The 117,892-nt window shown below is 48.3% G+C and overlaps 3 protein-coding genes across 12 annotated transcripts; 1 reads left to right on the forward strand and 2 right to left on the reverse strand.

The window, feature by feature from the left end:
• Positions 1–22,306: 22,306 nt before the first annotated feature.
• SLC17A9 (solute carrier family 17 member 9) lies at positions 22,307–40,105 on the reverse strand. Of its 3 annotated transcripts, none has more exons than XM_084776724.1 (13): positions 39,573–40,105; positions 32,480–32,607; positions 31,889–32,028; positions 30,548–30,647; positions 28,541–28,671; positions 27,751–27,847; positions 27,443–27,539; positions 26,789–26,876; positions 26,030–26,064; positions 25,482–25,597; positions 24,816–24,871; positions 24,662–24,691; positions 22,307–23,432 (listed from the first exon to the last, which is right to left on the reverse strand). In XM_084776724.1, the coding sequence occupies exons 2-13, from the start codon at positions 32,590–32,592 to the stop codon at positions 23,269–23,271; spliced, it is 1,167 nt and encodes a 388-aa protein (XP_084632850.1). In that variant the 5' UTR covers positions 32,593–32,607; positions 39,573–40,105; the 3' UTR covers positions 22,307–23,268. The 3 variants fall into 3 exon arrangements, with proteins under 3 accessions (XP_084632850.1, XP_084632849.1, XP_084632848.1); XM_084776723.1 differs by having other exon boundaries at positions 26,048–26,064; positions 32,410–32,607; positions 39,573–40,102; XM_084776722.1 differs by having other exon boundaries at positions 32,410–32,607; positions 39,573–40,100.
• A 5,308-nt stretch (positions 40,106–45,413) lies between these two features.
• Positions 45,414–52,476, reverse strand: GID8 (GID complex subunit 8 homolog). Its single transcript, XM_084774375.1, has 5 exons — positions 52,303–52,476; positions 49,288–49,417; positions 47,814–48,010; positions 46,969–47,166; positions 45,414–46,313 (listed from the first exon to the last, which is right to left on the reverse strand). Exons 2-5 carry the CDS (start codon positions 49,403–49,405, stop codon positions 46,140–46,142), a joined length of 687 nt encoding a protein of 228 aa, XP_084630501.1. The 5' UTR covers positions 49,406–49,417; positions 52,303–52,476; the 3' UTR covers positions 45,414–46,139.
• Positions 52,477–52,587: 111 nt separating this feature from the next.
• DIDO1 (death inducer-obliterator 1) lies at positions 52,588–107,125 on the forward strand. Of its 8 annotated transcripts, none has more exons than XM_084774366.1 (17): positions 52,588–52,746; positions 72,607–72,789; positions 74,270–74,382; positions 75,251–76,085; positions 76,970–77,291; positions 80,121–80,333; positions 81,262–81,490; positions 89,310–89,769; positions 89,887–90,046; positions 91,125–91,241; positions 91,378–91,482; positions 92,945–93,080; positions 93,293–93,806; positions 94,175–94,328; positions 94,603–94,692; positions 95,454–95,649; positions 102,505–107,125. In XM_084774366.1, the coding sequence occupies exons 4-17, from the start codon at positions 75,253–75,255 to the stop codon at positions 105,762–105,764; spliced, it is 6,789 nt and encodes a 2,262-aa protein (XP_084630492.1). In that variant the 5' UTR covers positions 52,588–52,746; positions 72,607–72,789; positions 74,270–74,382; positions 75,251–75,252; the 3' UTR covers positions 105,765–107,125. The 8 variants fall into 8 exon arrangements, with proteins under 8 accessions (XP_084630492.1, XP_084630496.1, XP_084630491.1 ...); XM_084774370.1 differs by lacking the exon at positions 52,588–52,746 and adding an exon at positions 52,780–53,058; XM_084774365.1 differs by lacking the exon at positions 52,588–52,746 and adding an exon at positions 60,661–60,812.
• The last annotated feature ends 10,767 nt before the right edge of the window (positions 107,126–117,892 follow it).

The raw sequence follows: 117,892 nt of genomic DNA on the forward strand, positions 1-117,892 counted from the left end.
ATCTCCTTTGTGGCAGTAGGGTTAACTCTGAGTCCTGTTCATGCTAAGTAAGCATTCTGCTGCTGAGATATACCCCAGGCCAATTTTAGCCACTTTTAGGTGTCTCACCCAACATTAAATATATTCAGAGCATCAGTCAACCCCCATCTGTCTCCAAACATTTTTGCAGATCACAACTTTATTTTTAAGCCACAGTTGTCTTAGTTAAGGTTTTTGTCGGGTGTGGTGGCACATGCCTTTAATCCCAGCACTCAGGAGGCAGAGGCAGGAGGATCACTGTGAGTTCGAGGCCAGCCTGGTCTACAAAGTGAGTCTAGGACAGCCAAGCCTGCAGCTACCATGGCTGTCATTCTTTTTTTTTTTTTTTTTTTTTTGGTTTTTCGAGACAGGGTTTCTCTGTGTAGCCTTGGCCATCCTGGACTCACTTTGTAGACCAGGCTGGCCTCGAACTCACAGCGATCCGCCTGCCTCTGCCTCCCGAGTGCTGGGATTAAAGGCATGCGCCACCACGCCCGGCATGGCTGTCACTCTTAACGAGTCCCCACCCTGAGTTCTATACACGTGACCCTGAAGGAGCCTCTGAGGTGTGAGAGACTTTTGGGGGATGGAGATATCAGTTCGACCTTAATCTTGCTGAAGAGATCCCACCAATCTGTCCCAAGATGTCGAAAGACGTGCCCTGCTCCCAGACACTGAACAGTGTGCACAGAGAAGGCCCACCATGAAGGACCAACGCCGAACAGCCCTTCTGAGAATATTGCCCACACGCCTGGAGAGGCTTCTATAGTTCAAGGCCAGTGAGGGCTGCAGACTTGCCCATAAGGTGGAGACAAGACAGGAAAAGGCACAGTCAGCCTGAATGAGGAATGTCTCTGTGGGTGCAGAGATGGCAATGGTGGCCTAGGAGGAGCTCACCACCCAGGGCTGCAGCTGAGTGCTTGGTCTTCATGGTTAGAAGCCTGTGAAACAACAGATTATAAACCAGCTGGGAAGATTCCTTATGATGAACTGAGTGGCAGGGAAGACACCCTCGGAGACACTGAGACCATCCCTGGTGAGTGCCAGGGAGAGACACCACTGATCGCCGCTGCCTCCCAGCGCAAATGCCATCTCTCATCTTCCATTCTGTACTTTTTTGATCTGGAGATATCTTTAATAGGAAAAATAAGCCACCAGGGGATGCAGGCACACACAGGGGGTGGGGGGTGGGGGGATCCAAAAATCCCCTAGTGGCAGCAGCTATGCATCCAGCCAACGGATGCCAGGGATGAAGCTGTGATTAAATTTCCTCCTGTAACGACCCTAAGTAAATCTTTGCAATTTTCATTTTGCTGAGAATTAATATAGATCAGGCCCTTGTGGCTGACCGCCCCCCACTTTAATCCACAATCGCTCATTAGGAAGAGACCAGCAGACGTCGGTGGGCAAGGCCTGTGGCTGAGCCTGGGAAGGGATACCAGGGCTGGCAGGCCCCAGATGGACAGAAGCAGCTGCCCTCGTTACGTGCTGGGCGCTGATCTGAAACTCTGACCTGCTTCTCTGCACATTACACATATTAAATGAGACCAAAATTCAGGGGAAGTCACATGCAGGGCCCCCAGAGAAAGCATTCTGCTGTCTCTTCCTCTGAAAGATGATGGGCATTCCTGCTCCCTGCGCTGCTGGGAACAGGGCTGGGAGTTTGCAGTCCAAAAGCACAGAATAAAATGGGGCCTTCATTTCAAAACCATTAAGGATTTTAGGATGGTGACAGCACAGCCTCTCACCATACTCAGATACCTTTAGGGTTGCCAGGCCCTTCACAATGCCCAGGTCACACAGCCACAAGCCACGCATGCCTGGGGGAGTCCCTTGTACCCCAAACCGGCTTATATCAAGCTTACTACTTTCTCTCTTCTCTTTGGTTGGCCAGGACCCAGCTACTCATAGCACTTGCACACACACACCTTTGCACATGTATATACACACACAAATGCACACATATAACTAAACATGTCCACACACGTCTAGACAGGTACACAACCACACTTGCACATACCTATGCATGCTCGTCCACACACTTGCACACGTGTACTCACACATGCACACACTTGTATATGAGTACCTGTTCTCTGAACACTAATGCCACTTGGTAAGTGGTGGCAAGTGTGTCTGCTGCTGTTACCCTTGCTTTGGTCTAGGTGTGGAGAGCTAACACAGACTGACAACTGGCACCTGAGGGTTGCTGTGCCCTCAGCACTGTCAGACCCCAGCATAAGGCCCAAGCACACAGGTGACTGAATGGCTTGGCCACTCACTGAGAGGACACTGTGAAGCAAACCATTAACATCAGCCGTCCACCTTGTCTCTCTGATGCAGACAGTTCTAGGACCTGAGTGATGACATGACCAGAAGTATTGTTTGCAGCATAAACCACCTCCATTTTGGTTTGTTCTTATTGTTTGACGCAAAGCTCCACTCTGTAACCTTGGTCAGCTTGGACCTCACTCTGTCGGTCAGGCCAGTACTGTATTTATTTGTAGAGATCCACCCACCTCTGCCTCCTAAGTGCTGGAGCTAACAGCCTGTGCCGCCATGCTAGCTTGGCCTCCGCTTTGAAGGAAAAGGCAGTCACTCAGGAGCAAAAACCTCCGGAGCTGTGTGACAGGCCTCCGTGGAGGCTAGGGAAGGTGCTCACGAATGGCTAATGGGCTGAGGGAGCCCTCTTCTCACATGCTTCTACCCCTTGAATGTATCCTACCACTTGTGGGTATTTTAGGGGTTGAGTGGTGATCCCTAAAATGGGCCTATGTGATCCCAGAATGACCTTAGCCACCATGAGCAATAGCTTTGTTGATGAGCCCTGTGTTGCATAAATTCCCAGAAAACTACAAATTGGGAGGAGGGAGGACCTATTAGCGCGGTGTGTGCAGCTCTCCCAGCCAGTAATCAAACCCAGGTCGTGCTAGACCGAAGTGAGCTTGAGATAGAGCAGCGTGCTCCAGTGAGTAAAGGTTTGGCTTTGTGCTGTGTCCATACCCCTCCTGTGCAAACACGGGGCCCACTGGGCCTGTTGCCACTCTTGGTCTCACTCGCTAGTCCTCATACATAGGACGACATCAGCCCAGAACAGGCCACCGCCCTGTTTCCAGGATCTGTGACCATGACTTGTCTGGTGAAACATGATAAAGCTGCAAGTCTGGAGGGGAGGCGAGGTTCCCTCATATCCTGTACTATGCATTCGTATGAGAGCCACGGCAGGAGTTCAGGGACAGAGCCATGTGGGAACAGTGACATAAAGATGGAGCAGAGAGAGAGGCCTGCAGGAGGGTTGACAGCCACTGCCAGCGCCGTGGAAGGCTGTGGCTCTGCCGCCGCTGATCCAGGCTTTCTGCCTCCAAGTGCAAGAGGGGGCGTATTTTGTACTCAGCCACAGAGTGGATGGCACTTAGGTGTGGAGCTCCGGGGCCTCCAGCACTCCCGAGAAGATCCTTCAATTCTGCATAAAGTCAGAGTCGTTCAGCTATGACTTAGACAAGCACTGGGCACATCCAAGCCTTTCCTCTGACTATTCTGCTAGAGCAATCAGAGTGTTACAGCTGGCCAGCTACGTGCCCCTAGCCCTATCCATGCATGTACGTGCACACGTCACACGGAAGCTACCTGATCCCAGAAACTGGCCCTGAGAGACACTTGCCAGCCCAGCGGCCTCTCTGCTCTCTGCCCAGGAGCTACACTGTGAAGATATCTGAGGGCCAAGTGGGCATCTATGGGGAGCATCATATAACCATAACTTATTACTCTCACCTCACAGATGGGAGCCAGGAGGAAGGAGCAAGGATTCCTCTCAGGCCCCTCAGTTGCTGCCTTCAGGGACCAGAATGTGAACCAAGGTCTCTCTGACTCAACCGCCCCACAGAAGACAATGCCCTACCTAGTCCAGCCATGGCTGGGGTGCTGCCCTGGAAGGTTTCTGGGAAGGGCTTCCTTGTAAACCTCCTTGTACTCTGGGTTTCTAGGCACTCACTTAAGACATGCTGGCCACACAGCATGGAGAGCTTCCAGAAGTTACAGGCATGTAGGGAGCCACCCTAAGATAGAGATTGTAGCAGCCAGACTTTCTATACAGGCTGAATACCAGTAGTCAGGAGGGTGACCTCAGCCCTCAGCAGCCATAGGAAACAGTGCCTGATCCAATGGAACGGAGAGGAACGGAGGAGGAGGAAGGAGAGAAGAGAGGAGGAAGCATGAAGGGATGAGAGAGTATAGGAGGGGTGAGGAGAGGAGAGGGAAAAGCACCTTCCCACCTGCTCCCCTCCCCACCTGCTCCCCTCCCCACCTGCTCCCCTCCCCACCTGCTCCCCTCCCCACCTGCTCCCCTCCCCACCTGCTCCCCTCCCCACCTGCTCCCCTCCCCACCTGCTCCCCTCCCCACCTGCTCCTCTACCCACCTGCTCCCCTCCCCACCTGCTCCCCTCCCCACCTGCTCCCCTCCCCACCTGCTCCCCTCCCCACCTGCTCCCCTCCCCACCTGCTCCTCTACCCACCTGCTCCCCTCTTCCCACCTGCTCTCCTCTCCCCACCTGCTCTCCTCTCTACCTCCTCCCCTCTCCACTTGCTCCCCTCCCCACCTGCTCTTCTACCCACCTGCTCCCCTTCCCCACCTGCTCCCCTCTCCCCACCTGCTCCCCTCCCCACCTGCTCCCCTCCCCACCTGCTCCCCTTTGGGTACCCCTTCTCTCCTCTCACCTCCCCATGTGCATCCTTGCTACCTGCACTGCCATACCTGCAGGCCCCCCATCACTCATGATGCCTTTAGCAGACCTTCAGCCTTAAACCCTTGTTTCCAACCAGCCTGCTTGGCCAATTTCCTGATTATCTGTAATTTTTTTCAGGCTCAGAAGTATCCTCAAGGTAGATGCAGCCCATCCAAAAGCTGGGTTTGGGTTGGACGTTCACCTCTTACACAGATTCCATGTGACGACTGAAGTTGCCCCGTAAAGGGACTTTGGGGGCATTGGCAGAACTACCTTCCTGGGAAAGAGTGAAAGAGAGGGCTTTGATTGGCCTTGGCCACGTGGCACCAAGACTGATGGGTTTTTAACCACTGAGGCTTTGAGAGCCTGTGAGCTGGCCTGGTGCTGAGTCCCTATCTCACCTGGAAGCCTCATCTGACTGCCTTCCCTGCACACTTCTCCCCTCCAAGTAGCATTGACTGTCACCTTGATACGGCCTGCAATCGCCTCACAAAAGGAGCCTGTTTGAGTAATTGTATTTATTAGGCTAGTCTGTGGACATGTCTGTGAGGGATTGTCTTAACTGATGCATAAGGCCTCGTCCACCATAGGAAGCACTATCCCTGGGCAGGTGTGGTCTGGAGAGATGGCTCAGTTTTTGTTTTGTTTTGTTTTGTTTTTTTGAGATGGCTCAGTTTTTACAAGCACTTGCGGTCTTGCAGTGGACCTGGGTTTGGTTTTCCAGCACCCATATGGTTGCTATAACTGCAGTTTCAGAGACTCTGATGCCCTCTTCAGGACCCCACAGGCACAGGCCCACATGTGGCATGCATACATGCACACAGGCAAAACACTTACACACATAAAGTAGATAAATCTAATGAAAAAAAGAAAATGAGTACTCCTTCGAGCAAGCCAGAGTGATTTCCTCAGCAGGTCCTGCCTGACTTCCCTCAATGATGGATCGTAATTCACAAGTGTAAGAGAAACGAATCCTTCCCTCCCAAGTTTCTTTTGGTTGGTGTTGTGTCACAGCAGCCCAAAGGAAACTAGGGCACTTACCTAAGCCCCGCTCCTGTTCAGGGTCTGCTTTGCATGTCCCTTCACTTGTCCCTTACCTGAGTGCCAGCTGCTGCCTCCCCCTGAGTGCAGGAATCTATCAGGAAGGAAATGTTCATCCACACAAAATGAGCAGAGATCTCACGGCTTTGGGACATGTGTAGGCTGAGCAGGCAGACTGAGCCTGCCCTCGTGGCCAGAATTTGGAATCCACACCAGACTCCTCCAGAGCTAAGTGTGCACACTGAGTCTGTGTGGTGACCAAGAAGAAAGAGTGTGTAGCCACCTTTACCTAGGCAGGGAGAGCAGAGTCAGGACCCGGGCCACACTTTTTCAGAAGCAAGGTCCACTTCCTGTCCAGCCCAGGCCATTTCCAAAAGGTGGGAGATTCGATCCTCATCTTGAGGGTCTGTCAGAGTCGAGTGAGATAAGAAGCTGCCCACAGAAAGCTTGACAGATGGTCACTAGCATCACAATAGTGGCCATGGTGCTCACGGTTGCAAACAAAATCATGCTGTGTGGGGCAGACCCATGTCTTCCATGTCAATAATGCTGCCTGTCTTGGATCCACGTTGGTGCTGGTGACCTCCATGTAGCCACATGCATACAGTGGCTTAAGAACCAATCCCCTGGATACTTAGCCATAGCTCCTCACAGGGCTTCTCAGCTCTTCCTTTGTACCATGTGCTAGTGTGGCGTGTGCCTGGCTTCTGGGTACCTCAGCTACCCTAGCCCCTCCCGGGGCCTTCGGTCTTTCCCCCCTCTCATTTTGTCTGTGCAGACATGTAGCTTTGCTCAGGCCCCGGACCCATGTCCACCTCCTCCCAGGAGAACATTATGGCCTCCATTAGATCCTTCCTGGTCTCTGGAGGTTCCTAGATGCCAGAGGCAGTTTTCCAAGGAGCAAATATCTCCAGCGAGCTGAGTTGGGAGACAAAGCTGGGGAGAGAGTTGGTGGTGCTACCTTCCACACAGGCCAGGCTATTTCCTCTTCATAAGGCCAGCTCAGCTCCACCAGCCAGAGCCCACCTCATTCATATTGATGATGGCTCCCTCAGTGTGGAGCCAGCGCCCGGACTGGTGGACCCTACTCCGACTGCTGCAGAGCGCCCTGCTCGAAGATCGATCGGGCTTTGTTGAGTGTCAGGCCACGCTGCGGCGACAGATGGATGCCCGCTTCAAACCTCCATGCACAGAGCCTGCACAAAGGAGCCAGGGATGTTTTTAATATCACGCACTTGCCTCAGGCGAGTTTTCAATCTCCGTCTAGCAGGGGCTCAGGCTTTTTATCAGGCAAACGCCTTAAGCACTTTGTCAACTTGGACATCTGGCCACTCAGTTTTTTAAAAAAAAAAAAAAAGAAATGTTCCTTTGCTAAAATATTTAGTGGTGTAGCAGGGGCCTAGCTGGAGACTCCATACAGTGCTACCATACAGACACTCATGCCCAGAAAAAACAAAAAACAAAACAAAACAAACAAACAAACAAAAAAAAAAAAACAAGTACCCCCTAGCAACTGGGATCCCCAGACCGGATGGGATCCACTATCATCACCAATTCCTGGTCTGATAGGAGCCTGTTTGTATCTGCCTATCAGGATCTATTGCATCTTAGAGCAGGATGGATGGTCCTCTGTGGCTTCTTTCTAAATTGGTTTATAACCAAAGATCCTGAGAGAAACTGTGAGCACAAGAGTCACAACTAAATAGGCTGAGACAAACGCTGGGCACACACAGCAGCACTACTCAGTGCACTTAACCCTACCCAGGCCTCAGCAGGGACAGCGGACTCGAACACGCACCAGCTAACGCCTCTGCAGACAAGCCATGTCGCATGGCGGGCTGTTGTCGAGAACTGAAAAGCTTAGAGCACTGTCTTAGCACAACACAAAGGGGACTGGAAATGTGATTGGAGGAGAAGCGAGACACAAAGGTCATGTGTCCTTAGCTGTTTCATTTCTATGACGTGCAAAGACTGAGTGAGCTCACAGGGACCAAGAATGGCCACCAGAGGCCACCAGGGACTGACAGGGTGCTAAAAGGGGGGAATGGGAGTGGCTGGTGCTAAGTAGTGGATATTTGGGGCAAGGTAAAAAGATCTAGAAACAAATGTGCTAGTTGCACAATTGTAATTAATGCATTTGGTGCAGCTAACATGAGCCTTAACAACACTCAAATGGTTTTGCTTGCTTTTTATCACATTGAACATAACAACAACAACAGCAACAACACACACACACACACACACACACACACACACACACACCTAGCTGGGCATGGTGGCACATGCCATTAATCCCATCACTCAGGTGTCAGAGGTGGGTGGGCCTCTGTAAGTTTAAGGCCAGCCTGGATGTATATATATTACACAACAGCAAGAGCTATGTATCGAGACCCTGTTTCAAAAATCCAACCAACAGAGGCTGTAGAGACGGCTTAGTTTTAAGAGCACTTGCTATTCTTGCAGAAGACCCAGGTTCAGTTCCCAGAATCCACCGCTCACAACCATCCATGGCTCCAGGTCAAGTCATCCTTTTCATGGTACACACACACACACACACACACACACGTGGGTAAACATGTGTACATAAAATAAAATTCTCTTTAAAAAAATTAGGATGGTGGAAAGAGAAGGAAGAAAGAATGCAATCATATTATAATCCAGAAAAAAAAAAATCTGTAGTTTTTCAGGCAATTCCAAAGCAGAAGTGGTGGGATGGTGACTAGAGCAGCTGCAGCCTAGTGGGGAGCAAAGGTCACTGCACTGACCCATGTCCCACAGAGGCCACACCCTCGCCAAACCCTGGTAGAATCAAGAGGTTTCCCCAGGCAAAGGAACGGGGTGTGAGAGGGGCTGAGGCAGCAGAGTGGCGCATATGAGGGAGGAAGGGGACATTTCAGGGGACACAGGAAGCTGGAGAAGGGTGGTGAAGGATCCCTGGCTAGAGTGAGGTCAGAGGTTAGAGTGCAGTGAGGCCTATTTCTTTTCCCAGTGGAGCACAGCTATGGGAAAGAAGGGAAACTGAGGCAGTGGATGCCACTGGAAACCCAGCCTGTAAACACATCCCAGGAGGATCAGACTCACACAGCAACGTTTGCCTTCATCTGCTTTCTGGGACCCTACCCACTTCCTGAAGAGAGTTCGCCTGTCAGAACCTGACTCCTGATGGGGAGGCTAGGGCCAGGAGGAAGTGGGCTCCTGGACAAGTCTGCAGCTGCCTAGATGCAAACAAGGACTTAGGGCCAAATGTGGGTCCAGATGCCAGCAGGACAACAGTAAGCCACCTCTGAGGACAGTAAGAGGGGCTGTAACCCCAGAGTGGGCCCCAGAGAGAGAGGAAATTGAGATCAAATTGACCCAGTCCTGAGAAACCAGCTTAGGAGTTTGTAGGTCACAAGGAGGCCAAGGACCTGCAGCTTCAGGGCTGATTCCTTGCTGTTCCGGGATGGCAGGTGGAGGCACCAGCTCTCACACACTAGGCTTCACAGTGTGGTACATCCATTTAGAGTGGGCTTGGGCCACCAGTCCCCTGTCCTGGCCTTAAACTTAGGCAGCCACCATTCTACGCTGCACGGGAGTCGCTGCGTTCCTGAGCTGGGCATGGTACAGGCTCAGCACCTCGGACAGCACCAGGAGCTGTTGGGAGCCATTGCTGGTCACAGCTGCAAAAGGGACCAACCAAAAGCAGAGAAGATTTCATCCAAGCGAAGTGTGGCAGGCAGGGTCAAACCACCTGGGCCAGGAGCTGGGCCCTGAAGCTGCAGGCCCTGAGTCCTTGTCGACTCAGCAGCTGGTTCCTTGGGACTGGCTCGTGTTAATCCCATCCCGGAGCTACAGAGCTACTGACGGTTTTACAGCCCGCAGCGGTGGCTTACTGCAGTCCAGCTAGGCCTGGACTCAAACTTGGAAGCTGCAGGCTTAGCCAGGGGCCCGTCTCCTCTGAGCCTCCTCATCAGGAATTGGGTTCTGAAAGGACAGCGTCCATCAGGCTGCAGGAACTAGCCCTGCTCGCTGCAGCTTCTTCAAAAAGAACATTTGTTCTTCTTTCAAGGAGACGGGCCTTCCTCCCTCCCTGCTCCTCAAATGAGCTTTCATGTCCCAGCAAAGGCTCAGTGACATGAAACACTCCTGCCTGGAGCCTGCCAATTACGTCCTGTCCTGAGACACAGTGGTGCCCTCCCCTGCGGCTGCTGCTGTGTTTCAAAACAGCAATGCTCTGCCCATGATGTTCCTTCCATTTGCGAGAATCCTGGGCCTGTCACCCCCACTTTGGTGGCTCTTTGTGTCACCTGCCTACATCTGGTCCCCTGAGATCCCAGTGGGTCTGGACCCACAGCCTCTCCCCCCATGGCACTGGGACCAGAGCCACTGGTCCAATTCTGCTGTTCCCCTTGCCTTTAGATGTTCAGCGACATGAATATTCTTATTTTTTATTTAAAACTAATTTGGAGTCCTCACTCTCCAAGGGGCTTCTAATCACCAAAAAGTGCCTACGGCAAAAACTGATTGACAGGCCGACGTGGGCACTTCTGAGGAACAAATTGGCCATTGGCAGCGCCACCTACAAAGAGAGATGCTAAGTGCTTGTTATTTATGAGCTATTAGGAAAACGCTTTCCACAGCTGCTTCCCACATGGGCAAAACACCTGTCAGACATCAGCGAACCATGAAAAGACACTCAACCCGTAGTTACTTTGTTTAGAAAGTCATTAAAATTAAATGTCAGCTAAAACTTAGGAAAACATTTACTCTTCAAACCCCTTTGAATCCCGCCCGCAAGCAAACAGTAACCGACCCTGTCTTTGTGAGATGAAGATGCGCAACTTGTGAATAGCAAGACACGGCTATGGGAGGAAGTCAGGGCCTCCTGGGGCAAGAACTAGTGGGCCACACATGTGGTATGGGCATTGCCTCCCAGGCCACTGCTGTGAGCAGGACCACAAACACAGGGATTGTGCATGTACCCAGAGTCTTGCCCTCAATAGCTGGCTCCAAAGAGCAGCCAACACCACAGGTCGGGGCAGAGGCTGCCCCCAGTGCGTCTACACGGTCCTGTCCCCACCAACATGAGCAGACCAGTTCTCCACCCACCAGGAGGCAGCTGCAGCCCCCTCCGTCTCTGTAAGAGTGCAAGAAGCTGCCAATTAAGACCAATTGCAAAGATTCCTCCTGACAGACAGTCACAGGGTAAGGTCAGGGGAGCGAGCGAGCAGGGGAGCTAATTACGGAGGCAGAAGGTCTCCTTTGCTGGGATATTGATGCAAGTGTCCATCTGTCTCCCAAGAGCAAACGGACTGGAGAGAGAGTGGCCCAAGGAGCTGGCTGCCTGTAATCCACTCGATGTGGACAGATCGGACAGAACGTTGCACAGTGGAGAGGCAAGAGACTCCACTGTGAGCAAAACTCAATGAATACGAATGGGGGTGGGGGTGGGGCACTACATCTCTGACTGCTGCTCGTCAGAGGGACAGAACCCTACTGGCCACCAAGACAGTGTCCCAAGAGACTCTGAGGAGCAGCAGTGCTGGCCCCAAGAATGCTGCTCTTAGGCAAGGTTTTGCCTGTTCTAGGATGCTTGGTCTCGGGCGTGGCTGGAGAGTCACTTGCTGTCCATGAAAGGCAGGTGGATGAAGAAAATGCAAGACAAGAATTAGACTCCAAACCAGCTAGGATATCAGACTGGAGAGCATGGAGGGTGGAAGAGATGGAGGGTCAACTCTGACCCAAACCAAGTAGCCAAAGGATGCTATGTGTTTGTTGTGTAGAAATTAACCCTGGTGAGAGTCCCTTTAGCCAATTAAACATGGTAAGGGGGAGATGCTGGAAGCCCCATATAAGACAGGCTAGAGCAGCACATGGTGGCACACACCTTTAATACCAGCACTTGGGAGGCAGAGGTAGGCAGATCTCTGTGAGTTCGAGGCCAGCCTGGTCTACAAAGTGAGTCCAAGACAACCAGGGCTACACAGAGAAACCCTGTCTTGAGAAACCAAGAAACAAACAAACAAAAAAAAACCAAAAAAAAAAAACCAAAAAAACAAAAACAAGCTAGAGGAAAGCTGATGGTCCACAGAAGGCCTCAGCCTAGCCAGTATCCCATAGAGGTGGCCTTTCTCCAGAGCCTTCTCCAAGCTCTCACAGAGTACAAAGACAACACATGCCACCTGATCCAGACAGCCAGAAACACCAGAGTTTTGGAGGTTTGTCCCCCAAGGGTCCCACAATGGCTTGGGCTGGAAGAACAGGTTTGTTCAGGGAAGAGAGAGTCAGGCCTGTGCTTCGGTCAACTGAGTGGCAATGGAGGGTTAGGCTCTCGTCTCAGAGACGGGGAGGGTTGGCTTGCTGATTACAAAAATCCCGGCTGGAGTCAGCTGCAGAGGCCAAGGCTGCTGTGTGCCGCAGTGTCCAAGGGAAAGTTCTCAATTCTGTTTATGGACTATAGGCACACGGCTCTTAGACTTGGTGACCAGACAACCCCACGATGGCCCTGCTGTGTACAGCCGGAGCTGGGGCGTAAGCTGCTCTGTATAGACAACAGTACTTCTACAGTCAGGTAACAGGGCAGGGTCCAGTCTTGCTCTTCTTGATGAGCCCGGGGAAGTATTAGGGGATGTTTTCCAGCCTGCATTCTGGCCCACAGAGGGTGGGGTTTGGAGGACAGTAATCAATGTTGAATGCACTAGATAATTTAACTGGGCAGGCTGTATTTTGTCACACATCTTGCATGTTTGGCGGCATCTCCGCCAGCATGGCCTGGGCACAAACTCTCTCAGCTGAAGGCTTTTTTCTAAAGTAGCTCTGAAGTCTGGCTGCCCACTCCACTAAGCTGGGGGCACAGCTTTGAGATACAGTAGGTGACAGGTGTTGCTTAGAGTCCTTCCAAGCCACAGGTGTGAGCAGACTAAGCCATGAGGCAGCAGGAGAGGCTCAGGCAACACTGCCTAGCACACATGCTGAGCCACCAGGGTCCTCCTGAAATGTTCACTCCTATAGAGCAACCTCCTGTCCTTGTCACTGTTTCAGCTCTTACACCCTCTATCCAGGCCTTCCCTTGCCCTGCACACTCCTACCTTTTGCAGCCTGTGATCTTGGTTCACAGTCCGAGCACCTGGTCTGGTACCGGAATGCTGGTCCTGGCCCTTCCTTTCCAGTGGGCTCTTTTCTCCCCCTAATCTATAGTGGCAGAAGCTGCTACTTAAGAAACAAAGCCAAGTATGGTGGCACATGCCTTTAATCCCAGCACTCAGGAGGCAGAGGCAAGTGGATCTTTGTGAGTTTGGAGGCAGCCTGGTCTACAGAGTGAGTTCTGGGACAGCCAGGGCTACACAGAGAAACTCTGTCTCAAAAAGAAATTTTTTTAACAACAACAAAAAATTTTTTTAAACAGAAAAGAAAAAAAAAAAAAGAAAGAAAGAAACAACCTCCAAATCCTTGTGCTCTCTCAGTCAGGAGCTCAGGCCTGAGCAGCTTTTCCAGGTGACTCCTGCAGGGGTGATAAGAGTCTTCTCACAGGCTAGAGAGATGGCTCAGAAGTTAAGAGCACTGCTTGCTCTTCCAGAGGTCCTGAGTTCAATTCCCAGCAGCAACGTGGTGGCTCACAAGCCTGGTGGCCTCTTCTAACCTGCAGGTGGACATGCAGGCAGAGCACTGTACACATAATAAATAAATTAAAAAGAGTCTTCTCACAGCAGCAGGGTAGCAACACAAAGGGTCCCAGGAATGTGCTGGACACACACAGAAGCCACAGAAGCCACCGAAGCGACACTCTGGCTTCTGAAGCCATCAGATCAGGGAGAGTGGAAAATGTGGAGCCATGTTTTCGATGGCCTCAGCACCTATGCTCACTCTGCCCCTTTGACCACTTTTGCCAGAGTGTGGTACAAAACTTGAGCCCCTGCCGTCCATCCTGCGGTCATTGAGGAGGGAGTTGAGTTCATGCTTTCCTGGCCGGGTGAAGGGGCTCTTGAATTTTCTTCAGTTGATAACTTCTACCACCTGGGGCAACGAGGTAACAAGGAGCACGGACCATGAAGTCCAGGAAACAGGGACCCCCAACCATGGACCTCTTGGGGTAACTTAGGATGGAAAGTGCATCTGTGCCAAGCTGCTACAAAACCTGAACCCCTTCCCCTTGCCTCTAAGCCCTGTGGACAGCCTGAGGCCATACATGTGTACACACAATCACGCATACATTTATGTTGGTTTGCGTGTGTGTGTGTGTGTGTGTGTGTGTGTGTGTGTGTGTGTGTGTGTGCAGATTATGTGCATGTGTGGTGGTGCATGAATATGCCTGTGTAATTATTCTGAGTGTGTGCCCGTGTGTGTTTGTATGGGTGTGTGAGTGTGCCACATTACACATACGGAAGTGGATACTGACTGATTCGAGTGTAATGTGTGAGTGTGTTTTGTATAAGACAGAAACAGAGTAGGAAGGAGACAAAGAGAGAGATGGGAGCATGGCAAGGAGGGGGTGGGACTGGAGAGGGGAGGGGCCGGCAGCGTTCTGCTCTCGTGTTTGTCCAGAAGGAGCTGGAGTAGGGAAAGGATCCTAGAACTCAGGGTTGGCCTTGGGGCAGGCAGGAGCTTTCTGCTGCTCCTGTCAAAGGTCGAGCAGGACTTCCTTCCTTCCTAGCCACAGTCACTTTCTCCAAGGAGTAGGAAGCCTCGTCACCTGCTCCAGGGCCGCTTGGGTCATCCAGCATGGAGCCGCAAGCCGGACACAGCAATGACCTCAGTAGGCAGTGTTGTTCATCAAAGCGGCCCTCTGGGGACAGCAAGACTTGTGTGTCCTGCTCCTGTGTCCACCCCTGCCAGGAGCTAGGGTTCTGCCTGCTGGGCTTCAGGACTTTACAAATGGGCCTGAAAGCCTTTGGAGCCATCGCGTAAAAGGAATCCTTCTGCGGTTGTTAGGGGCTGAAGCCTTTCTGCTCGTTGCTAAGCTGGATGAGTGACCATACCCTTCCGGCTCAGCCAGGTCCACTGGAAAAGTCACAAATCCAACACAGCTGAGCCAAATGCTACAATCGTCTGCATTCTGTCTCTCACTTTTTAGGTTTGCTCTCTGTGTGCTGCAGTCCTGGGGGCTTCCTGCATTATTACTCATCTTTTCCCAAGAAAATTGTGTCTGAGTTTTTTTTTTTTTAGGGAAGGTCTAAACATAACTTTAGCTGGCCACTATTTGGAAATCTTCCTTATGGCCAGGAGATCGTTAAACACAGATGAACAATATAAGCTGGGAATTCCTAAATGAAGCCATCACTCCAGGAATCTTCTTGGGGTAGCTACCCCTGAGCAAACTCAAACAGCGTAATTGGTTCAGGGAAAAGAGAGGCAATTGGCACAGGCTCTGACTGACCAGGAGAATAAGTTACAGATTCAAGGCCTCTTTCTACAATGTGTTTAGAGCTCTCTGAAAATGTAGTATAAAGATAGGAGGTTGTACAGGGTACACCCCTGGAGGAGCAGAACTTAGTAAATAAGACAGACTGGCTAAAGTAAACTTTTCCTACTTAATAACATAGATACAGTAAAAGGATTTAAGTATTAGTATTTGTTATTCATGAAAAGACTGGTTCAGATATTTTCTGTTTGTCTGCAGTTCCTTAAAACTGCAAACACTGCCAGCCTAAATGCAGATTGTTGTATAATCATATGTCATATAACTGGCTTTGGAAGAAACTCTTAAATAGGGCTGATAATGAAAATAAATTCTGTTCTATCTCTACTTTCTACTTGTGACTGAACTTGTTTTTTGGGGGGTTTTGTTTTTGGTTTGGTTTGTTTTGGTTTTGGTTTTTTGGTTTTTCAAGACAAGGTTTCTCTGCATAGCCTTGGCTGTCCTAGACTCGCTTTGCAGACCAGGCTGGCCTTGAACTCACAGCGATCCACCTGCCTCTGCCTCCTGAGTGCTGGGATTAAAGGCGTGTGCCACCATGCCCAGCTGTGACTGAACTTGTAATCCTGGACATGTAATGAAAAAAAAATCAAACGTTTAATCTGTACTTCTTGGATAACCATTAGTCTGTCTTTGTTCTGTGAAACCTATATAAATAAAGAATCATCTTACTGCTAGTCAGAGCTGTGAGATTCCCCTGACCACTGTGCCTGGCTCGCTGACTCTTACTTCCTCTGTAGGCTTCCCTGTCAGTGACTGATCGCTGGGGCACATCCCCTGCCCCCAGTATCTCATGATGAAGAGAAATGAAGCTGGCACCAGGGAGAAGCTTTGTGTCCCTAAAGGCACAGTTCCCAGGCCTTCCCTCCGGGATGGTGGACCCTTGGAGAATTGGTGGGCCTGGGGTGCAGCTTGAAGGGGACTCCCAGCCTCCCTCCTTTCTGTAGCCTTGGGCCAAGGTCCTCTCTGGTACTGGCCTATAACCCTCATGGCCTCTAGCCTTCACCCTCCAGCCTCAAATGAATCAAGAACATCTTTTGTATTCCAAAGGCCAAAGGGCCAGGCTTGCCTTTAATTAAAATGCATATCCTTTAATTAAAGGCCCTATAACACATGAAGGGCATCACTGAAATACGACGCATGACATAGTCATTACCCTGCTGTTAATTACTAATTAATGAAGCTATTTCAATTAATAGCTTCCCCACCACCACTCCCGGTGGACGGGCCCCATGCTGAGGTGAGTCCCTGAATCACCCTCAAAAACTGGCTTCTTGCCAGAGACTCCAACCTGAATATTCATGACTCAACTTCAGTGCTTTTCAATTAAGCATAGTAAAGTAAATCCTATCAAAAGTGTATTTCTAACTCACAAACCATCTCCTTTTGCTACTTCCCTTAGCAGGAGCCAGCGGAGGAGGAAAAGGCTCACACAAAGAAATGGACAGAGTGCACTGGGGACTTGGGACAACCCTCAGCCCAGGGCACCATCCCGAGTCTGGTGGCTTCACCCAGGAAAGCAGACATCCAAGAGTTCCCAAGGGAGCAGGAGGGCACCTCGAGGCATTGTTCTACAGCTGAAGGACAATAGCCCAGAAATGGGGAGAGTGACTAGCGATGTGGAGGGGACATTAACATACTAATTATGAATATTGAGCAGCCACTATAGACCCAGATTGGAAGAAAAGACAGGAAAGTCTCACTTAAGGTAAGTAGGAGGGGGCAGCCCTGTACCTGAGCTGGAGCTAGCGGGTGGGGGACCCCTAGGGAGGTCTGCACAGGGCTTCTGGAGCCTGTGGACAGGCCAGAAACTTAGGCAGGCACAGCCTCAGCTGGAAGGACATCCAGGCAGAAAGAAGTAGGACTCAAGGCAGGCAGTTCAGGGAGACACTAAGCATGACCAAGACAGGCTTCTAGGGCCACACAGCAGGACTCCAGGCTGTAGGACCAGACTGTCACAAAGACTATGGTCAATCCCAGGTTGTAGATAAAGCATGTACAAAGTGGGGGTGGGCACTGCTACCTCCCGCTCTAGCCCCAACCTGTCTCTTTTGCTCTAGACTGGATTCCCAGGAGACTCTGACCAGGATGGTCCCTCCCTTGATGGGCCCAGTGTGGGAGAACAAGCCTCCTTTTCCATGAAGGGTTGACCCCTGAGGTAGAGGTCGAAGGTCTCCAGTAAAGCCTACTGAAGTCCTGTCATGTGCCCAGATGGAGGACAGCTCTCACTGCCAACACTGGGCCCAACATCTCACAGGCACTCTTGCTCTAAGAGGAGTTGAGAACAGGTTCCCAGGTGGGCAACAAAGTGCCTGTGACGCGGAGAGGAGGATGCGGGAGGGCAGGTGCTGGAGTACCACGCTACAGCATCCCTGGGGGACCCTGGGCCTGCAACCTCTCGGCTCAAACCTTCTGCATCTTCTCATCAAAGATGGAGTCAGGCTCCTGCCCAGCACCCAACATGCCCTGGGGAAGGATTGAAGGCCTAAAGAAGGTTCCTCTTGGCTTCATGTCTGTCTTTTCCTCACTGTGAACTGGGCTTGACTTTTCCTGTGCCATCATTTTAACGTTCTCTCTGCCTCTTCTCTTCTATGCAGCCGAAAACTGGCCCCTCCTCCCCCACTGTGTCCTGAGGAGGACACTAGGTGGCACCAGTCCCCACAGAATCCTGAAGTCAATGCGGCTCTGTCCGGCAGTGCCCTCTGTTGGCCGGAGGTGGAATGTCAATGGCCGTAGGCTGAGCAGACAAAACACCACCAGCCTAGTGCACACACCCACTTATACAGACACTGTTTTCAGGAAGCTAAACCAAAGAAGAGTCCTCCGGGCTCCAGGCCCCAACAGGAGCCCTGGCCTGGCCTGGAAACTCTAAAAACATGTCTCTAGGAGTTAAAGCAGGAGGAGGGGTCTGGCGAGAGAGAGCCTGATGGTTGTGGCTGTGCCTCCAAACAAGGCCAGACTAGCTGTGTGTATGCTGCAGGGCTGGGTAGATGGACCCAGCTGGGCTAGCCTGGGCTGGTAAGGAGATTGAGCAAGTGAGGGAGAGAAGGGAGGAAATCAAGCTTCTTACCACTTAGTCTGGTACCTCTAAGGTCCACTCAGAGCTCCTGCAAACCAACTCACTTTTATGTGAAGACCCCTCTCCAAATGCAGCCTGTACACGGTCACTGTAGGGTCCTAATAATCCCACCAGACTTCCACAGGAAGGCTTCCTCTCACCTCTTATAAACGCCTCTGAAAGCCCCCCTGCCCACCTTCTACCCAGAACTCCTTGAGACAGGCAAAGAACCACCACATCCCAGTGGCTGCTTCTAGAGCTTGGAATTGTGGGAGCCAGGGCCTTTTGCTGAATGAACCCACAAAGGCAAGAACTTACCAGCAAACAAATTAGCCAGTTGACTCTGCTGGTACTCAGCTCATCTGCTCATGGCCCGTCTCATCCTAGATCTGTGGTAGAAGCAAACCCACCCTATCCCGGTTCTGTTGTGGCTGCCTACCAGATGACAGACATGCAGGCCATTTTGTTGTGGCTCCTGCATGTTCCTTCCACCAGACACGGCCTGAGGGTGAGAGAATGAGTCTGAGGTGATGGCCCAGGTGAAGGACGTAGCCGAACCAAGGTGGTGCCCCTGAGCCTGTGCAGCAGCCTCTGCCTACCATCTACCCTTTGCGGAGGTGACAGAGGGCATCTGGGAACCAGACATAAGCCAGTTAACACTGAGATGTAACCTGCAGGACCTGCCCAACAGTGTAAACTGCATCACTTCAGGAGACTTCCAGGCACTGAGCGGCCATATGATTCAGGGGCTCCAGGAAAAGGAAACATTCCCTCTTTGGCAAAGATTTCCCAGCTAGCTGCGAGGGAAGCCCAGTAGTGCCAATTTTGTACCCGATGGGCTGTAGGATGACCCACACTAGGACAGATGCAGCACACCATATCAACAGGACAGATGAGTAAAGTGGGCCGCCTCTCCGCAGTCCCAGCTAACAGGAGGCTGAGGTAGGGTGACTATCCTAGTAGTCATGAGACCGGCCTGAACAACATAGCAAAAATCCGTTTCCCCCACTATCTTAGTTTGGGTTTCTATCTTTGCGAAGAGGCACCATGATTGTGGCAACTCTTACAAAGGCGAAGCATTTAATTGGGGCTTAACCCATTATCGGCATGCCGGGGAGCGTGGCAGCACGCAGGCAGACATGGTGCTAAGAGAGGAACCGAGAGTTCCATACCTGGATCAGCAGGCAGCAAAAGAGGGTGAGCCAGTGGGCGTGGCTTGAGCTTCTGAAACCCCAACGCCCACCCCCAGTGATGCACACCCTCCAATAAGGCCACTCCCTGTAGCCTGTGAGGGTTGTTTTCATCCCGGCCCACACAATGGGATATCTGAAGTCGCCTTTCCTTTCACCCTGGTGGCGCTGAAATTGATGGAACCCAGGTACTCTCACATATGAAGCAAGAACTTGAGTACTGAACTCCATCCTAGACCCAGGCAACTGAGCATCATCAAGCCTTGGAAAAGTAAGAAAAGATTTTTTTCAAGGCAGGGTTTCTCCGTGTCAGCCTGGTTGTCCTGTAACACAACGCCCTCTGTAGACCAGGCTGGCCTTGAACTCAGAGATCTACCTGCCTCTGCCTCCCGAGTGCTGGAATTAAAAAGCATTGCCAGCACTTGGGAGGCAGAGGCAGGCAGATCGCTGTGAGTTCGAGGCCAGCCTGGTCTACACAGCGAGTCCAGGACAGCCAAGGCTAAACAGAGAAACCCTGTCTCGGGGTGGGGGGTGGGGGTGGGAGGTGGGGAGAGGGGCGGGGAAATGGCTGTAGGAAGTTTTGATGCCTGCCTCAAAACAGGCGAATCCTGAGGACATCGTGCTGAAGAGGTGATTCCCTCACGAAGGTGGCCTGTGTGGTGGCTTGCTTACACAAGGCTGCAAGAGTCAAATTCACCCACAAAAAGTAGAGTGACGGGTGCTAAGAGCTAAGGGCAGGGTAGGGAGTTAATGTTTGATAGGGACAGTTTGTTTTGAAAGTTGACTGTGTTCTTAGATGCTGGTGTGGTGATTGCACAATGCAATCTGCTTAAAGCCACCCACTGCACTTTTTAAAATGCAAGATAATAAATTTTACATGACCTGTAGGCAGGAGGAAGGAGAGGACTGACGCAAGCCAGGCTCGACCTCTAGAACCTATAAAATGGGGCTGTTGTAGGTGTTCATTGCTGCGATAAAACATCGTGACCAGGGCTGGAGAGATGGCTCAGTGGTTAAGAGCACCACCTGATCTTCCAAAGGTCCTGAGTTCAATTCCCAGCAACCACATGGTGGGTCACAACCATCTGTAATGTGATCTGATGCCCTCTTCTTGCCTACAGGTATACATGCAGGCAAAGTACTGTATACATAATAATAAATAAATAAGTCTTTAAAAAAACAAAAACAAAAAAAGCACATCATGACCAAAAGCAAAAGTATTATTTCAGCTCCACAACTTTCAGGTCAGACCTCATTACTGAGGAAAATTAGGACAGGGATTCAAGGTGGAAAGCTAGAGGCAAGAACTGAAGCAAAGTTACTGGGCTGCTTCTCATGGATTCCTTAGTCTGTCTTCCTTTACCACTCAGGACCACTAGCCCAGGGCCGGCATCACCTACAGTGGCCTGGGCCCTCCCACGGCAATCACTAATGAAGAAATGGCCCCACAGGCAATCTGATGGAGGCATTTTCTGTTCCCTGTTCCCAAATGACTCTAACTTGTGTTACACTGACAGAACACTGGTCAGCACAGGGGCCTTCTTAGGTATGGGTCCCCAGCCTCAGGACTATGGAAGGTTCTGGAAGCACAGACCGAGGTTCTGAGCAGGCATTGCTGGTACACCAAGCACAGCAGTCAGGGCTTTCATGCAAGCCCGTGCTCCTGTCTGTAGACATCTCTGCTCTGAGGATCTCCTCTGATATAGCTGACACCTCACTGCTTTCCTTGTGAGTGGGACATAGAATGTCCTCAACACATATTCATTCTTGTAAAATAAATGTGTGTGTGCACAAATGTTAGCCAAGCTGGTGTGTGAGGAGGATAGAGATTGACACTGTATGTTTTCTTCTACAGTACTCCATTTTTTTTTTCAAGACAGGGTCTCTCTGTGTAACCTTGACTGTCCTTGACTCGCTTTGTAGACCAGGCTGGCCTCGAACTCACAGCAATCCGCCTGCCTCTGCATCCCAAGTGTTGGGATTAAAGGTGTGTGCCACCATCACAGCCCAGCCTAGTATTCCATTTTTTGAGACAAGTTCTCTCATTATGCCTGGAGGTCACCATTTAAACTAGACTGGCTCATCAGAGTGTCCTGGATTTGTTGCTGTTACAGGTGCACATCGCTGTACCTGGCTTTTGTATGTGGGTTCTGGAAACCCCACTCAGGTCCTCATCCTTGTTCACTGAGCACTTCACTCACTGAGCCTTCTACCCAGCCTCCACAAGTTCATTCTTAGGAATGATGCACTCTCCTCCTCGTCCTCCTCATCCTTCTCCTCCTCCTCCTCCTTCTCCTCCTCCTCCTCCTCCTTCTCCTCCTCCTCTTCCTCCTCCTCCTCTTCCTCCAGGCATGACTTGGCCATTTTGAAATGGGAGCAGCTGATTACTGGCATGAACCCTTCACAAGGCTGAGTACACTAGCACTCCCTCATAGAGGGAAGACGCCATGAGGAAGGTTAGCCATGCAAGCTCGCGCGCGCGCGCGCGCGCACACACACACACACACACACACACACACACACACACACACACACACACACTGGTTGCTGGGCGAGAAAGACTTTTCTTTGGTGGTACAGCCACCTGTAAGTTACCCTTGTTCCTGTAAATAACTCCAATTAAACTCATTAGTAAATTGGGCAGTGGTGGCACACTACTTTAGCTCCAGCACTTGAGAGACAGAAGCAGGAGAATCTCTGAGTTCAAGGACAGCCTGGTCTACGGAGTGAGTTCCCTGGACAGCCAGAGCTACAGAGTGAGGTCCTGTCTCAAAAAACCAAAACCAAGGGCTGGGTGTGGCGGTATACATCTTTAATCCCAGCACTCAGGAGGTAGAGGCAGGCCGATCTCTGTGAGTTCAAGACCAGTCTGGTCAACAGAGTGAGTCTAGGACAGTCAGGGATCTGTTTTTGTCTTGTTTTGTTTTGTTTTGTTTTTGAGACAGAGTTTCTCTGTGTAGCTTTGGCTGTGATTTTTGTGTCAAATAAAACAACAATCTTCTTTTAAATAGTTTAATAGTTTTCACTTAAATAAGGCTTTAGTGAGACTCACTCTATCTATAAAGATAATCTAATAAGTATCTTGGAGAATCATTATCAGTTCATGAAAACATCAGCTCCATAAGGTACAAACGGGGAGGTAGAAAAACAGGCCAGAAAGTGGGAGAGCTTTCACCTTGTTCTGGGGTCTGTGATTTCTGGAGTGTCCAGGTACCTGCCTACCCAGGACACATCAGTAGTGCTGAGTGATCCACAGGAAGGGGACTGGGGTCTACAGAGGCAGCCAAGGACCTCTAATACATGGCACACTGCTCCAGCTGGCAGCCTGACTTCTGGGGAGAAGCAGAAACCATGGCTTCTCTATGGTTCTGAACTGTGGTTCTGGTGGGCCTGTCTTACTGTGGGGATATAGTTTAACATCTATAGACATCTTGGGTTATCATTACTGGAGAGACGGAGGTAGGATGAATGAAGCCTGGAGTAGGTGAGGCACACAACACATCCTCAACACAGAGGACTGTGGACTGGAGGTGGGAAGGCCTCTCATCAGCAATGTGGCTTTCCACAATTGCAGGCATCAGACCCGCTGAACCTGAGTGGAGAGCAGGATGCTCCTGACTAACGGATGAGGATACTGAAGCTCAGAGAGGCCTTGACCCTACTCCGGACAGTTCTGTTCTCAGGTGTCTGTTTCTACCAATCTCTCCAACTCATCTGGATTCTTCGGGAGTCCATGGTCTTTGTTGTATCTCATACATCCTGAGGTGGAGGTTCACAGTGCTTCACCAACCGAGCTGTGCTGTCCTCCGCTGCTGACATCAGGACCCCGGGTGGGACTGGACAGTCAGGGAGCTAGAGGTCCTCATGAGTAGGGATCAGGTCCACCCTCTGAGCTTTTCCGAACACCAGAAAGGTGCCCAGTCCCAGGTTGCTGATGATGGCCACCAGGTTGAACACACAGGTCCAGGAGCCAGTGGTCTCAATCAGGTAGCCACCCAGACATACGCCTACCACACCTGGGAAGAGAAGCAGAGACTGACTGATGCTCCAGGGAAGCCAGTCTCACACATGAGGTCCTGGGGACCCTGGGATAAAGTCTGAAGTCTGAGCTGTGGGCCATAGGAGACTCAGACTCAGGTGGGTGTTAAAAGACAGAGTCCTCACAGGCCATTGAAAATCACATATTGAAGGTGCTCCCATTCCATGTCTCACCCAAGGGAAACAAAAAAGATGGTAGAGGATGGGTTCTGTCAGTCTAGGTACTCAGTGGGGGGACCAGGTGGTACCCCAAACTACAGGACTAATTAACACCTGGTGTCAGTCAGGGGAGAGTGGCTTGCGGGTCCCCTACCATCAGCCAAGCCAAGTGACACCTCAGCTGGCCTATCTATGATTCCTCCTGGGCCATCTTTGGGGACCCCATTCAGCAGCACTGGATGAGCAAGATGGGATGGACCTCATCTAAGCTCCATTCTAAGCTCATTTGTTAGTTGACCCAAACTAAAGAATATAGAGAAAAGTTAATTCAAAACATGGCTGCTCTGGCAAGAGATCACATCCAAAGACCTTCTAGGTCTGTGTGATCTGGCTGGAATACAGACACCTTTAATCCCAGGAGAGAGGGGGAAGCAGATCTCTGAGTTCAAGGCCAGCCTGGTATAGAGCAAGTTTCAGGTAAAGAAAAGCTTAGGTCCTGGTGTGGTGGTACACGCCTTTAATCCCAGCACTCAGGAGACAGAGGCAGGCAGAACTCTGAGTTCTAGTCAGCGCCATTCAGACAGTTCAGTTGAGTCAGTGAGTTGAGAGGCCCTGCGGTGGCATTGGCTTTATGGCAGTTCGGGTCATGGAATTCAGAGGCAGTTTTTACCAAGAGAGTTTTACAGAGAGACTGAAGAGAGACCATGCCAGACACAGGTGAAGACAGAAGGAGCCAGACAATTAGAACAGATTGCTGGAGTTAGTTTGAGGTCAAGTAGAGCAATTCCATGAGAAACTGAGAAAAGCCAGATTGAATTAAATCAGCTTGGAGAGGAGCTTGAGCCAAAACAGCTGAATTGAAGCAAGCAGTTCAGAAAGAGCTAGAAAGAGTTGAGCTGATTCAGTAGTAAGTCTCAGAGGCTGAAAACCTTCTAGGCCTAGGTTAGCAAATGGAGCATTAGAGACAACAATTGCTTCAGGCAAATAAAAGCTCCTCTAACAAATGAACACAAGAACCTCTAGGCCTGGGCCTGGAGTCATCCTTTACCTGCCAAGGCCCCTGCAGTGTTGGCCACACCTGAGAACATGAGGAGAAAGACACCATGAGAAGACCCACTTGTTGCTCCTGCAGCCCCTCCTCCTCCCTGGTATACCCGACTGGCAAGGGCGGTGGACAAAGCAGGGACAAGCAAGTGGCTCACCAAACAGAAAGCCGGCACAGGATGGGGCCAGGTCCTGAATATTGACCGAAATACCACTGTGGGAAACAGGAAGGAAGGAGGGTGAGTGGCCACAGGCCTGGTTCCTTCTACTTGGCCTGAGGGGCTACTAGAACATAAGAGAGGATTATGAGTCACCAAAAGCCATCCAGACCCGCCCCTGCCCCTGCGTGCCACGCACTGCTAGGCCTGCTGGCACCGTATACCCCACACCTCAGCTCTCCCTCTCTCTTGCTGACACAACACTAGAAGCTGCGCCTGAGAACGTACAGAAGGCCAGGGAACCATGCAGTAGGCTCAAACGCAGTTTCCTGTTTGTTAATTTGGAACGGTTTTTGAACTGGGCCCCTAATGCACCCCAGAGATGGTCGGCTGAGATTGCTACTACTCAAAATAAGAGAAAAGATGCGGAAAAAGAAGGGAAGAGACTGCAGATGGGCATCAAACCTGGTGTTTATGTTTATTCCTCTTCTCAGGCCCCTCCCCCAAGTATGGGGATTGGTTTTCTTGAATGACCCTGGTTTGGTACCCAGATCTGCTCACTCGGACAGATCATAGGGAGCTTTTCTTTACCTCACCTTCACAGGCCTCCACACCAGAATGCACTAAAAACTGGCAGCCCCGTGGGATGTGATCATGGGCCCTTACCTGTGGTTGAAGGTCTGGAAGCCAATGGAAGCTGATGCAAAGATTATAGCCTTGGGGAAGCTTGTCGTATGGCCCAGACACAGGGCAAAGATGCTTGACAGACCAAGGCCCATCACCTGCAGAACAGGGCTGGTGAGGGGCCAGGAGTCATGCTGACCAATAGGGTTCACCCTGGCTTGACCCCACCCAAAGGACCACTAGTGTTCTGAACAAGATCAGAATGGTTTTATCTAAAAACGCCTCTCAGGCTGGGCCTTCCCTACTTTACGTGCCCTGACACAGAGAGAAGCAGAGATCACTTTCAGAACTCTGAGAAGGTCCTCAGGTCACTGGCCCCAGAGCATCTTCCTGTGGCCACCTACAGCAGCCCCTCCCTGGGTCTTATTGCTGTGGAGTGGCCTCTGATGGTTTGATATACTACAATCAAAAAACTCAGAATCTGAGCTGACTCTGCCAACACCTATAAGCTTCTATAAGTTGCTTTGGTCATGGTGCCTTATGACAGCAATACAAAAAAATAAGACAAGGGATTCAAATGATTTTCCTACCTGCATGAACTTACGCACCGTGATGACTCTGTAACCTGGGCAGGGAAACAGAGCCAGCTCATTGGGTGTTCTCAATAGAGTCCCACCCACAAAGTCAGAGAAGAGGGATGTGGGTACCCAGGGCAACACCTCAGGGCATAAGATGGGAGATTCCCTATGGTGGATTGAACACTCTTATGTACAGTAGGGGTGTCCTAGGGTTTCCTGTGGTACAGCCTGGGTAGAAATATGGAAAGGCAGCCCCACAGGACATTACAAAAGTGCAAGCTATCAGGTAAACTTAGACCAGTTTCTTCAAATTTTCTGATCTTGCCACAGTGGCTATGTGCTACTTCCTGTTGAGGAAAATCTTTATTCTGAGAATGAGCACACGTGTACATGTGTCTCCTGTACCTGAGCCTTAAGGACATTGCCCCATGGGGCTCCTGGAGCTCTGGAAGATTCGAGAGCAGATCTGGGTGCCTATGACGCTACCAAATGCTTTCCTTTCAATGTAGAGGGTCCAGGATTATGCTCACTAGAATCTTCTCACTTCCTCCAACTCTTTCCATTAAAGGGGAGACCAAGAAAGACACACTGAGCTCCTCAGCCCCAGGCTGCTTTCATTCTTTGGGCTGACTCTAAAGGACGGTCTGGCTGTCACAGGATGGTGGTAAGGCCTTTCCCTAGTGATGCAGATGCACTTCCTGGAGGGGGGGGCGGCGGCAGTGAGCTTCTTGAGGCTATGGTTTACCCAGGAAAATTTACCCCAACACTCACCCTGACTGATGAGGCGGTCAGAGAGGAACCCACTGAATAGACTGGCAGGAATTGCCAGCAGCCAGGGCACCACATTGAAGACCCAGCCCTGCAAGGAGAGGTGCAGCCTCAAGGATGGCCAGGGCAGCACCTAGCCAGCCCCTCAATGACACCCAGGCAGGAGCACCACTCCAGGCTTACCATGTCAATTGAGCTCTGTCCACTCATAGGCTGAGCCTAAGTGCAGAGGGTCCTGGAGGACAGGCCCTAACCAGCCCATTACCAACCCCCCTGGGCACTGAGCCCACTAATGGCTACCTTCTGAAGTCACGTTCCCCACATGCTCCCCTTACTGTAACAGTCTGCCTGGGAATGCACAGCCCCAGGACTCCAGAATTCCCAGGTCTCCTTTGGATGTGGCATCAGCAGATTAGCTAGCCAGCCCTAAGAGAGGGGGCTCTCTTGGGAAATAAGTCACGGACTCGGACTGAGGTAACTACAGCTCTCATAGCCTTGAATTGATGTCTGTTCCCAAAAAGGACTCTCATTTCCAGGCCTGAAGGCCATAGGGAAATGGAGTGGCCAAGCCGACTGTGCAACCACCCACCCACAGAGGCCTTTATAGTGCAAGCTTAGCCATCTTTCTCCTGCGAGGACCCAGGTAGCAGGACCCACCTTGGAGTGGGGGAAGGTCTCCTTGAAGAAGGTGGGCAGCCAGGAGAGTAGGATGAAGAAGGAGCAAGCTGAGGACAGCTGGGAGCCGACCGCCGCCCTGTGTGGGTCACCAGGCTCAGGGCTGCCAGTCCATGGGGGACCCACTCCTTCCCACAGGGCACCAAGGCCCTACCCTCAGGAACCTGGGGTATTTGCTGGAGTGTCAGGACCAGGTCCTGCCAAGCTTAGCCAGCTCCATGCAACAGTGCCCACACCCCCATGCCCAGTCCTCGCCCACACTCTGCCTGGCTATGCCAACCCTAGCTCACCAGACAGAGGCCTTCCGGAAGAGTTGTCTCCAGGGTACTTTGGAGGGCCTGGCCACAGGTAGGCCTTGTGCCAGGACACCCAGGGCCAGGACAAGGTCTATGGGAATAAATGGTTTCAAACAGATAGCTTCAGAACCAGGCACACCATGTTGTCCTTAACAGAGCGGGCATTTGGGAGCTGTGAGGGCAGAGGGGTCAGGGTGCATCTTCCCACCCCTTCAAGGTCTATACCTCACATGATGGAGTCCCTCAGAGGCCCCTTCCTGCTACCTGAAGACTCAGCCTAGCCTTACTACCTGCAGCCTCCACCTGCTAGACTCCCTGTGTAGTTTCAGCCCTGATGGAACAGTATGAGCTGGGGCAGGCTGAGTGCTCAACGCTTGGGTTTTCAGAGCCAGTGAGTGCATCTTCACCAGGCAGCTGTGACGACCGACCCACAACGACACCCTCAGTATGGAGTCTATCGGTGTTAGACCCTCACCTGAGACTCCGGCCACCCCCCACCTGTGAGTTTTGTACTACTGCCCCAGCTACAAGCGGCTTGGGAGGCTAGCTAAGAAGGGGACACCATCTACCGAGGGACGTCATCGTCATCACCCTCGCTGGGGTGAGACTAAGGGAGGCCCGAGTGGAATCATGGCTTCCTTGATCCGTTGTTGGCGCCCTGAGTGGAGCCGGTAGATGTTTGTTCGCTTTCCCCAGAAAAAGGGTTTATGCGACAGGGGTTTGAAGCCCTGCTTCAAGGAGGGGAGGAAGCACACGGACTGGCCCCCCACGTGGCTGCAGTTACCTTTCTCACTCAGCAGGTACCTGTACACGTAGTACACCCAGAGCAAGGTGAGGCCGCCGGAAAAGTAGAAGACGCTCTGCCAGCCGCACCAGTCCAGGAGCACCGAGCCTATGCCCCCGGTCACCAGTGTCCTGGGAGATACAGAGGAGTTTTGTAGTGACTTTGGTGGCTATCCACAAATGAGTCAAGCCCCCAGGGAAAGAAGCTACTCAGATCCCCTGCCTCACCTGTTTTGCTATTCAGAGAGACTCGGGGTGGGACAGGCAGGGCAAGGGGGATTTGGGAGCAACCGAAAGGACTCTGTTGCATGGGAATTGCCACTGGACTTTCCATTTCTTTCTTCTAGACCTACAAACGAGCCCCCAGTGTGTCATGTGGATGCCGGGGCTTGGGGCGGAAGGCAATGATAAAAAGGGTTGCTTAGGAAACACGGAAATGAAATGTCTCCTCTTTTATTTTCTTTTTCTCTCTCCATATATTATAGAGGACAATATTCCAGAAAATCTTCTAAGTGCAAAAGCACGGCCACCAACACCAAGGCCCACAACCTTCCCCTTGACTCCAGGGTATGGTGGTTCCAGATGCAATGCAGGACACCTCTGCCTCACCCTTCAACCTCCACCCTTCCAGCCTGTGCACTCACTCAAGCAATCAAGAGAGAACACTGGGCTCTGGTGTGTGGCTGAGCTGCCTCCCTTCTTCCTGTGCATCTGTCTGTGTCCCCAGCATGGCACCTGGGGCACTATCCTACCCTTGCCTGGGGCTCTTCCTCTCCCTACTGCTCCCGGCCATGCACAGAACCTGATCTGCTGCTCAGGACACAAGAACTCAGACTGAAGGTGTATGCTGGACCCTCCTGTAGAACTTGAGCCCTATTGTTTCTTTGACATTCACACTGCACAGTGTGAACTGTGTTTTCAGTGTTAAATCAGACCCCCCCTACCCAGCAGAGTTAACCTCTGCAGCTCCCCCTACCCCGCAACCTGAACTCAGCCAACAGTAGACCCAGGCCTGAGTGTATCAGGAAGTCCCCTTTAACCTCCCAGGAGCCCACAGAATATACCCTCTTCCATGCCTGCCCACCTATGGATGTCTCATGAGGGTGGACTCACCCAGGACACATACCAAAGCCCCACTTTACAGCATCAGAAAGGTAAAGGGAAAAGCGTGCTGTGGTCATCAGCCTTTCCTGTCAGCTGCAGAAGATTTATAATCACCATAGAAGCACACCTCTAGGGGCATCTATAAAGTTATTTCCAGAAAGGTTTAACTGAGGAGAAAGAGGAAGAACTATGCTGAGTGTTAGCAGCATCAAGCCATGCACTAGGGTCCTGGGCTGAAGGAAAAGGAGAAAGTGAGATGGTGTGGTGACACACACCTTTAATTCCAGCGCTCAGGAGACAGAGTCAGGGGGAGTCTCTGTGAGTTTCAGGCCAGCAGGGCTACACAGTGAGACCTTGTTTCAGAACAAGTAAATGAAAACCAAAAGGCCACCCCCGCCAAGAAGGATAAAGTGAGCTGAGCTCTTCCTCTCCCTCACTCCTCTCCTCCCTTCTCCCTCTCCCTTCTCCTCTTTCTTCTTCTTCTCCTCCTCCTCCTCCTCCTCCTCTTCTTCTTCTTCTTTTTCCTCTTCTTCTTCTTGATTTTATTTTTTTATTTGTTTGCTTTTTCAAGACAGAGTTTCTCTGTGTAGCCTTAGCTGTCCTGGACTCACTTTGTAGACCAGGCTGGCCTTGAACTCACATCCATCCGCCTGCTTCTGCCTTCCGAGTGCTGGGATTAATGCCCGGCAAGTCCTTTCTTCTTAATCTGCTTCTTGTCAATTGCTTTGTCATAGCAACAACAGTGGATAAGACATTTTCACAAACACAGCACAGACTTGAGGAACAGTGGCCAGCCTTTGGAACCTACCACTAGCCAACAGTCCTCAAGCACCTCTGGGCTTGAAGGATGGACCTTGAGAACTCAGGTGAAAGCTTTCTGGGTCCCTGGAAAGTAGGGCCTTACCCGAACTGGGAGCCAGCACCCACAGTGCTGTAGGTAAAGGCTCTCTCACTCTCCTGCACTCTCTGGGACAGCAGACTGGTCAGGGCTGGGAAATAGACACCTAAAACAAGCAGAGAATACCATCACCCCATGCCCAGTGACAGTCAGTGAGGGCCAAGACACCACTTGGGTTTGGGCTATGAATCCAGAAGACATTGGTGCCTCCTTTCTGTTACCTCACTGGGCTGTAAGGGACCAGCAGGGCTGGCTTTGGGCAACATTTGGGTAAGGAACCAAATTAATTTCGGGTGAGAGTTATACAGAGTGACATACAACATCCCTTGAAGAGCGCACTGCTTCAAAGCAAAACACCTCTACCCCAAGGCATAATACCTACCCTACACCCAGACTGTGGCGTGTGCACAAACACACAGACTGTCCCACATCAGCTCCCTGGAGGCGCTTGACAACCTTCCCACTAACACATTTATGTGTGCACACACAGACTACACAGCAGCCTCTCAGCTGTGCTCCGGCACCTTCAGACACCTCCACATGGGGGCCATACACTTCTATTCGTCTGCCTTGTAGCAAAGAGCCTCCACCTGCTTTTAGAGACAGTTTTCATCCAGGATTCCCTTTGGTTCCTAGACAGCTTGAAAGCTTGCAAACAGCTGGACACACACCTTTAATCCCAGAACTCAGGAGGTAAAGGCAGGCAGATTTCTATGAGTTTGAGGCCAGCTTGGTCTAAATAGTGAGTTCCAGGCCAGCCAGGGCTACACATAATGAGATTGTCTTAAAACAAACAAACAAACAAACAAACAAACAGCTTGAGTATTTGCTCCATTCTAAAAGGGTTCTAAGCCTCATCTGGAGAGACTTCTTGAGGGGTCCCTTTGCGGGTGTGACAATAGGAACCCACAGGCTCCCTGCTATTATTACTCACAACAGGGAGGCAGGAGTCCCCAGCCCCCTTTCCTTTGGGAACTTCTTATCACCACGTCAATGAATGGGGCACCTCACAAGGCAGTTCTTGTTCCTTGAAAGAACGGGACCTGGGGCCAAGACCCACCACCCTAAGAAGGAGAACCACAGGATGGGGGGAGTGGGGGGGGGGAAGCTCCATCACCTCTTCCTTGCCTACAGATAACACAGATATGGCAAGGCACCCCTCCCCCACCCTGAGTGACCAGTCATGGGCTGTCATTCAAAATAAATACCTTAGCTATATAGAACAGAGTTTTGAGCAAGGGGTAGCAGACAGGCAGGCACGCAGGCGTGCGTGTTGCTCTGTCCACCCTTCCTAATGGCAAGGCAGACAGGCAACACCAGAGGGATGAAGCTGCCAAGGGCCCTTACCTTGGAGCAGACCCGTGAGGATTCGGGAGAACGTCATGAAGGCCAGGTGGCCACTGCCAAGGTGGGCGAGCAGTGGTGTGGCGACGGTAATGAAGCCCCAGGTGGAGGCTGACAGTAAGATGACCTTCTCGCCTCCGATGCTGGAAGAGGCGCAGGGAGGAACAGGAAGGGGTAGCTGTTTGAGAGGACTAGGGGCACCATCCCTAACCACCGCACAGACCCTTGTGGTGGGCGCTGCCTCAGCCTGCCCTACAGAGGGGCCCAGCACTTAAGTGGTGTACAGGACTGAGTCTGGCCTGTCGGTTTCATGTTTCTGTATGCACTGCCTCAGAGCAGCCACACCTTAATTTCCTCTCACCAAAGGCTAAACCTCTTCCCAAATATTTGTCGAACTCCTCTCCCATCAGCCCCTCCTCTCCTGGTGTGCCAGGACAGGACTGACCACACCACCTCTCTGAGGCAACCCAGGTGACAATCCCCCTCAGCCTGAGCAGTGGGGGGCGGGGGGGGGGGTTGGTTACCGATCCCCAAGGTGGCCGCCCACCACCTGAGTCAGGCAGTAGCCCCAGAAGAAGCTGCTGAGCACGATACCGGCCTCCTTCTTGTTCCAGCCAAAGTCCTGGCTCATGGCAACAGCACAGACAGGCGTGGTGACACGAGCACAGTACAGCAGGCAGGTGCCCAGGAGCAGCATTCCTGTCCATGCCTGGCACTCAGGCCTGTGAGACACAGAGAGAGGATCAGGACCTGGAGAGGGTCCCTAGCCACCCTTGAGGATTCGAATACCTTCCCAAGGGCTGGGGAACATAGACATATGTACAGTAAGGGTGGGACTTGAGCTAACCCCTTTGGTGGGGATTTTGGTGGGCTAATAAACCATGGAAAGCCCCAAATCAGCTGTCTTCTAGAACTTAAGGCCAATTCTAAACACAGGGGCTGAGAACAGTACAAGAGCCTCAGGAAGGGGCCAGGTTAAATACATGACAGCCAGACATGTATTCACAGGGCTCAGAGCCTGGGCCCATTCTCCTGGCCGCCAGGACTATACCAAGATCCTAAGTTGAGACCTGACACTAGCATTGTCCATATCCTCAAGTTTCTTGTAGACCACAGCGATGCAGAAAGGGATCTGGAAGCAGCAGACAGCTTACAGTATGTGCTAAGCAGGGGAGAATGGGGGTTGCTTTGGTGCTAGGTAGTCTAATGTTAATTATTTTGCTTCCTGAGGTCTGCTTGCTGTCTTTTAGGAACAGACACTCATGTACCCAAAATGGCGTTTGTATTCCTTGCCTCCAAATTATCCCTGATTGGCTGAATAAATGCCTACACACTTGGGGACAGCAGAAGTGAGGTAGGTGGAGCTAAGGTTTAAAGGCTTGGAGAAAAGAAGGATCATGGGAAGAGAGAGAGAGAGAGAGAGAGCTACAGGAGAGGAGGAAGGTAGACCACCGCAAGTTAGCGTAAAGAAGAACCACATGGCTGGGAGGAATTGAGTCTGAGGGTCGGATGGTGGCTGGAGGGGAGTGGCCCAGACGGAAAGGATGTGTAAGTGTTTATGGATTATGGATGGAAAGTAGCCCAGATAGGAATGATTAGAGCAAATGGCATGGGATGGGGGACTGAGGGACGATGAGGTAGCTCAGGGGTTTTATATCTGCCCAGCCCCAGGTGAAATAAGGCTTATTAAAAACCTATCAGGTAAGCCAGGCATGGTGACTCACACCTTTAATCCTAGCACTGGGAGGCAGAGGCAGGCAGATAGCTGTGAGTTCGAGGCCAGCCTGGTCTACAAAGGATAGGCAAGGCTACACAGAGAAACCCTATCCGGAAAAAAACTAAATAATGATGATAATGATGATGATAATAACTGCTGCAATAATTATAGGCTATTAATAATAAACATTCATTTTTATCCTTTTTATTTTCTACAACAGGGGAACCCGACTCAGGAGGAGCAGGAGGCTCCCAGGGAGTAGAACAGTGAGCCCTCAAAGTGCCCAGGAAAGTTCTTCAGCCTTCATGGAAAGGGTTGGGGGCGGGGTAGTCAGAGGAGGATGTAGAAAGTTGGGGGACTTTGCCTTGGAGGAATTCCGGCTAGGCAAGGTTGCTGGGCATCTAGATCCCACAGAGCACTGCCACTGGGATCTCAGGGCTCCCGCCTGAGTGAGGTTTACTGTCCAGCTGACAGGCAAAGAGCCTCAGAGGGGAAGGAGCAGACCCCAGCATGGCTTCCAATCAAGAAGGGAAGAGCGAGTTATGGGGCCAGCTTCACCCTTCCTGAGAAGAGCTCTGAAGGTACTTATTTTCCCAGCAGACTCAAGGTCACATGGTAGACTAGTGGGCTTGGCTGGATGGAAGGGTAGCGAGCAAAGTGCTCCCCACCCCAACCTCTCACCACTGCTTCCCCACTCGCATCTTACTGTGCAGATGAGACTGGTATAACGGAGCCTACGGTGAAATTCAGACTCAGAGCAACGTCCTTGCCTCAGCCTCCTGTGTGCTAGGACTGCAGATGTAAGCTGCTCTAGCCTCCCTCTTATCTCTTAGGGTCTCTGTTTTGTCCAGGCTGTCCTGGAGCTCACTGTGTAGACCAGGCTGGCCTTGAACTCACAGAGATCCTCCTGCCTCTGCCTTCTGAGTGCTGGGATTAAAGGTACGTATTGCTAGCTTCTTGAACATTCAAGTTTTGGATTAATATTCGCCCAGAGAAGTCTACTGGCCATAGGGACCTGACAGTGAAACAAGAACTCTGCTCCCCCTCCAGACCCGCCTGGCCTCTGCTTTTCAGTGAATTTGGTTATTGGCAAGTTTAGTAAACACAATGATTATAGTCATGTGGGTCTGGACACGGTTAGTGAGTTTGATCACACATGCATAGACCTAAGGTCCACTCTATCTCCCTCACTCAGCCTGTAAGGACCCCAGCCCTCTACTGGGGAGAGAGATCTGTCTGTCTGTCTGTCTGTCTGTCTGTCTGTCTGTCTGTCTGTCTGTCTCTGTCTGTCTCTGTCTGTCTCTGTCTGTCTCTGTCTGTCTCTGTCTGTCTCTGTCTGTCTCTGTCTCTGTCTCTCTCTCTCTCTCTCTCTCTCTCTCTCTCTCTCTCTCTCTCTCATGCTGGGAATCAAACCTAAGATCTCACTCCTGCTGGGAAGCACTCAGTCACTGAGCCATGTCTCCAGTGGGAGGTGGATTTGAGACTTGCTCTCCTGCCCCAGTGTATGGTCACTAGGCTATCAGATTCTCTTTTGTTTTTTGTTTGTTTTAAAATATTTATTTATTCTTACGTATATTAGTTTCTATCTGCATGTATATCAGCATGCCAGAAGAGTGTATCAGCTTACATTATAGATGGTTGTGAGCCACCATGTGGTTGCTGGGAATTGAACTCAGGACCTCCAGAAGAGCAGAAAGTGCTCTTAACCACTGAGCCATCTCTCCAGCTCTGCGGATTCTCTTTTGTAAAAGCTCCTTGTTTGAGGGACTAACAGTGTGTGGTAGGCAAACCTGGCCTGATTCTGCCACAATAGGACAGTAGAGAATGGCTCTTGGCTCGTGAGTCCCTCCTCCTAAAGACACCCTGTGTAGTATCAACAGGGATATGACACACAGCACTGGCCAGGTGGCATCAGCCATTGGACTGTCCACTCTGATCACACATGGGGATGAGCATCCCACTGATCTAGAACAGTGGTGGAGAGTACATGTTGGAGTGTTTGGGGATTCTGCATAGCTATCCTCATGGTGAGTCTAGAAGACACCACAGCTCAGTACAGTTGAGAACAGTCATAGAGGTGGGGCCCTCCGAGCCAGGAGACAGAGGGAGGGTTTGAGGGAGGATGCCCTCTCTGGAAGGGGGCAGACAGAAGGGTACCATGACTGGACATAAGTCCTTTGGAGGTGGGTTGGAATCTGAGGCAGATGACACTGGCATAGACAGCGCAGGGAAGACACAAGCTAGCAGATTACCAGCTAGAGTACCAGGCTTGGGGGACACAAGGCTGCAGCTGGCTTGCATCTAGATCCCCAAAGAGTAAGTTCTGGATGGTCACAGGCTATCAGGAGCAGAGTCAAGGTGAGGGCCAGGAGGTAGAATGAATAGCTCACAGGAGGAGCAAAGTCAAAATAAATGACCAAGAGAAGACTTTGAGCTACAAGCCAGAAGCTTGAACTGTGTGATCAGTGCCCAGCAGGGGAAGAGAGAGAATGGCATGGGCTTCAAAGGGCAGTGATCAGGACAGAGAAGGGACGACAGCGGGACAGGTGAGGTGGACTTCTGGGGGGCCTTACACCCACACCCTCTCAAAAGACATGTGGGGTCCTGGGGGGGGGGGCCCAGACTATGGTGCAGAGGTGGAGGTAGGAAACCTCTGAGGTCTGCTCTGCTAATGGCCAACGTGGTTCCGCTGTGTGGCAAGGAACCTCTGAAAGCCAGAGTCAGGGAGGAATCTCTTGAGCAGATCCCAGAAGGGCTGAGCCCTCAGACAGCTCTCTGGGGACGAGGAAGACTCAAGAGCTCAAACTGCTTTCAGGCTGGGATGCCCGGATACTATTCTGTCATAGTCAGAGAAGACAAGGCATGGGTAGGCTGGCAGGCAGGAAGGGGTCATCATCTGTCAAGACTCACGTGGAGAAAGTGGGTCTCAAGTTTATTGGTTGGCAAGTGAAGATTTTTGCTCCCCTTATCTGGTGTCGCTTGTAAAGCCTGGTTCTTTCTCAGGCCTCTAGAACCTGAGTTTCTGAGTCTTCCCCTCCTATCTCCTCAAGAGTCTGTTCTTGGATTTGTTAAAACTCTGCCTGGCAAGGACCCAGAACCCTGCATCCCCTCCCTCCATTCTGCTTTCATTTCTTGTCAGGATAGTGTGCCAAGCCAACTTTGCCATTGGATTACAGAGGGTGACCAGTCAAGCATTCAAGCCTTCCTGAAGCGCTGCCCCACCTGCAGAGCATCCCCCTGGGTGGGAATGCTATATGCAGTACAGTTGGCTTGTTTCAAAGGCACAAGGATCACAGCAGGGGCTCAGGAGCAACATTAACACACCCACTAAAAGCCACACAATGCAAAGGTGTCTTTAATATAGAGCTTTGTGGCGCTGGAGAGATGGCTCAGCAGTTAAGAGTACTGACTGCCTTTCCAAAGGACCTGGGTTCAATTCCCAGGACCCACATGGCAGCTCACAAGTGTCTGACATCCTCACACAGACATACATGCAGGCAAAACACCAATGCACGTATAATTTTTTTTTTTTTAAGGAGCTTTGTTCCTTTATGTGACTAAAGCTGCAGAGAGCCACTGGTGTTCCAGAGGGACCCACCCAGCATGCCACTCTTCCCCAACCGCACCTGTAATTGCCCATCCCTGTTTCTGTCTAGAGACGACCAGTTAGAAACAGGAAGCTAGCTAGACCCACACCCTCCAGATGAGAGTTGTCTCTAGCTTCCTGGAAGCCATAGAAGTCAGGAAAGACCTAGGCAACCAGTGCCCTGACTGAAGAAGGAGTAGGAGAGGGCTGTCTGTCTGAATGAATGAATGAATGAATGAATGAAAATGAGGGCATGAGTGCTCCTAGGGATGGCTGAGGAAAAGGGTTTTATTGTAGCTATGAGAAAAGAGCTCGAGGCATCTGCAAGAGTCCAGACTGAACAGGACCAGCAGAATGGAATGGACAATGAGGGGAGAGAGAAGGGATGGAGTGAAAGAAGAAGAGAAGAGGAGGGACCAGGAGAGGGACAAGAACCAAGAGAACGCATGGCAGAAGCAGTGGAAGGGAAACTAAGCTTAGGGGCTGAGGAGGTTTAGGGTGGGGGGGAGGGCTAAGAGGAGCCAGGACTCAGCAGCAGCTGCTTGTGATGCTAGGAGAGCCTGGCAGCTAGTGTCTGCTTAGGTATGGTTTTTGTTTTTGTTTTTTTCAAGACAGGGTTTCTCTGTGTAGCCCTGGCTGCCCCAGACTCACTTTGTAGACCAGGCTGGCCTTGAACTCACAGCAATCTGCCTGCCTCTGCCTCCTGAGTGCCGGGATCACAGGCGTGTGCCATCAGGCCCAGCCCTGTTTCACTATGTTAACAAGCACCTCAGTTAGCTATTTGTCCCAGGTTCCTTCGGGACCTAATGTCCTTCTGCCTCCTCCCAGCATCCTGAAGGCAAGAACTGGGCCTTGTCTGTCAGCTGGGTGGGCAATACCAGCCAGGCTAATGAAGGTACATCCTCAGTAGTTGCTGCGGACACAGAACAGGAAAGTCCTCCTGGAAGGGCCCTATAGGCCAGCTGCCTGAATAGTTAAAACCCCAGGCCCAAGAGCCCCATCTTGCTGAAAGCTCTTTGTGACCAGGACCTTGGGTCAGGAGTGCCTGAAAAGCTCCACTCGCCCAACTAGAACCAAAGCTCAGGCTGGCACTCTCAGCAAGCATGCCACTTCCTCACAGACTTCTGCAGCCATGGCTTCCTGTTAGATGGCCCGTGCACAGCATCCGGGGCTGAGCAAACAGGTGGTCACATGGTCCTTAGTTCAGAGAGGGGAAATGTACTGGCACCAGGAGCCTGGGGACCAGAGAATATTCCAGTACTATAGTGCCCTAACTCAGCTTCCACCAACCTCCCCACACCCCAAGATTTGGTGAGGAGAGCACTGCCTTCCGAGTCACCAAAAAGGCTAGAGGAGTGTTGGGCGGACAGCACTACTGCTCTGACCATTACCCCCACAGGAGCTGACAGCGACCTTGACCCTGCAAAATCCCCCAGAATATTCAGCCATCACCTCTGCCAAAGGTGACCAGAGCAAGTGCACAGTGAAAGCAAGGGCCGGGCAGAGCCATTAAATTGTAATCTACAGCAAAATTGGCAGAACAGTTCACAGTTCTCAGAAAGCCCAGGGTGGCGCCTCCGGGGCCAGGTGAGACAGAGGCATTGGGATAAACATGGGGTAGGGAGGGAGGTGGTAAAGCCAGAGAGCGAAAGAGAGCTAGTGAGGGCCGGCATACAGTGCTCCTCAGCTGGCACACTGAGTCTGGCCCTCCCCTAAATGGTTCTGTGCCTCCCCATGACCTCCGCGTGCTTCCAGTGGTGTGACTATCTTAAGGTCCTCTTGCCAGCAGAGGTAGCAACACTTTTAGTCTGGGCCCTGGGGTCCAGCACCTCCTCCTGGGGACCACAGGAGCCAGAGCAGGGTGTCAGCTCTTCTGTAATCTGGGTCTCCTTCTCACCTTCTTGCTCTTGCTTTCTGTGGGGCTACCTGCCTGGAGAGCAGTGGAAAACAGGGGGGAATGGACTATGGATGAGGGTGGGTTAACTGCTGTTTTCCTCCCTGGCTTAGAAGCCCTATGAACTCAGGACCTGCCTCTGTGTCATGGAGCTGCTGCTCAGATCCCTAGGCTGTGAGCATCTGTCCAGCCTAGGGCTCCCACCAAACCTCACAGACACTGCCCTGCCTCCCAGACCTCAGAATCACTGTCAGGGAGAAGGGCAGGGGAGCCGTTTGCTAGATTTTTGGCACTTGATAGACGAGGGTCCATTTACTGGGCTGAGCATCTGTGCCCTCCCTCTTCTTGGGGGTTAGGGCTAGCCAGGAAGGGCATGCCTGTCCCATGAGTGAAGGTGGCAGGATGCGAGAAGCTGGGAGGCAGCCTCTACAGGAGTCTGGTGCTCCCTGAGCTCCCTCCTTGCCCCAGCCCCGCGCACACCTCAACTCACCTGGACCATAGTGTATCCTCTGCGGCTGCAGTTGGGGTCTTGCGGGTCTCCTCCGGGGTTGGCTGCATCGCGCTGGAGCGTTGGGATGGCATAGGCACGGTTGTGTCCCAGTTCGGTACCCTCCCACCTCAGGCCTGGGACAACCCACAGGGCAGCACCGCCCAAGTCCACGTGTCAGTCTCAGTGCTTCCGTCTGGCTCTCCCAGGACGTGTTGCCCCCGGAATTGAGTCCCCGCCCTACCGATGTTCGAGGAGGCAGGGCCAGGGACCTTCCAGCTCCGCAGCAGCCCGAGGCTTACCACTGGGACTTCCGGCTGGGGAAGAGACGTCCCTGGGGGATTATGGCCCCGGACCTGCTTTCTTTCTTCCTCAGGAAAGAGAGCAGTATATATGAGGGTCTCTAGTTCTTTCTGTGGTGGACAGTGATAGACGTGCTAAAAGGGCCCTGTTCTAGTCTAGTAAAAATTAGGTGCCAATCCATAACCAAACGCAAAGATAGTAAAACTTTAAGGCAGTCAATTTTAAAAATGGGTCTTTGGGAGCAGAACTGGGCTGGTGAGAGCGCTGGTAACACAGGCAGTTAGGGCAGTGACCTCGAAATCCTGGGCAAAGGTGTTCTGAGCACTGACCACTGACCAGGCTCTAGGGTGGGTCCCAGCGAAGGCCCACCTGCAGGCTTCCTTATACCGCCTCATTCCTCCTCTATTCGCTGCTGAACAAATCCCTCCCAGACACAGCTGCAGCCCAACTGGGACACACCCACCTAAGGCATTGCTTTGCCCTCAGTCTCCACTTTGTCTCCACCTTCTACTAACCGAACCTTCTTCTGAGCATTCAACAACCCAGCCCACAGCTGGTCTTCACAGTTAAGGACCTAAAGCTAGGGTACACAGGGTATGGTGGCGCACGCCTTTAATCCCAGCACCCGGGAGGCAGAGACAGGCAGATCGCTGTGAGTTCGAGGCCAGCCTGGTCTACAAAGTGAGTCCAGGCTAGCCAAGGCTACACAGAGAAACCTTGTCTCGAAAAACCAAAATAAATAAATAAAATAAAGCTAGGATACACTCAGTTGTAAAACATGTGTTCAGCACATGTGTGAGGCCCTGGATTCAACCCCTGGTTCTAGTGAGAGCAAAACCTGAAAGCCAGGTCAGTCTTCCATCCACATCAGACACCCAGTAGGACACGGACGATGACAGAGAAAGGCTTGCTTCCCAGTCTGCTCTCTTCCAGTTATCCACCTGCACTGTTGTGTGAGGCTCTTCAGAAACTGAATATGAAAGATCCAGAGTCACAGAGCAGGTAACCGTTAGCCTTTTATCTTGAGGTGTCACTGTTGCAGGGACAGGTGGACAAAAGTAGGGAAGGGATGTTACCCTAAATAGGCTGAGTGGAGGAGGGGCCTGCAAGACACATGAAGTCTGCAGGTGTAACACCCACACAGGGTGTTGGGTATACATCTCAGACCAGAGCCTCAACTGCAGGGTAGATAGCTACATTGCCAGAGTTGACAGGGCTGTGGACAGGGATGGGGCAGGCTCCCCACAGTCGCTGAAGCAGAAGGGATGGGTACAGCCAGAGTTGTCTGAAAGAGACTCACATCTGGCTGGGAGGCGAACACCACAAGCTGTTAGCAGTAGCTGGAGTGGACATTCTCTAGGCTTCTCGGTGATATTTGTGAGGTCCACACCCAAACAGAAAATCTGATGGGGAGACATTAGATAGATAATGCCTGGCACAGGGGCCACACTTTCTGTTCTTTTCTTACCTTTTTAAAGAAATTTTTCTTTTGTTTGTTTGTTGGTTGGTTGTTTCTCCCCCCCCCCCCCCCCCAGACAGTGTTGGCTGTCCTGGACTCACTTTGTAGACCAGGCTGGCCTTGAACTCACAGTGATCCGCCCGCCTCTGTCTTCTGAATGCTGGGATTAAAGGCGGGTGCCACCATGCCCGGCTTTTTGTTTTGTTTTTTGGGTACAGGGTTTCTCTGTGTAGCCTTGACTGGACTCACTTTGTAGACCAGGCTGGCCTCGTATTCACAGAGATCTGCCTGACTTTTTTTGTTTGTTTGTTTTGTTTTTTTGTTCTTTGAGACAGGGTTTTTCTGTGTACCCCTGACTGTCCTGGATTAGCTTTGTGGACAAGCCTGGCCTCGAACTCAGAGATCCACTTGCCTCTGCCTCCTTAATGCTAGGATTAAAGGCATGCACCACCGCACCTGGCTGGGCCACACTTTCTTAAGCTGACCAGTTCACATCTTGCTGCTTATACTTGGCCATTCTACTGACAAATGAGGCAGAATGAGTCCAAAAGACTGGGTTCATGAGTAAAAGCAACCCCTAGATCTAAGTCTCCTCCAAAACTCCACTTAACCCCGACCTCCTTGATAGCCCAACACACATAGTTCCGAAAATGAAATGTCCAAATAAATGAGACTGAATAATTAGATTTTACTCCATGGTTACTGACAAGCAACTTTAAGAAATAAGACTCTAGGAGCCAGACATAGTGTGGCATGCCTGCAGCACAGTTATGGCCAGATGTGTCTACAACATAAGATCCTGCCTGAAAAGAAGAAAAAAAGGTTTCCGTACTGAACATCATTTGCATCCACCAACTAATTCAAACATGCAGGTGGTAGAGACAAGTTCGAGCAGCCAGGTCTGAGTCCACAGGATGCCAGACAGTGGACCTCATGATAACCGAAGATGCTTGTGCATGGCCAGTTCTGTTCACACAGTGGTCCCTGAGGCTCTGGAACAGCTTATTCTCTTTTGGGTGCTGGTGGCTTCAGGTGAACCTCACAAACACCCGAAGTGCTGAGAAGCCCTGTTGCTGCCACCACTCCCCCCTTCCCATGCCAGAGTCCTAGGTGACAGGACGGCCTGTTTTATCTTTGAGAAGCAGTTGGAAGGGGTTATCAGAAAACTGACCTACAAGAGGGATAGATAAATCCTTTGTGTGCATGTGTGTACGCATGTGGGTGAATGTTACAGGATCTTTGATCACATTGTGATCCCTGAGATTGAACTGTAAATCCCTGTTTTGCATGGTTGAGCCCTAACACAACTTTAATCCAAGAGCTTTCCGCACACAGGATTTAATAAAGTTAACCCTAGGTCAAGAGGCAGAGCAAGAAACCAGCTGACAGGAATTTAAGAGTAGGAGGGACTTTGAGTTAAGGGGTACTTAAGATAGGATGTAGAAGTAGACATGTTGTTTGGTGCTTCTTTGGGCTTGGGATTTCAGCTTGGCTCTTAGAGCTCTTCAGCTCCTTGGCCTTTGGCTTTTTGGGCCTTGGGCTAGCAAGCCTTTGGCCTTGGGGTTTTTGGCCTTTTCCTCCTGGGCCGCCAGCTGAGCAAGTGAGCCTTCTGGGCCTTCTCCACTGAGACGTGAGCTGAGTAGGAAGTTCAGCTGGGTGCTTCCTCTGTCTCTCCGAGACAACAGGTTTTCCACCCCAGCACCTGGCTCCTGAGTCTTTATTGGTAAAGTAGAACGATCTGGGATTTTCAATTAAAGCAACATTTTGGTGCTCCAACGAGTGGCATGACCCCACAGACAGAGAGATCACTCCAGCTGAGGGAAAACGGAGAAGCCATCAGATTCGGTAAGTCATCTGGTAAATCCTCAAGGAGAGCTAAGGATGGGAAGTAGCTGGAACTTAATTGCAGACTTTAGAACCCTGTTTAGTGGGCTGGAGAGATGGCTCAGTGGTTAAAAACACTGACTGCTCTTCCTAGAGGTCCTGAGTTCAATTCCCAGCAACCACATGGTGGCTCGCAACCATCTAGAATGTGATATAATGCCCTCTTCTGGCCTGCAAATAGTGCACTCATAATCATACCCCCCCCCCCAAAAGACCGTTTAGTGCTACTCCAGGTGGCCTAAAAAATAGAAGCATTAAATGAAAAGCTAAACAACTTAAATGAAATTAGCTCAACACCAATATGATGTTTATTATCATTTCATTATTCATATTCCCCCCCCCCCCACGACAGGGTTTCTCTGTGTAGCCTTGGCTGTCCTGGACTTGCTTTGTAGACCAGGCTTGCCTTAAACTCACATCCATCCACCTACCTCTGCCTCCCAAGTGCCGGGATTAAAGTCATGCGCCACCACTGTCAGGCTTATACTTTGTTCTTAATAACTATAATAGCTCTCTGTACCTGCTCTAAGAAAAAAAGGAAGCAGAAAAATATGAAAAGTGGATCCAAGCCTTAGAAGGAAAATTAGAGAGGCTTACTATGTTTTATGCCCGAATTTTAAGATCGTGCCAAACTGATTATACAAGTGATCTTATAGCCGGGCAGCAGCAGGGGTGCACGCTCAGGAGGCAGAGGCAGGCATATCTCTGTTGAGTTTGAGGCCAACATGGTCTACAGAGTTTGTTCCTGGACAGCCAAACTAAATACAGAGAAACCACGCCTCAAAAAACAAACAAAACAAACAAACAAACAAAAAACCCAAGTGATCTTACATATATTAACAAAAGACAGAAATATTCTGGTCATCTGGTCCTTTTCTGTTCAAGAAAGGATCTCATATATGGAACAGCCTAGGCTGGCTTGGAAAAGCCTTCAGCCTTGTGAAGGCTGTAATTACAGGCACAGGAGCCACCACATCTGGCTTTATATGGTGCTTTAAAAACAAATGCTGTCTCTTTATTGATATCTCCGCACCCCCCCCCAACTGTTGCTTCATTTAACCGCTTAGCTACCTGGAAACTAAAACTTCCTTTCCTTCCACCTTTAAAAAATTATGTGTGTGTACACATGTGCCTGCATGTACGTGGAGGCCAGAGAGCATCAGGTTCCTTGGGGCTGAATCCACAGGCATTTCGGGATGCCTAGTTATATGGCTGCTGGACTCTGGTCTTCATGACTATTGCCACATCCTCTGAGCCAGTAATGCTCCTCTCCAGCAACTCGCTCTACCTTAGCCTTAAACCCAAGAAAAGGCTACATCTCAAGATGGTGCTGAAAGCCACCCATCACTCCTACTCACAGACCAGGAGAGCAGTGGCCTTGAGTCTGTTACTAGCGGCACCCTAAGGTGAAAACTGCCAAAGCACCTGCCCTCTGTGGGAGAAACATAGATACTGAAGAGCAAGGCTGAAGGAGGGAACATGGTAGAGACAGCTGGTTAGCCGTTACCTGAGCAGCTCGGGAAGCTCAACAAGGCCAGTGTGACCCAGCTGGTCAGTATGCACTGTATTACTCAAGAACAAAGCCAACAGCTCCAATTCAGAAGTCACAAAGGGCGCTGCTTCTTAGCACCGAGAACCAGAATTCCCCGTTCTAGTGTCAGGGCAGGCAGGAACTTCCACCAAAGGACAGTACCCACATTATCTCCACCATCCATATCCATGGATGACTGTCTGGGGCTCTGCAGGTCTGTGCACCCTGACCCAGCCTTCAGCATTGGCCCCATCAGGCCTGGGCCACTACCAACATTCAGCCAAACATACCTGCACCAGGCAGACACATGTACACACCCATCACTAAGAGCTCTGACTACACATGTGAATCACACCTCACTTCATGTCCTTCCTGCCTCCCACTGAGTAGGTGACAAATAGCTGGTGAGAAGCAGGACGTGCAGCAGGAGATGAGAAACCTCTTTGCCAAGCTCAAGTTCAAACTGGAGAGCGTGAATGTCCAGTCCTGTGAGGCTCGAGACCACCCAGCCACCCACGCCAACACCAGGCTGCCGTGCTGTCATGCAGGGCCTCCCTAGGCACATGGGACTAGTCCTTAGGCTATGGGTAAAAGTGTTGTCCTTGTGCCAACAGGGAAAGGACACCAAAAACAAAGGCTGTGTGAGATGAGAACTTTTTAGAAGCCATTTGTGGTCATTTTGGAAGCAAAGAGAAATCTTTATTTTCAACAAAGTTGCCTACAAGAGATGATTCACTGATTTACTATGAATGAGTCTCTCATCACATACAGCGCCAAAAAAAATATTTAAAAAATTAAAAAAAACAAAACAAAAAAACCAGCCCCATCTCTCACACACACACATATCCCCTCCCAAAAGCCGTACAGCCCAAACCAAAAGGCAAAGAACCAAATCAAACTTAATACCCACACACAAGTTCTCTTTGAATTAAGATTTACAAATTTATATATTCTTTCCTATGAAGGGACAAAAAGAGGGAGAAAAAAGAAAGGGTTAAGGAAAAAAAAAATTGAAGAAGGCCTGGTAGGCCTAGGACAATAAACCCTGCCTGCCTGCGCACTAGCAGATAGCAGAAGATCGTGAGTGCTGACCACATTCTGTGGGTGTGAGGCCTCAGCTGAAATGGCACGCCCAGCAGTGCAGCACACAGCAGCAAGCCGGATCTTGCAGAGCCCAGCAGCGCTGCAGCACTGGAGCAGCCACCGGCAGCTGTGTGGCCCTCAGCACACAGGGCACGGCAGAGGTGGTGTCTCCATCATGGTTTGCCAGGGTTTACAAAGGCCAAAGGAAAGTACAGGGGAAAGGTTCTCTACTGCGGTGACGATCTGCCAGTCACAGCTGGAGGAGAACGAGTCCTGTGCCGGTTGACAGCGCTGGGTCCACACACAGGCTCTACTTGGGCTCCTCAATCACCCCTTTGCTGAGGTCTGTCATTTTGGGATATTTTACTTTCTTCTGGTCTAGCTCATTCTGAGCCCAAAGTAGCAGTTTCAGTAATTTTGCCAGCTTGGGCGTGGACTCTCGATTTTCATAATCCAGAACAGCCTGGTTAACTTCACTCCACACCTAGAAAAGAAACACATCCAATAGAGATGCCACACCACCACCAAGTCTGACAGTATGCTTACGATAGGTTTTCAGTGCTGTGGACAGAATTAAGCATGCCAGGCAAACACTATCACTAAGCTACAGTCCAGCCCATTTGGATACTGTCCCCGCACAACAAGCTCGTCACTCACTTACAAACAAATTAAATCTGTATCTATAAGCCACTTCAAGGACACTGAGTGGCCCTCACCTGAAGGGGCTCTTACACTCTGGTCAGCTAAGTGCCCTGACCCTTTCTAAACAAAGTACCGATGAGTTGAGAGAGGAGAGCAGCGATGTCTCCACGAGTTCCCTGCAGGCCAGCCGTAAGGAGCAGTCACAAGGTTCAGAAGACTATACTGTTTTTAAGTTGAAAAGACTTAGGATGCCTGATCCTATCTGACAGGAGGGAAGTTAAGACAAGAAAACCTGGCAAAGGGTTTGGACACTAACAGTCATAGTGCTGCTGCTCCTAGCTTCACAAGATAAAAGCTCCTGTGTAAGAGGAGCTGCCACGTCCTACTGGAAAGCCCTAGCCCAGGGCCACGTGCTTCACCGCACCACAAGGGCAGCACCATCTTGCACATGTCCTCTGAGTGTCTGTGAGCAGGGCTCTTCCCTGATAGCCCTTTACCTTTTGTCTCTGCATCATGTGGAGGAGGTCTCCAAAAGGCGACTCCTCAGGGCTGTCGAAGGCCAGCAAGGCCAATGTACGTTCCATTTCTGTGAGGCACTCTCTGCTCTCCTCTCCCTGTTCTGCCAGTTGTGTCTGGGCAAACTCCAACGCTGCTTCTGTCTCGCGCTGACGAATAAGCTCAATCAAGTGCTGTTGCTGGTCAATGACAAGACAGACAGGTTTAACCAGCACACACCCAGGGAGGTAACATCCAGTAGTCAGCAGCGAAGACAGCGGGCTTGGCTGGCACACACTTACATGAAGAACAATAAACACTTGGCTCCAGTCAAAACTTTATGTTATGGGTTGAGGGTGTTACTCAGTTTTAAAGTACTTACTTAGCATTCAGGCAAGAACCTGGGTTCCACCCTACCACCCCCAAAAGAAAATAAGAAAGGTGGCTCAAAAGAGTTTTCTAGCATCTCCATTTAGTGCATTTCCATTTTAAGAGCAAAAGGAGAGGCTGTCGAGATTACTGCAGTGACTGCACCTGTTCTTCCAAGTGTGCTGGTCTCAGAGCCCATGTAAGGGAGAGAGTGGACTCTCAAGGACCTCTCTCTCCCTCTCTCTCCTCTCCTCTCTCTCTCTTACACACACACACACACACACACACACACACACACACACACACACACACACACCTTTAAAAAGTAACTGGTTTCTATAGCACATAAGCAGCAGTTACCTCAAAGCCTGTACCTCCCCAACACTAAGTGATGTGCCATGAATGCCCACAGCCAACGTCTTTCTGAGCCATTGCAAACACCCCTGACTCACCAAGCACCTACATTAGACTAACTCACCTGAAGGTGGAAGTAAAGATAGCGGTTTGTGTCCAAGAGCTCCGGGTGTAGGCTGTTGATCAAGGCAATGGCCTCCTGGATCTGGCCCTTCAGAATCATCTCCCGAATCTTGATTCGCTCATCAAGTGTTTCGAGGTCCACACTTGGTTCAATCCCAGACTCCATCCGAAACTTCTCTGCTGCTTCCTTAAAGCCCTCTGAAAAGAAAACTATCATTATTGCTAAGAAAAATAACCAAGAATTAAGGCTTTGTACCTCTAGAGAGCCCGACCACCATAACATGATCCTATGTATCAATTACATGTTCTTAGGGACTTGGTTTTTACTATTTTTGAGATTAATAGTCAGTGCTTTCATTCCTTTGCAGCTATCCAAACAGTCTAGCCTATCAACCTGAAGGTCAACAGATTGCTAGCCTATTGTGTGCTATGACACTGTCAGGGCAGGTATGACAGGTCAGGGTGCCATAGTAACAGAGCCAATTCCAGATGAGGCAGATACCTTGCTGCATCTTCACAAGGCTGCGGTGAAACTGCAGGCCAAGATTTCTGTATCTGCTTTCTAAGAAATTTTAGCAGAAATTAACTAGAGAGGTGGGGAAGGATAAAGATTAATGGAAAATTTCCCACTGTGTGTCTTCTGAAAACTGGGCAGAAGGATAGCTTGGTTCTTTATCCCAGCTGCTAGTGACCTCCCTCCCTCCAATAGGAGCAGCAAGTGCTGTTTCTTCTGCATATTCCCACCCATTTCCTTTCCCTTCCCTGTTTTGAGTTGGGCACACCTACAAATACGCCAGAATATTTTTCAAAACTGTACTTTAAATCTGCTCCAAAACATTTTCTTTTTTTTTAAAGTTTTGAGACAGAGCCTTGATGTGCAGTCCAGGCTGGCTTACATTTCAGAATCCTCCTGCCTCACCTTCTGAGTCAGAACATTCCTAATAATCATGAAGGCTTAACTGGAAACATGTCAAGAGCCAAAAGAGGATGCTGCTTTAGGTCTCAGAGACCTGTAACAATTATTTTATTGACAGGAAAAACATTTTTAGGGAGTAGGGAAGTTGAGAAAAGGTCTCAATACAGACTGGGCTGGTCTTGAACTCACAACCCTGCTTCAGCTTCCCAACTGCTGGCATTATAGGTGAGACTCATACCACTTTGGGCTAGAAAAGGCCATCTTTTTTCCCCCCCAGACAGGCTGTCCTGGACTCACTTTGTAGACCAGGCTGGCCTTGAACTCACAGAGCTGCCTGCCTCTAACTCCTGAGTGCTGGGATTACAGACATGTGCCACTGTGCCCGGCGAAAAGGCCATCTCAAACATGTCAATTTGATTTATAAACGTCAAGTTAACATTGTGTTTTTATGATTTTTCAGTACAATCTAACTTTATCATTATGTTTCAGGGGTAAAAGTTACTTATTTTAAAAAAGGAGAGCTACGTTCAAATGGCGGAGCCTCCGAGCCGGCCTCTACCTGTAACTAGGTAGTTCATGATGAGACGGTTCATGTCTGCTCGCTGCACATGTAAGTTATTGAGCTTCTCCATCCACTCATCTCTGGTTATTTCATCGGGTTTTTCTGCATAACTCATTATGATTTATTTCTGCAGGAAAAGATACAATTGGGAAAGAATTCTAGGTTCACTGTAGTCATTTCAGAAAATAAACATAGCAATGAAAAAATAAGTGAAAGAGTAGGATACTTTTGTTTTGTTTTGTTTCAGACAGGTTTCTCTGTGTAGCCTTGGCTGTCTTGGAACTCTCTTTGTAGACCAGGCTGGCCTCGAACTCTCAGTTAACCGCCTGAGCAGTGGCACTAAAGGCGTGTGCCACCACACTTTCATTCTTGGAAACGACATGCAAAAACGTTTGAGGAAAATACACGTCTGGGTAATAATATCAAGAAGGTTAAGAGCGGGAAGTATGGTCAGTGCAACAAATAGTCCAAAGTCTTAGAGCGAGGAGACCCAGACATCAGACTGTGTCAGGCCGAGACCCGCACTGGGAAGGAAGTGGTTGTGTTTGAAGCTGAAAGTATGAAGGGCAACCATCGGACAGTTATATGCTAAAAATTGTATGTTATGATGTACAAAAGGAAGTACCACCCAAACAGGCAAAATGAAGACAAGGGTTAGTGTTTGTGGGAAAACATATGTGGTGAAACGACACAGCACTCTGAACAAGGCGGCACACGATGCCTCCTGCAGGGCACACTCCGTCCTCCTACATCCTAGAAAGGTTCTATCACGCACTTAAGCGTGTGGTTCACTGGTACACTCATCAAAATGGCAAAATTGTGAACACCACTCCCCAAAATGTTCATTCAACAAGAGCCTAAATAAAGAAGCATTGATACATAGACACCACCATCCAAACCCTTGGTAGGTGTGTTCTCAGCAGAACACACTTTTCTCACAGATAATATGGCACAAGTTCTGCCCTGCTTTATCTGTGAGAGCTTCTCTAGAGACTACAGCATACATCATTTGTTCAATGAAACACACATATTCACATTCAGTGTAAAAGATACTAAAAGATATCACACAGTTTTGTCAACCAATAGGCTTAAAAAACTATTTTGGCTGGGTGTTGGGGGCCATGATTTTAAGCCCAGCATTTATGAGGCAGAGGCAAATGGGTCTCTCTGAGTTCGTAGCCAGCTTAAGCCTGGTCTACAGACCCAGTTCTGGACCAGCAAGAGTAACATGGTGAGACTCTGCCTCAAAAAACAAAAACAAAAACAGGGCTTCTCTGTGCAGCTTTGTCTGTCCTCAACTTGCTTTGTAGACCAGGCTGGCCATGAACTCAGAGATCTGCCTGCCTTTGCCTTCCTGAGTGTTGGGATTACAGGCATACGCCACTGTGCCCATCTTGAGACATGAGTTTTGCAAGAACCAAACATGAAACAAACGGGGCTGGAGAGATGGCTCAGAGGTTAAGGGCACTGACTGCTCTTCCAGAGGACCTGAGTTCAATTCCCTGTAATCACATGGTGGTTCACAACCATCTATAATGTGATCTGATGCCCCCTTCTGGCATGCAGTAGAGCACTCATAAAATATATAAATATTTTTTAAAAAAATGAAACATTTACATAGCATCTCTTTAGCACTAAATACTGTGTATTTTTAAACAAAGCCATGGACTCAGACAGACGCTGTTTCATGGGAGGAAGACAAAACGGCAGAGCCACAGGGGTCAGCTAGGGTAGCTCTGGGAGCACAGCTGGACCGTTTTCACACTTTTCCAATAGCATGCCACATAGACATTACTTTCCACACTTCAAAGGACAAGCTAATTTGTTTTAATAAATCATAAAATTGAAAGATAGCTCTGATTTCTGGCCTGACAATGGAATGCACATTGGGCTGGGGAGAGCTAAGCAGTCCAGCAAAGAGACACACCAGTGCTGTCACAGATGAGAACAGACATCAAGCTGTGGCCTCCAAGTCAATGGTCGCTGTTTCGGGACTGAATATGAAGGGACAGGAGAAAAGGAAGACGTGCCAGCAACCAGAGACTGGAAGTTTCAAGTGTTCGGCCTTAGAAATGGGACCACAACAATATGGGGGAGCTGCAAGTAAAACAGGTTGGAGGAGCAGGGCAAGTCTGGGTGCAGAGCACTCTGGTAGTTGGAGGGGTGTGGTAGGCCTCTGGATTACAGGTCCTGGGACCAAGTCTGGAAACAGTAATTTACACACATAGACAATACACACACTGGGGGAAAGCTATTTAGGCAGGAGTTTTGTTTGTTTGTTTGTTTGTTTTAAGTGTAAGATATTAAAGCACACTTACAGAGAATGTGGCGGGCAGAGAATGTGGAGGGGCTTTGAATTTGGGGCACGCCAGGACGTCTAGTTCTGGCGGACTTGGAGGTCCCTCAGCCTGAAAGGTAGTAGTAGGTGAAGGCGGGAAGTGAAACTGAACAGGGCTGGCGCTTCTCCATCGCCACAGGGTAACAGCAGAATTTACCCTGATTTAAGTTTTTATTCAGGAGACATGGGTAAGCCAAAGATCAGACTGGAAAAATGTCCCCCCAAAAGGTCCCTTCCTCTCGATTTCCACCGGGCGCGGACAGAGACCCAGGGCTAGTGTTCCTGTAGGGGCTCAGTGTGTCCCAAAATCCAGGGAGTCCTAAGCCCCGAGGATGACTCTCAACGCAGCGGCTGCGTCTTCACCTTTCAGCCTCCTCCGCTCTACTGCGGCTTTCATCGCAGAGACCAGCGAACATCTGCAGTTAACTACTCGGGTCCCGCCAGCACCCGGACTAGGAGCGCGGTCTCCAGATCTCCCGCTCTGGGGCCCGGCTGTGAAGGGCAGGAGCGCCCGACCGCCCGGATCCCGGCTCTCACCGCAGGCTTCGGCTACCCGGGGACAGGGCAGCTTGGTGGGCACAAGCCCCCGACCTCTGACCTCCGCGCCGCGGCCCACCCCGGAGCCCCGAGGAGACGCTCGGCACTGCCGCCAGAGCCCGCTGCGGCCATCTTACCGTGCGGATCCCGCCTCCCGCGCGACAAGGTCTGGGCGGCGGCTCCGCGGCCGCTCCCGGGGCCGGGGAGGGGTGGCAGCGACGGCGGGAGATAGAGGAGGAGGAGGCGGAGGCCGCGGCGGAGGCGGGGGCGGGGCGCGAGGCAAAGGTGGATACACCGGCGTCTGCCCCCCTCAGACCCCTCTCGCGAGATCGCAAGGTCTCGAGGTGCGAGCCGGCAGCCAATGGAATCCCCTCGCGAATGGGCTGGGCGGTGGGTCTCCGGAAACTGGGGTCTCGACTTCCGTCCTTGCGCACAACTCTCCGGCGGCGCCCTAGGCCTACGGGTTGGCGCGAGAGTCAAAAGGCTAATGTCGCTTCTGCGCAAGATGGCCACTGCGGGGGCGTCGGCGTCCTGAGTCCTAGCGCGGGGATGGAGACGTATAGGCCGAATTCAAAGCGAAGGTCTCACCTCTTTTCTTGTTTTGTTTTGTTTTTTGGTGTGTGTGTGAAGCTGGGGGCTGGGAATAGGTGTGTGTGTGAATGTGGGAGAGAGCGAGATAAGGAAGGCCTGTAGTCCGCCAAGCTCTAGTCTCAAAGGCAAGGCCTCCGGACGTGAACGAGCTCCTAGGATTTATTCCGCGGACGTTGCAATCGAGGCCGGATCAGCGTCAGAACAGCCCTGCCTGGAGCGATCCTCGTGGCTGCGCTCGAGAACGGACGGCAAAGGCTCCCGTTCCCGAGGCCAAGACGCCTCGTTTCTGGGCACTTACGAAGGTGACTCCCAATGCTTCAAATGCAGTCATGGAAGCAGAGCGGGGCCATGCTTCAGAAGCGCTCACGGTGGGGACTCCCTACTTCTGGGCGCCGCGTACGGTGGCAACCCTGCTCTGGGCGCCGGCGGGTCGGGGGCGGCGTCCCTGCCGCGAGAAAACGGGCCCCAATGCCCCCCTGGCATCCTGCTTGCCCGGGAATGGGCTGTAGGAGCGTGCAGTGAGGGTTGGGGGTAGTTGGAGAAAACTGCCTAGCTTGAGTTCTTAAATGGGTATTTGCATGTTTATGTGTTTTATTGTCTACCGGAGGAGAATGCAAATTCAGTCATTGTAATGTAAAGAAATTCTGGAATGAATGTTGGGCGGTCTGCGTGGAGGTAATTGAGAGTGCTTGCTTTAAAAATGGGCGAAGTCTAAGGAAAGCGACTTCTTAACGAGTCACCGAAGGTCTGTCCAATTTAGCAGATATGTAGGACGCAATGGCCGCACGGGCCCGTGAACATTTTCCATTTATTAATGCGTTAAGTCTGCAACTCCAAAATTCTGACGGAAGCTGTCAGTAGATGGTGACAAACTTTGCAGGGCTTACTTAACCCTGGGTGAAGTTGGATATCGATTCAAACGTGTGCAAGGGAAGAGGCCAGTATACTTTTTTGTGTGTTTTTTTGAATATGCATCGGTGGTTTTCCTGCACTTATGTGTGTGTGAGGGTGTCAGAACTTGGAGTTACAGACAGTTGTGAGCTGCCATGTTGTTGCTGGAGCGTTGAACCCGGATCCTCTGGAAGAGCAGTCAGTGCTCCTAATTGCTGATCCATCTCTCCAGCCTGAGACCATTACTTTTTCTTTTTTAATTAAAAATTTTTTAAAATATTTTATTTAATTTTAATTTGTGTGCATTGGTGTGAGAGTGTCACATCTTGGAGTAACAGGCAGTTGTGAGCTGCCATGTGGTTGCTGGGAATTGAACCCTGGTCCTTTGGAAGAACAACAGGCCGTGCTCTTAACCACTGAGCTCTCCAGCGCCGCCGCCCGCCCTTCCCCCACCCCGGCCATTATCTTAAGGAGAGAGAATGGTTAACTCAACATTTCAGTGCCTCTGTAGGTGATGGTTGGCCAGTGCCTAGGGTTCCCCTTGCTTCTCCTTAGTCCTTTCTACAAACTGACTGGTATTTAGGGCTCCCCGGGTGTCCTTGGGTACAGCGTCGTTCCTAACATGTCACATATGTTCTCTCACTGTACAATTTTTCCTACACCGTGACTTCCATGCAAAGTGTTCATTGGCCAGTTGATTACCTGTTGTAAGCCCAGCTAAAAGTCTGCCCTTCCTGCTCCAGCCGGCCTGAGTCCTATGGTTCTCTTTGGGCAGGGTTACCGGAAGTGCTTCCCTGGAAAGTTCTTCCTAAACTCCAGCAAGTTCTGTCTCTTCCTTTTTGCTTAGGTAGTTTTTTTGTTTTTGTTTTTTTTAATTTTGAGTTTTTTCTGTATAGCCCTGGCTGTTCTGGAGATCTGTCTGCATGTGTATCTCTTTAAGTTCAAGAACAGCCTGGTTTACCTGGTGAGGTCCAGGGCTGTGTAGAGAGAGACCCTAGTTGTTGCTGTTTTTTAAGTGTCTCATGATGCTAAGCTCAGGTGACATTGTAAACTAGGGATTCTTAAATTTCCCACCCACAACCCCTTTATGTCTGAGGATTTTTGTTTGTTTGTTTGTTTGTTTGTTTTTCCAGACAGGGTTTTTCTGGGTAGCCTTGGCTGTCCTCGACTCACTTTGTAGACCAGGCTGGCCTGGAACTCACAGAGATCCACCTGCCTCTGCCTCCGGAATGCTGGGATTAAAGGGCATTTGGTGCTTTTGAAGAGGATTAAATTTTAAGTTTTCAGCTCCTAAGGTAGGCAACTCAGTCACTTGCTGCTCCAGCTTCTATAGGTCTGAAGTTTCTGCTCTCTGGGGATTTGCAGACACATAAGTAAAAATAAATCGTTATTTAGTTTTGGGGGTTTGTTTGTTTGCTTTTTGTTTTGAGACAAAAGTCTCGATTTGTACCTCTGGCTATCCAGGAACTCACTATGGAGACCAGGCTGGCCTTTAACTCACAGAGATCTGTCTGCCTCTTTTGGTTTTTCGAGACAGGATTTCTCTGTGTAGCCCTGGCTGTCTTGGACTCAATTTGTAGACCAGGCTGGCCTCGAACTCATTGTGATCCACTTGCCTCTGTCTCCCTGAGTGCTGGGATTGAAGGCGTGAGCCACCATGCCCCGTCAAATTAAAAAATGAAATTTGGCTGGATGAGGTGGCATAGGCCTTTAGTCTCAGTATTTGATTTAAGGACAACCTGATCTACATAGTTATGGGTCAGCTAGGGCTACATAGAGGCACCCTGTGTCCAAAAAAAAAAAAAAGTGTGAATGCTTTTCCATATATTATTTTTGTGAATGCGAATGCCTGAACATGTGTATCTGGAGGCCAAAAGAGGCTGTCAGAACCCCTGGAATAGAGGTCATGAGGGTTGTGGACCCCCCTCTCCTATGAATGCTAAGGACCAAACTCCATTTCTTTCTGAAAGAGCCTCTGTGTCCAACTTGGAATCTTACTTTTGAAGGACAAGGTCTCCGGTGGTGTGTGACAGTGGGTCTGTGATCTCTTGCCTCAGCTTATGCCACTGTGCTAGTGTATGTGCTGCTGGGGATTGGTCATGGTGTGTGCTAGGCAGGCGGTCTACCAGTTAACTAACTGCATCCCAGTACTGATAAAGTTACTTACTGGCAGAACTCAAGCCAGTAATTCCAACAGCAGTTTCACACTCACATGCTGAAGAATGGCTGTAGGGAAGTTTTAAGAATTCTATTGTACGGTAAAAAACATTACAGTTCATGACATGCAGTAGTCTTAAATAGGAGCAAGGTGCACTTGTAGGTGTTCCATTGCGTATAAAGTGAGCGTGTTTTATATTCATAACCAAGACTGTGCGGCCCAGACTTGCTGAGGAATTTGATTTCTAGCCCCAACACCTGGTGGCCATAACCACATGTTACTCCAGTTCTAAGAGATCTGGCGCCTTCTGCTGAGCTCTGCAGGCACCTGTATCCATGTGTGTACACACACACACACACACACACACACACACACACACCTAAAAAATAATAAAAATAAATAAATCTTTAAAAAGAACCAAGACAGCAGCCCAGGTTAACCCTCCTAGGAACACCTCCGATTCATTCCGTGTTTGGTTTTGATCTGTTACATGCTTAGAAACTAGAGCTGTTCCCCACGTTTCAGTTATGCAACTCCCATATAAGATTGCAACTCAAAGTTTGAAACATTTAGTTCTGGAGCTAGAACTAGTTAAGAGCACTTAACCCCCACCCTTAAAAAGAAAAAAGGATTTATTTATTATGTATACAGTGTTTTGCCTGCATTTACTCCCACACGCCAGAAGAGGGCACCCAGATTTCATTATAAATGGTTGTGAGCCACCATATGCTCCTAACCTCAGCCATCTATCTCTCCAGCCCCACGCTGCTCTTAAAGAGGCCCCAAGTTCAGTTCTCACTGTCCACAGGGCGGTTAATGCCTGTAATTCCACCCCTCTTCTGGCCTCTGTGAACACCATGTGTGTGCTTGTGACATACATAAGAATGGTAGTACATGCCTTTAATCACAGCACTCGGGGCAGAGGAAGTGGGCCGGCCTGATCTACATAGTGAGTTCCAGGGCAGGCCCCTAACGCCCTGACCCCATTTTGCCAATGCCATATATCGTGATTCCCCTAAAAACATAAGGCCCGCTCTTGTGGGGACATGGCTCAGTCAGTGAGGTGCTCACTACACAAGCACCGGGACCCGATGTTGGTTTCTGTGTAAGAAAGATGGGCGCTGTGGTTTCTGTCTGTAGTCCTAGTGCTGGGAGGAAGACACCAGGATGCCTGGGAAAGACGCCTGACCAACATTGGCGTCTGGCCTCTACCTGCCTGAGTAAGTGTCCGTTGCCTTTTAGGAACTTTATCCGGATCTGCTGACTAGATTAGGCAGTAAAGGAGCAACTAGGGCCAGAACCCTTCCCTGGGATGAATACTAGCAAACGGCAGAGGGTTTGAAGTCAATAGCTCATTTTTGTTTTTTCTTTGTGTGTGTGGGGGTACACACCCAGGGGTGCATAAAGGGCCAGAGAAGATAACATGTGTTCTGTATCACTCTACTTCTCCAAGACAAAGCCTCTCACTAAACTTTAAGCTAGGCTAGTAGCCAGCAAGCACCAACAATATTTGAATTTGAGGTACACCAGGGAAGATTCTGGGGACCAGGTGAAAGAGTGGATCCAGATTGAGTAGAGGTGGGTGTCCACGGTGATTATGTGTGGTGGGCTGGGCAGTGAGGACCTGTGTGCGATGGCACTGAAGAAGTAGAGAGTAGAGACTAGGTGGGTGTGTCCAGAGTCACATTGGCTGGGACAATTGCCAACCAACTTGGCAGAGATGTCAGCCTGGTGGATTCATTAACTAGCTAAGCTTTCCGTGTGCAAGAGGTGGACCCAGGGGAGAGAAGCCATAAAGTTTGGCCCTGAGGTAGAAAAGGCTACCTTATGGTCAAAGGGACCACTGTTCTGCAAGCCAAGGCAGGAATTTGAAGTTGTTTCATTGTGAATGTTCTCAAGCCTGGCTGTGGTGCTACAGGTCTTTATAATCCCAACACTTGGGACACAGCGGCAGGTGGATCTGAGTTTGAGGTCAATATAGTCTACAGAGCAAGTTCCAGGACAGCCAGGGTGACATAGAAGAACATTGTCTGGCTTGGGCCTTGTGGGAAGACTAACAGTTATCTAAAGAGAGGAGCTAAGAGTATATGGCTGGAAGCTGGTGGGTGAGGTGGCTCAACAGGTAAAAGTGTTTGTGTGCACAGTGCTCTCTAAGCCTGATGGCCTGTGTGCTGGGAACCCATGTAAAGATGGAAGGACAGAAGGCTCCACCACACCTGTCCTGCTGCTGTGTATGTACATGTACACACAGTAATAAAACTGAAAGAGCATTGTCGGGCTGGAGTAGGGGCTCAGTGGTAGAGCACTTGCCTAGCATAGACACATCCACAGTGGATTCCGCCCTCAGCAGCCCTCAGATTGACTAAATAATCAAATATAGAGTTAAGGGGAAAGCATTCTGAGGATAAAATACAAAATGCTCCCATTAGATACATGTTAGGGTGCAAGGTTGCCAGCTATGTTTTGCAAATTCCCCCTTCCCTCCTTGAGATGGGTAAGGGTCTCACTCACTGTGTAGACTAAGCTGTTTTGCATACTTTTTTTTTTTTTTAACTCTCAAAACCAACCAACCAACCAACCAACCAAAAACCCAAAAACAAACCCTTGCATGCTGGAGTCCTTGGCTTCTGTAGAAGAGATCTACAAAGAGCTTTAGACTTGCGTGTGCCCCCCTCCCCCTTAGGAGGTTATGTGTCATTTTTCCTTTTTCCTGTAAATCCTGACATTGGAGTTGTAGAGGTATTATACTGGGTAAGGGATTCCCAGCACCCACATGGTGGCTCACAGTCACCCATAACTCCAGTCCAGGGGATCTGACATTCTCTTCTTACATGGGGCTGTAGCCATACACATGGTGCACATGGTATACATACATACATACGTACATACATGTAAGCAGAACGCATATACACGTAAAATAAACCTAAAAAGAAGATTTATCATTGACCTCTTCCTATTGGCAGATTTGTACAGATTATGTTCCGTGGGACACATCAGTTTGTAATGCACACACACACACACACACACACACACACACACACACACACACACTTTGGTGTGTTTCTTTTCATTGTTTCTTTCTCCTTACCCACTTCTTCCCTGGCTGTCCCAACTGGTTTTTGTTTCTGAAGACAGTGTTTTCTTTGTAGGCAGAGATGGCCTGGGGCTTACGACCTTCCTGCTTCAGCCTCCCTAGTGCTGGTAATGCAGGCGTCACCACATCCAGCTGGGAAAGTCTGAATTGTCTTCTTGGTTTTTCTGTTCTGCTGATACGCTGCGCTCTGGGGTGACTGGTGGTGGCTCTTAGCTGTGTATCAGTAACATTTGCCAGATAAAGATCTGCTGCAAACCGGAACCTGCTGTTTTGTTTTGCTTTGTTTTTTTGAGACAGGGTTTCTCTGGTTAGCCTTGGCTTTCCTAGACTCACTTTGTAGACCAGGTTGACCGTGGAACTCACAGCGATCTGTCTGCCTCTGCCTCCTGAGTGCTGGGATTAAAGGCATGCACCACTACTGCCCCACGGCCCGGCAATCTGCTGTTTTCTTTAAAGAGGAACCAAGATTGGTGTTTTACTCTATTTTGCTTTGTGCAAAGCAGCTGGTGATTTGATTGTTATAGAATTGTTCAGTGCCTGGCAAATAAATGTATCTAAAGTCAGCTGTTGGCTACCAGATAACTCAGACCTAGCATGGCTCCAGGCTCAGTTCCCAGAGCAGCACATAATAAAAGGGACTAGAAATTAAATGTTGGTTTTTGTATTTTAGATTTAAAATTCGTATTTAATGTGTGTGAGTGTTCTGCTTCTATGTATGTGCACATGCAGCGGGTGCCTGGTGCGGGAGGAGGCCAGAGGAGGGCACTGGATCTCTCCAACTGTAGTTACATTATCTCCTGTGGATGCTGGGAACTTAAGGGCAGAGCTGAGGAATCAGGGCATGCTCCTCCTCGACAAGAGTCAGAAAGGATCTCACCAAGGGAAGCAGAAGCAGCCTCCCTCTCCTCTGGAAGCCCCAGGAGCTGGCATGGAACTTTGGGAAATGTAGAGAGAAAGCAAACGACTCGAGCCACCTGCTCTTCTGGATGGAGCGTTAGAAACCTCTCCAGTGTGGGTGGGGCTTTACTAGACAGGAGCATATCCTTGTTCTGCAATAAAGCTGAAGTTAGAGGCTGGAAGACTAGCTTCCGAGTTACGTGTCTACGTGCATGCATAAATTAGAAGAAGCTGGCTGTATGGGACAAAGCTGAGCGCTTTATCCCGGTATTAACTGCGCTCAGGGCAAGTGGCTAGTGTTTGCGGTGCTGCAAGGGAGTAGCGACCTCTTTCCGGTTTCCTGAAGTATTTGAGGGGACAATGAAGGAATACCAGTGTACTTTGCACTGAGAGGAATGGTAGATTTCTTAAATGTTTGTGTGTGTGTTGGGGGGGGGGTAGGCCCTCGTAGGCACGTATGCTCATGCATTGGCTCCTGGTAGGTTATTTCGGAAGGAATGGACACGGGACATAGGTGTTTCTAGCAAGGGCGGACGGCCCGCCCCTCCCAGCACACACCCTTCCAGAGGCCCAGAGAGCTGAGCGGAGTGCGGAAGGGCTTTGGGGTCTTTTGCTTCCTGGCTCCTTCCCACCGCAATAGGACGCAGGTTCACCCCGAAGTACCGGTCCCCGCAAGCGCAGAAGGTTTCTAAAGCTTTTGAGATGCTGGCCAGAGTGCCCAGAATAGCTCGAGAATAGCTTGGTGGCATGGGCTCCCAGCTTAGCCCCTTGATTCCCGACGCGGGAATCTGTCAAGCGTGTCTAGGACACACCACAAGGCGGGCGCTCCGGGGAACCCGGGTGGCGCATGCGTGCAGGAAGCGCGGCATAGCCGCTCTAGCCGCCGCTGCATCTCGGTGGCCGGTTGATTCCTTCCGCTTGCCGCGCGGTCCGCCGCTCTAGGCTGGTAGTCTCGCTGGCCTCCGCCCTAGATCCGTGGCCACTCTGGAAATGGCTGCGGGATCCCGGCGGCCGCGGTAAGTGGCTCTGTGCAGTGAAAGAGGGCGGGAGCCGTGTGGACAGCGCTTGGGATCCGGACAAGGCGGAGTGGCGCCGTGCCGGCAGCCCAACTCCGGCGAGCGGCGCAATCGCGCCGAGAAAATGGCGTCGCGGACCATGGGGCCCTTTCCGGCCCCGGACAGAAGGGTCGCGGAGGAGCGCGAGGCCGGGCGGGCAGGTGGTCTGCGTCTGGTTTCCGCCGAATCACTGTTAGTGTGGTCCAGTCTGGTCCCTTGGTCTGGGAGGCAGTGGTGCCTTCGAGTGTGAGTCGGAGTTGGGGGCCCAGCCGCCTGCGACCGCAGGTCCTCGGCACTTGTAGAACACTTGTGGTAGGACGTGAATGGGCCTGGGCGAGAATTCGCGGGTGTAAGAGGTGATGTCTCGTTGGGAAGATCTTCGGGGAATATCCAGCCCCAGCCCGATGTAGGGCCTTGGGCGTTGCCCTGGCTCTCACTGCCTCTTGCCTTGTTGGTGGCCAGGTGTGTATTAATATTGACTCTTGAGTAAGAGGCCCTGGTTTTGATTTGGAATGCTGTGTATGTTTAATTTTCCATAAAAGGATGCGCCTTGTTACACTTGATTAAGTGGAGGTTCTGTCAGACAAACTTGAGTACAGCTGAGAAAGTAGCATACAGAAAAGGTTGTGTAATTGATTACCCCTGCCAGCACCTATGACCAGCACTTTCCTCCTGGCACTCAGCACATGTGTAGCATCACAATAGCTTGCTGAGGACATGTATTAGAGGACTGAGGAGAGTCCAGGTAGGTCTTGAAGTCGAGGTGGGATGTCTTGTGGAACAGTTGTTTGCAGTAAAACTCTTTGGACCTCTGGTAGGTACTGCCTTAATAGGCTGAAGAGTCTTAATTTCCCAGCCAGGGCTGAGCAGCTCAAGTAATGACTTCTCTTCAGCATATGGGTGCCGTGCTAGGCTTACACTCTGTCAGCAGCATGGTTTACCGTGTTTTACACCTGTGCTGCAACACCAGGTGGCTTCGGCTTGGCTCTGGAAGAGCAAAGATTCAGTCCTGTTCCTGTTGCTCTTAGATCCCTGCACAGTGACCCCAAGTCTTAGGATCTGTTTCTCATGTTTAAGTCCCAACTTAAGAAATTGTCCCTAAGCAGAATCTCTTGAGTGTTAGGTGACTGGTTCCTTTACAGGACCCTTTATGGAAACCCAGTAGTCTCTGAGGTTGTGGGAAGTGGTATGTATTGCTTCAGTTACAGTGGTCACGTGAGTAATAGCCAGTGATGCTGTGTTCTTTGGAGAGGTCAAAGCTCAAAGTCTGAGTTGTGCGCACTTGTCCTGAGTGTGCAGGCTCACCTGTGAGACAAATCATGCTCACAGACTTTAGTTATTTTCTCAGCAGTCATCTTGAGAAGTTGACAAGGAAGATGAATAGCAGTTGTACATACTTTTTAAAGAATGATTCTGGAGTCTGGAGAGATGGCTCAGTTGTTGGGAGCTCCTGTTTTTCTGCTAGAGGACTAGAGCTTGGTTCCCAAGCATCTATGTCACCTGGAAGGCTCACAACCACTTCTAACTCCAGCTCCAGGACATTCTGTGTTCTCTTTTGGCCTCTAGGAACCTGCACACAGGTGACAGACACATTTTTAAAAAGAATAATTCTATATTTGTGTATACAACTTATCCCTAGGTGTTGATTATCTTCTGCAAAATATGTAAGATATCAAGTTTAAGTGCTGGGGTTATGTTTTTTATGTGCTGATGGAAACTTAAGTGGTGTAATGTGATGAAAAGATAAGTCAGTCTTTTTCCAAAATGAAGGTGGCTTTACTGTGCTTAGGTCAAGAGGTAGAATGGGCTGGAGAAGATGGCTGAGGTGTGAGCGTGCGTACTGCTCTTCGAACCCAGTGGTGGTGGCCCACGCCTTTAGTCCCAGCACTCAGGGAGGCAGAGGCAGGTGGATCTCTGAATTTGAGGCAAGCCTGGTCTACAGAATGAGCTCCAGGACAGACAGGGCTGCACAGATAAGCCCTGTCTACAAAAACAAACATACTGCTCTTCCAGAGGACCTGAGCTCCCAGCATCCATGTCAGGCAGCTTACCACAGCATATGACTCTTATTCCAGGGATCTGACACCTGGCCTCCACAGACACCAGCACTTATGTGTACATATTAAAGCATAAACAACATTAAAAACAATCATTCATACACACACATATATGTATATATTTGTTGTCATTTTGTTGTTTTTTTCAAGATAGGGTTTCTCTGTGTAGCCTTGGCTGTCCTGGACTTGCTCTGTAGACCAGGCTGCCCTTGAACTCACATTGATTCGCCTGCCTCTGCCTCCCAAGTGCTGGGATTAAAGGCGTGCGCCACCAATAAAAACAATACAAATAATTTATTTTATACATATGGGTGTTTTACTTGAATGCATGTCTGTGCAGCACATGTTTGCCTGGTGCCTTCGGATGTCAGAAGAGGTTGAGTCCCCGGAACTGGAATTACAGATGGTTGTGAACTGCCATGTGGGTTCTCTGAAACAACACTTAGTACTCTTAGCCGCTCAGCCACCTCTCCATCCTCATAAATTTTTTAAAGAATAATATTTATATAGAAAACCAAAGTGGAAACACTGAAAGTAACCTGTGTTACAGTTATTTGTGTTCAGAAGCACAGATTGGCACTGTGTAGCTTTGTCAGTCTCTTTTCCAGTATTGTGGACCTCTCAGTAGTACTTCCTGTCTTCAACTGTCAAATTAGTTACCTTTTGTGACAACATGGCAGTATGCACTCTTACACAGATGTTAATCTGCTAAATCAAAGGGAAGCAGTCTTCTTCTGCCTTAGATCAGGCGCTGCCGGTTTCCTGTATCCCCAGATTCTATAGGAAGTATGGACACTGGTCATTTTGGTGGGTGACACTGACCATTTGTTGCAGAGTTGTTAAGTGGGCTATGAGTAGGACTTCAGAAAGGATTTTCGGAACCTGAGGTCTGTGTTGATCCCACTTGAGAATGGAGATTACAGCCCAGTGCAAGGGCCACACCTTGAAGTAGGATGGAAAGCTTGAAGGTTCCTTTTCACACTTGGTTGCTCTTCCTGAGCCTCTGCTCCATTCCCACTCCTCTAACCCTAACCCCCAAATGTCTCACAAGGGAGTCCTTACTCTGGCTGGTGGGGACAGGAAATGTTGGGAGCCTGTTTCCACAGAGCCATGCCGTGAGAACCCAGAAAGTCAGGGTGGGTCAGGATTTGTTAGGTTGTGACTTGGGAACAGCAGGTAAGCAAGAAGGTATACCTGCTTTTACCTGTGCTGATGTGGAGCATTGGGTGTTGCTGCTCTAATGGGCTTGAGAATGGAGTTCAGCTGGGCTGCAAAAAAATAATTCAAGACCCGGGTGCAGTGGGGCACACCTAACTCCAACACTCCCGGGAGGCAGAGGCAGGCCAGTCTCTGTGAGGACAGCCGAGGCTACACAGAGAAAAGTGGCAGCAACAACAATAACAACAACAAAAAAAACAAACCAAAACAAAAAATGGTATTGCAGGAAACCCTGCTAGAACTCAGTTATCAGTGGCGGGCTTCATTATCTTACATCCCTTCCCCCCAAAACGAAGGGGAAACCCAAGCATTGTCCTCTACTAATCTCAGAGAAGGCAAGGAAGACTCCAGCTGAAATACAGCTCCTCACTTGAGTTTCCCAAGCCTCTTGGGCTTTGGCCTTAATTTAGGTAGCAAATCTTACAGCCTCCTCTGAGTAGTGAATGACAGAACCTGAGTGAGGGGGAAGCAGTGGGATCAGGTTGGTCTAGTTACTGCCCTCGTGAGTCCTGGCTAGATAGTAAGGTGCTCGCTTTATATAGATACTCAGCAACTGTGCAGCTCTACCAGTCATTCTCAAGCCAAACTCCAGGATCTTTACACTAGAAAGTTCCTGGTGACGGAGTTTGTGTCAGTACTGATTGTTTGCTTTTACAACTGAGACATTTAAACATTCATTCTAAAACACTTTCGGTTAAACTCATCTGCCCTTGTGTTAACATAAATATTTTGTGGGAACTACTTTCTAAGTCTAAGACAACTTCATGAGAAAAGTTACATTTATGCTTTTGTAAATCTGTTTATCTCAAAACGACTGGTTTCTTTCTCTTTCTATTTGGTGGTACATCATTATCACTTAGCTTGTGAAAAAGTGAGTTCTTGCTGGGTGTAGTGGTGCACGCCTTTAATCCCAGCACTCGTGAGGCAGATGTAGGTGGATCCTTGTGAGTTCAAGGACAGTCAGGACTACACAGACAAACCCTGTCTCAAAAAAAGAAAAGAAAAAGTGAATTCTCAGTGACAATAAAGAGGACATATGATTACTTAGTCCTGGGCAGAGAGCTCTGATCTTGGGATCCAACGATGCATTTTTACCATTTACTGTTTGTAACAATTAGAAGTGCTCTTTTTGTTTTGTTTTTTGCAACGGTGTCTGGCTGTCCTGTTAATGTGTAGAGCAGGCTAGCCTGCCTCTGCCTTCTGAGCGCTGGAGTTAAAGACCAGACCTGACCTTAAGAGTGCTCTTATTGCCAAGCGTGGCAGCACATGCTTTTAGTCCCAGCACTCAGGAGGCAGAGGTAGGTGGATCTGAGTTTCAGGACATCTGGGGCTACACAGAGAACCGCTCTCCCATCCCCTACCCCCAAAGAGAGTGCTCTAACTGTTGAGGTGAATTGAAAGAATAGTTAGCTCAAACACCTGGAGAAACAGGACACCTTCATACTGTTAGACGGTATCTTCCAACTATTTTTATTACCTCACCCAGTTTCTTGCCGTTGGGGAAAGGTATGATGGAACAAATGGTTTTCTTGTGACCTTGAAGGTGCTGTTTCATTCAGTTCCTGCTCCTCCAAGAGGTATGAATTAGGAACTGCTATTGCCATGAAGCATAGGATGGTACCGCAGTCAGCTGGAGATGTCTACATGGGAGAGGATTGTGTTCCCCAGCCCTTTGCACCTACCATAGGATGTGATATGCTTTCATTGTCCAGAGTGGGGCCCTAGATGGTAAAACTGACCTTCATTTGGGGCTGTGGGAATAAATACAAGCTCCAGTTACCAGGGACTCACTGTCCTTTGCTTGTATGACTGTCCTAGAGACTAAAAAAGGGCCCTCCAAGTCATGTACATGTTCACACACGGTTGAGTAGCCAGCCTAGGAACAGGTTCTGGATCATCACAAATGGCACCAAAGTGACCTTAAGAGGAGTTAGTATAGAGTCCCACTGTCTGGGAATGTGAGGTAGACAGAAGAAGAGCCCACCCTGGGTAGATGCTTTAAGAGACTTGGTGCCCTCCCCCAAACAAGGCAGTGTTAGCCTCACAGTTTCAAGTTCCTGGCCATCGCTAGAAGAGTTGAAATTTCCTCCCTGAATTGCCACCAAACTTAAAAGCCTATGCATCTTAACTAGAAACTGGAAGGGATACTGAGAGCCTTGCAGGCCTGATGAGGCATCAGTCCTCAAAAGATTTTTTTTGTTGGCAAGTGTTTCTGTTTGTCTCCGTGTGTTTATAAAGTAACAAGTGAATTTTAAATCAAGTTTTTTTTGGTGGTTTTTGCTTTTTCAAGACAGAGTTTCTCTGTGAAGCTGGCCTCCATCCACCTGCCTCTTCCTCCCAAGTGCTGAGATTAAAGATGTGTGCCACCACACCCAGCTCAACAAGATTTTTATAATGAGTTCCTCATAATTTTCATTTCACCTAACCAGAATAATTTAATAACATTGTAATTTGGTTAATAGCATTTGTATTAGACACTGAGAAACGAAAACTGGGTTTCTTAATTTCCTTCATGGTCCCAAACAGCGTGTGTGATAGACAGTTTTTGCGGCTGCAGACCTTGGAGCTCAATGCACCCTGCTGAGTAAATATCATATAGACAGCAAACTGCTCCCACTGAGGGCAAAAATTCTGAGTTAGAGTCACATAGTCTTTATTATAATACTGGACATAATTTCTAACAAGTTAGAATTGCTTCAGAATGAAATGTGGGGGCATTGGAAGATGCATTCTCGCTGGTAGTTAGAATTCTCAGGTCCTGGGCTCACCCCTCAGCATTGCCTAAGTCAGACAAAGCACACTTGTCGCTCAGCATCCCAACATCCTAGCACTCAGGTGGTGAAGTCAAGGTCACCCTTAGCCACATGGAGAGTGGAAGGTCAGTCTGGGCTACATGAGAATCTGTCTAAAATAGAAAGGTTTGACTATCATTTCAGGGAAAACTGAAGTTTACAAACATATTTGTGACCCAGTAGGCAGAATGTGCATGTGCTCTTGGCTGTTAAGTCAGAGTTGGTTTCTGGAATCACTGTGACACAAGTGTTGGAGCTTCATCGTGGCCATCTGTCCCATTGCAAAGTAGCGCATACTGAGAGCTAACAAGTTTCATGTTTGTGGCTGAGAACATCTTTAAGTGGACAGCAGTTAGAATGGTGATGATTGATCTTCGAGACAAATAGGGTTGCTCTGGAACTTGCTTTATACTCCAGGCTGGCCTTGAACTCACAGAGATCCACCTGCCTCTGCCTCTGCCTCTGCCTCTGCCTCTCTCTGTTGTGCTGGGATTGAAGGTGTGGGCCACCACCATCTGGCACTACTACTGTTTCTTAAAAGGTGATATTTAACATTTGGGGAGAGTTAAGTTTTATTTAATTTCTCCTTTGCTTTGCTAGTAATGTTTTTGCTGAGTCAGGAAATAGGAAGGAATTTGGAGATTATTATGGACTGCCTAGGATGAAAGATGGTGCACCATAGATGCTGCTGCCTGCCCTGCATGCACTCACTACCCAGTGTTGTCTTAATTAGTAGAAATGCCAGGGAGCTAAAGTTCTTCAAGTATATTCCATGGACTTCTGTGGGGGTCCCTGAAAAACTTGCCTTGGAGCTAGGAGGTCAATCAAAACTTTCTGAAATAGTAGACCAACGTGATGAGTTTTCCTGACACCTGGTTTTAATTTTTTATTATAATTTAATTCACATTATGTCTCTCCTTGCTCTTCTCTTCCAATTCCCAGCTCTCAGCCTCCCTCCCTCTTCCACCCTATTTCCCTTTCCTAGACCTCTGACAAAAGGGGACTTCCTCCCCTACCATATGACCAAAGCTATTAGCTTCCCCTTCCTCTGTGTGCCCGCCAGGCCTCCCTACCAAGGGGAAGTGATCAAATCAGGGGCACCAGAGTTCATGTCAGGCAGTCTCTCCTCTCTCTCACCCCCTCCCCTGTCCCCACAACCGTTGAGAGTGAGCTGCCCACTGGGTAGATCTGAACAGGGGATCTAAGGTTTACTTCATGCATTGTCCTTGGTTGGTGTAATAAGTTGTGCAGGCCCCCAGGAACAGATCCTTAGGCCTTGATGGTCTCCTTGTGGGGCTAACAGCTGGTTTTTGCATCCATATATAGAGGATCCTGTGTTCCTACTGTGGGTTGGGTTTTTAAAATACACATTTCCCTTTAGAATGTCTTGGAGCCAGGGAAGATGTCTCAGTGGGTAAGGGTGTTACTACCAAGCCTAATAGTCGTGAGTTTGGTCCCTCAAACCTATATGGTGACTACTGTCAGTTGTTCTCTGATCTTTACACATCCATGTCATAGCAGACGTGTGTGCACATACATATAAAGAAAAAATTTAATATCCTTGAACAAGATGTACCTGCTGCTTATTAGGGTTAGCCCTCAGGTACACACCCATGCCACTTTGCTGTAAGAGCTGGTTTTGTGCATCTTGTGGAATGGCTTCTTGGATGAGCAGGCACTTCACCTGTCAGGCTTAGTGTTGCAGCCATGCTCTCCATTGCAAATGATGGGAGTCTCAAGAAAAGCAACTGAGGATTTCTTGGTAAACATAAAATTGGCACTTGCAAGAGAAAATTAGAACATTGGATACTTGTATCTACTGTGAGCCCAATAGCTTTCCAGTAATCACATATCAGTGAGGCAGTTAAGTCTTTCTTGTCTAACTTTGCCTGAATCCTGTGAGCTTAGTGCTTTCCAAGTGACTCATGAGCCAAGAGGACCAAACAGGACCAGACAGCCCAGGGGGTTAGTACAAAGGGTGTAAGAGACCTCAGTAGCACATTACAGTCTACAGTGCTGCTGACTTCTGAGACTGCTGCTCGACATTTATGTAAAAAGGACTTTCTTCAAACAGCTCACTAAAAACCATACAAGACGGAGGCATGTTTGGAAATCCTGCTGTCTTCTGTTGTTAAGCTAGAGACCTCCAAAAAGAAAAAATACTATACCATTCTTAATACTTGTGTGATTTTCTTTTTTGAATAACAAAAACTAATATTAAGTGTAGTGGACTTCTAGTAATGGTTTTTCAGAAACAATAAATATATTCCACATAAACAGAAGATCTTTGGAATCTTCAGAGTGTATTTTGCCTGGACCAAAACCTTTGAAACCTACCACCCAAGACACCACTGTTTCTGGTGTCACTCTTTAAGTGTGCACTGGCATCGAATCTTCGGAGGCTTTGTCCTTAGCAGCACTATTGAGAAGTGGTAGGTCTCCTTTTGGAAACTAGACCCTCACTAGTATGTGTGTGCCATCACATCTGGCTTTAAGCTGTGTGTGTTGCATGCAGATGGTGTGTGCATGTGAGTGTGTCTATGGGTCTGACGTGTCTCCTCTTTACACTACTTCCTTGAGACAGGCTCTCCCCAGACTGAGCTTGCTGTTAGGTAAACTGAACTGAGCATCAAGCACTCAGGATCTGTCTGTGAACTTGCCAGTGTTGGGGTTGCCAGTACAGTGCATGCAGCCATACCAAGCTCTATATGTGAGTGCTGGGGATTTTAACTTGGGTCCTCATGCTTACAGAGCAAGTATCCCTACCCACTGAGCCATCCATCCCTCATGCTCCTATATAAAACTTTAATGCTGAGATTTCATCGTATATTCTGTACTTCTGGTTAATAGGAAACAGTGAATTTTAATTGAGAGGAGGGAGAAAATGCCCTTTGTAGTGTTTAATGTAGTGGTTCACACCTTTAATCCTAATAATCAGGAGAGACTTAAGGCAATAATATTGCCAGAAGCTCCAGGGCACTTTGGACTAGAATCAGACCCTGTCCAGAGACTGACCGAGATCTTGTAGAAAGATATACTTTGGAATGTAGAAAGTTCATTGTGCTTTCAGTATACTCAGAAATGGCCACCATTTTCTTCTTTGGGGAAAAATTATTAATATGACATAATTATAATTTTATGATCACTTTTTAAAGATTTATGTATTTATTTTATGTATGTGAGTACTCTATCTGCATGTACACCTGCATGGCAGAAGAGGACACCAGACCATGTTATAGTTGGTTGTGAGCCACCATGTGGTTGCTGGAAATTGAACTCAGGACCTCTAGAAGAGTAGACAATGCTCTTAACCTCTGAGCCATCTCCCAGCCCTTCATGATCACTTTGTATGAACTGTGCTATATAATGTGTAGATTTACATACTAATTTGGGTTAGAAGTGTAACACCAATTTAAAAATATATATTTATTTATTTATTGTGTGTACAGTGTTCTGTTTACATGTATGTCTGCATGCCAGAAGAGGGCACCAGACCTCATTATAAATGGTTGCTGGGAATTGAACTCAGGACCTTTGGAAAAGCAGGCAGTGCTCTTAACCCCTGAGCCATCTCTCCAGCCCCGTAACACCATTTTTTAATTTAATCTTTAGTGGTACCAGGGCCTTGTGCGTGCAAGGCAAGTTTTGTGTGTTCCCTGCTGTGCAACAGCCCAGCCCTCGCTTGGTTAAATGGCCTTTCTTTCATCTTCCTGCTTCCTCACATGCCTGTTGCCATAGTGCCAAGCCATACATTACCTTTTACTTGTACCTTATGAATAGATGTAATTTTGTTTGTACTTTTGTCTCGATACATTATGTGTGGGGTTTTTTGTTTGTTTGTTTGTTTTGTTTTGTTTTTTGGTGGCTTTTCAAGGCAGGGTTTCTCTGTGTAGCCTTGGCTGTCCTAGACTCACTTTGTAGACCAGGTTGGCCTCGAACTCACAGGGATCCTCCTGCCTCTGCCTCCCGAGTGCTGGGATTAAAGGCGTGTGCCACCATGCCTGACGTATGTACTTTTATTTCACACACTGAATTTTATTAGTTTTTGCATTGGCAGAATTATGAAAAAATTTCAAATACAGAATAATATGTTACAAATGTCTTTTTATTCTACATAGCAGAAATAACTGCATTTTTATTTCTTAATATTCAGGACTATTCCAAGTCCTTAGAAACATGTTCGGTTTTTGGGTTAACATGTACTTTTCACCTCATTGTTGGGGACTCAATCAATCCATGCTAGGTAGACACTACCGGTGAGCTACACTACCATCTATAAATTGAATCTTTAAAATAATTCTTCCTAAAGATTTTTAAATTTTTGTGTGTATGAGTGTTTGCCTGGGGATATGTGGCCTGTGGAGGTCGGATGAGGGTGTTGGATTTCTCAAGGATACACTGGAACTGGAATTGTGGACGGTACGTGGGTGCTCGAGACCAAACCCAGGTCCTCTGCAAAAGTAACAAGTCCTCTTAATTGCTGAACCATCTCTCCAGTCCCTATAAATTGAATCGTTTTAAATGATTTTCATTCCTGAGATTATTGGGTTAGTTTTGTTATTTTTCCTTTCCTTGTACTTCAGTGTGTGTTTCCACTTCCACTTTACTCTGAGAAGTAGTTTCTTGGTGTGTTGTCTATTTAGTTTACTGGCCAGGCCCACTCAGTAGTTTCTAACCTCTTGGAGGTTGGCTTTTCGTGGTGAGCTTTCCTCGTGATGGAAGCGGTAATGGCTTCCTGTAGCTACATGGAGTGGACATGAGATTTAAAAAGGTCTGTGTCGCTTTAAGGATCTATGGAATGTTTGCCCTTTGTCTTGGTTACTAGGGAAACCACAGTTAGCTAGAAGGCAGTTGAAGCCAAGCAGAGAAAGGAAGTAAGAGGTGGGTTCTGCTCTGAATTGCTGGCTCTGGCCCTTGGGTTTTAAAAGACCTGGCTAAAAACAAAGGCACCTGGAGAGAGTTAGGTTGTGATTATACGGAAGAGGCAAGGAAAGGCTTGTTGGATCTGTTTAGTTGGTTGGTTGGTTTTTGTGGGGTGTGGGGGTGTGTTGTCTTTTTGAAATGGAGCCTGAGAACAGTGTGATTAGTTGGGACCTTACCAGGAAGGTGGGTGAAATTTACATATGTATATTTGTTTTAGATTGAGACAGGGTCTCCTTGTATAGCTCAGACTGGCCTCAAACTCACCTTTTGTCTGCTTCAACCTCTGAGTACTGGGATTACAGGTATATGCCACCCTGCCTGGCTCTCAGGTACACCAGATAGCCACATCACATCACATGGATGTTTAGTAAATATACATTTAGTTCTCTAACTTTCTTATATTTTAAATTAGCATGAGATAGTTTTACAATACTAAGATTTTTAAAAATTACATAATTTTGTTATTCAGCCTTTCCACATTTTGTGTTTCTCTGCCAAATGTTGGGTTTCTATGCTGGGTCGGCTTACCGATGGGCTCTTAATTGAATTCAGAAGCAACTAATGCCCTGAGCCCTCTTCTCATCTGGCCTTTGACTCTTGCCTGGGTGCCCTTATTTGAGAGAGTACCAGTGTCACTACTTCCCTGCTCTTCGGTATCTTTGTAGGTCACTCAGGATAGATTTAAGTAAAATTTGCTTTTTCTTGTTGGAGTGTGGTTTGAGCACAGTTGCTTAAGATCTGTGATGTGTTTCCCCTTTCCTGTAGGAGCTTGCTCAAGAAGCAGTCCATACTATACCTTTGGTTATTGGAAGCTCCAGAATTTTCTCGTTGATGAACTGACTGACAGCGGTGTGGTGAGGCCTGGCCATCTCCTGGACTTGGCCCCAGGTTTATTATTATATGTAGGATTTTCAGCCAAAGGCTTCTAAGCCATCCGTTTTGGGTCAGGTAAGTGACATTATTTGTATAAAGAAATGAGTATAATGTAGCATTTATATTTATTTTTAATACTCTAAAGAATCAAATTTTGTACGCTTAACTTTAGCCAGATTTATTTATTTTAAATGAATGGCTATTGATAAGAATTTGACTCAGCTGGGCGTGGTGGTGCACACCTTTAATCCCAGCACCTGGGAGGCAGAGAAAAGCAGATCGATGTGAGTTCAAGGCCAGCCTGGGCTACACAGTCCAGGACAGCCAGGGTGACACAGAAAGAAACTCTGTCTTGGAATCCCACCCCCACCCCCCCCCAAAAAGAATTTGTGTAGAAGAATGTTAATTCAGAACCCAGCTGTTCTGTCAAGAGATCACATCCAAAGACCTAGGTCTGTGTGATCAGCTGGAACACAAACACACCTTTAATCCAGAAGACAGAGGCAAACAGATCTGAGTTTAAGGGCAGCCTGGTATAGCGCAAGTATCCAGTAAAAAAAAGATTAGGTCCAGGCGTGGTGGTACATGCCTCTAATCCCAAACAAAGGTAAAGTTAGTTTGTAGAAGGAAGCTCCAATGTTTAAAAGTGATGTCTAAGGTGATGAATCAGAAGAAAATACGACACATTAGGATACACCCAACTCTCATGAGAAGAAAGAGAAAAGTGAAGATACTTAAGAGGCAGTTTTACCAGAGGAGTAATGAGAGATGGATTGCAGAGAGAGAGCTCAGGTGAAGACAGAGCAGGCCAGAAGATTAGAGCAGATTGCTGAGTTAGTTTGAGGCCAAGCAGAGCAATTCTGGGCCAGGAGAGAAGCCAGATTACATAAGTCATCTGGGAGAAGAGTTTGAGCCAGAACAGCTGAGTTGAACCAGCCAGCCCAGAGCTCAGAAAGAACGAGTAAGGGTCAGCTTATCCAGCAGTAAGTCTCAGAGGCTGAAAACATTCCAGGCCTAGGTTAGATTGTGCAGAGGATAGAGCTTCTAGGGCTAGGCCTAGGTTAGCAGAAGGAGACCGTAAGCCTCCCGACAACAACTGAGCCAGGAGAATAAAGGTTACTTTTACAAATTTGACTCGTTATTTCTTTGTTTTCACCTTGGCTATTTTATCAGTGTATAAACCTTTAATTTTGTAGTTTCTGTCTAATGAGAAAACAATTCTGTAGAGGAAAAATGGAGTTGCCTCTTGGGTTCTGGGGTGATAGTTCTTAGGAAAGCTGGACAGGGTGGCTGGGCCCTGAATCTCTGAGTAGAGATTCAAGAACTACTGTTGGTACGTGCCTGGGTTGAGTTCTAGCCTTTACATTTTAGGGGCGGTAACTACAGAAGTGATTCTTCACTTAGCAGCTTTGAGTGACCTGAAGGCCAAGGTTATAGGGAGATAGAGATCAGTGCTAGGCAGCCTCTTTAGCTGAGTGACAATTATTTACTAAATTACTAGTAAGGAAAACAATATTTAGGGTACTAATTTAAAATTTTTGTTTTACAATTTTAGGGTTTTTGTTTTAATGACTGTCCTTTCCCTAAGATGGAACATGCAGTAAAATCATTCATCACCAGCATTTAAATGTGATTAAAGCTTGAACAGCTGGGGAAAGAATTCTCAAGGTATGATCCCCCCCCCCAACTTTGTCATTTTAAACAAGAACAAAGACTTCATCTTTTAGAACTTTAGAAGTGAAAGACTTGGATGTGTGGCGCATGCTTTAAAATCTTAGTGCTGAGGTATAAGGGTCACCACAATGCCATAGCTGACCTTTGCCACACCGTAGTAACAAGACCCTGGGGCACGAAGTACTTGGGCAGTAATACACCCTGAACTGTTGCTTAGATTGGCACCTACAGTGAGCCAGGCTGTGGTCAGGAATCTGGGCGACTCTTCCTACTTGGAGCAACCACAAAGAGTTATCCACGCTCAGCTGTTTCCAGTGTATTCAAGACACTGTTTAAGCCTGGTGTGGTGGTGCACGCCTTTAATTCCAGCACTAGGGAGGCAGAGGCAGGCGGCTCTCTGTGGGTTCGAGGCCAGCCTGGTCTACAGAGCTAGTTCAGGACAGCCAAGGCTAGACAGAGAAACCCTGTCTTCCAAAACAAAACAGGACACTGTCTCTCTTAGTCTAGGCCTTGGATGAGAATAAAAAAGCCAGGGCCAAAGCCCCCAAACAGACTGCCCTCACTTCGTAGTGTTCTACCCATTTTGCCTTTCTCTTGGCTGGATTGTTTTCTGCAGAACATTTGCTGCAAAACTTAGAATCTCTTGATAAGTTAGCTCACATCATCTCATATATATGTACATGTTAGAAAACAATGATCAGAAGCATTTAGTTTGTGTGCAGCCCTGCTCCTGTAAGGAGATGCCCTATCTTCCCACTGCTGGTAAAGGGTACTCACTAGGCACCCTGCTATGCCACCCAGCACTACATGGTGTGGGCCTTGGTGCTTTGTTGGTCACGGTGTGATTACCTTTTATCATTAGGTATGGATGATAAAGGGCACCTGAGCAATGAGGAAGCACCCAAGGCTATCAAACCCACCAGTAAAGAGTTCAGGAAAACCTGGGGTTTTCGAAGAACCACAATTGCCAAACGTGAGGGTGCAGGAGACATTGAGGTGGACCCTGGTGAGCAGCCACCACAACAGCATAGCCTCTCCCTGCGCCGAAGTGGACGGCAGCCTAAGCGCACTGAGAGGGTAGAAGAGTTCCTTACCACAGTTCGGCGCCGAGGGAGAAAGAGTGTGCCAGTCTCCCTGGAGGATTCCAGTGAGCCCACATCCTCCACAGTCACTGATGTGGAAACAGCCTCAGAGGGGAGCGTTGAGAGCAGTTCTGAGATCAGAAGTGGCCCTGCACCTGGATCCTCAGGGAAAGAACATCCTGCATCTTCTGAAAAGGTGAAAGGAGGTGATGAGGAAGAAGACACTTCTGACAGTGACAGTGATGGCCTTACTTTGAAGGAACTTCAGAACCGCCTTCGAAGAAAGCGAGAACAAGAACCTGTGGCGAGGCCCCTGAGAGGCATTCAGAATCGCCTGCGGAAGAAGCAGCGCCGAGAGGAAGGCCCTGCTGACAGTGGCAGCGTCCACACAGGCAGTGCCGATGAGGACACGCCTCTCTGTCAGCAGGAGCCTGAGGCTAGTCAGGGGCCAGTGTCCCAATCCGAGAAAGATGACAGAGAAAGTCAGTCGGAGGGGAAAGCAACTCAGGGAAGTAAAGAGGAAGGCCCCAGGGAAGCGGGCAAACCAAAGCCTGAGTGTGAGGTTTACGACCCCAATGCCCTGTACTGCATCTGCCGCCAGCCTCACAACAACAGGTAGGTGGAGGGAGGGAACTTGTGGCCATTTTCAGAGAACCAAGGGATGGAGACAGCGAGAGGATTCCCATTTGCTTTGATGCCAAAGAGCTTTAAGCTGGGCTTGCCGAGTGCTTGGTTTATTCAAAAAAGATGAATAAGTGTGAAAAAGGAAACAAAAGGAGTGCATACACATGGACTGTCTACAGCCATCCTCTCCACTGTGGCACCTATATGTAGTCACTAGTGTACAGTCAGTGTGCCCAGCATGAGATGAAAAGCTCACTGCCTCAGTCTCTCAAGCCATGTGCAGCCAGTGGACACTGTAGATAGGTGAGAGCCATCTATTGTCCCAAAGATCCTATGGGAGTATTACGAAGGACGTGACATCATTCAGTGTGGTCCTTTGCTTGAGTTGGCTGCCAGGTGATGGTGATTCCTCCCTGTGGGTTTGTTAGGGGTAAAGCTGCATGCAGCAGCATGGAAATACTCTGAAGCCTCTAGTTCAGTCTTAGAGTGGTCCAGCCAGAATGGACTGAGGCTGTAGCTCAATGGGTAGAGTGCTTGGAGTGCATGAAGCCCTGGGTCTGATCCCCAGTACCTCATAAAATGGTGTGGTGGCATATGCCTGTAACCTCAGTTTTCAGTAGAGGCAGGAGGATCAGAAATTCAAGATCATCTTCAGCTTCATAGGAAGTTTGAGCCCTGAGAAACCCTGTTTATAAAAGTCAATAAATAGAAGGGGGAAAAAAAAAGACGAAGCAGATTTGGAGTCCTGCTAACAAAAGGAAGGGCAGTGTTAGTTCTGATCTCATTTTTACAGTATTTGCTTTTTTCATGATAGAATGCTACAGGTTTCACTTGGTAATATGTTGGACAGTGACCATATATTCTCACCATTGCAGGTTTATGATCTGCTGTGACCGATGTGAGGAGTGGTTCCATGGTGACTGTGTGGGTATTTCTGAGGCCCGAGGGAGGCTTCTGGAAAGGAATGGTGAAGACTACATCTGCCCAAATTGCACCATTTTGCAAGTGCAGGATGAGACAAGTGCCAGCACCACTGACGAGCTGGATGCTGGGTGCAGATCTGTAGGTGCTGATGGCACAGACTGTACAAGTATAGGGGTAGTAGAACAGAAGTCTGGTGAAGACCAGGGGATAAAGGGTAGAATTGAAAAGGCGGCAAACCCCAGCGGCAAGAAAAAGCTCAAGATATTCCAACCTGTAAGTATTTGTCTGCCCTGGCGAGCCCAAATGTCATTTTACTGCTGGTGAGCACAAGACCAGACAAGAAGGGGCCTTCTCTTCGGGATAGTTGGGCTTTCGTGGGGCAGGTTCTGCATCTGGTGAGGGTGAGCCCTGCAAGGGAGCATCCTACTACTATTCCCATCTTGTGTCATTTTAATGGCACTTTTGCACAGATGTGTCTACGTCACTCAGGTTGGCCTCAGTTTGTGGCCCTTTTGCCTTAGTTTCCTAAGTACTAAGGAGTACAGGTATGTACCACCAACACGTTACTCTAGTGGTCCCTTAAAGGGGAAAAAAACCCTAAAGGGAATAGAAGAAAAACCATTTCTCCACAGTAAATTAGCCTTTTCACATGTTGTTAGTGTTAAACATTTTGAGTGCTGGCAAAACTACCGAGGAGGTACACTCTCTTCTCCTCTTAGCGTCTTGGCTGTGGTTTTACATGCCAGGTACTCAGTTGTGTTATTTCTCTGCGGCCTGATGTTTTCTTCATTCTTCCTACTTGATTGATGTTATCTCATTGGGCCATGACTGTCACGTTTCCATGCGTTAAGATGAGGGATCCTTACTGCTCAGGAGAGCTGTCTCTTGAGCTCACCTTCTGCAGTGTGGCTCATGAGGTGCCACCAGGAAGTGGACTTGGACTTTGGATCTCAAGCCTCTATAGCCTGCCCTCCAGCATGTGTAGAGTGGGTCTGCCTTGGTGCTTATTGTGTGCTGCAAGGTGAAAGGTGGCGCTGTGAGCCCATTTATTCAAACAGGTTGTCAATTTTATGTTTTTATTATTGCCAGCATGTTAGAGGTGGCCTGAATTTTATTGTGTAAACTTAGATTTGGTAGAAGAAAGGCAACTATACAAATATTTAACCTGATGATGGACATTTTGCTTGAGTCAGTGTAAGGGGCGTGCTAATGTGCTCTTTTCCTTTCCATCAATATAACAGGTGTAAGCAGAGACATCTATGTGCTATTGCCAATGTCTGGTTTTTGCCTCTGTGTTACAGACTTAGCTTAAAATTCCCACTCCCACCTGGGTGTGGTAGCACACGCCTTTAATCCTAGCATTTGGGCAGATCCTAGCCCAATTTAATGCTAGCAGAGACAGGCAGATTGTTGTGAGTTCGAGGCCAGGACAAGCTCTCACTTCCAGTCTCAGGATCAGAGTCTAGAGCCTGGTCCCAAGGGGCAAAGGATTTTCTGAGGCTTCAGCCTGGCTGGGGATCTGGTCTCATTAGAAGGCAGGTAGAGATGACTCCCTGAGAACTGTCAGGTGTATGTTTAATGTCGTCTTTCTGACACACTTAAAACTATATTGTCTAAATGGTTACTAGTTACCTGAAGTATGTTTAATTAGGTTTCCTATGTCTTTTGGCAACCTACACACCCCACCCCACCCCCAACAAAAACAAAAAGGCTGCCTTTGAAACCAACAGTGGATCTCTTTTCTTTTAGGGAATGGTACATTTTCTCTCTTTAAGTTTTCGCCTGAAGACTGGGTGTGGCAGAGTCCACAGTTTGGAGGCAGTATGAGTACAAGGCTTGCCTGATTTTATGTGTGTGTTTGCCTGAGGTGTGTCTGTGTGGTTTTGCCTGAGGTCCAGGCCAGCCAAGGATACATTATGAGATTTTGTCTTTAAAAAACAAAACTATTTTTTCCTCTTGGGGTCCTGGAGAGGTGGCTCAGTGTTAAGAACACTAGTTGGTGATCCTGAGGCACTAGTTTCAGTTCATAGCGCCACGTGGTAGCTCACAACCATCTGTAACTGAAGTGTCAGGGAATGCAATGCCCTCTTCTGACTTCTATGACACTATGTGTAGACAGACATGCATATATGGACAAAGCACCCATACATACATATAAAGGAATTTTCAGTTCCTTAACAGTTAAAAAGGGGGGGGGTACTTTTACCTGGACCTCCAAGATACCACATTGAGCAAAAGTACCTGCCATCAAACCTGATTATCCAAGCTTAATCTTCAGATCCCACATGGTAAAAGGTGAATCCCAACTCCTGAAAGTTATCCGGTTCCAGCTGAACATGTGTGCTTCTAACACACACACACACACACACACACACACACACACACAGTAACTAAAATTTTTAAGAAAACAATTTGTGCCTCATTAAATCTACATTTTGACTTTTTTTTATAATAGTTTATTTTTAATGTGTGTTTGTGTATTGGGCGGGGGGCGATGTACACAGTATAGGTGCCCTCAGAGGCCAGAAGCCTAAAGTTATAGGTGGACATGAACTGCCTGACATGAGTTCTAACACTCAAACTTGTCTTCTGTAAAAGCCATTTTCTGAGCCACATTTCCAGCCCCCCTCTGATTCTTGATCACATAGGGGAGCTTGACATGTTTTCTATGAGGGCATGTAACTCTGAAGCTCCATGTGTACAGAGCTTGTGTGCCAGGGTGTCAAAGGGGGAAAGGTTTGTACAGTTCATAAAGACAGAGTCTTACGATGTAGCTTAGGCTGGCCTAGAACTTGGGAATTTCCTGCCTTCCCTTCCCAAGGACTAGAATTATATTAAAGATTATGCCATCATGCATAGGTAATCAATAAAAAAAATACATTTTTATTCATATAAAAATTACTGTTAGAGACATAGTGGAGTGCACGTTACTCCTTTAGTCCTAGCACTGGGGAGGCAGAAACAGGCAAATGTCATGAGTTCAAGGCCAGCCAAAGTACTGCTGGTGTCTCAATTATAGTGACCATCAATAGTGCTGTCACTGAGCTCTTCCTGCTGTTGTCAACACATACATGATCTGAAGTCACCTGTTTCATTCTGCAGGTTGTAGAGGCTTCTGGTGCTGCTAAATGCATTGGTCCTGGGTGTTCCAATGTAGCACAGCCCGATTCAGTGTACTGCAGTAATGACTGCATTCTCAAACATGCTGCAGCTACCATGAGATTTCTAAGTTCAGGTAAAGAACAAAAACCAAAACCCAAGGAAAAGGTCAAGATGAAGCCAGAAAAGTTCAATCTTCCAAAATGCACTGTTCAGGTAAGCTGACCAGAGTCAACTTCAGGATAATTGAAACAAGAAGTGTTTGAAAGTACTCTTCATAGACTTGTTTCTGTTTGCTTAAGGAGTGCTGGGAACACCAGTTGTCAACAAAATCTAGATCTTATTTTCCTTACCTCTTCCCCATCCACTGAGGGATTAGTTAACATGAATATAATAAAACAAGCAAGCACATGGCTTTTTTGAAGAACCAAGATCTCAGAATGTATACCACACAGAGCCTTGTGCCAAGTCCACTTGGCATTTAAATAAGTACATAGGTACTGGGACAAGGCTCTGTGTCTTGTGTAGGATAGCTCAGTGGTAGAGTGCCCAGCATGCAAAAGGTCGTATGATTTCTACATATCCTTTGGGAGGAGTGTTTTTTAGGTTTTAAAGGCAATTCTGTAGTGCAGGTGGGCTTTAAACTTGGAATTTTCTTCCCTTAGCTTCCCCCTCAGCTGGCATTACAGTCCTGATCACCAAGTCTGACTAGATGACATATCAAACTCCCATACAAGTGGTTGCTCTCTGCAGTGTTCGGTTAGCATTTGGGATGCAGCCACAGTTTCTCAGTGGGCAGATTTCCCACTAGGAACGCAGATACTGTTTGTTCTCTACAGGTGCTCTTACCCATGTGCAGGCCGCCCTACTTGGGTTTTAGTTTGTTTCAGCACCTCGCCGAGAGGGGTTTCATGCCTCAGCTGCCCCTTACAGATCTGGGCCAGGAACCTTCACATTACCCAGATGTTACAAAGGAATGCTAAGGAGTATTTTACGTGTAGATACAGTGCTAGAAAGATTACAGGCTTCTGCCTAGTTTGGGTCTTCAGGTTCCAAAATAAAAGGCCTAACATGTCTTTAATTGCTTGCTGAAGCAAAGATAACACTTCAGACCTTAATAATTGGGATTTCACTGATTGTCCAGGCAGGGATTAGAGTCTCCTCTGTGCACAAGAGACTAGCTTCAGAGAAGAAAGAAAACCCAGTGAAGAAAGTGGTGGTGGCTCCCAGGAGTGACGCTTCAGGGAAGGAGATGACCTGTGAGAGCACCACACCATCCTGGGCAAGTGACCACAACTACAACGCTGTGAAGCCTGAGAAGCCTGAGAAGTCTGAGAAGCCCACTGCACTCTCACCCACCCTATTGAGTAAATGTACGTATCACCCAAAGGCTGGCTTCCCAGGCCCCTTCCACCGTCTGGATGGCTGCCTGGGGCTGTCTAGGACTGGAGGCCTGGGTGTTCTTGTGCTGCTGCTGGCTACTGCAGCAGCTCACTGCCAGCCAGAAACAAGTATCAAGATGCCTCTGGAGCCCAGGCCATCCTGCCTAACCTATGGAGCTTCTCTGGGTGTTTCCTAAAGAGTTGTGTAGGCCTCACTACTTACTGTCTCTCGTTGGAGGCAATTTCTTATTTCAGCTTCAGGTTTTGGTAAGTATTTGCACTGCTCTCAACACGGTGGGAATACATCAGTGCATTGTCAGTCGAGGCTCAGTTCTATGCAGACATCCATTTTTCACAGGACAGCCCTACATAAACCATGAGAAGTTTTTCTACATCACTTTTTGCCTCACATGAAGTCATCACTCCTCTTCTATAGCAAAAAGTATTTTTCATGAGTTAGGACCTTTTTGAAAGGATAGACACTTTTCGTCTTTGACTACTACACACCTACATAAAAAGCTTACGTTTTGAAGGTCGTTTGTTACTGCCTAGACACCACGGTGAGTAATGTTGACCTTACACTTAGGGCAGTGTCCTCAAAGGGAGAATTGTGGGTAGTGGCTTCCAGATTCCTCTTAGATGTTTAGAAAGTTAGTCTGCCCCAGATTTCAAATAATTGAAATGGCGAGAGTTTGAGTAAATTTTTGAAACCCCGGATAAGATCACAAAATCTCAAGCCATTGTTTGATAGCCCTCTGCTCTACACAAGTGAGCTTTCAATTGTGTTCGCTGGGTAGTGTTTTGCCCCATCTCTGCCCACCCTCAGCCCCAGGCAGGGGTTTTAAGAGCCTAGGCTGGCCTTAAGTTTGCTGTGAGGCTGAGCATGACCGGGGTCCTCCTGTCTCCACCTGCAAAGAGTGCTGGAATTTATAGCACACACTGATTGTGTTCTAGAGTGTGAGATCAGGATGTTCTAGGCAGCTAGACTGCACTCCTGGCCCATGACCTTGAACTTGTGTCTTCACTTCCTCAGTGGTGAGATTGCAGGCATGTGGTGCTGGGGATCAAACCCAGACCGTCATGCCTTCAACTAGGGAAGCACTGCTGACTGGTCTCTACCCAACCCCCATTAGTGCATTTGTATCTTTAAAAAAAAAAAAGCATCACAGGGTTAAAGAGCCCTGAATTCCACAAATAGGAACATGCTACATTTCTTATTAGCCTTTTAGCAAGTTAGCTAAGGGAGGGACCTTTGCAGGACTAAGTTTACAAAGTAACATTGCAGCTGTTGATGGTGTTATAGGCCTAGAGCCCTAACAGAGAAATTGAGACAAGGCAGTTGTGAGTTCTAGGCCAGTTGGGGTTGCAGAGTGAGATTCTTTCTCCAAGGCAAGCAGGAAGAAAAGGGTTGTAAAAGACCCAAAAAAACGGAGTAAATTAGCTTACCCTGCTGCATTATGATAAGCCTAGTGTGCCTCAAGCAGGTGTGATGGGTTTTATGTTTGCAGATGACAGGTTTCAGGTGTTCCTTCAATTACAGCAACTCTACAGCAACAGCATTGTGAGCTAATGAAGTATCACCTCAAAACAGGAAAAGGTCTGCCAAGTACAGGGTTTAAATGCTTTGACTGTAGCCCCAACAGAGACCTGGGAGTGTAGCCATAGTCCTGGAGTCTTCACAGTGGTTACAACTCAGCTCATCTGTAAAATCTGTACCCAGTTCTGACTCAGGGTCTCACTTTAGGAGCAGTTAAATCTCTAGTTTCAGTTTCAGATAGTTTGAGTTTCAGACCCTGGTAAGTATATTGCCTGTGTGGCATCACTGAAGGCCCTGTGCAGAGAGGAAATTGAAGAGTGAGGAAGATGGGAGTTCTGTCTTTTGTCTTTCCACAAGGTCGGGGGAGATGGGAAGTTTCCCAGGGGTCAACAAGATGACCAGTTGGCTATGCTCAAGGGTTCTCCTAGGACCTCTTCTGTGTCTTACACACCAACTTGCTCTTTAGCGGAGCTGATGGGCTCCAGGGGCAGGAGAGTGGGACAAGTTAACAACTGATTAATTTTTCCAACATACCAGCATCTCAGAATTGACCAACATTCAAAATATAATATGCATTGGGACATATCTAAACCAGTTTTGATTTTTTTCCCTTCATCTCATAAATGATATCTTCCAAACACTGAATGGTGTCACCAGTGAGGAACAGTATCCACTCTCTGCCTCTTGCTGTCCATACAGGGCCTGTCCCCTTTATCATCATTCTGCACAATTGGAGGGCACCACACAGCCTGTGCAATTGTCCCAGGACTCTGGTTCTGTTTCCCCACTGCCTGTGTGCAGAACACACATGGGGGGCTGGGGGTGGGAGGGAGGAAGGCTCAAAGTGAAGCCAGTGCCGTGAACACTCTACAGTCTCCTAAGTGGATGCTCACCATGTGTGCTGTGAGAAGACTGCATGGCTGAGCTGAGCTGAACTGCTGCACTCTGGTGGATGCAGGCAGGCAGCATGCTGCCCTGCACAGGAATCCACTCCACATGCAGGTGACCTAATTTCACACACAATTGTTCCTCTGATTTTTTATTTTCTTTCTAGACTATCTGTACAATTTCCTTAATTTATAGAAACAATTGTCATTTTTTAAAATTCTCAAAGATTCTGATACTGCTGTTACAGTTTTTTGTGTTTATTTCCATTGACATCTCCCATTATCAGGGTAGGGGAGTGGGTTGAACACTTGCCTAAAATATTCCTGGTTAAGTTTTGAAACAATTTGGTACTTAAACTTGTATGCACAATATTTAGTATTTTGGACTCACTAAATGGCTCATTAAGTGACTTAAAACACTAGGTGTTTGAAAGATCTTGACATGACATTTCATTTGGCTATGGAGATTTAATGGAAAACCCCAACCACCTACAAAACCAAAGCCTGGGGATTGACTGCATCCTACCCAGGGGGAAACATTTTCCTAGTTGGTGCATCCTGCACAGGTGACCAGGTAGGGAGGGAGAACATAGAGTTTTTGTTTTGTTTTGTTTTTTAAGCCAGGGTATCTCAAGGTAGAGGCTCCAGAAGTACATTTCATGGGATCATGAAGGAACCCTATGGAGGTTACTAGAAACCTAAAGCCAGGGGTGGGCTGGTGTTTTATCAACTGCATGAGCCGTTTATTGGTCTCCCCAGAATAGTTAGTGGCAATAAAATGGGAAACATCTTTGCACATGTAAACCGAGCCCCTCCCAATTAGAGGTTGGAAAACAAAATTGGGGCTTAAGGGGTTAACTTGGCAGCTGTCTAATAATATACAAAGAGCTGAAATTTATGAGGTTGTCAGTTAACATTCTTAAATCTAAAGTTCACTGTTGAAAATGGACCATAACACTAATTTGAGCTTGCCAAGTGAGAGCCCCCTAAGAGCACTCCAGTCTGTCCTACAGCTGTCTGTGTATCCTTCACCTCTGAATGACCTTCCTGTAAACATAAGGAACTGTGAATGGAAGGGTTAACATTAACACTCCAAGAAAATGCTTTACTGGCATTGCTGGTGTCAAGAGTGCAAAAGTCACCTCCAAAAATGCCTGGTGCAATACTTTTGCTACATACACACTGACCTGCACATGGTAACATGCTTAGGCATCCAGATGTTAGAGCACACTTAGATCAGATTCTTTGCTGCTTTAATGACAGTTTGGGCAACATTGATTTGCCACAAACCTGGAAGAGCTCTGCAAGAATTGAAGGTAACTAGTTGTGTTCTCTTCACCTGGTTATCCCACTGTGCCCCTGGCTTTGGACTCTTCTGCTCTGGAGAGTCTAGGGAAGGCACATGGATTGCTTTAACATGCTCCGGTCATGTTTCAGTAAACAAGTTAGGTACAAAGAAGTAATGATAAAAATGAGCTGTACTGAAGTCACCTGTGCCTGGGTGTGTTTGGGGAAATCTGAGAAACGGCAGCTCAGCTTCCACACAGCTGGACAGACTGAACACACCCATGTGGCCCCAACCAACTGCATTCCAGTGACTAATAATATAAGGGATCGTTAACACTGCCAGTCCAACGTGACTTGACTTTCAGATACTGTGTAAAGTGGCTAAGAGGATTTACAAGTTCGTCTCTGCATTAAGATGGAAGTCAAATACTGGATACCAGTAAGAAATAAAAGATGTGGTTTTCATCCCCCAGAGCGTAGCAGTTGGATGTGGATCTCTACAGGTCATTGTAGTCACAGTGGGCATGTGAGGAGCATCTCTAACCTATGTTGCTTTTGTCCAGGTCTCCTTTTTCTTATATAAAAGTAAATCAGTAACGGCTTTTTAAAAGATAGCTTGTTTTTTTTAGATGGTTTCAATATGATAGCCCTGGCCACCTCTCCCTTGTAGTTCTGCCTCCTGAATTCCAAGATAACAGACATATGCATGAGGTATGGATGTAGGGATGTTTATATGAAGATAACGTAAGCATGTTCAGGAAGCAGCAGCAAGAACATTTCAACTTGGTACTGCCACCTCACTGGGAAGAGGTACCGTGAAGCAATGGGGAAATCCCACAGCTGAGAAGCTGAATTCAACTCCGGGCCTGGTTTCCAAGTGCTAGAGGTGTACTGCACGAGAACAGCCCCCTGTGGTAGCCCTCTGTGGGGGCAGTCACCAGGGAGCATATCCAGTATGGACCTGCCTGCATCAGGAACCTATTCCCCATTAGGTTTCAACTTCATACAGTTACAGAGCTCTACCTTGGGAGCACATGGACAGAGTTTGTCCCCCAAGGCCTTTCTCCTTCCCATTGGACCATTACTGCCACCCAATGGCCTGAAATAGCATAGCAGCCTCACTAATGAACCCATGGTGTTCATAGGGTATAGTGCTCCCATGCAGCTGTCTACTTCTCTACTTCCACCTGACTTGAAACATTTCTATTACAAAGAACTGGTCTTGGCAGTAACTCGCCTTGGGTAGTGGTCGATACCACTGGAGATCCCTTCCTCCTCCTCCTTAATGTTGGTCAATACCTCCTTAGCCCCACAAGAGGGCAGAGAAGGCTACTAGAGTAGCTCAGCCAGCAGGGTGGACGGATGGGGTGGGGGTGGGGGGGAGCATTGCCCAGTGATGCCAGGTATGGCGCTGTGCTTGTCAGCAGAGAAAGCAACACAGTGTATGGTGCTATTTATAATATGGGTCTCTGGTTGGCTACCGCTACTTGATTTTTATGCAATATACAGTTAAAAGTAAATTCTGCAGATGAAGAATAGGCTCAATGATAGAACATTAGTCCAGTATATATAAGGCACTGGCTTTGAAACCCAATATTGGAGTAGAGAGTGGAATTAGGATTTACAAATTCATTTATTGCTCTATTCAAAAATGAAAGTGAATCCCTGTTGCTTCTATTGCAGCAACTGGTACCCTAAATCAACATCACTGCTATTCCTATCGGGGCTAGAGGAACATGCCAGTCCTTAGAGTAGTTGCAGTGAGTAACAGTTGACCTGTTTGACCCCCTCTAAAATAAAAGAGGGCTTGAGGTGTCAAGATGTTGGTCAACAAATGGTTAGCGGTGCTCATTTATGGGGCATATTCACCAATTTTTAACTTACTATAGCATAGCTTTTATGCACTGCTTGAAGTTTGGCTAAAGGGTCCTGATTATTGGCCTTAAATGGGCAGAAGCCACTAGAGCTATTGAGCCTGCAGAGTGGCAATGGATGAGGTGCAGGTTTATCTGCTTTCAAGTCATCAGATGTGTACTGGGATAGCCAGTCAGGAACAGCCAACAGTCAGACCAAGAAGAGTTTGGGTCTGTTGTGTCCACATGTGTAACAAGGAAGAAAAACACATCAGCACAGATGTTTCTAGGCTAGACTGCTATGTGGAGGGCCTTTGTTGAGATTCTGGTAATGTCTAGGGTTTTTCATCGTTTTGAAGAGTAGAAGACAGCTGAATTTAGGTCTTGGATCTGTAACCACTCTTACAGTGTCCCAGAAAACATCTGGCAATCTAATACACAGATATGCTGCCTGGTGTCAGCACCTCACATGCCACTTGGTCCATATTATTCTCGGTTCTCGTTCCTTCTCTGGCCCTTCAAAGGGGCCTACTGACTTCGCCACCGCCACGCGCGCCCCCCACCCCCACAACCCCCCCCCCTCCGGACACACACACACACACACATAACCCCACAGCCGGGCATACAGGAAAATTGCTGAATACCCCTGGAGCCAAGAATTAGACTGCCGCTGCAGTGAGCCCTTGGACATTGGCCTTGATCTATGGGAAGCTCGCTGTGCTCCTTGGCTCTGAAAGTTTGTTCACTGTATTGTAAAAATAGGTCCTTGGCAGTTTAAAAAAAAAAAAGTATGCTCCATTGTTCAGAGTGCACTCATAATTTCTATTTTCTACAAATCTGCCTTTGGATATTTCCTGTCCTCATCTAGAAACGCAAAAGGAGAGATGGAACTTTGGGTAGATAAAAGCCTAAAGTGCTTTGGCATGCTTCTGAACACAGATCACTTAATAGCAAAGGGCCATTGGGGTGAAGTTGAAAGGGATCAGATGAAGTGCAAGATGTGCATCTTCAGGGTTTTTCAGTACCACTTTGTAGTTGACTATATGGCAGTGGTCCAGGCTACCTACCCCTTGGACACATTGGTAGTTGGTTCTTTTTGGCAGGACTTTGTGGGGTCCCTAGACACCTGGAGTAGTTTGGAGTGGGCTTTCCTTGTGTATGGGGTCTGGGACCTGTAATATTGGAAATGGTTACTGGGGCTGAAGGCAGGAAGTACTCCGAAGTCATGCTCCAGGCACGGCTGGAACTGCCTGTCCAGATGAGCCATCTTATAAGTGTCTTTTACCTGGCAGGACAGCAGTCCTGAGTTACATGTTATGTTCCCAGATAGTTCCTTCCCCTGTTTAACAAACCACTTGGACTGTTGGTCAGTGTGCTGGACATGCATCATTCAGTTCCATGAAAGATGGTGTGGGGGGTGGTCTATTCCCTCTTTATGCTGTGTGAGTCCTGGGAACTGAACTTGGGCTTACAATTCGAGACATTTTGTGAGCCCTTGATGTAGGAATTTAATTAAACTGATTACTCACTACCATGTAGAAGTTTTTTATGCCAACCAAAGCTATTTGACAACATTTTAAATGCTAGGTGGTCATTTTACTCTGCTGAGAGAATTGTGAGAGGGTGATGGGGGTGGGAGCTTGTATAAATGGGCATCACTGCTTTTGGCATCTGGTGCTCATTGCTTCCCTGGGTCTCCCTCAAGAAAAAAGTCTGCACTGATTCCTTTCACATAAACTCGGTGGGTGCACATGCATGTCAAATAATAGATCCCCTGGGAGCTCAGAGTCCTTAGAGATACACAGCCCATGAAGTCTTCTATTTTGGCATCTGATTTTTGGTTGAATGTAGGCTGCCTGATCTTTTCTATTTTGCAAACTTGTCACAAAAACACCTTGACTTGTTTATGGAATTGATTCTGTAACTCTACCTATTTTGAGGACATTTGTCCTTTAGTTTTACAGTTTAGCTAGAGATTAATTAGCGCCTTTGGTAATTGGCTTATTTTAAGTAAAAGGTTTAAGGTAGTGATACATAAAAGTTTGCTTTTTCTTTCTGAAATAAAGAGTACCACCATAAAATCCAGTGAAAGAAACTTTTGAGTTTTGGTATTTTAAAAATCTGGGTGTGTACCTGACAACTCCTCAGTTGTCCTGGTCATTTCCAGGGTGGACATGGTATAATGTCAACCTGCAGTGTTGTATATGTTGCTCACGTCTTACTCTTGTTTGCATTCTGCTTTCTAGCCATGAAAGATGACAGAAGAGTGGAGGACAAGTCAATGGCAGCAGTTGCAGTGCCAAAGAAAACCGTTCCCCCAGGCTCCTTGATGAGCAGACAGACTTCACCTAGAAGTCTTGTTCCAAAGAAGCTTCCTCCTTATGCTAACATGGCAGGAGCCAAACCAGCTGTTAAGAAGTTGCCGTCAGGCTTCAAGGGTACCATCCCCAAGAGGCCATGGCCCTCAGCCACCCCATCGAGCACTTCTGCCAGGCAGGCAGGACCAACACCTGTGACAACTACTTCCAAAAAATTGCCTGGCTCTGCTGCTGTGGTGGGAGTTATCAGGAAGCCCATGTCTGCCAATGTCCCTGCAGCCTCTCCAGCCCCAGGACGCCTTGGGCCTGTGAACCCAGCTCCATCACAGCCCAACTCCCAAATTCGGCAAAATATAAGGCGCTCCTTGAAAGAGATTTTGTGGAAAAGGTGGGCCACAGTGTATGTCATTGCCTCTCACAGATGTGACATTGGTGATAGTGTTCTGGGATTCCCCACTAGGCAAGTGCCCCTGGTTTATGTAATCCCTCTTTTCATTCTATTCAGAGTCAATGACAGCGATGACTTAATAATGACAGAAAATGAAGTAGGAAAAATTGCCCTCCACATTGAGAAGGAGATGTTTAACTTGTTCCAGGTTACTGATAATCGCTATAAGAGCAAATATCGCAGCATCATGTTCAACCTTAAGGATCCTAAGAATCAGGTCTGTTTGCCCCCAACTAGATGTTGGGGTTTCTTGACCCAGATAGATCCTCACTTTTCTTTTTGTTAGCTTACAGTGGCGTATTAAACAGCATTCAGAGACGTTTGTTTTGTTTGTTTGTTTATTGGTGTTTGAGACAGGGTCTCTCTGTGTAGCCTTGGTTGTCCTGGAGGTCACTCTGTAGACTAGGCTGGCCTTGAGCTTACAGAGATCCACCTGTCTCTACTTCATGAGTGCTGGGATTAGAGGCGTGCGCCACCACCTGTGTAGTATTTGGAGCTGTATGTATCCTTTCTGTCTATCTTTGTAGGTCATCACCTTCCCTGCCAGAACTGGCCTTTTAAGGGATTTTATGACCCCTCTCCCCATTTTACTAGATGAGCTTAAATTTAGCTACAGAAATCATGTGCTCATTGACTTAAATTTAAATTTTTGAATCCCAATTTTCAGGGATGTCTGCTGTGGCTTACTTTTTATTTTTCTGAGACAAGGTCTCTCTGTAACCATGGCTGGGCAGGGTCTTATAGAGCAGGCTGCCCTCAAATTTTTATGTGTTCTACTTGTTTCTTCCTATAACAAGTTTGGGAATTAAAATTCAAGCAACCTTTTCTCCCTTAACTTTTCTTCCTCAGCCACATGATACGGGCCACCCCTTGAGGTTCTCAACCTTGCTAGCCTGGTACCTACCTCTCCTGCTTTCTGCTGCTGGGGCTTGTTGACAGTGTTCTCTTGACTCTGAACACCCTCTCCCAGCCCCCATGCTTTATCAGCAGAATCAAATGGTTTAGCTGTATCCCTAGAAGTGACCCGTCCCTGCCTTTACTTCTAAGTTGTATACACTATTTGTGATCTTGAGAAGGCATGGAATCTGCAGGTGGCCTCGAAGTTGACTCACAGCTAAACTGCTGCCCCACAGTGGGCTGAGGGTGCACGTGTGCACTGTGGGGTTCAGTTCTGGGAGTGGTCAGGATCCATCTGACTCCCATGCTGCTTTGTTCTTCATATTGATCCAGACTGAGAGAGATCACTACAGTTTATGAATGAGGACGTGAAAGGTGCTTTTTTTTTTTTTTAATAGGGGCTCTTCCACCGAGTTCTTCGAGAAGAAATCTCCTTGGCAAAGCTTGTCAGGATGAAGCCTGAAGAACTTGTATCTAAAGAACTCTCCATGTGGACAGAGAAGCCCACAAAATCTGTGAGTGCTGAGGAGGATGGCTGCCTGAGGCCTGAGAGGTTTTGTTTTCTTAGAAGTCAATTAATCAGCTAATTATAGGCTGAATGAATGTTCCTTCTACCCAAGGCTGAAGCCTTCGTTTCTGTCGTCCTTGTAGGTGACAGAGTCCAGGACTAAGTTGCTTAACGAGAGCAAGAAGAACACTGCTAAGCCAGAGACTGTTCCTGACATGGAAGATTCTCCACCGGCTTCAGATTCAGAAGTGAGCATTTGGGGCATCCTGAGTTTGCCCAGAGGCTAAGGCTAACAAGTCATTGAGAATATCACTGACTTTTAAACAAAGTCATGTGTGCATGATGCCAGTGTTCTCCAAGGAGCTCATGTGTAGCATGTTGATGGTGCTTCCCAGGGGCTTCTATTCATTGAGATGGTATGGGTTCCTTTAGGTTGGTTTGGTTTGGTTTGGTTTTAGTTTTTCGGGACAGGGCTGAACTTGCCCTGTAGACCAGGCTGGCCTGAAACTCACAGAAATCCGCCTGCCTCTGCCTCCCCAAGTGCTGGGATTATAGCACCACCATGCCTGGCTCCTTCAAGATGGTTTTGTTTTTTTGTTTTCGGTTTTTAAAGATTTGTTTATTACATATACAGTGTTTTGCCTGCATATACACTTGCAGGCCAGAAGAGGGCACCAGATCTCATTATAGATGGTTGTGAGCCACCATGTGGTTGCTGGGAATTGAACTCAGGACCTTTGGAAGAACAGCGAGTACTTTAACCACTGAGCCATCTCCAGCCCCCTCCTTTAGTTTTTTGTTTTTCTCTTTCTTCTTTCTTTCTTTCTTTCTTTTTTTTTTTTTTAAGGATTTTTCTGACCTGGGACTCATTCTGTAGACCAGGCTGGCCTCAAACTCAGAGATCTGCCTGCCTCTTCCTCCTGATTATTGGGATTAAAGGTGTGCACTGCCACCACCTAGCTTTTTTTTTTTCCCTTCCTCTTTTCTTTTTTCTTGGAGGAAGTTTTGTTTTGTTTAAAGACAGTCTCTCTTTGTAGCTTAGTCTGGCCTAAAACTTTGCACCTCTGAAATTCTGGGATTGTAGACTGGTCCACCACACCTGGCTTAGTGGGCTTTTTCTCCTTTGTTTCCCTGACCCACCCCAAGATGGGTGGTCTTGGCTGTCCTGGAACTTGGTCTGTGGACCTGGGTGGTCTTGAGCTCAGAGCTCTACCTGCCTCTGCCCCCAGAGTGCTGGTACTGAAGGCATGCCTGGCTCTCCATTGTTCTTCATGGTTTGTGCTATTAACTTGGAGATGGATCGGATTTAGAAGAGAAATTATCTATTTGAGCCAAGCATGTTAGCACTTTCTGTTTCTAGATTAGTGTTTCTCAACCTGTGGGATAACATCCCTTTGGGGGGGGGGGGTGGGCAGGGGTCTCTAACGACCTTTTCACAGAGGTCTCCTATCAGATATCCTGCATATTAAATGCATTACAATTCATAACAGTAATAACTAGTAAAAGTACAGGTATAAAGTAGCAACAAAAATATGTTTATGGTTGCCTCCCCACAGCATGAGGAATAGACTAAAGGGTCACAGCTTAGGAAGGTTGAGAACAGTGTTCTGGGTGGAAGCTGGAGGGGCAGCTTCAGGTCATCCCGTGCCATGCGACAGGCACCGTCTCAAGAAAACAACAAGGCAACTCCTACTTTGATTTCACTTGTAGGAGCAACAAGAGTCAGTGCGAGCTGCCCCTGAGAAGAGCACAGCACCTCTTCTTGACGTCTTCAGCAGCATGCTAAAGGATACAACCAGTCAGCACCGGGCCCATCTTTTTGATTTAAACTGTAAAATCTGTACAGGTGAGCATAATTTTGGGTCTGAAACTTGGAAATAAGACAAAACTTGGCCTTGTTTAAAATTACTCCTCTACAGATAGCCAAGTTAGGACAGTGGCTTTCTGGTACCTATGTAGCTTTGCTGTATATTGTAGTGTTTTTTATTAACATAAGCCATTCCTCCACATAATTGACTGTGACCGTGATGTGTCTTCCTCACACTTCGTACTCTTCAGGTCAGGTTCCATCATCAGAGGATGAACCAGCTCCTAAAAAGCAAAAGCTTTCAGCTTCTGCTAAGAAGGAAGACGTGAAGCCCCGGCACGACGGCTCCCCGCCTCATCCAGTTTCTAACACTGCTGATGAAGCGGTTGCAGAGACACTGCCTGAAAACGCCTCAGAGCCAGACATGGAGAGTCAGGAGAGAAAGGGCTTCCCTGGGCCTCCAGGTGATGGCCCCCCTGAGCCATCATCACTGGAGGGCCTCTCTCCCTGTTCTGTCTCTGGTGGGAGTGGGGTGGTCACCACAGTCACAGTGTGTGGTCGAGACCCCAGGACTGCTCTGAGTGGGTCATGTACAGTCACAGCCTCTGTGGTAGCCCACCTGGACAACACTCAGACATCAGAAGCCAAACTGGACATGCTCAAGCCTGCTCTGACTCCTGCAGTGGTGCCCAAGTCCATACTGGCTAAACCGTCCTCCTCTCCTGACCCAAGATACCTGTCAGTACCACCATCACCAAATACAAGGTGTGTCTTTAGGGTGGGGTCTGAGCAAACGTCACACACTTGCTTTAGACTGACAAGGGAAGCTAGTGGTTAGATTATCGGAAACCTGGTAAATCCTTAGTGTCCTAAAGATGCTCTGTTTCTTGGATGCCCCGTTAATATTTAGGTGTCATTTAGGTCTTTAATGAAAAGTTTTTAACTTAATAGCCATTCCAGTTTGTTGCCTATTGAACTTATTTTCCTGACCAAATGTGTGAGTCATTATGACTTAAGTGAGAGGAAGCCACTAACCTTGTGATTCTCTTTCGCTCCCAAGAATGAAGTCACCATACTTTGAAATATCCATTGTACAAAAAGAAATTAACACTCTTTATGGTTTGGTTTTGCAGCATTTCAGAATCCCGATCCCCGCCGGAAGGAGACACAACCCTCTTTCTGTCTCGACTCAGCACGATTTGGAAAGGATTTATTAATATGCAGAGTGTAGCGAAATTTGTCACTAAGGCATATCCTGTCTCTGGGTGTTTGGATTATCTCAGTGAGGTTAGAACAAAGAAGCCCCTCCCCCATGCATACCTGCCTCTGTGTGTGTCTGTCCTCCCTCTCCTTCCTCTCTTTGTGTGTGTCTGCGTGTGTGTCTGTTTGTCTTAAGAAGGATTCAGATTTCCTGCTGCCCTGCCTCAGCTTCTGCACTAGGCTTTAGGTAACACTTTTCTTTAAGATTGCAGTTGTGTTGTGTGGTCTGGTGTTTTGGAATTACTGTGTCAGTCTCTGAAGACTGCAGCACTGGTGTTAATTGCATGTTCTTCTTGTGTAGGATTTACCAGACACAATCCACATTGGTGGAAGGATTGCTCCAAAGACAGTTTGGGATTATGTTGGCAAGCTCAAGTCATCGGTGTCCAAGGTACCTGCTCACAGTGTGGTCTCTGCAACAGTGGGAGACTGTGCTTGCTTAAACTTTTTTTTTTCTTTTCAAATGTCTCATTTTGTTGGGCTAAAGCTTGTAATGCCAACCTATAACTTACTAGTCATTGAAAATGTTGATGTACACAAGGATGAAGGTATACTTGACTAATAGTGATAGGTGTTTGTGTCTAATTTATCATAATGGTGTGAGTGCATTCAAATTTTAGTAAATACACGGGCTTTGCTTTTCTCTTTCATAACCAAGGGAAAAGAAGGTAAGAACTTGGAGGCATCCTAACTCAGACTTACAGTCTTAGCTCACACACAGGCTTTGGCTTCTGAAAATCCCTTAGGTCAGCTATAGCTGATGTGATGTGTGTGAGGTTTCTTTTGAAAGTGTACCACACTCAAAAGAGTGGGTAAACCATATATACTGGCCTTTTAGTTTGGAGATTCCCAGATGGCACCTGTTGATGGTATGTCCTGTCTGCTGTGGTCCCTGTCATCACAGGAATAGTGAAAGCTTGCTTAGTATCAGGCATGCCTAAGCTGACAACTGTGCATATTACTCACTGAGAGTCCTGCGAGTGGCAGTGGTTTCAGCCCAGCGGTCTGACTGGAACCTGTGCTCTTTCTCCTTGATTTGTGTTAATGATCAGGCAATAGGACTGACAGGTTAGAATTGCTAGACAGTGTGCCATGGTGTCTGCATCTGAAAGAGGGTTGAGCATGTTTCCCTGTGCTCTGTTTGCCTTACAGGAGCTCTGTCTGATCCGCTTCCACCCTGCCACAGAGGAGGAAGAGGTTGCCTACATCTCTCTCTACTCCTATTTTAGCAGCCGTGGCCGCTTTGGGGTTGTAGCTAATAACAACAGGCATGTCAAGGACCTGTACCTGATCCCACTGAGTGCTAAGGACCCTGTGCCATCCAAACTCTTGCCCTTTGAGGGCCCAGGTAAGCACCCAGTTACTGAGAGGTGATTAGGTCCAGCCAGTCCCCACACAGTCCTCTTCTCTTTACAGTCTTCCCAGGTTGTCACAGGGACATCTGCCTCCTGGCCTGAACTCCTAGGAACTAGATTAGGACAACCAGTGGAACCACACATGACAGGAACAACTGTTCTGAAATGTAACCACATAGCTAGAAAAGTGTCTGTTTGTATAAAAATTGACGCACTGCTTACAACCAAATTGTTTGCTGCCTCAGACCAGGGAGCTGTTTAGATGTGAGGAAAGACAGGGAGTGCCTGGAATCAGTATGCCTTCTACTCCAGCAGGAAGGGTTGCTCTTCCTGTTGCCACTCTGCTCAAAGTAGGCTGGGTTCTCCCATTCCAAACCGCTTCTCCTCAGGACTTGATTCCTAAGGGGTCTGGTAACAATGCCATAGAAAAGGATCTCAAAACGACTGCTTTCCAGTCACTGCACATATTGTAGTAAATTCTTTCATCTTCTGCAAACTATTTAGGTTTGCTCTTTCCTTAGAAGTATTGCTTAGTAGATTATTTATAAAGAAACACAGCTGAGGTTCGGATGACATGGAGGGGCCTGGTCCAGTGGTGTGAGGCTCTGCTAAGCCCCTTCAAGGAGTTTTCATGCCTTCAATTAGGGACTTGGCACTGGGTACCTAAAATGGTCTCTTTGGACACGTCCCCAGAAGATTAGTCTTAGCTAAAAGCCAATGGGTTTGACGTGTGTTAAATACTCTTTCGCGTGCTATCATAGAGGTAGCTGTTGAATGCCCCAGCCCTGTACCGCACAACTACATCTAAACTGGCCAGCATGCTGAAGACCCAAACACAGCCGTCCGCCAACTACAGCCTGCTCCTAGTTGATGGCATGGGTGTCCCTTGCCTACAGCTTCAGATATGTGCACACTAAGGTATCGGTTGGTGTCATAGTGCTGGGTTAAGTTACTGGGCACGATGCAGTAGATTTTAGTGCCCAGCACATTTCAAAAGCGAAGTGTATTAGTGTGTTCTGTGAAGCCATATGGGGAATTAAAAAAACAATAATAATAAAGCCACTATATGGGTGGCAGAAGGTGCCCTGGAAGTGCTTGATGACAGCCATGTGAAGAGCTCTGTTCATGACCATGGGTAAAGAGGTATCCAGTTCTCCTGGAAGTGAAGACCCAGAAGCTGACCCTTGGCACCTGTCTGTGTGAAGAGCGGCCGGTCACTTAGATGTGTCTCAGCTGGCGGGTAGGAGTTAATGTCCCCAAGTGGTTCCTATAGTGGAGACAAGCATTGCCTCTGAGCACCGCCCTTCAGGTGGAAAAGCAGAAATGTGAATTAGATCCCTTGCCTTCTGTTAGCTTATAAACAAGAGCAGCACCTCATCCTTCATACTCTCAGCATTGCCAAACAAAGACAGACTGTTTGGAGTGTTGAGAAGCCTGCAAAGTACATGAGCATTGGGATGCATGGGGCCCTTAACCAAGTAGGACTTGGGGGAAGCTCCCAGTGGCCAGGGCCAGGACCAGGAAGGAGACCACCAGAGGAATTGCACATCCATTGTAGCTGCGCAGTCATCTGGGTGCAGGGTTGTGGGGTAGCCAGCTGGGACAGGGCAAGGTAACACTGTACTGTCAAAATGATAAAGGTTGGGGCTTGGCTTACTATAACCCATACGTGATGACCACTGACCACCCAGACTCATGTTTAGTGGCTGGCCACGTAGAGGGCACACTTGCTGAGGCTGTGACACTGGAAGGTACACTGAAAAGATAGGCAGGTTCCCATCCACATTGTCATAAAGGTGTCTTGTTAAAAATAAGAATTCATAAAAGTAATGAAATATTTTATATAAACATGTAAAGATTTTTTTTTTAAGACTATAGGACTGGCTAGCTTGACAGAGAGAATAGTTTTTAATGATAATGTTGTCACAATTACATGTGTGTTGTATTTGCACACTGTCAATGCAAACAGCCTTGACCCAGGCCAGGCTTATGGCTGGACCTGCCTTATGTACTGATGGCTTGACTTGGCATTTTCTAGGTGTAGGTGCGTGTGTTTGGCATTATGCTTGTGTGTACTGTATGTGTGTATGGCTGGGCTGGAGCTTTCTCCTGGCTTGGTTTTCCCTGTCCTCATAGCATCTAATGTCACAGAAACCCTGGATACCTTGCGCCATCTACAGGTGGTAGCTCTGTCTCCTCGGCTGACCTGTGGACCCATCTGAGTACCAACTACCCAACAAGCTGGGGGTCAGTGCACATGCCTAGGAAATTCCTGGGACTTGGATCTGCATACCCAAAGCCTTTCTTCCAGTGTAAGGCTCTGCCTTTAGGCTGGGAGCAGTGAAGCTCTAGCCCTGCGCTGCTATCATAAGAGGGACTAGGAGATCCTGCTGTGACCAGGTAGAGTAGCCCCGTGCTATATGTGCAAATTGTGGTGGGGGTAAAGAAGGCCTTGCAGGAGAGTTTCTATACCTTGTTTCTATACCTCAGTTTCTACACAGGGAGCCACAGGTAGTCCTCTCCATCTGAATTCAGAGCCAAGTAGTTTCTGACATTGGCCTCTTAAACTCTATTTTCTTACTTTGAAGGAAGGCGAGGCCTCAGAACTCTGGCCACGCGCTCAGGACACCACCACCCCTTGCCAGCATTTGGGTTCTTGCCCTAGCATTTGTAATTCACAGACCCAGTCAGTGCATCCTGAAGTGCTGGGTTTCTTAATGACACTAGTGTCCTTGTGCTTTTTATGATGATTTTTCCATTAAAAAAAGAATGCTGTCTGGTCTGTATTCTAGTATGGATATTTCAAAGGACAGCCAGAAAGCCTGGGTCCCTCTGACCCCACTGTCTATACTTTCCACATTTGTGGCCTTAGTCAGAGGACCAAGACTAGTTTCAGGGAGCCGTTCTCTTCTAGACCACACTGAGTCCAGAACCTGTATGCCCACTTCATAGTCCTCAGGGCCCATTGCCAGGCTGGAGAAGACCAAGGGCACTCATTTTGATGTCAGTCTCCTCCCCCAGGCTATCCTCAGGTGCTCTGAGGGAAGGGGCATGATGCTTTTGTACACAGAAAGCATTCCTCAGGGGTGTCAACTCCAGGGTCTCTGTGTTGACTTTAAACAGTTCAATTAGTTGGAAATATTAGCAGGTAAGCACTCAGTTTTCTTGTGTATGTATCAAAGCTTTGCACAGAAACTGTAATCAAAATCAAATATGGTATTGAATGGAATGTACTACTCTTGTCGATCTAAATCAATAAAAATGTGTCATGGAAACTGGCCATTGTTTGTCTGACTTGGAACCATGTGGTAGCTAGGGCCACTTGCCCTGGGCCTGCCTCTGCTCCTTATAAGCCAGGTGGTACAGGGCAGAGGGCATGCAGACTGGCATGCTTCAGTGTCCTTTGACCTTGGGCACATGGAAGAAGATGGACAGCAACCTTGCTCTACCCCAAGAATGCACTGGGTGCAGTGGCTTTACCTGGTCTTAGAGCTTCAGAGTCAAGGAAGGACATGTGCGTGAGTGTGTGTGTGCTAAGTGGGTTGGGAAGTATACAGTTCCCCTCATTTGCCAAGTATGTCCAAGTCATAACTGAAATCTCCACACAGTTTCTGACCCAGCAGGTATGAACATTTTATTTTGATAGATTCAGACCATAAAAGGGTTTTCATCATGAACATATTGAATATGCTGTTAGATTTGGGGTTAGAGGTCAGTTTGACAGGTGTAAGGTCAGCAGGAGTCAGCTTGGGAATGAATCTCTTAATAAACAGGAATGCTAGCCATGTACACAGGCTACGGCACCACCTCCCACTCTCTGTAGAAGCAGGTGGTTATCTTCAGCCACATCTTGCAGACTGTTGCTACCATGTCTGGACACAGGTCCTGAGAGATGAACTGGCACACCTTTGCAGTTGCACCCTTGTCTCGTTTCTCTCCCTCTCTATCTGATACCGGAGTCTAACGGCTAGACATGGAACTAAACAGGCTTGCATTCATACACGTGAAACAGCACTCAGCAATGAATCAGTTGTGGAAGTAGGACGGCACATTTTAACCACATCTGCTATGTCAGTCTCCCACTGCTTGTTTTGCCTAGTTGTGTGAATTGACAGTCTCCTAAGAGCCCCAAAGAGATGGTGAGTCAGTAACTGCCATCTTGTCTAGTGACTGGCTCTTGTGGACCTCCTACCTGTACAGAAGCTGGGCTGACCATTGTATCAGAGGCCATACACCTACACATTCCAGGGAGCTGAACTCTAAGCCTGATGGTTGACAAAATGCAGCAGCCCGGAAGGTGGACCCCAAGAAACCTGGACCTCCACAGCTCCTCCAGGTGTCAGGGTAGAGATGGGGACTTGGGCCCTTTGACCTTCATTGACATTTCCTATATGTCACACCTTGCATACACGGTGGAGCAGCATCATTAACTTTGGGACATGCCCTCTTCAGTGAAGATACTTCCAAGGCCCAAGACACGAGATGAAGCTTCTTCCAGGGTGCTAGCTCCAGTTGAATTTGGGTTCGGTTTTTCTTGTTTTGGCTGGCCTGGAAGTCACCATATAGTAGTCTAAGTTTGCCTTGAACTCATGAAGATCCTCCTGCCCTCAGACTCCTGAGTGGATAATACATATGAGCCACTATTCCTTAATGGATACTTTGGTTCTTGTAGGTACACAGGAGTCAGGCAATGGGGATTGTTTCAGAATAGGGTTGTGCTTCTTGAGGAGGTCAGCCTGTGGAACCCTGTAGTGTGCACATGGTGGCCAAGTGACCAGAAACGACTGCTGGTAAGATGCAGGTCTAGGCATCCTGCTGTGCTCAAAACCAGCAGGGAATAAACTAGCAGCTTGCTGGAGCATCCTGCTTTGAGACACACTGATTCTTTTCAACAATGAGGACCCTGGACCCTGGTTTTGGGTCTCTGTTATAGTGGAAGATTACTAAAGCAGGAGTTGGATACAATGAAGGGTCCATCGTCTGCACTTGGGTGGTCTGGAGTGAGGCAGTATAGCTCCCCTTATGGAGGGCTAGGGCTCAACACTAAGCTGTCCATCCTGCTTCCTCACACTAGAGCCCCCTGTCCTTAGCTCTGTGTTTTTCCCTCACAGCCTGCCACTCACACACCCCCAGCCAGCCTCCTAGTGTCAAATTCTAGAAAGAGCCTGGCTTATACAGCTGTCCAATAAAGCTTAAGTTTGAGGCCCAGATGTTCCAACAAGTTTTCATAATGCAAACTTGCAAGCTCTGGTCATCTAAACTATAGATCTTAACAAGCCACATAGGAAGCAAATAGCAGCCACCATTTTACATCTAAAATCTCCTTAATTTCTCTTTAGAAAACAAACAATAGCCTTTCCACACACTCTTAAGTGGGGAAGTTTTGATGTGATGTTCAGCGGGATCTTCCTGATCTCCTGGTCGGTTTGTTTTCCCTCCTGCCTCCTAGTTCTTTCTCTGATACACACCAGACAGCCCTATCAGTTTTCGAATGCAGGAGGCTGGTGCTGAGATTCCTAAAACGAGGGAGGAGGGCTAGGTGTGGGGGCTGGGTAGTCAGTTCCCAGTGGCTGTCCCTGTCTGCCACCTCTATCCCCTATTGTGTGCTAAGCCTTGTTGGAATTTAGGAATTGTAATACTCCTAGAACTAACTACATGCCACGTTTAAAAGCAGTTGTTTACAGTAAGTTGAAACAAAAATTTTGATGGTGATTTTAATAGCATAAAGATTACGTGAATATATTTTCTAACAGTAAATTGAATAGTATGATCGGACTGATAGCTTGTTTCGTTTTACATCTGTATTCTTCACGCTATGCCATTCTCTCCCCGCCCCCACCCCCCCCACCCCACCCCACTCCAGCCCCGAAGTTACAAGTTTTCTGACCTGGGCTTTTCATTCTTGCTTTGGTCTATATAGAAGGGTGGGAAGCAGCTGGCGTTCCTGAGTTGGCTTGCCACGCTGTTTCTGAGAAGTCCTCTCCTTTAGAAGCAAGTGTGCCCTAAACCTCCCTGGCACCTCCTCCCTGGGGAGTGCCCAATCCCACCATTTGCAAATGCCCTGTGCTTCATTCAAGCACAGGACTCAGTGTTTACTAAAACTTGAGCAGTAGGTGGTTGATGGGTGCTTTGTCACTGCCCAGTTGGACTCTGCATTCACTCTCCTGCTGCTGCTGCTGCCTCTCCAGTTCTGGCTTAGCACTTGTACCCACTCACTATTCACAGCTCAGGGGGACTTCTTGATACGTACATGCCCAGTGAGTTGTGTTTTTAATTGAGCTTTGTTTTCTCCGATGCCAGATTAAATTCACTGTACCTCTTGTGTCATTATAGCTTAGGTTTGATTGTTCCCTGTTTGCTAGCTTAGTATATTTAACTTAATGTATGCAAGCTCACATTTTAAAGCTAAAAGGGGGCTGCTCTCTCCTGGCAGTAGGAGAACATAGCTGAGACTTATACTCTCAGCCTTGCCAGTCAAACAGTCCAGCAACTAGTGGCTGTTTGTCTCACCTCTGATATAACTTTGGCATTTCAGCAGCTGGAAAGACATAGTATAAACCCTGACGTGGAATGGGCTTGCTCGTGACTTGTTCTTTTTTTGTGGTTTCTGGGGAAGCACTGATTTATCACACAGGCCCCTTTCAGACTACTAGCTGGGACTGGGTGGGTATGCTGGTCCATTCAGGGACTAGAGTCCCTTCCTTCTGCCTCAATTAGCTTCTCAGACTTTGAATTTTCTTTTACCACAGAATCTCTTCTTCCTATTGAAGTTCCCCCCACAAAAGCCATGGGAAAGGGTGGAAGCTAGGCTTAGATTCTAAAGTTTGTGTAAATGTTTTGTTTTCTAGGTCTTGAATCACCGCGTCCAAATATAATACTTGGGTTGGTAATCTGTCAGAAAGTCAAACGCCCTTCCGGTGCTGCAGAGTCAGACAAAGCAGATGAGAAGCGGGCTCGACTCCAGCAGGAAGAAATAGAAACTTCAGTCTATCCCAAAGCAACTGCAGCTTTGCCGTCTGAAAAGAAGCCTCCCAAGTACCATGCGCACGCTGCAGACACAGCTGTTAGCAGCACACCGCCTGGTTCTCCTCCCCCTCCCCCTCCACCCCCTCCTCCTCCACCCCCTTCTCTTCCTGAACCCCCAGTATTGAAAATACTGTCATCCCTCAAGCCAGGGTCCACCAGCACCGTCACAGCGCCCACCACAGCAGCAGCAGCCACCACCACAGCTTCCCCTGTTACTTCTGCCACTTCAAAAACAGCTTCCCCTCTGGAACACATCCTACAGACTCTCTTTGGGAAAAAGAAGTCATTTGAGCCCTCTGCTAAAGAATCTGTTGGGTCTACCCTATCTCCACATCAGGACTCCAAGACCAAGGGGGAGGACGCCGTGTCTGCAGCTCCTATGTTGGATCCAATTGTTCAACAGTTTGGTCAGTTCTCAAAAGACAAGGCTCTGGAGGAGGAGGAGGAGGATGACAGGCCCTACGACCCTGAAGAAGAGTACAACCCTGAACGAGCCTTTCATACCCTGCTTGCTGAGCCAGGGAGCCACCACGATGTGCAAAATGTTCCCGAAACAGCTGAGAAGGAAGAGGTGGCCTATGATCCAGAAGACGAGACCATCTTAGAAGAAGCCAAAGTGACCATCGATGACCTTCCCAATCGGATGTGTGTGAAAGTCAGCTCCACGGAAAGGCCTGCTGACTTTACCGCTGACGCCTCGAGTGCCTCCCTGGTAGAACAACAGAAAATGTTAGAAGAGCTGAATAAGCAGATTGAGGAGCAGAAGAGGCAGCTGGAGGAGCAAGAGGAGGCCCTCAGGCAGCAGAGGGCTGCGGTGGGTGTCTCCATGGCACACTTCTCTGTGTCAGATGCATTGATGTCACCACCACCCAAGTCTTCCCTGGCCAAAACTGAGCTGTTCTCTCAAGAACAGCAAGCCCCCGACCCAGGTCAAGGAGCCCTGAGCGCCAACCACAGCTTAGACTCCAGACAAAGTAGGGACCCCAGGCAGGCCAGGAGGCTGGCTGCTGAAAACATTGAGAATGAGCCCCTTCCCAGAGCCCCCACAGGAAGCACACCTGGCCCACAAGGCACCCTGCTTGCCAAGGAGGCTCCTGCTGTGGCTCCAGTAGTCACGGGGCCTGGGCTAGCTGCAGAGGCCAAGGAATCAATGACTATTCCCTGGGCTCCAGGTGAAAACACGGTGTTGAGACCTGAACATGACGCCCAGACGTGTGAGCTCCCTGCTGTCTCATTACCCCTGGACAGTAGCCACCTTCCTACTGCTGGGGACGGCACAGCCAGGCCAGCACCACCCCGCAGAGTGCTGCTGCCCACACCACCTAATGCTTCCTTTCCACCCAGCTTCCCTTTGCAACCTGAAGCACAGAATTTTAGTTCTGGAGGCAGGGAGCCTTTCTCAGGGTCCATGTTTCTGTCTCAGGAAACATCTCTTGGCTCGTCCCAGTATGAGGACCCTCGGGGTGCTCAGTCTGCTGGGAGGAGTGACAGCCCAGTGGCTGATACTGAGGACACCAGAGAGCCACAGCCCAGGCCTGTTGAGGGTACTTCATTCCCTCTGCCTGGGCAGAGGGGAGGGGGCCCTCAGCCCCAGTTTCCTGGCCAGCGTGAACCTGTACCACGTACTTTTGGGATGTCAGGACATCATGGCCCCAGTTTCCCAGGACCTAGGGGGCCAGTCCCTCCATTTTCAGAAGAGACTATTGTCCCTAACAGTGATGGATCAAGAGGCCCTCCACCTGCCAGATTTGGGGTCCAGAAGCCACCAATCCCTTCCTTATTCTCTGGGCAGCATGGGCCACCTCCCTATGGGGACAGCAGAGGACTCTCACCTTCTTATCTTGGTGGGCCCAGAGGAGGAGCACCAGCCCAATTTGAAGACCGCAAAGATCCTCATGGAGAGAAAAGGGAATTCCAGGACACTCCGTACAACGAGATGACAGGTGCACCCGCCCAGTGTGAAGGGCCCGACCAGACCCAGTACATGGGGAATAGGGCACCCTTCCAATTTGGAGGCCAGAGACGGCCACTGCTGACTCAGATGAAAGGACCCCGTGGAGGACCTCCACCCTCTCAGTTTGGAGGCCAAAGGGGACCACCACCTGGTCATTTTGTGGGCCCACGTGGGCCCCATCCTAGTCAGTTTGAAACTTCCCGGGGCACCCATCCTGCCCAGTTTGAAGGGTCCAGGGGCCAAGCACCAGGTTTCATGCCTGTCCCCCGAGGCGTTCAACCCCAGCAGTTCGAAGAGCAGATGGTGAACTCACCGCCACGATTTGCGGGTCAGAGGGCACCGGCACCCCTGCCATATGGAGGACCAAGGGGCCCCGCACCCTTTGCTGAGAAAAATGATCAGCAGCCTTCTCGATTTCACTTTCAGGGCCCATCTTCACAGCCTGTGAAGCCTCCCCCTCGGCCCCTGCTGGAGCTGCCAAGCCATCCTCCCCAACATAGGAAGGACCGATGGGATGAGGCAGGCCCAGCCACTGGCCTGCCTTCCAGTGCTGGCCCTGGACAGGGCCATGAGGCTGACGGGCAGTGGGCCACTTCGGAGTTCCGGGAAGGCAAAGGCCATGAGTACAGGAACCCAGCCTTTGAAGGGAGACAGAGGGAGCGGTTTGAAGCCGGACCTAAAGAAAAGTCTCTGGACGAGCCAGAAGCCCAAGGGTTGGAAAACCGGCAGGGCCGGGCATTTGAGGATAGGAGGCGAGAGCGAGAGCGAGGCAGAAACTGGAGTCGAGAAAGAGACTGGGAGAGGAGCCGGGAGTGGGACCGGCATCGGGAGTGGGACAAAGGCAGGGATAGGAGCTCCAACAGGGACAGGGAGAGAGACACTGACAGGGCTAAGGAGTGGGACCGGAGCCGCGAGAGGAGCCGGAACCGCGAACGGGACCGTGAAAGGCGGCGAGACCGAGACAGAGACCGGTCCCGGAGCAGAGACCGAGACAGGGACCGAGAGAGAGCCCGAGACAGGGACCGAGGCCGGGACCAGAAGGACCGCAGCAAGAGCAGAGAGAGCCCCCGGGACCTGAAGCCTGAGGCCAGGGCCTCTGATGGGGGCCCTGCCACAGCCCAGGCCTAGAGGCCATTGCACTCGGGCTGGTGTGGACAGAGACCTGTTGTCGGCTATTGTGTATATAGGCTCAGCCTGGCAAAGACCCCTCTAAAAGCCAAGTGCATAAAATGTGTTGAGCAAAGAATGTTTGAAATAGCTATGAACTTATGTGCAGGATATAATATTTCTGGACTTCAGGAATTACTGTAATTTTGTGTATAATGGTTTGTTACAAAATTTCCCAACTTTACAATTCTGATGTTTTTTTTAAAAAAATAACTTAATATTTCCATTTAAAATTACAGAAATGGGAAAGTGTCTACAAAAGCATATTGCTTTTTTTCAGATTATAAAGTTATCTTTTCCAATAACTTGACTGGTGTAAGTTTTAAGAGAATTCCAGTGGACCTTAGAGCTAGCTTTCCCTGTGCTGTCCTCTCTGCTTCCATATATCTAGACCTATCCAGAGGCTCTCAGTGCTGTCCTGGATGAAAAGCGCTGTTGGGGGTCAAGCTGGCGGTGTGTGCTTGCAACAGTGGAGACCAGCCTTCATAGGCCTGCCTCCCCCACCATGCATCACTTCAGAAGTTTTTTCAGAACATAATTAGAAACAATCTGTCCTAGTGGGAATTGTTAGATTTTAAATAACAATTTATCTTTAAATGTCCAAACTTAGCCTAAAGAAGGAAGCAAAGCAGTTAAGAGTAATTAAGAGGGAGGAGACACAAGTTGGTCAGAAAAGCATTGCCCGTTGCTGCCTGCTGACAGACCCCGGACAGGGTTGGAAGCTTTTCAGCTGGATAGGGCAGTGTTTGTACCAGATCTGGAAAAGAGGATGATGGTGAAGCAGACTGCTTCATGAAGGGCTGTGCTGCCGCTGCCGCATAGCCTCAGGTCCTCTGAAGATGCTGCGAGAAGGCTGGCTACCTTATTTGACTGTGCAAATATGTTTGATAGTTCCTTTTATATTTTCATAAACTTACTTTTTCAGATAGAGAATAGAGAGCTTCGTTTGTTCTTTGGAATCTTTTATTTCATTGTACATCACTACAGATTTTTTTCACTTTATAGCACAAATTTTTAAGTTGAAAAGACATGAAAAATAGCAATTTGGGATATTTGCTATTATAAACAAATGTCAGTAGGTTAAATTACATGGAAGTGTCAGTTTCAACATCTAATAAAATGTGGGTTTTTAAAAAAACATATAAAGTAAAATTTTCTAACATAAATGCACAAGCATAAGAATCAAGTGTGTTTCTTTAGGTTTACTTCGTAGAAATTTCTGTACATTGTATTTTGTATTGCAGAGTGTTATATCGCTGTCCGTTGAAACACAGGACTTACTAGGTTTTGTTACTTGAAGTAGAATAAATATCTACAGAGTTCTTGTCTCTCTTTTCACTCAGCCTTGATCCCTAGTTATCACAGTCTAGGCAAAGGCATCCCACTCCCAGCTGGCAGTCTTACTTCCTGTGCTGGGTGCTGCCTGCTGGGTGGTATTAGGGCCCAAGAATATTGCACTGGCTGGTACCCTATGCAGAACCCTGACCACAGCAGGTGCATGAGCTACAGCAAGCCTGAGGGTGTCACTGAAGGCAACCCGCGTCAGAGCAGAAGGTAGGGAGTCACAGGAATGCACAGGTGCTACGGCAGGCTTTTTAAAAGGTCTGGTTTTGGAGCAACCACTCTGGTGGAGTTGGCCCAGAGTGCCTGCATGTGTCCCTGCCCTTCACTGCCACCTGCTGGAAAGACTAGGACCTAAATCTAGCTTCTATATCCTCTGAGGTACCCACCCAGTGCAGCAACAAAAACATGGCCAGATAATCCACACCTGCACCCAGCTGAAGTGTTTGCTGGGGCTTGGAGGCAGAAGGCAACTCACTCACCAAATCCAGCTCTGACAGCCGTATCACCTCCTTGTTTTGAGATGGTCTCACTAAACAGCCTCAAGTTTATAGCAGTCCTGCCCCAGCCTCTTGAGTTCCGGGGTCACAGACTAGCATCAGTACTCCCCCCCCCCCAGCTCCCATTTTAACATGTGTGCCTTGGTTTGGTTAGGTTATGTGTTCATCCCAAAGCTGTGAACCTACTGCACATTCTGTCTCTAGGTGTTTGGATGTAGCACACCTGGGAAGGTAGATTAGGGGGAAAAGAAAGGAGCTATTAGGGCCCCCAGTTTCCAGTAGTGTCCTCCACTTCATTAGAGCCCTGGCAACAGCAGCCATGGCGTGCCATTACCAAGTCCAGTAACATGCAAACAAAGGTGTCTGTGCAGGGAAAGCAGTGGAGCCTGGCTGCAGCTCAGGCTAAGAAGAGCCTGACTAGCACAGCAGAGCAGGCAGGCGTCTACAGTCATACCAAGGGCAGCAGCCACTGGGAAAGCAGCTGGTCACACCTGCTTCCCACAGCAGCACACATCTGTAGGGCTCTTAGCCAAGGTGGTGTGTGGAGGGAAGAGCCAGCCGTCAGCCAGTCTTACACTCAGCAGATTTAGTAGTGTGTGGTGTGTCCTATGCATGACTAGCTTTCCTCATTGCTGTGACAGAACACAGAAGGAAGGACTGACTGATTAGTGGTTTCAGGGTGATTCTGTCCACCATGGAAATTGGAGCAGCTGTGACCAACAATGAGAGCTTTTTTTTTTTTTTTTTGGTTTTTCGAGACAGGGTTTCTCTGTGTAGCCTTGGCTGTCCTGGACTCACTTTGTAGACCAGGCTTGCTTCGAACTCACAGCGATCCGCCTGCCTCTGCCTCCTGAGTGCTGGGATTAAAGACGTGTGCCACCATGCCTGGCTTAAAACTAATTTATTTATTTTGCTTTATTTGCATTGGTTTGAGGCCATTAGATCCTTGGAACTGGAGTTATAGACAGCTGTTAGCTGCCATGTGGGTGCTGGAAATTGAACCTGGGTCCTTTGAAAGAACAGACAGTGCTCTTAACCACTGAGCCATCTCTCCAGCCCTGACAATGGGAGCTTTTAATATATCCTGTTCACAGTGAGTCCCGTGGTGTTGCTCAGCTGGGCTGTACCCCTTAAAGCCACCCTCCCCCCACTTGGTAGCCAATGTCAACCAGCTAGTCTTGTCTTAAATGTTTTATTAGCTCCCAGAATAGCACCACCAGCTGGGGACCAAGTATTCAAACACTTGAGCCTGTGGGGAACATTTCAGACCCAACCATAACTTTTTTTTTTCTTTTTGGTTTTTCGAGACAGGGTTTCTCTGTGTAGCCTAGGCTGTCCTGGACTAACTTTGTAGACCAGGCCAGCCTCCAACTCACAGTGATCCACCTGCCTCTGCCTCCAGAGTGCTGGAATTAAAGGTATGTGCCACCACATCTGGCTTTTTTTTTTAAGGTATTGGGAGCTACAGGGATGGCTCAGAGGTTAAGAGCACTGGCTGCTCTTCCAAAGGTCCTGAGTTCAATTCCCAGCAACCACATGGTGATTCACAACCATCTATAATGAGATCTGGTGTCCTCTTCTGCCATGCAGGCAGGTTGAACACAGTATACATAATGAATAAATAAATCTTTTTTTAAAAATTACTTTGAAAAAATAAAATTGGGATTGTATAGTATTGTAGGTTTATTGGGTTATTTTTGATTTGTCAATAAACTGGATAATTCCCTAAAGCTTCCCACATTCACAAAAACTTGTTTGCCATAGGTCTTGGCAGCACATGCTTCATAGGCAAGCAGAGCTCTGTGAGTTTAAGGCCAGGGTTGCATAGAGACCCTATCTTAAAAATAGTCAGTTGCACTTTTACATTGTTTGAAAGCTTTATATGCAACTTTAAAAAAAAAAAGTTGTGTTCTTTCTCCTCTGGGCATAACATGATGCCTTCTTAGTGTTAGAGTACAGATTGGTGTGGCTTTGTAACCATAGCAACTAGCAGGACAATACTAGGAAATCAGGCTTGTGGTAATGGTGCTGATACTCCCTGCTCTCTTGTGGTCTTGGGTAATTAGAGTATATGGGAAGTAGGGAGTTAACTGAAGGTAGGGCTCCATGATGCAGCTTGCATGAGGTCAGCATCCACAATGGAGTGGGACTTGGCTGTGATGCAGCCCTTTGGGAGCTCTTAAGTAGGCCTTGTCAACTCCTTGGCCTGCAAAGCTGGACTTTGGTAGAACTGTTTCTCTGCTCTGTCGCTGGTGTTGTAGACACATTCATCTTCCTAGGAAACACTAACAGAGCACAAGCTCCCCAGGTGTGGTGTGGTCTATCTTCAATCCCAGCACTGTGAGCTTGAGTGGGGTAGGACTAGCCTGGTTACACAAACAAACGTTTTTAAAAATGCTCCTTGTAGGTTTGTAAATTCCCAGGTGCTCATGGTAAAGAAAATGGGAAATGAAGTGTGAATCAAAGCCCGAAGCTACAGCACACCATCCTGGATAGCCATGTGATGGCTTGCCCACTCCGTTCTGCTTTGCCGTGTTACTACTACTAGTTTCAGGGCTGGGGTGGGGTGAGGGAAGTGTGTGACACTACAGAACACATTTACTTTCCAGAGATGAAGCTCCAGGGAACAAAGACTTGAACAAAGGGCTTTGTTCGTGGCTCCACATAAACGTGGTGTAGTGGAGGGTCTGGCCCCTGTCAAGGTGCAGGCTTCCTACGCTCAGGAGACTTACGGCCCTCTGCTAGTGCTGCCAAGCCTGCCAACCTGGATGCAGGAGAAATAAGGCTGCCTGGGTTCTTTGCTCCAAAACAAATTAGAGCCTATGAGGACAAGAAGACTGCATGCTGTACGTCAAATGACACAAGACAGGATGCAGAGCAACTGAGGCGTGAAGACATAACAGGTGACAAGCAAAGGACCCATCTCCTGAGTAAATCTAGCACCTCTCAAATAACAGAGTCACCACCCACCCTGCAACAGCCAGAGCCAGTTTGAAGGGATAAAAATCACACCCAGGAAAGAAATCCTGGGAGCAGGGATTGAACTATTAAAGAGGTTTGTGGCCCTACTCAGGCCAGCATCAGACAGGCAGTTTCCCAGTGCTGTAAAAGCGGGAGGTTGGGAAAGGCAGTAAGGTAGGCCGAGAAGTCCTGCCTGTGCTTTTAAGGCTGGGGCTGTCCTGAGTTATTACCATGAAGTGGCTGCACAAGGTGATACTTTGAGAACAGAAAGATCAGGGTGGCCAGGCTGGGACAATGCTAAGAGGCAGCATAGGGAGCAACCCAGGGAACTGGGATTGCTCTGTATCTTGATAGCAACATTAGCACATGATTTATTCCTCAGGAATTCAGACGTAGAAGGTCCACCTGATAGATGGGTAGAAACAACTCCTGTACAGATGTATGTGCAAGCAAGTGTACACACATCCACACATGCTCACATACAGGCACATACACACGACGAGAGAAGCTAAAAAAAAAAAAAAAAAAAAAAAGTCCAGGGTCCAGGGAAGACACAGCCAGACCTCCATAGTAGCAACAAAATCAGGACTAATGCAATATGGATACCCTGGAAACACAGCCCATTCTCCAATATGGGGAGTAGCCATTTGTCCTGTCAGGAGGCACATCTCCCCAGTGCTCATCACAGCAATGTAAGTTGTATAATTGCAGGGACCTCAACTAAGGCTAAGCTGGGACTGATAGCTTCAGTGCTAAAAAGGATTTCAGGACTGGTTGTATATACTTTTTACATTTTTTTTTTTAATTTTGGGGGTTTTTGTTTTGTTTTTTGTTTTTGTTTTTTGAGACAGTGTTTCTCTGTTTAGCCTCGGCTATCTGGACTTGCAGTGTAGACCAGGCTGGCCTCAAACTCACAGCAATCCACCTGCCTCTGCCTCCTGAGTGCTGGGATATTTTTTGGTTTTTCAAGACAGGGTTTCTCTGTGTTGCCTTGGATATCCTGGACTTGCTTTGTGGACCAGGCGAGCCTCAAACATACAGAGATCTGCTTGCCTCTGCCTCCTGAGTGCTAGGATTAAAGGAGTGTGCCATCATGCTGGGCTCTTTTTAAATGTCTTTTCTTTCTTTTCTTTTCTTTTTTTTTTTTTTTGAGACAGGGTTTCTCTGTGTAGCCTTGGCTGTCCTGGACTCACTTTAAATTTCTTATTGAATTTATTTATCCACTTCTACTCTGGTGAACATTTGTGTTGCAGGTGTGCACTGGCACAGTATGTCTATGACGAGTCAGAGGTTAATTTGTGGGAAGTGGCTCTCTTCCCCTATGTGTGGGTACTGGGAATCAAACTGGGGTGTTGTGTCTGGTGGCAAGCGCTGTTACTGATGAACTACATCGCTGGCCCTTAGAAGGGGTTTTAAAGTAGTTTTGATTTGCAGTTCCCTGATGGATAAGATGTTGAACATTTGTTTCTCAACCATATGAGTTTTCTCTAGTGACAATTTTCTGTTTAGATTTGTACCCTATTTTAATTGGATTATTGTTTTGGTTTTTTGTTTGTTTTGTTTTGTTGTTGCTTTTGGTTTTTTGTTTTTGCTTGATATCTAGTTTCTTAAGTTCTTTATATATTCTGGATATTAACCCTCCATCGACTGTGGAGTTGGTGGCAATCTTTTTCCGTTCTGTAGCTGTTTTGTCCTACTGATGGTGTCCTTTGCCTTATGGAAGCTTTTCAGTTTCATGAGGTCTCATTTACCAACTGTTGATCTCAGTGCTTGTGCTATCAGTGTTCTGTTCAGGAAGTTGTCTCCTGTGCCAATGCACTCAGAGCTCTTCCCTGCCTTCTCTTATATTGGGTTAGACCTACAATCTATCCCGCCTGCATGGTGTGCTGGGGCAATGGAGACACAGAACTTGTAGATTGGACAACCAATGACTGGTCTAACTTGAGGCTCATAGCATGAGAGGAAGCCCATGCCCTACACTGCCTGGAGGGCCAGGAACCAGAGGCTGGATCTCCCAGAGACCCCAAGACTGCTTGGAGGGCCAGGAACCAGAGGCTAGATCTCCCAGAGACCCCAACACTGCCTGGAGGGCCAGGAACCAGAGGCTGGACAGCCCAGAGACCTAGGATAGAAAAAAAAAAGCAATCTGATGATTCCTAATGACATTCTTATATACTCACAGACTGGTGCCTCGCCCAATAGCAATCCAAGAGGCTTCCTATGGCAACTGATGGGAGCAGATGCAGAGACCCCCAGCCAGACAGGAGGGGAGAGAGCCCAAATTGGAGATCTCCATAGGGTCCCCCCGTCAGAGCTCAGGGAACCTCATGGTAGAGGGAACAGAATTGTAGGAGCCAGAGGGATGGAGGACACCAAAAGAACACGGCCCACAGAACCAACTGAGCAAGGCTCACAGGGGCTCACAGAGCCTGAAGTACCAATCACAGAGCTGCACATGTCGGCGCTATGTCCTCTGCACCTATGTCATGACTGTTACCTTGGAGCTTTTGTGAGACTCCTAACCGTGGAGTATGGGGTACGTCTGACCCTTTCGTCTGCTCTTGGGACCCTCTTCCTCCTATTGCGTTGCCTTGTCTAGCCTTGATATGAGGATTTGTGCCTGGTCTTATTGTACCTTGTTCAGTGGATACCCCTCAGAGGCCTGCAAGGGAAAGAGGATTTGGGGGAGAAGGAAGGTGGGGTTGGGGCCTGGGAAGAGTGGAGGGAGGGGAGCTGAAGTTGGGATGTATTGGAAAAGGTTTTGAATACAAGTTTCAGCAGGCTGTTAGGAGGAAAGGAGAGGCTCAGGGTAAAGACAGATACACAGGAAAGTACGGTGTGGCCTCATCAGAAGAAGAGTTGCAACTCATTGTTTTTAGAACAGTCATTTATATGATTTTGGGTAGATTTTTCAGTTACTATTTTTGAGGGTTGCTAGGAGACCTGAGTGAGATCACTGGCTTGTTTCTGAGGGGGGACTGGCAGGATTACATTTGATATGATGAAAGTCTAGCCCACAGGGATACTGGAAGGTAGGAGGATATCTTTACAGGAGACGAAGTTTGAGATCCTCTGGGACGGAATGAGGTGGTGCCCAAGGTCATACGGAGCCAGGCCGTAAGCCTTTAGCTACCTTTAGCGTAGAGAACTTATCTGAGAAGTAGTATTAACTCTGTGCTGCTGCCTTTGTGACAGATGCGACTCATTGTGCTGGACTCCTTGATACTTGGACATCAGAGTTTTGCTCTTTTGTTTTTTAGACAGGGTTTCACTGTGTAGCTCTGACTGGTCTGGAACACCCTGTGTAGACTAGGCTAGCTTCAATCTCAGAGAGCTACTCGCCTCCCAAGTGCTGGGACTAAAGAAGTGAGCCATGATGCCCAGCAGTGACAGGTTTTCCTGCTGGGTAAGGACTTCCTTTTCCTTCTCACACCACATGATCTCCCTGTCCTGTCTCAGCCTGGGCGCTGCCTGCCCTTCTCAGGGTCATCTCAGACACTGAGAATAAAGCCAGACACAGTGGTGCCTGCCTGTAGAAGCCAGCGAGCATCAGCTCTCCCAAAGCTGGAGTGATAGGCAGTTGGAAGCCACCTGACACAGATACTGGGATTCAAACTCAGGTCCTCTGGAAAAACAACATGTGTTCTTCAACCCTGGGCCATAGCTCCAGGTCCCCTAGCTTACTATTTTTTTTCCCCAGAGCTGAGGACCAAACCTAGAGCCTTGCACTTGACAGGCAAGTGCTCTGCCACTGAGCTAACATGCCTTTTAGTTTACCAGTTTTTAAAAAAGTAAATTTGTGGTGCACGCCTTTAATCCCAGCACTTGGGAGGCAGAGGCAGGTGGATCGCTGTGAGTTGGAGGCCAGCCTGGTCTACAAAGTGAGTCCAGGATCACCAGGGCTACACAGAGAAACCCTGTCTCAAAAAAATAAATAAATAAAAATAAATTTAAAAAATTTTTTAAAGTAAATCTGGATTTTGGTATCATGCCTAGGAACTATTTAAAAAAAAAAAAAAGACAGGGTCTATGTAGACCAGGCAGACCTCAAACTCACAAAGAATCACCTGCCTCTGCCTTCCAAGTGCTGGGATTAAAGGCATGTGACACTGTGTCTGGCTTGCCTTTACTCTCTTATAAAGCTTATAGTTTTCCTTGGCGTTAAGCATCATGTAAGACTCAAGGTTTATGTTAAGATTCCTTTACTTAAGGAAAAAAAATGGAAAAAAAAAATAAATGGTAAAAAAAAAAAAAGATTCCTTTACTTTGCCCATTTTTTGTTTGTTTTGTTTTTTGAGGCAAGATTTCTCCGTGTAGTCATGGCTGTCCTGGAACTCACAGAGATCCACCTGCCTCTGCCTCCCGAGTGCTGGGATTAAAGGCGTGCGCCACCATGCACGGCCAGCCAGTGCTGTTGACTGCCGAGCCACCTCTCCAGACCTCTTTGTCCATTGTTGAAAGGACCATTCTCTATTGAGTTGGTTTTACACCTCTGTGTAGTCAACGGCCCTGCTTGTGGAAGATGAGTTGGCTCCCTGCTGTTTCAATAGTCTTTATGACTATCTCTTCTCTAATACTCTGCATTCTTCCACTCTCAAACTTAATAAAATATATTTATTTAGTGCCGGGCATAGTGGTGCACGCCTTTAATCCCAGCACTCGGGAGGCAGAGGCAGGCGGATCGCTGTGAGTTCGAGGCCAGCCTGGTCTACAAAGAGAGTCCAGGACAGCCAAGGCTACATAGAGAAACCCTGTCTTGCAAAACCAAAAAAAAAAAAAATATATATATATATATATACATATATATATACACATACATATATATACACACACACACACACACATATATATATATATATATATATATATATATATATATATATAGTGTGACTGTATCAACATGTGTGTGTGTGTGTCATGGGCATGTATGGAGGCCAGAGGGCCATTGTGAGAATCACTTTTCTCCTTCTACCAAGTGGAACCTAGAGATTGAATTCAAATCATCAGGCTTGCTGGCAGCAACCTTTCACCTGCTGTCAGCCCTCTTATCAAACTCACAGCTATTCAAGTTTGTTTTTCCATTAAATTTAGAGTAAGTGGTTCTGGAGAGATGGCTCTTGCAGAGGACTCAGGTTCAATTCCCAGGACTCACATGGCAGCTCACAAGCAGAGGATCTGATATCCTCTTCCGGCCTCGGTGGCATCAGGCAAGCAAATGGTACATAGCCGTACATACAGGCAAAACACCCACAAACGGAAAATAAATAATAACCACTTAAAACATTTTTGGAATAAGTTTGTATCTGTAACAAAATTTTGCTAGGTTTTAATAAGAATTTCATTAAACCTATCACTCTGGGGAGACTGTGTGGTTACTGTTAGCTTTCTCAGCAGTAAATATCTAGGTCTTTAATTTCTATAGTGTGTGACTTCCAGCATCCATGTTTCTCAGGCATGTTGTTAGAGTTATGCCAAAGTTGTAAATGTTACTGCATTTCATTTCAGTGTTGGTATATAGAAATATACTGGTATTTCCATGTTGTTGGGTTCTGCAACCTGGTTGAATTTCCTAGTTTTGCTCTTTAGCAGGTTCCATGCTACTGTCTACATAGTTCAGGGTGCTGTTCCCGCCCCCATCTTAATGTGTAGAACTATTTCCTCCAAGCTTGACATGGCCATTCCTACCCAAATACAGAGTGACTGTGACCACCACATGAGACTCTCAAAAGTGAGCTTGTCCCAGGGCTCACGGGTCACTTACTCCCGCCTCAAGGCTACGTATGAATTGATGAGGGTGGGACTTCTGGTATAGCTGCCAGAGCCACTCGTGTGTCTGTAATAACTCCAAATAAACTCAGCGGCTCACTGACACAGGGTCTCACTGTGTGACCCCATTGGCCTGGGACGCGTTATGTAGATCAGGGTGCCTCACACAGAGATCCATCTGTCTCTGCAACCCCTTGCATGGGCCTGACTTTGCGTTCATTTTGCTAGCCACTTCTTTTCCATACATGTGCAGTATTCTTTAATTTATTTATTTGTGCTTTGTCTGCATGCAAGTACTTGCACCGCATGTGTGCTTGGTGTCTATGGAGACTGGAAGAGGGCATTGGGTCCCCTGGAACTGAAGTTATGGATGCCATGAACCACCACATAGGTGCTGGGAACAAAACCTACAGTTCTTTGCAAGAAAACCTGCTGAGCCATCTCTCCAGCATGCTCTTCCATGTTTAAATCATTTATTTTATGTGGTCTTGTTGGACTTAAACCTTCCATCTGTTTATTCTCAATTTGTCCCATGTCCACTTCTCTACTACTGTTCTCTCTTCTGCTCTTTACACTGCAATCCCGTGTTATCCCCATTTTTTTTTTTTTTTTTTTTTTTTTTTTTTTTTGTCAGTGGTTGCTTTAAGGCTTTTGGTGAACATTTTTAATCTATCTAGGTCTTCCTTGGGTTGTATAGGTCCAAATTCATACCTTCCTTGGATGTGAGTTGATGGATTGTCTTAACATCTCCTTTAGTACAAGTCACTAGTAATAGATGACTATCTAACTTTTTTCTTCTAGTGCTGGAGATCAAGTCTGGGACCTCATACAGCTATCACTGAACTCTATCCTAGCCCTCGCTCCACCTTGTATATTAGGGGAAAAAATCGTTATTGTGTCAAGTGTATCTCAGTATCCAGAGGCTGAGCAGGAGGATTACACCAAGTTTGAGGCCAGTCTGGCTATAGTTTGTGTTTTGTTTTAAAAATGAAACAAGAAATAGAAAAGGAGAAAGGATTATTTTACCTTTGTTCTGCAAAAGATAGTTTTTCTAGGCACAGAATTATGAGATGATGCCATCTCTGTTGGGTACACAATTATGACACTATCTTTGTGGGTAAGCCTGTGGTGCATCTTCTTGATTGACACCTGATGCAGGTGGGCCCAGCTCACTGTGGGCGGTACTACCCTTGGGCTGGAGATCCTGTGTGCTTTAAGAAAGCAGGCTGAGCAAGCCATGAGGAATAAAACAGTAAGCAACAGTCCTCCATGGCCTCTCCATCCGTTCCTGTCTCGCTTAAATTATTGCCTATTGCCCTCATTTCCCTCAGTGATGGATTATTACCTAAATTTAAGAGTAATAAGCCCTTTCCTCACTAAACTGATTTTGGTCATGTTGTTTTACCACAGCAAAAGACATCGTAAGTAAGACACAAGATACAGAAGGATATGGTGATGCTATCTTTGCTGGGTATAAAAGAGTTGATGCTTTCTTTGCTGGTAGAATGATAGCTCCATATG

This window comes from Acomys minous (assembly GCF_964271855.1).
Source record: "Acomys minous genome assembly, chromosome: 3".
Lineage (NCBI taxonomy): Eukaryota > Metazoa > Chordata > Mammalia > Rodentia > Muridae > Acomys > Acomys minous.

Bases quoted from the DNA above. Each gene is read 5' to 3' on its own strand.
- SLC17A9 (XM_084776722.1), bottom strand. From the start codon at position 39,664: ATGCCATCCCAACGCTCCAGCGCGATGCAGCCAACCCCGGAGGAGACC. The intron at 28,672-30,547 runs GTAAGGCCCTAC...TGTATCTCCCAG, and splicing joins GGTGCTGGCTCCCAGTTCGG to GACACTGGTGACCGGGGGCA. The intron at 27,848-28,540 runs GTAACTGCAGCC...TTATTCCCATAG, and splicing joins GTACCTGCTGAGTGAGAAAG to ACCTTGTCCTGGCCCTGGGT.
- DIDO1 (XM_084774366.1), top strand. From the start codon at position 75,253: ATGGATGATAAAGGGCACCTGAGCAATGAGGAAGCACCCAAGGCTATC. The intron at 94,693-95,453 runs GTACCTGCTCAC...TTTGCCTTACAG, and splicing joins TCAAGTCATCGGTGTCCAAG to GAGCTCTGTCTGATCCGCTT. The intron at 95,650-102,504 runs GTAAGCACCCAG...TTTGTTTTCTAG, and splicing joins CTTGCCCTTTGAGGGCCCAG to GTCTTGAATCACCGCGTCCA.
- GID8 (XM_084774375.1), bottom strand. From the start codon at position 49,405: ATGAGTTATGCAGAAAAACCCGATGAAATAACCAGAGATGAGTGGATG. The intron at 48,011-49,287 runs GTAGAGGCCGGC...TTTTCTTTTCAG, and splicing joins CATGAACTACCTAGTTACAG to AGGGCTTTAAGGAAGCAGCA. The intron at 46,314-46,968 runs GTAAAGGGCTAT...TTTCTTTTCTAG, and splicing joins ACATGATGCAGAGACAAAAG to GTGTGGAGTGAAGTTAACCA.